This window comes from Canis lupus, chromosome 5 (assembly GCF_011100685.1).
Source record: "Canis lupus familiaris isolate Mischka breed German Shepherd chromosome 5, alternate assembly UU_Cfam_GSD_1.0, whole genome shotgun sequence".
Classification (NCBI taxonomy): Eukaryota; Metazoa; Chordata; class Mammalia; order Carnivora; family Canidae; genus Canis; species Canis lupus.
Window position 1 is genome coordinate 62824231 of NC_049226.1, and position 142847 is coordinate 62967077.

At 48.1% G+C, this 142847-nt stretch overlaps 3 protein-coding genes and 2 pseudogenes across 4 annotated transcripts; 1 reads left to right on the forward strand and 4 right to left on the reverse strand.

Annotated features, from left to right (window-relative positions):
* Positions 1–8300: 8300 nt before the first annotated feature.
* LOC100688505 lies at positions 8301–9025 on the reverse strand (annotated as a pseudogene).
* Positions 9026–22534: 13509 nt separating this feature from the next.
* On the reverse strand, positions 22535–22647 carry LOC119872106 (annotated as a pseudogene).
* A 5070-nt stretch (positions 22648–27717) lies between these two features.
* Positions 27718–49105, forward strand: CA6 (carbonic anhydrase 6). The gene is given in 8 exon segments (NM_001002999.1): positions 27718–27815; positions 29661–29840; positions 37460–37608; positions 38284–38376; positions 42112–42181; positions 45509–45666; positions 46597–46720; positions 48675–49105. Coding segments are annotated over 8 exon segments (963 nt in total). The 5' UTR covers positions 27718–27736; the 3' UTR covers positions 48785–49105.
* Positions 49106–86351: 37246 nt separating this feature from the next.
* On the reverse strand, positions 86352–106193 carry LOC489640 (solute carrier family 2, facilitated glucose transporter member 5). Of its 2 annotated transcripts, XM_038537884.1 has the most exons (12): positions 105843–106193; positions 99374–99472; positions 98633–98793; positions 96570–96694; positions 92333–92485; positions 89332–89457; positions 89037–89224; positions 88807–88917; positions 88223–88324; positions 87798–87873; positions 87202–87329; positions 86352–87108 (listed from the first exon to the last, which is right to left on the reverse strand). In XM_038537884.1, exons 1-12 carry the CDS (start codon positions 105873–105875, stop codon positions 86905–86907), a joined length of 1506 nt encoding a protein of 501 aa, XP_038393812.1. In that variant the 5' UTR covers positions 105876–106193; the 3' UTR covers positions 86352–86904. The 2 variants fall into 2 exon arrangements, with proteins under 2 accessions (XP_038393812.1, XP_038393813.1); XM_038537885.1 differs by lacking the exon at positions 88807–88917.
* Positions 106194–122318: 16125 nt separating this feature from the next.
* GPR157 (G protein-coupled receptor 157) lies at positions 122319–140374 on the reverse strand. Its single transcript, XM_038537887.1, has 4 exons — positions 139992–140374; positions 127932–128145; positions 125594–125788; positions 122319–125104 (listed from the first exon to the last, which is right to left on the reverse strand). Exons 1-4 carry the CDS (start codon positions 140372–140374, stop codon positions 124892–124894), a joined length of 1005 nt encoding a protein of 334 aa, XP_038393815.1. The 3' UTR covers positions 122319–124891.
* Positions 140375–142847: the final 2473 nt, after the last annotated feature.

Below are 142847 nucleotides of genomic sequence, written 5' to 3' on the forward strand. Positions count from 1 at the left end.
GAGACCCAGGCACATGTGTCTTATTTTTCATTGTTTTGAGTAAATTTTGATTAGAAACAAAAATGATATTTTAAAGGTCAGAGATGATTGTGGTATATTGAACGCTGGGAGGACCACCTGGCAGGAGAGAAAGCATGGGGTGATTCTTGGTGAGGACCCCTGAGTCCCCTCCACCACCATTCCACCCACTCTTTGTCTCCTCCCAGGATCCTGGGATCCTGAGCTGTCTGTCTTTAACCTTCCCTTTGCCTTCCTTGAAAGTTGTCTTATAAATATGTGTACTCTCCATTCTAGATTGTATAGTTTACACAACTTTGACCTTTGCAGACATGGAATTGTACTCTGTATTTCTATCAGCCCGTTCCTGCCCTGCTCCCCTCACTCTGACATTCTGTTCTTGAGGTTCTAACTGCAGACAACACAACAGTGCCTGTTACAGGAATCCTCCAGTCTTACGTTCTAGACTGCCACTGATGCATCTTCTGGGTCCTGCTTCTTGATGTTAATGAAGAGTGGTAATAAATGGGTCTGGTCCACGAGCTTGTCCCTGGGTTTCTCTGGATGGCAACCCTCCCATTCTGTCCCTCAGCACATAGTCTTGCTCACCTGCACCGACATGTCATAGCAGATGGTGACCAAATCCACTGGAGTTTTCCTCATGCCTTCACTGCATGTCTGGTTTCTACAGAGGTCTAGCTCGTCTTTCCCCACCTGGGAAAACACAACCCTGGCTTAGTGGCTTGGTTTTCCTTCTGAAGACTAGCTGATGCTTGCTCAGAGGGTAAACCCCTGAAACTGGGGCTTCCATCCTGGTCCTACCCAGGACACAACTTACAACTTTCCATGCCTCAGGTTCTCTGTTAGATGGGGGAGAAACACCTGTCCTGCCTAACTCAGAAGGCTATCACAAAAAGAAACAGCCAGAAGTTGGCTCCCCACTTACCACCAACACAATCTGCTGGTGAAACAGAGCAGGATTTACTGCTACCACAGTAAGAGGGAATACTCCTTTGCAAAGTTTCAGCAGGGCCTCCGAGGGGGCAAGGTTAGGTCAGCATTTATTGGGAATTGGAAGTGTGACTTATTTATTATTTTTTAAAGAAGGTTTATTTATTTATTTTAGAGAAGTGAGGAGGGGTAGAAGGAGAGGGAGAGAGAGAGAGATTCTTAAGCTGACTCCCCACTGAGCATGGAGCCTATGCGGGGATTGCTCTCACAACCCTGAGATCGTGACCTGAGCTGTGAAATCAAGATTTGGACGCTCCTCCAACAAAGCCACCTGGTGCCTCTTGGGAATAGGAAGTGTGGTTTAAAGTGGATCTGTCAATCTGGTGACTTGATAGGCTAAGAGTTATACAACAGTCCAGGATTGGTGGGAAGAGGGAGATGGGGATTTTGAGATTAGCCAGTATTTTAAGGGATTCAAAGAATCTTAGGGCACAAGCTGTCTGTGGCTTCCATTGAAGAGCTAATGGGTCTTTCAGGAAGTTCTTGTAATAGTAATAGTCAAAGCCATTTTCCTGGGCAAGAGACTCATGGAAGCATAAAGACATACAAAGAAGGACAGAGTAAGGGCCGCAGCCTCAGTCAGGTATGGTTCTGGTTCTCAGTGGCCAGCTAATTCCAGCAGAGATGGTTTGTGTTCTCAAAACCAAAGCATGGACTGAAAGGTAGAAAGCTCCATACAAAGTCAAGGAATTGGTGATATTAATGAACATATCCTTAGCTTTCTAGAAAGCATTGATAGCTAGGTGTAGAATGGGATGACCCTAGAACCTAGGCCAGGGACCCTGAGGCCAAAGGATAAGGAAGCACATTGTTTCCAACACCTGTGCCCTGTGAGTCCTCCTGCTGGTTAGTGGGGTTGGGGGACATGTGGAGGGTCTGTAACAGCTCATGTTTCTGAATATGGGGCTCCTTTCACCTAGGATGCTGACCTTCCTCTTTGACTAGGTGACCAAAACGACAAAATAACAACATCCCTTATGACGCTTTATGTGGTGACAGTACAGAGGACGCTAGAAACCAACTACCTCTTCCTTAGCATTCCATCCCCACACTCCTCCTGGCTCCCAGCCTGTGGACTGGTGCTCCCTGCTCTGAACTCTGGGCTGTCTCTCCCACACCCTCTGACTGCCTGCTCTCCAGGCTGTCTCTTCCATCAGTCTAGGAAGTCCAGGCTGAGACTCCTCAGAGTCACTGCTGTATCCACAGGTCCAACCTAAAGCAAGAGCTTAATACATCTAGTTGGATGGATGAAGAGCTTCTCCACAGTGGATGTTGGATTCCAATATCCAGCTTCCTCAAACTGGCCGTCTTGAGTGTCAAATTCCTCTCATTGTCCTTGTCTGTCCATGCTGAGATTTGGTGGCAGCCTTCAGGAATCCACCCGCATGCATGAGATTCTAAAGGAGAAACAGACCCAGCCGTTCTCAGGCATCCAAATCCCCCTTCCCAGTGGAGACTGGCTGTGGGGAATCACAGAAGACACCTGCCTCTTCCGGTGGCTCGAGCAGGATCTCCCTGGGCTCTGGCAGCCACAAGGATTACCAGCTAGAAAACTCCCCAGCTTCCCGAGACCAGTGGGATGAACCCAGTTAAAAACTCAGCAAGCTGCTCAAGACGCCATTGAGCCTGGCATCTGTGATATGCAGGTTTTGGCACTAATCTGTTGTTCAGATAATTTCCCCCCCTGTAATCAGCAATTTATAAGGCACTCAAGCTCCAAACACTGTGTCAGAGGGAGAGGTGGAGCAGGGTAGAAAACATCAGCTTCAGGTGGGGCTCAGCATCTCCCTAAGAGAGAGGAGATGGGTTCTGATTTCTCTTGCACTTTATGGACAGAACTTCACTGAGGGCGCTAGTGGACTGCCTTTATCTCCCCTATAATCTCCATCGGCATGTCCCCCAAGACATCTCCCCAAATACAATTTAGGTAAAATCAGTCACATGTGTTGTTTTGAGACAGGGCTGCTAGCTCTCTCTTCCAGTCCAGTTGCTGTATTGTACCAAAATCCTGGGGCTACTGCTCACCTTCTATCAGTGATCTCTATATCTAAGTTTTTTTCTTTTCTTTCTTTCTTTCTTTTTTTTTTTTCCTTGCGAATTTTGTCCAGTTAACTTAGGAAGGATTCCAAAGTGATTGTATTTGATAGCATTCTGTATGACTGTAGATATCATGTGACTTCATGACATAACCCGTTTCTCTCACTACCTTTAACACCCATTCCAGATCTATTCCCCTTCTCATTTTCTGGGACACTTATGGTTTCCACAATGTCAGACCATGTGGCATTTTATTATATTCTTTCACTGCTTTTCCACTTTGTGGCTGACTGGGCTGCATGTCACTCCTCTCTGGAGGAAAGCACCCTCAACTTAGCCTTCAGGATTGTACCAAGTTCAACTGAGGACAAGCTCAGGAGACATGATTTGCAAACACATAAGGAAACAAGCCATCATGAGTGAGAGTCAGCAGAAACTATGAACAACAGACTTAGGCCAGTGAAAGATTTCAGATGTTGGAGTGATCAGATACAGATAATTAAATACCAATATATGACAAAAAGAAAAGGGAGTTAAAAATCGAACAATCAGAAGAGAATTCCAAAAATGACCAGATAGGGACACCTGGCTGGCTCAGTCGTGAAAGTGACCGGACCATTGATACATAGGTTGAAGGAAAAAGTCCATATGATGATCTCAGTATACATGGAAAAGGCGTTTGAGAAAAGGCAACAATAATTTATGGTAAGAATGCTTGCCAAGGTAGGTATAGAAGAGAAACTCCTTAATCTGAGTGTATCAGAACTGCTAGGGCTGCGATCATACAGTACCACAGACTAGGTAACTCACACAACAGAAAAATACATCTTTCCGATTCTGGAGTCTAGAAGTTTGAGATAAGGTGTCAGCAGGGTTGGATCCTTTTGAGACTGTGAGGGAGAATCTGCTCCAAGCCTCTCTCCTTGACTTGTAGACGACCATCTTCTCCCATGCCTTTTCTCATCATATTCCTTCTATGTGGCTACCTTTCCCCTTTTTATAAGGACACCAGTCATATTGGATTAAGGCTCACCTCAATGACCTTATTTAAAAAAATTTTAAGTAATCTCTACCTCCATCATGGGTCTTGAATTCATGATCCTGAGATCAAGAGTCACATGCTCTACTGACTGAGCCAGCTAACTGTACCCCTCAACCAATGACCTTATTTTAATTGAATTATCTCTCTAAAGACCCTGTCCTCAAATTGGTCACATTTGGAGGTTGCCGGGGGTTAGGACCTCAACATATGAATGGAAGAGGGAATAATTTAGCCATAACATAAACTAGGAAATTCCTTAATCTGAGAAACCATCCTTTTGATTCAGAAACATAACAAGGACCCTCACCATTACTGATTCTATTTAATATGAGATAGAGATCTTGGTTAATGCAGTAAGAAAAATAAATGAAATGTAGAATTAGAAACCCACTGTCATCATTTAAAGATGGTATGGCTGTCTATATCCTTGCTGTCCAACAGAAATATACCATAAGCCACATATACCATTAAGAATTTTTAGTAGGCAAGAAGCAGGTTAAATTAATTTATTAAATTTATTATTATTATTTAATATTTTATTTATTTATTCATGAGAGACAGAGAGAGAGAGAGAGAGGCAGAGATAGGGGCAGAGGGAGAAGCAGGCTCCATACAGGGAGCCCGATGTGGGACTCGATCCCGGGTCTCCAGGATCACTCCCTAGACTAAAAGCAGCACTAAACCGCTGACCACTCAGGCTACCTTAACTTATTATTTTTCCAATTTTAGTATATGTGCTGCCGAAGCGAGCACTAACTTATTATTTTTAAAGATTTTATTTATTTATTCATGAGAAACACAGAGAGAGAGGCAGAGACATAGGCAGAGGGAGAAGCAGGCTCCCTGTGGGGAACCCTATGCAGGACTCAATCCCAGGACCCCAAGATGATGGCCTGAGCCAAAGGCAGACACTCAACCACTGAGCCACCCAGGCACCCCTGAAATTAATTTTAGTACTGTATTTTTATTTAACACAGTAAATCCAAAATGTCATTTTAATATGTAATCAATATAAAAACTTATTAATCAGATATTTTCATTCCTTTCCTTGGATCAAGTCTTTGAAATTCAGTGTATATCTTAAGCATATGGCACATCTCACTTTATCCACATTTCTGGCACTCAGTAACCATGTGTAGCTCTTTCTTCAGTAAGAAAGTGCTTTAGAAGTGAAGCAGAAGGGCACCTGGGTGGCTCAGTTGGTTGAGCATCCAACTCTTGATTTCAGATCAGATTGTGATCTCAGGGTCATGAGATTGAGCCCAGCATCAGCCTCGAGATTCTCTCCCTCTCCTTTTGCCCTTCCCTTCTATCACCACCCCCTACACTCTCTCTCTTTAACCCCCCGCCCCCACCAAAACAAAACAAAAAAGTGAAGCGGCAGATCTGTTTCGCTGGTAAGGTCTGTGTTATGTCAACTCACACATTTTGCTGACTGCTGGCTAACCTCTTTGGAGTGGGGCCACAGGCAAGCCAAGGCAACACCCGCTCCTGCCAGATCTCTCCAGCCAGGCTTGTGTGTGTGGCTCTGGGGGGAAGGGGCTGACTTCTCTTGCAGGTCACCCACATTGTTGAAATTGGAGACTGAGGTGGTGACAGACCAATGTGGGTCTGGCTTGTCCTTGTGGGTTCCAGTTACACTAACTTTCCCCACTTTACATCCATCTTTCCTGTCCAACTGCTTGCCTACACAGAAGCACAGCCACAGAAGAACTATGTAACCAGCTCCCACAGTTACCCAGGGTCAAATCCACAGAAGAATCCTTTCTTCCATGTGGATTCCTGGTCATTCTGATGAATTCTAATGGGTACAGGAAGAATAGTAGGAGATGACTGTAGTTAATTCTAACATAGTAAATGTATGACGATCCACAAGTCAATTAAACCCAAGAAGGAAAAGCTAAAAACAAACAAACAACAACAGAACCATTTCATTTGTTACCATTGAAAGTGACTATTATGCACCCTCCCTTCCCTGAGAACTGGTACTTGAAGGAAAAGAATTAGTATTTATCCTTATAGATTATACTCTATATTCTGTAGTAACCAAGTAGCCTCAATTGATGACAGAAAGCTCTAGCTACACAAGAATACCAGCTAATGAATGTAGAATGAATGATAGAATTAGAAAAGAAACATTTTGTGTCCTTGATATATTAACAATTATCAATGTGCACTAAAGCAGTGAGGCAGGGGTTTGGGAGTGATGTGTGTGGTTGCATGATGTCAAAGTTCCGTCCTTTGCAGACCACTTTCTGGCTCTGGGTGAGGAATCAGCCTTGGGAATCTTCACCTTGTGATCCATTTCCACGTTACAGCACTGAGATCAGCAGACATGTAAATCCTCATGACCTGATGTGATAGGAACTATTGGGGATCAATCTCTGATTCATGCTTCGAAAAACTGAAACTGATGGGGTGTCTGGGTGGCTCTGTCAGTTAAGCATTTGACTCTTGATCTCAGATCTCAGCTCAGATATTGAGCTCAGGGTTGTGAGTTAAAGCCCTACATTGGGTTCCACACTCAGATAGAGCCTACTTAAAGAAAAACAAACAAACCAACCTGAAACTGGATCCAGATCCTCCCTTTCATAGTAAGTACAGGAGATTGAAGAACAAGGTAAATCACACCACAAGGGAGCCATCCACACCCTCCAGAGGACAAAAACCCAGTTTATCCCAAATTATAGTTGTAAAAAGATAAATAAGAAGGAAAGAGTGACTGGTATGGGAAAATGGAGACGCAAGGGACCTAACAGCCTAACACAGTGTGGACCTGTTTGGATCTAGATCCAAACACAATAAATGTAAAAAATGCTTTTGAAAAAAATCCAAGAAACTTAAATATGGGCTGGGTATTATTATTATTTTTTAAATTTTTATTTATTATAGTCACACACACACAGAGAGAGAGAGAGAGAGAGGGAGAGAGAGAGAGAGAAGCAGAGACATAGGCAGAGGGAGAAGCAGGCTCCATGCACCGGAAGCCCGCCGTGGGATTCGATCCCGGGCCTCCAGGATCGCGCCCTGGGCCAAAGGCAGGCGCTAAACTGCTGCGCCACCCAGGGATCCCTGGGTTGGGTATTAGATGATATTAAGGCATTGCTGTGAATTTTGTTAATTATGATTATGCCATGGTGCTTCTGCTAGGCTGAACAGTGGCCCCCAAAGATATGCCCATGTCCCAATCCAGAATCTGGAATATGTGATTTTATTTGCCAAAAGGGACTTTGCCAATGTGATTAAGTTAAGGACATTAAGGGTGCCTGCTCCGTTCCTCTTTTCTCTTTCACTGCCCCACCCCCCACCACCCAATGCATCTCTTGCATTCTTAATTCCATCCCAGCGTTCACTTCCTGGAGGACTCAACTGACTCAACCACCTGGGTAGGAGAGGTAGGTAGGGATTGGATCATAGAAATGATGATCAAACAGGAAAGTTTGAATTTCGTTCTGGGTCTAATGGGAAGCCATTGCATGGTTTAAGGGAGGGAAGTGCAATGAGATTTGCCTTTAGAAGGATTTCCCTGGAGTATGGGGAATGGGACAGAGCCAAGAATTCTGGTTGTGACTGTTCAGCAGAAAGATTCTGCTTGGTTGGCAAAGTCTGTTAGGAATCTGAATCTTCGTTTGGGTTTAGGCAGGTAGTGATATCAGGGTCATGGGATTGAGCCCCGTGTCAGGCTCCATGCTCAGTGCAGTCTGCTTGAGATTCCCTCTCCCTCTCCCTCTATTTCTTCCACTCATGTTCTTTCTCTCTCTGTCTCTCTCTCTCTCAAATATATAAATCTTAAAAAAAAAAAAAGACAAGAAAGATCCTGCTGGGACTGAGATGGTAGCAGAGGAGCAGTGCACAGTGGTTAGGCTCAGGATGTTTTTGAAGGTAGAGCCAACAGGGCTTCCTGATAGATTGGATGACCTGTGTGAGCTCCAGGAGGGTGGTGGAAACATTGCTGAGATGGAGGAGGGGGGTGAACTTGGAGCACTGGGGAGGCACAGTTTGGAGACGCCCATGAGACATCCAGGTGGAGATGCCAAAAAGGTGTTAGAATTACAAGTCTTGAACAGGGAGACAGAAATCTGAGAGACAATATTTCTTTCCTTCCTTCCTTTCTTTCCTTTCCTTTCCTTTCTTTCTTGCAGATAAAGGTTTGTTTTATTGAATAACTGTGTAATTGCTGAGGCCGGTATGTACAGACAAAAGAAGGAGAGTTTTATTTCTTGGTCTCTTCCTCCTTGGACAGAGCCTCGATGATTTCCTTCTCCTTGGCTTGATGCTGATCTTTGTGGTGCTTGCATGCTGCCTTGGCCTTAGATCTGTGGGCCTCAGCCTCATCAGCCAGAAGCTTCTGGGGAGCCTTGTCTGCCTGTACCTTGTGGACGTGTTCCATGCAAATCTGCTTGTTTTTGAACATGTTGCCCTTCACCTTCAGGGACAGCTGTGACACATGTGGCAGTCAATCTGAGACTCACGGCATCTTTGGAGCAGCCAGCACAGAATTCTCATCGCCCTCACCCAGGTCACCTTCTTGGACATTTGAGCGTCGGCAGTACCTTTTCTCTTACCAGTGTCCACATACCTGCCCTTCCGATGGGTCAATGTGTTTGTCGGGCCCCCAACCTGGGAATGGACAGTCACAGACCTCCAGATGATCAGCCCATCTTGGATCAGTTTCTGCATCTGTGGACAGGAGTTAGTGTTGGCAATTTCACTAGTTTCACTGGGTTCCAACCAGATCTTCCTTTTGCCACAGTGGAGGACACTGGACGCAAGCCTCTTCTGAAGCCTGAGCTTCCTAGTGGCTGTGGTCACAGTGGTAAAAGGAAAGGAGAGAGGGTATTTCAAGTAGCCTAGCTGGCTAAGCTTGAGGAGAGGACCTGCCGACGCTACAAGGGGAAGAAGAAGAAAGGAAATGTGTGTTTTCCTCCTCTGCACCATGTTATGGGGCATCCGTGAAGCGGAGTGGGCCTCCAGCATGAACAGAATGATCTACAGTGTATATATGCTGTGGGAAGGTGTGTGTCTACAGAGAAGTGATAGGGGAAAAAATCAGACCTCCAGGCCACACGTGTCACATGAACTCAACTGTGTGTGTGCGTGTGTGCATCTGGGAATATCTGGAAGGACACACACCATATGGCTCACAGTGGCTACTTCTGGGGAGTGGCACTGGGGAGGAAGAAAATGGATTTAGTTTTACTCCTCTGTACACTGCTGGGATATTTTATTTATTCCTTTATTTTATTTATTTCATTTCTTTTCATTTTGTTTTGTTTACAACAAGCATTACTACTTGTGGTGTACAGTTTTGGGAGCCCACACATGTTTGCTTCTGGCTGGGACTCAGATCAGGTATAATAAGGGGTGGCCGGGGCAAGATGGGGTGACATCCTGTGTGTCTTTGGGGCCCACTGAAGGAAGGAATGGCCAGGGAGAGGGAGGGTGGGGCAAAGCAGCCAGCAGCTAGATCCAGCTGGGTTTTTCTCTTCACTTCCTGGTCCCTGGGATCCCAAGGGACAAGCTGGATAGATCCCTTTGGTGGGCGCCCCCAGCCCCCAAGCTCCACTGTGGCCCTAGACCATTTCCTTTTCTGTGGGAAAGGACTTGTTTGAAGATTAATTTTCTTGCTGTGTAGAGCTGCCCCTGGGCTCCAAAGGTAAATAAAACCTATCCATTTTCTTCATTCTCTTTTTGCTTTGTCTTCCCTGGTACGGTGTTAAGGATAGGCCAGGGCCTGTTTCCAAAAGTCCCTTTAATTATTTAGAAAAAGTCCTACATAATTTAACTAGAGGGACCCCAGGAATCAAATGCATAGTTGTCACAGGATACATTGACCAGAAAGTTCAAATGTAGTGAGCAGGGCTGTTTTGATTTATTAACTGCCTGGATCTCCTGGTGAGGGATTTCTAAAGACATGTCCTAGAGGGCCCCTCAGGTCTTGGGTGAGTCTACGCGCTAGGGGGCTGGCAGTGCCAACCCAGGGGACCAAGTGGCCAGGCGATTGGGTCAGGGCTGACTCCCCGGTGCCCACTGGCCTGCTGGCTGTCCAACTTAAGAAGTTTGCTGTTAGAATTTTTGAGGTGGGGCTGAATGAAAGTTGACACAAAGGGGGTGCCTGGGTGGCTCTGTTGGTTAAACATCTGCTCAGGTCATGATCCCAGAATCCACGTCAGACTCCCTGCTCAGCGGGGAGTCTGCTTCTCCCTCTCCTTTTGCCACTCTCCCTGCTAGTGCTCTGTCAAATAAATAAATAAAATCTGGAAAAAAGAAAAGAAAAGAAAAGAAAACAACACAAAGATCCACAGTGACTAAAGTCTCTTGAAGATTCTTGCCATTTTCAATAAGTACTTTAAAGATATGTTTTATTAGTTGGGGGCACTCCTTGGAAACCAAGCCGATGTCATTCTTGTTGATTTATGTGCCTGCTTCTATGTCTGTGTGCTCTAAAAATGCAGATAGCTTACTTCTCAGCTTGCTTTCCTAATGAGCTCTATTGCCTAGCTCCTAAAGACCGAAGGGTCAGCAATGCAGGGCACCACACCCTCTTTACAGTTAGCCCATAAAGAGGAAGACATTTCTTCTTCTTCTTTTTTTTAAGATTTTATTTTTCAAGTAATCTCTACACCCAACGTGGGGCTCAAACTTACAACCCCTAGATCAACCCCTACATGCTCTACCCACTGAGCCAGCTGGGTGCCCCAAGAGAAGGAAACATCTAAGCAAGGGCTTTGGAGATTGAGTCGAATCCTGGTGTCTTAGACTGGGTCCCTTTGAAACACTGCAGAGGTTGCCTGGGAAGGTCTCTGGGGACAGGTGCCCTGTGGCTGTGAGGAGGGCAGGATCCAGCACCTTCTCCATGGGGAGAAAGTGAGCCCGGTGTGACTGTAACTGAGGGCTGTTCTGTAAGAAAGTTGAAATTGAGACTGGAGGTCTGGGCCTTTGTATCCCTGCATCAGCAGGTGGAGGATGGGTGCCTGCCACAAAGAGGGGGCCTAAATGTGACTCTATAGCCTACTACCTCTGGCTGCCCCTGACAACTGCATGTCACCTGAGAAAGTTACTTCATATTTCCATGCCTCAGTTTGCTTCTCTGTAAAATGAGTCCAAAATACCTGAGCTTTTCAGGGTTGCTTTAAGGATTAGAGATATAAAATACACATAAAGGTTCTAGCACAGTGCTGGTATGGCTAGTAATATGTAAAATACACATTGGATTTCTGAGACGTAGGACAAGAAAAATAATGTAAAACATCTCAAAGATATTTTAAATATCAATTACATGCTGAAATGATGACTTGGTTATATTGGATTCAATAAAATGTATTATTCAAATTAATTTCACCTGTTTCTTTTCACTTTTTCAACGTGGCTACTAGAAAATTAAAATTAAGCAAAGAGCTCATCAGATGTATACACACTGCTCCTACATGGGCAAAAGTGTCTTGAGTCTAGATTCTAGACAATATTCTTGGCTATTCCATCATTTCATCAATGAAAAATTATTCTTAGCACCCATTATGCTAATTAGCAAATTATCTGGTGTTGATTGAAGACAAAGAGAGCCAAAGTGGGCTTTTGATGAGTCTTTCAAATGTAAGTTATAACTACCTCTGGAGTTTTGTATTTCCAATTGAGTGGACCTGGCTGTTCCTGGGAAGTGGACTGAGACTCAGTCACATGTACAGACCACACTGAAGGATTTTAGAGTAAATTGCAGGCACTCTAATACCCTTTCCAAGCCCTTTGGTTTTGAGAAGGCCACTGTGTTGTGTAGCTCAAACTGGGCCTGACAAATATGTTCATAATCACGTTCAGAATCTTCTTAGGAGACGGGAAATCTAGTGCTGTTTCAGAAAGCATTTCATCCAAAATGGTGAACATATTTATAATGAGGGTTTATGGGAACCTTCATTTAGAACAAGCAGCTCTTTCTTTACTGTAGTTAAATCAAGAATATTTTACCATAGAGGGCGCCAAATACACCTCCTCATTGTTTTCTCCTCTTAAAGAAAACATGACAAATTAGTGACCCGGAAGATTTGAATAAAACACACACAGGGAAATCATTGTTTTGAGAGTTATTTTCAGCTTAATTAATTCACTTTGACTGTCCAAATTCATTTTAGGTCTGCAGGCTATTTTCAAACAAAATGTTATGACACAGCTCATACCAAAGATTTGTGGCAAAGGATTTCCGTTTGCTGAACTGTCATCTCAAGCTAAACAAATGTCAACAGAGTATCCTTAGGCAAATTAACTTTCCCCTGAATGGGCTCTTTTATCTTGTCCATTTGCATTCATTCCCATCAGTACTTTCAGGCGGACCTAACTGAATGATGGAAACTTCAAAAAAAAAAAAAAAAAGAAAAAAGAAAGAAAGAAAGAAAAAAGAAAAAAAAATCAATGGGTCATTTGGGAAAAGTTGGTCCTGGTCTAAATAAAATTCTTCCTCTATCAATTTCAAGAAGTCTAAAAAATCTATTTCAATTTCTTCTATTGATTTCAAGAAGTCTAACAATTTTTTCTTCAAAGAGTTAAGTAGGATGACCACGGGACCTAGGGATTCCACTTCTAGATATATACCCTAAAGAATTGAAACCAGGTATTGAAACAAATATTTGTATATGTGCTGCTGAAGCGAGCACGAAATAAATACTTGTATACAAATATTCATAACAGCACTATCAGCAGTAGCCAAATGGTGGGAACAGCTGAAATGTCCATCAACAGACGATTTGATAAATATGTCAAATGTTATTTATTTATTTACTAAATATTTAATTTATTTATTTGAGAGAGAGTGAGTGACTGAGAGAGCACAAGTGGGAGAGAGAGAAGCAGACTTCCCACTGAGCAGGGAGCCCCACGTGAAGCTTGATCCCAGGACCCTGATATCATGACCTGAGCCGAAGGCAGATGCTTAATTGACTGAGCCACCCAGGAGCTTTCAAATGTGATATTTAAATAATAGAATATTACTCAGGCATAAAAAGGAATGAAATGCTAATGCAATGATATAAGTGAATGAACCCCCCTCTCCCCAAATTATAAGTTATAGGAACCAGACACAAAAGTTACATATAGGATGATTCCATTTATATGAAATAACCAGAATGGGTAAATCCCTAGAGAAGAAAGCAGACAGGTGGTTGTCAAGGACTGAAGGAAGGAGGGAATGGGGAACGACCGCTTAATGGGCATAGGATTTTCTTGGGGGTGATGAAAATGTTTTGGAACTAGCAGAGATGGTAGTTATACAACATTATGAATGTACTAAATGCCACTGAATTGTATTCTTCAAAAAGGTTAATTTTATGTTATGGAAATTTCACCTCAATTTTAAAAAATCGATCATTCTTTCTGTAACTGCATATTTGATGGTGTGGGGAGTGGGATTTTCTAAATAGCCAAATGACCTTTTATGGGCACCTATCAAATAGGTTTCTGGGGCAGAGGTGGGGTGGTGCTTGGGTAGCTCAGTCAATTCAGTGTCTGTCTTTGGCTCAGGTCATGATCCTGAGGTCCTGGGATCGAGCCCCACATCAGAATCCCTGCTCAGCAGGGGAGCTTGCTTCTCCCTCTCCCTCTGCTGCTCCCCCTGCTTGTGTATGCTTTCTCCCTCTCTCTCTCAAATAAATAGATAAAACCTTAAAGAAAAAAAAAGGTTTCTCATATCAGCCTGGACTCTTGCTGACATTACAGCAGGGAGACACCAAACTCATTCCTGTTTCACTGTGGATCCTTTATGCCTCTACAGACCAGCTGTTTGCAATAGCACTGTGGATTGTGTATGAAAAGAAAAATAAATAAATAAATAAATAAATAAATAAATAAATAAATAAATAAATACTCTGCACAGTGTTTTTCTGACCACTGGATGTCATGAGCGTACAGTATATACTCCAGCTAGAGAAACTACACACTTGGAGGAGCTCAGTTTCATTCAATATGGCGACAGTCCTCTGTATGTCTGCATAGAGGGCATGAGGCAAGTGATGAGCCATTGAAAGGTTTTGTTTGTGCTAGCGTGACGTTGAGAGGCAAAGGAAGATGAGCAAAAACATAGCACTGGCTTCTTTGTGCTTTCCAGAGTACTTCAATGGATTTCCAGTTATGGGCAAGCAGTCAGAATCTAACATAAAGTGTTCTTGGGGCCACTTCTCAAACATTCTGACCAAGAAAAGTGAATGACTTGGTACCTTTTGGCCTTAGGCGGTACAGAGCTTCACTCATTTCACAAATTAAAGTAAGGACAAGTAGATGCTTGTTGTCACTATCTTATTTCCCATTGAATGGTCCTTAAAATTTCGTTAAATTTATTTATTCTTTTTGGGTAGGTTCAATGCCTACCACAGGGTTCAAACGCACAACTCTAAAATCAAGAGTGGCATGTTCTACTGACTGAACCAGCCAGGTGTCCCTCTCATTGAATAGTCCTTAATTCTTCTAGGTAGTAACTTCTATGTAAATCATTCTGAATGCAGTTGATCCCCCTTCAGAATTGTACAACCATGGAATTTTCAGATATACTCAGTTTTGGCATCAGTGCTTCCTCATTTATGAAAGTATTCTTGGTCCTCTCTAAGCTGGGGTAGTTAAGGGGGCCTGAGTGTGCCAACCAGCAGCTCTAATTACTCCTCTTGGAAATCATCTGTGTCAATGACATTGCTAACATTTTCTTTTTTTAAATTAGGGAGGAGGATCAATGAATTAAGTAGGAAGTAAATTTGGGCTCTTGACAGTTTAAGTCTAATACTTCCAAGGACACCAGATCCCCTACCCCCCGTAGGTGGGGCTGTCTGCAAGTTATAAGGATTTGAATGGTTTATTAAAAGCCTCTTTGGGTTCATGAAGATGGAAGTGTTGAAATCTGGGCTTAGAGAACTGAAACTAGGGAGTTGGAAAAAAAAGAATATATCCACAAATTTAGATAACTAAAAAAATATTTTTCTTTCTTTCTTTCTTTCTTTCTTTCTTTCTTTCTTTCTTTCTTTCTTTCTTTCTTTCTTTCTTTCAGAAAGTGCACAGTGTGTGTGAGACAGAAAGCATGCACAAGTGTGTGTGTGTGGGCAAATAGAGAGAAAGAGAATCCCAAGCAGACTCCTGGTTGAATGTGGAGCTCAAAGAGGGGCTTGATCCTATGACCCATGAGATCATGACCTGAGCCAAAACCACGAGTCAGATGCTTAACTGATTGAGCCACCGAGGTGCCCTTACATTTTCATTTCTATGAGTATTCAACAATAGGTGAAGTAAAGAAGCATTCCAGTACCTGAGCAAATCCAGGAGTGAAGAAAGGGAATGTTTATATTTTAAGAATGTGCTCAAACTTTCTGCATCCTTAATGCCAACAACTTCTAGTATGGAATAAAGATCAGATTCAGAACTTAAAAGGAAAATTTGATCATTCTTTAGAATGACAGTGCAAGAAGAAATAGGAAGGACTGGGAGTGACAGGTGGGTGTTTTAGGATGAGTGGCCAGAGTGACCTTCTCTTAAGAGATGTCCCTCTACCAGTAACCTGAATGGGATGAGGGAAGAGTCATGGAATATCTGGGGGAAGAACCTCCAGGCAGAGAAACAGTGGGTGCAAAGGCCTTGTGGTGAGAGCACATTTGATGGGAGAAGAACAGGAAAAGAGGGCAGAGTGGTAGGAGATGGTACTACCCTGAGTGAAACCAAAGCTGTTGGATGGCTTTGAGCAAGGGTTGCCATGAGCTGGTTCATGTTTTAGAAGGTTCTCTATGGCTGCTTAGAGAATAGACTATAAAGAAGGACCAGAGTAGAAGCAGAAGACCAGGTAGTGGCCACTATAGGTGTCCAAGCAAGGGGGCTGGTGGCTTAGACCAGGCTGGTAGCAATGTCCAGGGGAAAAAAGATGGTCAGAAATATATTGAAAGTAGACTTGACAAGGTCTGTTAATGGATTGGGTGTGGGGGAGGACCCTCACACTTATGTTTCTTCTTGCCTTTGGGTTTTTGCTGATTGCTCTGCCAGGAACACTCCTCCTCAGATCTTTACCTGGCTCTTTCTTCTTGTCAGGCCTCAGTTAAAATGTCACCTCAGAGAGGCCTTCCCTGACCACCCTGTCTGATGTCCTGCTTTTTCCCTTCCCTCATTCTGTATGCCATTATGCTGCTTTGTCTTAATAAATTTATCCCTATTTGAAATAAATTTTTTAAAGTTAAGAAAACTTACCATACCCAGCATGGAACCCAACATGGGGCTTGAACTCATGACCCTGAGATCAAGACCTGAGCTGAGATCAAGAGCCAGGACATTCAACCAACTGAGCCATCCAGGTGACCCTAAGCTTTTATTTTTAAGTAATCTCTACACCCAATGTGGGGCTTGAACACAATCCTGAGATCAAGAGTCAAATGTTCTACCAACTGAGCCAGCCAGGTGCCTCCATTTTATGTATGTATCTATGTATGTTTATTTATTTAATTTACTTTTATTTTATTTAAAATATATATATTTTTAATTTATTAGAGACACACAGAGAGGGGGCAGAGACACAGGCAGAGGGAGAAGCAGGCTCCATGCAAGGAGCCATGTGGGACTCAACCCCAGACTCCAGGATCACACCCTGGGCCAAAGGCAAGTGCTAAACCACTGAGCCACCAGGGTGTCTCTTTCATTTACTTCTTTTTTTTTTTTTTAACATTTTAAAAAAAATATTTTATTTATTTATTCATAGAGACACACAGAGAGAGGCGCAGAGACACAGGCCAAGGGAGAAGCAGGCTCCATGCAGGGAGCCTGACGTGGGACTTGATCCCAGGGTGCAGGCGGTGCTAAACCGCTGTGCCACAGGGGCTGCCCCTTTCATTTACTTTTAATATTTATTTCCTCTGACCTAAATATAAGCTCTGTTAAAGCATAGCTTAGAAAAGTGACAGAAATACTGTGTATTTGTGGATGTCTTAGGGAAACTTTCACATGCAAGTGAGAGAACTCCCCACTATCAGAGACTCATACAAAAGGGATTATTTCCTTGGATAACAGGAAGTTTAGAGGCAGCTGCTGGCAGTGTGTCAGCTGCTCTATGAAGTCATTCAGGACTCAAATTCTTCCTCTCCTTCTGCTTTGCCATCATTAACATACTGGCTTTTTATCTTCATGGTCACAAGATAGCTGCCACAGCTCCAGGCATCAGACTTGATTTTAGTGCTAAAAAAAGAGGAGGAGGAAACAGTGTTGGCAAGCTCTCCTCTCCTCTTGGACTATTTTTATAAGAAAGCAAGAGTTTTCCCAGAGGTCCCCCCAGCTGATTTCCCTTTAAGTTTCATTGCCTAAAAGTGAGTGATGTGGCTACTATTCGCCATAAGAAAGTCTGGGAAATAGGCGAAGGAAAAGGGATGGTTAGTCAGCAATGGTGTCTTCCACAGTCAAGGAAATGAACTGAAAGGGATTGATCAATAACAAGATGACACTCACTTAAGCACTCAAACAGACCCAGGGAATACAGACTGAAAGTTCAGGAATTCTTAGGAAGATTGGTCACCTGTTCGTTTGTTCATTCATTCATTCACTCATTCATTCCTGTTCTGTTTAGGATTTTTATATCTAAATTCATGAGTGATATTAAAATTTTTCTTTACTATGCAGTCCTTGTTAGATTTTGGTGCCAAGGATACACTAACCTTATAAAATGAGTTGGAGAGAGTTCTCTTTTATTAACAAATGTTATCTTTTCCTTAAAAAGATTTTATTTATTCATTTGAGAGAGAAAGAATGAGGGGGAGGGGGAGCAGGCTTCCCACTCAGCAGGGAGCCTGATTGGGACTCAACCACAGGACCCTGGGATCAGGACCTGAGCCAAAGGCAGACACTTAAGTGCCTGAGCCTCCCAGGCATCCCTGGCAAATGTTTTCTGTAGAGGACTAGATAACTGGCTTTGCAGGTTCTTTGGTCTCTGCCGCAACTACTCAGCATGCTAGTTAGCATATGAGAGTGGCCACAGACCATGGGTAGAACAGACATGGCCAGATTCAGCCCACAAACTGTGGTTTATCCCTGTTCTAGGCTATGTTTTGTGTAAGTTTAGAGTCATTTGTGACTAAATGTTTGAGAAAACACTCTTGTAATACCTCATGGGCTTGCTTTTGATTTGCGAAGATGTTTTGGAACTGTTGATTCAATTTCTTTAAAAATTATAGGATAATTCTGCTTGTCTCTTTCTAAGAGACATTACATTATATTCTTGTAGAAAGCTGTCCATTTGATCTATGTTTTCACATCAATGGACAAAGAATTGTTCATAATTAACTTGTTAAATTGTGGTTACAAATATATATTATGTATGTAATTTTTTTAAAAAGATTTTATTTATTTATTCATGAAAGACACACAGAGAGAAAGGCAGAGACGTAGGCAGAGGGAGAAGTAGGCTCCTGGTAGGGAGCCTGATGTGGGACTTGATCCTGGGACCGTGGATCACGCCCTGAGCCAGGGGCAGGTGCTCAACTGCTGAGCCACCCAGGCGTCCCTATGTATGTAAATTTTACTATATTTTGCTACTTTCTATAGAGTAAAATTTACCATTCTAGCCATGAAAATTTTTAAAAAATTTAATTGTAGTAAAATATTTATGAAATAAAACTTACCACCTTAGCCATTTTAATTTTTAATTGTATTTCTTTATTTTTAAAGATTTATTTATTTGAGAGAGAGAGAATAAGTGAGGAGGAGGTGGTCGAGGGGGAAGAGGAAGAGGAAGAGGGAGAAGCAGACGCCCCACCTAGCAGGGAGCACGACATAGGGCTTGATCCCAGGACACTGAAATGATGACCTGAGCTGAAGACAAATGTTTAACCGACTGAGCCACCCAGGTGCCCTGTCATTTTAATTTTTAATTGTTAATTATTTTATTTGATTTTTATCATTTTATTTTTCCATCTTCCCAAATAGAAACCATAACCCACTAAAAACAGCAGTTCCCTGTCCCCAGGCACTGGTAACTTCTATTCTATTCTCTTGTGTCTACTCTAGGTACTTCATGTAAGAGGACTCCTATAATATGTGTCGTTTTGTGTCTGGTTTCTTTCACTTGGCATATTTTCCAGGTTCATCCTGGTTGTAGGGTGTGTCTGTTGAAATTTCAATCCTAGCTTACACTATGGTGGTAATGATTTTGTGATAGATACATGTATCAAATTAATACACTGTCCATCTTAAGCTTACAGAATGTTAGATGTCAATTTTATCTCAATAAAGCTGGAAAAAATAAAAATACTTCCCTTCCTTTTAAAGGCTGAATAATATTGTATCATTGTATCATATATATATATATAGTTTATATATAAACCACATTTGGTTTATCCATTCATTTGTCAGAGGACATTTGAGCTATTTGCACTTTTTGGCTATTATGAATAATGCTTCTGTGAACACAGGTGTGCAACTATCAATATCTGTGATACTGTGTGCATATCAGCTTTCAATTCTTTTGGGTATATATCAAGAAATGGAGGGGCTCCTGGCTCAGTCAGAGATTGAGGTCTCCGGGTGGTGAGTTCAAGCCCCACATTGGGTCTAGAGATTACTTAAATGAATGAGTAAATAAAAACTTAAAAAGAAAAAGAAGTGGAATTGCTGGATTGTGTAGTAATTCTATGTTTAGCTTTTTGAGGAATTGCCAAAAGGTTTTCCTTCATTATTAACTTAAAAAAAATTTTATTTATTCATGAGAGACAGAGAGAGACAGAGACATGGGCAGAGGGAGGAGCAGGTTCCCCACTTGGGGAGCCCAATGCAGGACTTGATCCTAGGACCCTGGGATCATGACCTGAGCCAAACACAGATGCTCAATCACTGAGCCACTCAGGTGCCCCCATTATTAACTTTTTAATAGAAGTTTTACACATTGGTGATTACATGAATCATATATGTACACACTCAATCATCTCAAATCTACACCCAGGACAGAATCCTTACTGGCTCTCCAGAAGACCCCTGTGTTCCTTTCTGGTCGCCTCCAACACAAGAGATTAGTTGTGCTTGCTTTGGAGCTTTATATAAATAGAATCATTTTTTGTTTATTCTTCTGTGATTGCCTTCTTTCATTTAACATATTGTGAGATTCCTCTATGTAGTTGCCTGGAGCAGTAGCTAATTCATTCCACTGTATAAATACACCACTGATGGTATATTAATATTTGTATATACCCCCACCACTGAGGCACCTGGCTGGCTTAGTCAGTGGAGTGTGGCATCTTGATCTCAGGGTTGTGAGTTTGAGCCCCATGTGAGGTATAGAGTTTAGTTAAAAATTTTTTAAGTTTCATTTTCTGTCTGTTGCTATTATATAGAAATACAATTACATTCTGTATACTATCCTTGTATACACCAACTTTGTATACTAACTTATTAACTGTAATAATATATGTGTTGATACTTTTGGATTTTCTACCTACCTAGTTATGTCATCTGTGAATAAGACAGTTGTATTTCTGCCTTTTTAATCTCAAAACTTTGCCCTTCTTTATTGCACTGGCCTGGACCTCCAGGTAAATTTTAAATTTTAAGTTGGGGTAGCAAATATCCTAGTCTCTTTCTTAATCTCAGAGGAGAACTTCCAATATGTATGATGCTTGCTGTAGAAGTTTTCATACATATTTTCTATCAGATTGAGAAAGTCCTTCTTTTTCTCCTAGTTTCCTAAGAAGCTTTTCTTTAAAAAATTTTTTTAATAGATTTTATTTATTTATTCATGAGAGACACAGAGAGAGAGAGAGAGAGAGGGAGAGAGAGAGAGAGGTAGAGACACAGGCAGAGGGAGAAGCAGACTCCACGCAGGGAGCCCGACATGGGACTCGATCCCAGGTCTCCAGGATCAGGCCCTGGGCTGAAGGCAGCACTAAACCGCTGAGCCACCCAGGCTGCCCACTTTTCTTTTTTTTTAAAGTCATAAATGGATTTTGATTTTCTCTTTTGGATGGTGAATTTTACTGATTGATATTTTTGCTGCATATGTTGAAATGCTTTTAATATCTTTTTCTCCTATTTTTTGTTTCATTGATTTTCAGATGTTAAACTAACCTTGCATTCCTGGGACAGACCCAACCTCTGGTGACAAATTATCCTATTTATATATCCCTGTCTTGGTGATCTCTGTTGCTTTCCAAGAGATTTTTCAAAAAACTAATTTGTCTGGGGTACCTGGCTTTCTCAGTAGGAGCAATGTGAGACTCTCGATCTCAAGGTTGTGAGTCCCAGGCCCTCACTGGGAAATTACTTAAAGATAAAATCTAAAAAAAAAACAAAAACAAAAACAAAAAACAAAACAAAACAAAAACCCAATTGGTTCAGCATTTCTAATTTTCTTGGTTGAAGTATTGGTAAAAAAATAAGTCAGGCTCCCTTTGCTGAAGTGGAGAAATCTTAAAAGATTTTAGATTTCAGTGTATCTGTTACATTCTGCTTTCTACTCTTAGATCAATATTGCAGAGGTTCATATGGGCACAAGGCAGAGGGCTGTATCTTTCCTATGCAGAGGCTCCCTCTCCATGCCAGACGGTGACTCAGGCCAAAAGGTGATTCTTCCGTCCCCACTGATGCACCAAGGGGTGCTGGTCCTGCCTGCTCCTGGAATATTGACCGTACTGGGTCTTTGATGCCTTCTCCTAAAATATAACTGACATTTCTTTCAGACTACTGAGTTGCTGCACCAGCCCAACCAGCTGACCCTGGTCATTCCATTGTGACCATTAAGAGCTTAGAGAAGTGCCCAGCCATAGGGATTCCCTCCCTGGATCAACTCTTGTCCATCTTATTCCTCTACAGCCTCTTCCATTCCTGGTGTGTTTCATGACATTGCTGATTTATTGCTCTGTTCTTTCTTTCTTTCTTTCTTTCTTTCTTTCTTTCTTTCTTTCTTTCTTTCTTTCTTTCTTTCTTCTTTCTTTCTTTTTTAAGATTTTATTTATTGATTGATCAGAGACACACACAGAGAGGCAGAGACATAGGCAGAGGGAAAAGCAGGCTTCTCGAAGGGAGCCCGATGCAGGACTCAATCCCAGGACCCCAGGATCACGACCTGAGCCAAAGGCAGACGCTCAACCACTGAGCCACCCAGGTGCCCTATTACTCCATTCTTTGGAGTCTAAATCCACTTTTCAATGGCTCAAAGTTTAATTTAGCTTGGTGGGTCCCTACATCCTTCCTTGTCATAGACTGAATATTGCCCCCTGCCCCAAATGTCCATGTCCTATTCCCTGGAACCTGTAAATGTCACAAGAGACTTGCAAGCGTTATTAAGGATCTTGAGATGCAGAGACTATCCTAGGTTTTTGGGGTAGGTCCTAAATGCAATCTTAAGAATCCTCATAAGCGGGAAACAAGTAGATCCAAGGAGGAAATAAGAGGTGTGATGGTTGAAATGAGATTGGAAGGATTCTAGGAGGGAGACCAGTGGCTACAGAAGCTTGAAAAGGCGAGGGAATGGATTTTCTCCTCAGAGCTTTCACGAATTTGCATGTCATCCTTGCTCAGGGGCCATGCTAATCTTCTCTGTATCGGTCCAATTTTAGTATATGTGCTGCCGAAGTGAGCACTCCCTCAGAGCCTCTAGAAAGAACCAGCCCTGGCAACACCCTGACTGGAGCCCAGATTTTGGATTTCTCACCTCCAGATCTGTAGGAGAATAAGTTTATGTTGTTATCAGCACCAAGTTTATGGCAGTTTGTTACAGCAGCAATAGGAAGCTGATACAATCTACTTACATAACCATCCACTTGGGTGTAAGGGAAGTCAGGACTCAGTATAGTTTTGTAATTGCTTTCTGACTGGTTTCAGGGTGGAGCTGAAAGACACGTACCTGTCCTACAGAAGTAAGTTGGGGTGGAGGACATAAAAGAGATATAAGCAAGACTGTGGCCTGCTCTAAGAAGTAGAAGTTCCAGCCAGCAGGGGCAAATAGGACAACCAATTCCAACAGCAGGTCCTATGGTGAGTTTTCACAGATGAGGGGCTCAGAATGTTGATGGTAGACTGGGCTATAAATGTTGTTAGGAATTTGGTTCTTGTTTTGCTAATACCTAAACTAATAACAGAGAAGAGAATTTCCACAAGAGTTTTGGTGTGGGTGTTTTTTTGATGTGGGTTACTGGAAGAAGGGTAGATATGATGGAGGAACTTGCCTGCTGGTGGACGCTCTAAATGCTGAATTCTAGGTAAATGGGTGAGACTGGAGATACCCCACAAGGCTGAGTATCTTCCCAGGGAGGCTGGTGAGAGAAAGCATCGGCATCCGCACTGATTGCGGGTGGACATGGCAGGATATTCTGCAAGCAGATTATTTAATATGACAATTTAGTTATGTTAATGATTCCCTTATATGTACATAGCTGTAAGTCAGAAAGGAAATAAAAAATTTTAGGGTAGTCAAAAAAGATATTTCAAGGGTGCGTGGATGGCTCAGTTGGAGCGTACAACTCTTGACCTGGGGTTGTGAGTTCAAGTGCCATGTTAGGTGGCTTACTTAAAAAATAAAATAAAATAGAGCTTACTTAAAAAATAAAATAGAGCTTACTTAAAAAATAAAATAAAATAAACATTAAAAAAAGAAGTTTCAGGGTTCACCTATTTTGGTTTTAGTACTACCCGAGGGCCCTGAGTTCAACTCTATCCATTCTTCTAGTGCATGTAATTCTAAGATGTGTAGTCATCTGATTTCTGGCCAAACAGATTTAAAAAAAACAAAAAAGTAATTAAGAGGCCAGGAGATGAGGGCAGGCAAACAGACAACCCCAAGAGGAAACAGTGAGCAGACTGTGTGAGCAATGCTAACTGTCAAAAATAAACATATGTACACTATTACTTCCAGATGCTCTTGCTGCCACCCTTGCTCCAGCCTCACAATCAGCATACAGTCCACCAGCTAAACGGTTAAACCCCGGCAAAGCAAGGGGCTTCCAGACCTTGCTACGGCACCAATCTCATTTCTGTCCTGATTGGTCATGCCCTGGCCTTATGGATGTTAATAATTAGAATATCACTCAGGAACAACAGTGTATATTGCTTTAATAATTAAGCTAGCTAATTTCCACCCCCCCTCAATATCTAAGAAATAAAAAAACATGATAGCTAGGGATTGTTTCATGTAGGGAGAACAGTCTTACGTAGTTGTGGGTGCAGCGGGCATTCATAGATGACAGTGCAGGATAGTTGATTTTCATATCAGCGAGCCTCAGTCATTAAGAAAAGCTGAATTACATTTAGCTTAATGTATTTAAGAGAATAGGCATAAGTGTGATACATTTTAGAAGTATTAATCCAAAATAGACTGTGTGTTGGTACTTCTATAGAATTGAGCCTTTAACCATCTAGAAAGTTCACTTGTCCAGAATGACTCATTCTTCAGGATTCTAGATCTAGTGCTCCTGAATGAAACAAAATGATGGCCCTGTCTGTATTACTGCAACCAGAATGTGTATATTCTTGCGTAGCCAGATCCATTCTTCTATGTTAGTCTTATGCAAACCTGAGCATTGGCTCACCGGGCTGACCACCCCTCCCTGCTCACCTGGGCTGACCACCCCTCCCTGCTCACCTGGGTTGATGGTGCTTCCCTGTTTACTTGGGCTGACCTCACATCCTTGCCTCTTCCTTTTCTTTGCCTTGGTGGGTCTCCGTCACGGAGCTGTGGTGACACTGAGGAAGAACAAAGCTCCCTTCTCATTTTTGACATGATGTTATGATTAAAATGGCATACTTGTCAGCTCATCTCAAGACAGTCACTCAAGCCATAGGCCTAGAAAAACAGGAGTTTAGAATATGACACAGCCTTGATGAGCCGGAGATGTGGTTGGATGATAGCGGAAATGAGTTCAGAGTCGAATGTAACACACTAACAAAGTAAAATGAAACAAAAACTGAACCAAAACAAGCAACGTGCTTCACAAATACAAGAAGGAGGAAACTCATGTTCAAAGTTAATGGAAAATTTTATGGTTGAAGAAGATGGTGAGTTAGAAAGTAGGCAACGAAAGGGACCCTGCCTGACTCTGTCCTTCATGTGACTGGAGCCTGCCACCTAGGAGAGGGAAGGACCCTCTTTCTCTAGTAAGGTGCCCTCATGAGCAGGTGGGTCCTGGCAGGTCCAATCACTTGGTTAACTCAGTTTCTCACTCTAACCGCCTGTTGACCACATTACCCAGCTGCACAGATTCCCAGCCCGGTACTCACCTGAGCCAAGGATTCCGAGAAACCAGAGCAAGGCAGATTGATGGATGATGTGCTGCGGAATGGCTCCATGGTGAGGGTGCTAAAATTGCAGACTCACAGAAACGACCATGTGCTTACTGTGAGGACTCCGTGGGACAATGAAAGTGCCATGGCCCTCTGGGCTTCCCCAAGCCTCAGCGCAGGACAGGGAACCCGTGGGAAATGGGGCCATGGGTAGTAGCAGACACTCTCCAATTCCCTGAGCAGCGGCCAGGGACGGACACCTGCTCCTGGAGCCCTCCTTTCTCTGAGCGTGGGTCCTGTCTCCTCACACTGCCCCGGCCCCCTCCTCCCTCCCTCTCCCTGCAGGCCCCCTCTACCCCTCACTCATCACCCCCTTCTCCTGCTCCCCTGCTCAGCTCTGTGCCCCCAGTTGCCATCAGGCCATGACACCAGGCTCCCTCTGCACGCCCTCCTTCCCTGAATACCACTTCAGATCCCCAAGAAAAAAAGGCTCAGACGCCTCGGTTTGTGTTTCCCTGCCTGCTGGATGTTGGGGGTCCCCAGCCCGGTCTGTTTGAAGGTCCCTGGCCGTCCTTGCTGTCCTCAGCAGAGGAGGGGTCTCAGGGGATCTAGGGGGGGGCCCTCTCGCAGGGCCAGGGCCCAGCAGGCAGGGCAGGACGCACTTGGCAGAGACCAGAGAGTGGGCTTCTGATTTCTGAAAATGTGGAGGAACGTTCCAGGAGGAGGAGAACGAGTCCTTCGTTTTTACCTCTGGCTCCCTCCGGAACAGGCTGAACATGGCTTTTCTTTACAAAGGGAGGGATCTGAATGGGCAATACTGCCATTTGCACAAGTTCTGAGTACTGCACACATGTGTATGGTGGGATGCCCAGGAGAGAGGTACTGTTGTGAAAGCCTACTCACGGTGGGGACACTGAGGCAGAGAATAGAGTGTGTGAGTAACTTGCTCTGGATCACACACAGCTCGTCAGTGTAGGGCAGGGACCTGAACCCCGGCAGTCTGGCTTCAGAACCCTGCTTCACCAGGACTCCAGTATCCTGGAGTATCCAGGACTCCGGACTGATGCTGGGAGAAGGGCACGACGAGCTCGATAGCAGGGGTTAATGCTGCTTTCCAGAACAGTCCTCTGTGTCTGGCCAGTGCTGCAAGCGCCCTGCGGGGACACGGCCTGCCCGGTGCCTTTGCCCTCTGTGAAGGGCATGGGAACCGCTGGCCTGTCAGCAGGTATAAACTCAAAAGTTTCTCCCTCGGCTAGCTTCAAGGACTGTTTACCCAAGTAGACAGGGGAGGATTAGGCACTGCCCTGCTGCAACCCGTCTGGGTGTGACCAACCGCACTGCAGCTGTCACAACGAATGCATCCTGTGGGGACACAGGATGCCTGCACTAGCTCCATGGCCCCAAGCCATGCACTGGGATGTGGTTCTCAAGTTGGGCCTCCAGGGCCTTCGGTTGATTCAAGAGTGAGGATGAGGGGATCCCTGGGTGGTGCAGCGGTTTGGCGCCTGCCTTTGGCCCAGGGTGCGATCCTGGAGACCCGGGATCGAATCCCACGTCGGGCTCCCGGTGCATGGAGCCTGCTTCTCCCTCTGCCTATGTCTCTGCCTCTCTCTCTCTCTCTGTGACTATCATAAATAAATAAAAATTAAAAAAAAAAAAAAAAAGAGTGAGGATGAAAGCACAAGCGCCGGGGCACCTACCTGGGTGGCTCAGTGGTTGAGCGTCTGCCTTTGGCTCAGGGCGTGACCCCCGGGTCCTGGGATCGAGTCCTGCACTGAGCTCCCCATAGGGAGCCTGCTTCTCCCTCTGCCTAGGTCTCGGCCTCTCTCTATCCATGTCTCTCATGAATAAATAAGTATTAAAAAGAAAAAAGGGTACAAGGGCCTGTAGGTGGGACCCTCTGGTCCATGTGCAAACACGGTGCCAGGCCGTTTCCCGAGGCAGCCCAGGTGTGCAGTGGCAGCCTGCACGGGTTGCTCACACGGGCAGGAAATACCACGCAGGATCCGGCGAGGGTTTCCGGGCCCCGGGACGGCCCTCACTCATGCCCCGAGCCCCACTGCCAGGAGCGAGGGCATAGGGAGTATCATTGTCCCGGGAAATCCTCCCCATCCTGCTCCTCTCTGCCTTGGGCCTTTTCCCTCTCCTGGGGCCACTCGGGCACAAAGGGCGCAGTGTGTGGCCCTTGCAGTGAGTTTTCATAAGCTGGCACGTGGATCAGCCCAAACCGTGGGCTTACCAGACACGGCGATGACGCCAGCGGGGATCGGGCAAGTGCGCGCCACCTGGCCCTGTCACCCCAGTCACAAGGACCATTGTGGGAAGGTGTTATTGTTTTAGTGGGTGCAGCTGAGGGTGGGTCTGTCAGCGAGACTTGGTAAATTGTTATTTACAGTTTCTGAGCTTTTAAAAGAAGAGCAGCCCAGCATCAGCCTGATTGCAGACCCGCGCACCATGAGGGCTCTGGCGCTGCTGCTGGCTCTGCCCCTCCTGGGGGCCCGGGCCCAGCACGGTTCCCTGTGGACCTACTCAGGTAAGCCCGGCCCAGGGCCCAGGGCTGCGAGCTTCCTCGTCGCCCTCACCCCTGCTGGCGCTGCTCTCCGCGGCTGCAAAGCACCGAACCCTGATCAGGACAAGAGGAGTTCCCAGACCCCCCGCTTCGCCTGCAGGGTTTTTGTTTTGTTTTGCTTTAGAACCTCTCCTGGCCACAGTGCTGGTTGCAGAGCCCACCCGCCTCTTCTGACCGCCAAGCCCTCTGCTTTCTCGGGCTCTGCACGCGGAGAAGGAGGTGGTCAGAGGGCGCCCTGCGACCTCACAGAGGCTGGGTGGGCTTGTGAGAGCTCTCTTCTTGGAGTGGGAGTTTTACCCAGAGCACCCCGACCTGCCAAGAACCCAGCATCTTTGCACGGCTTCCCCTGCACCCTCCCTGTAGCCACGGTCCTGGGGAGACCCAAATCTGTACATCTGGACACGGGGCACCCCTCCCACAGGGCAGTGAAGAGAGCTCCTGCCCCTGGCCCTCTTTTGCTGCGCTGCACCAAGGGATGGGGCTCTGCGGGACACTCAGGGCTGCTGGAGGACCCACTGTCCCCATGGCGCCCCCCCCTCCAGCTTCGGACACAAGACAAAGCGGGCATTCAGGGTGGATGTCTGTCCTGTGAAGTCAAGGGCAACAGAATTAGGGACATGCTGGGAGGCTCAGAAAGGCCAGCTGCAGAGGGCAGGACGACCAACTCTGACCAACCTCTCCACTCTGGAGCAGAGGGGCCCACACATGGCCAGTGCATGGAGGCCCAGGGCTTCTGCCTCCTGTGGCTCGTTGGTACCAGGGGTGCTTCGGTAGGGTGAGCAAGAGAGGGAATTCCAACAGGCAGGTCTTGCCCTGCCCAGGCTCGGCCCAGCCCCTGAGACCGTGGGCCCTCTGAAGAGTCATCAAGGGCCTGGGAACACTCGGGGCGGCTACTTCAAATGCCTTTCAGGAATACTCAAGAAACCCGCAACACCGCCAGGGACACAGGCCAAAGCCTTTTTGATCCACATGGGGCGTGTGCTTGCGGCCTCTGGCCTTGATCCTGGCATCCCACCTCCAGGAAAGAATTGTTTAAATATTGGTGTGTAGCATCAAAGAAGAGCAGAGAAGTAAGAAATGGACTCCTCTGTTAATTGCCAAACCGAGCAGCTGCGAGGGGCCCCAATACAAATACCTCCCTTAAAATAAGCCCTTGGGGTGGCCACACAGCTGCCCCCTAACAGAGGGGTGAGCTTGGATCCCCAACTGTGAATGGATGGGTGTGAGCAGGACCCACAGCCCATTACAATGGCTAGCTTTCCTCCTTCCCTCCCTAGAAGTGTTACCCACCTTAAAGAAATACATTTCCTCACTTTGATTTTTTTTTTTCAACTAATCACTTTGGTCATCTTTCCCTTTTGTCCTGAATCCATAGGCGTAGGCACCTAGGTGGTCTTGACCATCCTTGGACCCAACGAAAGGGACTGGAGCAAGGAGATACGGGGACAGTCCTGTATTGGTGGAGGGGACTGCATTGTTGTTGGGGGAGGGTGAGGTAAATGGTCCCATTAGGAGGAAATGGGTACAGGACCCCTGAGGATAACACAACAATACCAAACTGTGGGCACCTTCCTGTGCATTTATCAGCATATTTCCATTCCAGGGGAAAACTAAAGCTATATATTAAAGATCTTGTTTCCAAACACTGACTTTCCTCTCAGGGGCCAGTGACAGCAACAGGGGAGATGGGAATCCAGGTCAACCTAGCATCCCTGAGATGCTAGGTTCCACAGAACTGACTTCGACACCCCCCCCTTCTGCCATGAGCTGAGCTCTGAACTCTGACCCCTTGGCTCTCTCCTGTCGCAGAGGGGGCACTAGACCAAGTGCACTGGCCAAGGGAGTACCCCACCTGCGGGGGGACGAGACAGTCACCCATCGACCTGCAGAGGAGGAAGGTTCAGTACAACCCCTCCCTGAAGGCTCTGAAGCTGACCGGCTACAGGATCCAGGTGGGCGAGTTCCCCATGATCAACAACGGCCACACAGGTAAGGGCAGGCTGCTGTCCAGGGGTGCTCAGCAACAGGGACGGGTGCCAGATGCCAGGGTAGCACACCGGACATGTAGAGTGCAGACTGGGAGCTAGAGGCCCAGGTTGGAGGTCACACCCCCTGTCCCAAGCTGCAGGCAGGGCCTCTGTCCTTGGCCTCAATTCCCGGCTGGCTCCATCCTTCCGAGTTAACCTCTCCCCAGGCTCAGTCTGACCCAGTCACTGGGAAATCCAGCTGCAGAGACAGTGCTGCCAAAACCACTGACCTGCCTGCGTGTTCTGTGGATCAATGCCCTGGGCTGATTTTCCCTATTTTCTGTACTGAGTCTGATTGGCTCCAAACGCCTAATAAGCAGGCCCCATATTTCTCGAAGGTGATTTTTTTTTTTTAAGATTTTATTTATTTATTCATGAGAGACACAGAGAAAGAGACAGAGACATAGGCAGAGGGAGAAGCAGATTCCCTGCGGGGAGCCGGATGTGGGACTCCATCCCGGGACCCTGGGATCACAACCTGAGCTGAAGGCAGACGCTCAACCACTGAGCCATACAAGTACCCCTTTCTCAAAGGTTTTAAAAAGAAGCTCTTGAGATCTTGAATTGAGTTCTCTTTGGGAGGTTGGACAGGAAAAGGCTGGCCTGGGTCTTGGGGACTCCTGCTTCGGGAAGCCTGGACTGGAACAACTGTAAAATCAGTGCTTTCTGGTTACTGAGCATACTTTTGATTTTCCAAGTGGGCCTATTCCTTCTGAGCCCCATGATATCCCCTGCTCCTGGCAGAAAGCATTGTTTGCGGGGGTGGCCAGGGGCCCTGGAGGCCAAAGGAACTTAAGGTCATGAGGTCTCTAGTGACTGAGCCAGACCCAGGCCCCGGATGTCTGATTCTTCGACCGTGTTCTCCTGGGACCCCTCCCCATCCCACTTCCACCTGGGCTGGACCAACTCACCTCCTACCCCCATGGGTGCATGGGGGTCACAGAATTAGTTCTCCTATTTGTACAAGTGAGAAGATAAAACCAGTTGCCCTTGGTGGGGCTGGCGGGCACAGGAGGGAAGAGATCTGTAAAAGGCCTCAGGCACATGTGGTCTGGATCACTGAACTCCACAAATAATTCAGGAAAGCCTCATTTTATCATTAATGGCAAGCTCCAATTTCCAAAGTTACTCTCTGAAGCTTCCAGCAGGTTGGCAGGTTGGAGCTCCCCCTGTTCTGCTTGCCTTTGGTGAAGAGAGGCCAAAGGTGGCAGTTGAAGGCAGGGGAGAAGTGTGGTTGACCCCCCAGGACAGTCAGCCTGAAGCGGCAAAGGATTGAAAACCCCCACTGGTAACAGGGGCTGTTTCTGTTGCGTGCCTGCTGCGTAGGGCTTCATGCTGAGGTCCCTGGTGGTGTTAGGAAGATCCCAACTTCCCGGGGGAAGGGGGGCGGGGGGCTTGCAGCAGCTCCTTCTTCCCAGTTTGGAGAGGACCCTGGACCTTCCTCCTATGGGCTGGCTATACTGGGCTCTCTGGATGCTGGAAGACTGTAGGATCCCCAATCTACCCCACATCATATCCAATGTATTGGAAAGCACTCACAGCCCTCATTACTTATGTTTTTTGATGTAAAGTGTTTTGAAAGATTTTTAGAACTCTTTACAATTGGCTTTTCATTGTTAGCAAGCTCTGAGCTTCAAGCGTTCTACTGAGGGAAAAAAAAAACCCATCCTAACCAACAAGTTTTCAAATTAATAACATTTGATGAGTAAGCTCAACAATGAAATTGATGTGATGTAATTAAACACTTATTAATCTTGATTTTGCAGGGTTCTTTTTAGATCTTGGAACCTAAGATATATATATTTACATATATATACATATTTTATATACATATACATATTTTAATAGACTTATATACATATTTTTAATAGACTTCATTTTTTAGGGTGGCTTTAGGTTCATAGCAAAAATAAATAGAAAGTGCAGAGATTTCTCATACACCTTCTGCTCCCACTTACATTGTCCCCCCATTATCAATATCACTCAACAGAATGGTATATATTTTTAAAATATTTTATTTATTTATTTAAAGAGTGAGCAGGGGGAGGGGCAGAGAGTGAGGGAAAAAGATTTTCTTCCTTTTTTTTTAAGATTTTATTTATTCATGAAACACACAGAGAGTGACAGAGACACAGGCAGAAGGAGAAGCAGGCTCCATGCAAGGAGCCCAGTGTGGGACTCGATCCCGGGACTCTGGGATCATGCCCTGGGTCAAAGGCAGGCGCTAAACCACTCAGCCACCCAGGGATTCCCCCTGGAGAAAGAATTTCAAGCAGACTCTGTGCTAAGCACAGAGCCCAACACAGAGCTCTATCAAACAACCCTGACATCATGACCTGAGCCAAAAATAAGAGCTGGTTGCTTAACTGACTGAGCTACCCAGGCGCCCTCAGAATAGTACATTTTTTTTTTTTTTTTACGGAGGATGAACCTACCTTGACGCAACATAATCACTAAAAGTCCACAATTTGCCTTAGGCGTCACTCTTGGTGTTAGACATTCTATGGGTTTGAGCAAATGTAGAATGACATATTATCAGTACAGCATCATTCAGAGTATTTTCACGGTCCTAATTTTCCTCTGTGCTCTGGCATTTCATCTCTCCCCCTGATGCTGCCCTGGCAGCCACCGATCCTTTTGCTGTCTCCATGGTTTTGACTTTTCCAGAATGTCACAAGGTTGGAATCAAAGAGTATGCAGCCTTTTCAGATTGGCTTCATTCATTTGGTAACACATTTAAGTTTCCTCCCTGTCTTTTCGTGGCTTGATAGCTCATTTCTTTTTAGCATTGAATAATATTCCATTGTTTGGATAGACCACAGTTTATCCACTCACCTACTTAACGACATCTTGGCTGTCATTCAGTTCACAATTGAGCAAGTATAAATAAAGCTGTCATAAATATCTGTGTGCAGATTTTTGTGTGGACCTGTTTTCAGCTCCACTGGGTAAAGACCAAGGAGCATGATTACTGAGTTGTATGGTAAGAATATGTTCAGTTTTGTCTTCCAAAGGGGCCATACCATGTTGTGTTCCCACCAGCAGTGAGTCTGTTCCTGCTGTTCCCCAGTTTGATGTTGTCAGTGTCCTGGATTTTGGCCGTTCTGACAGGTTTGCTGTAGTATCTCATTGTTGTTAATTTGTATTTCTCTGGCGACATACAATGTGATCTCTCTTTTCAGATGCTTATTTGCCATCTGTATATCTTTGGTGAGGTGTCTGCTAAGGCCTCTGGTCTATTTTTTATTTTATTTTATTTTTTTAAAGATTATTTATTTATTTATTCAGAGAGAGAGAGAGAGAGGCAGAGACACAGGCAGAGGGAGAATCAGGCTCCATGCAGAGAGCCTGACATGGGATTCGTTCCTGGGTCTCCAGGATCACACCCTGGGCCGCAGGCGGCGCTAAACTGCTGCGCCACCGGGGCTGCCCTCTGGTCAATTTTTTAATCAGTTGACTGTTTTCTTATTGTTGGGTGTTAAGGTTTCTTTCTATATTTTGGGTTGGAGTCCTTTATCAGATGTGTCTTTTGCAAATATTTTCTCCTAGTCTGAGGCTTATCTTCTAAGTCTCCTAATAGTGTCTTTCACAGAATAGAACTTTTCATTGTAATGGAATCTAGCTCATCAGTTATTTATCTCATGAATCCCGTCTTTGGTGTTGTGTCTAAAAAAAAAGGCATCACCCCACCCATGGTCATCTAGGTTTTCTCTTATGTTATATTCTAGGAATTTTATAGCTTTGTATCTTACATTGAGGTCTGAGGCCCACTTTGAGTTAATTTTCAGGACGAGTATAAGTTCTGTGTCTAGATTCGTTTCTCTGCATGTGGACGTCCAGTTGTTCTAGCGCCATTTGTTGAAAGACTCCATTGTATTATTGTCTTTGCTCCTCTGCCAGAAATCAGTTGAGTATATTCATGTAGGTCTATTTCTGGCCACTCTATTCTGTTCCATCGATCTATTTGTCTATTCTTTTGCTGAAACTACATTGTATTGATCATTGTCACTCAATAATAAGTCTTCAAGCCAAGTAGTGCGAATCCTCCAGCCTTGTTCTTTGTCATTATTTCATTGCCTACTCTGGGTCTTTTGCTTCTCATGTAAGCTTTAGAATCAGTTTGTTGATATCCACAAAATAACTTGCCAGAATTTTGATTGCATTGAATCTACAGATCAAGTTGAGAAGATCTGACACCTTTACAGTATCAACTCTTTCTACCCAGGAGCACAGAATATCTCTACATTTATTTATTCATTGATTTCTTTCATCAGAATTTTGAACTTTCTTCATGTTGATCTTGTACACACTTTGTTACATTTGTACATAAGCATTTAATTTGGGGGAGTGCTGATATAAATGGTATTGTGCTTTTAATTTCAAATTCTACTTTATATTTACACTTTTATGTGGCCCATTTTTTATTCTTAGAGTCAACTGGCATAAAATTATATTTCAGTAAAAAGAAATCGAAAACACATTTGGATATTGAGTCAAACTTAAATTGTTACAGAAGTTTTTATTTATTTTTATTTTATTTTTTATTTTATTTTTTATTTTTTTTAAAGATTTTATTTATTTATTCATGAGAGAGAGAGAGAGAGTCAGAGACACAAGCAGAGGGAGAAGCAGACTCCATGCAGGGAGCCTGATGTGGGACTTGATCCCAGGTCCCCAGGACCACGCCCTGGTCCAAAGGCAGGCACCAAACCGCTGAGCCACCCAGAGATCCCCGTTACAGAAGTTTTTAAAGCTTATTCTCAATTTCCCTATTTAGTTGTGGACTTGTAACAGTTGGTGGACCAGTACTCATTGATAATATATATTTATTTTTATTTTTTTATCCACCTAAAATATATGTTCATAGACTCCCAAAGAGTTTAGAGACCTGAGACATTGGGCCTCCGTGTCCAGTGGGAGAAACAGCACTGTTCTCTTAATAGGTACTATCAGCCACTCTGTTTGTTAGGCTCCTTGAAAGGACAGACGATCTCTCATTCATCCTTCTATCTCAGTGCCTGGCACAGAGCCTGACACAGATCAGATGCACTTGAGGGGAAAAGACTTACATAGGAGAGGATAAATTCCACAAGTAGGTGCCCATGAATGATGTAGGGTTCTCAGCAGGTTTTGATCTCTGGCGGCTACAGGAGCAAGGCTAGTTTTGTCTTTAAAACAAATAGGGGTGCCTGGTGGTTCAGCAGCTGAGCCTTTGGCTCAGGCCACGATCCGGGATCCTGGAATCAAATCCTGCATCACGCTCCCTGTGGGAGCCTTCTGCCTATGTCTCTGCCTCATGAATAAATAAATAAAATAAAATTCTGAAATAGTTTTAGACTAGAAAAATTGCAAAAATAGTACAGAATTCCCATCTACCCTTCTCTTACTTCCCCTAGTATTAACATCCTAACCTTACTACCTGGATACAACACGATCAACTACTTCATGGACCCCTGTGAATTCCATCATGTTCCCATAGATGTCCTCTCTCTGGTCTGAGACCTAATCCAGGACCCCACAATCCATGTGGCTCTCCTTCTCCTTAGTCTCCTCCAACTGGAGTCAGTTCCTCAGTGTTTCCTTGACCTTCACAACCTTACTGTCATGTCTTGAGCACAGAATATGCTCAGATCCCATGGATTTCCTGGCCTGATAAGAACATGGTTAAATTAGTTTCAAACAAAGAGGAGCAACTTCTGCTGAAAGTTAAATCAATTTTCAGAATCTGGGATGTTAAGCAAGTTCATTTTGGGGGACAAGTATTTGGCCTCACATTTTCAAAGGCACAAAAACATGCCCTGAAGCGCTGCCACTTTTCAATCCAGGCTGTGCCATCCTGTTGATAAAACTTGAGCAAAACACTTGGTCTGCAGGAAATTGTGTTTTGGGGAAACATACTGTCAGGAGTTTTGTCATTGCTCGTGTGGAACTAGCTGTCCAACCAGGAGTCTCTGGCCTGGTGCTCCACTTTCCACTCTCTTGGCACAGATGACTCGGCACATCTTCTTTTAAAGGCTTTCCCTTTGTTTGTTTGTTTGTTTGTTTTTCATGTGAGCATTGATTTGGAGGCTGGATGCATTTTAAGCACTAAATACAAAGCTCCTGCTCTGCTAAAGAGCACGTTAAAATCTTTGGGGCCAGATTCCTGCTTTACAGCATGAACTTAATCACAGCTCCCTGCTGCTTTTGACACAATGGAAGGGAAGAAAGGGACATTATTGATAGATATCGAATACCTAATACTCTTTAAGAAAATCTACTTGTTGGGCGCCTGGGTGGCTCAGTGGTTGAGCGTCTGCCTTCAGCTCAGGTCGTGATCCTGGGGTCCTGGGATTGAGTCCCACATCAGGCTCCCTGTAGGGAGCCTGCTTCTCCCTCTGCCTGTGTCTCTCCCTCTCTCTGTGTCTCTCATGAATAAATAAATAATATCTTAAAAAAAAAAAAAAAGAAAACCCACTTGTTTATAACCATCTTTGATGACTTTAAGTAGAATGACCTGGCTAGCAGAATAAATGCTACCTGTTCCTGTCTGAGTCCTAAATTATGTATCTCCTCCTAGATATTTTCCTTAGTCACTCTCTACTGTCACTGTCCTGTGTCTCTCTTTTGTCTGGCTCATTGCAAAATGCAGAGGTGTCTCCAAGGCCTGAGCCAGTGAAGTGAACAAGAGCAGCTAGGTGACCAGAGTGACCTCCCTGGGGAAGTCTGTAGGGCATGGGGCAGGAGGAAGTGGGGAGAGAGAGTGGCCTGTTGTCCCGTTGGCAAGAACCCAACACTTGAATGCATTCATTGATAACCAGATCATGTTAAACCCCAGGCCAGGAGTTCATGTGTTTCCTGAATGCTATAGAATTTGGTCTCTTGTCTTTTGAAGACAAGTGGAGGCCTGTAATGGTGGCATCCTGCCCCTGCCACTCCCCATTCTTGGCCTAATCTGCCCTCCCCGCTCCCGTGACCTGTGTGCCTATGAGCAAGTCTTTCCTTTCCACCTCCCCAGGCTGACTTCCTTGTCCATAAAATAGAAGTGCTGAAGCCCTACAGGGATGCTCCCTTCTGTGGAGTGGGTAGGTTATCAGTTGGGCTATTTCTAAAAGGCTATCCAGGATGACTGTGTTAAACACTTTATCTTGGTCTCATAAGCAGTACCCTTGAGTAAAAGTCATCAAACTAGTCCCAAGAGGGCCTCCTTCCTGTTCCCTACACTGTGGGCAAATTATGAAATTGGCCAGAAGTGGAGAGTAGAATTCTGTTGTCCGCACCCACTGGCCAAATCTGTTAGGGCATCCTCCTTCCCCAGGGCTGGCAAGCTGGCCCTGCCACTCATGGTCTTGCCATTCTGGGTAGGAAGGTGTGTGCCATGCAAGGGGTGCCTGCCCAGCCCAGGTCACCTGATCTCCCATCCTGCCCTGTGTGCCAGTCACCTCCTCCCCGTGGGCACCCCTGCTTATGGAGTTCTAAGCCAGTGTAGTCCTGGCTGGCCCCATTAGTGGGCAGGCAGCCAGGGGAGCTGTCTGGTCAGTGGACCTAAGCCGTCCATATGCGTCTGCAGTGCTTGCAGTCCTTGCTCATCTTCTCCTCCAGTGCAGATCAGCCTGCCCCCGACCATGCGCATGACGGCCTCTGATGGCACCGAGTACATAGCTCAACAGATGCACTTCCACTGGGGTGGCGCGTCCTCAGAGATCAGCGGCTCGGAGCATACCATCGATGGGATCAGATTTGTGGCTGAGGTACTTTGAGGACCCCGGCCAGGTCCTCTTTTCTTCAAATCCTACAGTCACTTTCCTTATCAAAACAGCCAAAAAAGACTGTCATGGTGACAGTCAAGTCACCCCAAGGTTGATTTTTTTTCATTCATTCACAACTATGTATTGGTCCCTGCTATGTGCCGGGGGTTCAAGCAGGGTCTCCCCTCTCACAGAATGCACAGCAACCAGGAGTTTACAGCCCATAGAATGGGGAAAGCCCTCTCTGGTTTAAGTTGAATTTCTATATGTTAGATTTGCAGGGTTCTCTCCTGCAGAGGTTTATCCTTAGGGTGGCCACAGTTTACAGCGTCCTCCAGGGCAACGTGACTCATGCCACACCTGTGAGACCTCAGGAGAACCCAGTGTCCTCATATGATGAGCCCTGCAGACATTGCCAGCTTGTCTACCTGGAGGGAGGTGGGGTCAGGGAAAAGCACTTAAATTACCATCCCAGAATCCCACTCATGCTCTTTCCATTCTTGGGAGAACTTTCTGGTCTTGATAGATCTCATACCCAGATGGAAGGCAGTCAGAGTTGTTTAGGAGGGATAGGCTGAGGCCTTGGGTGGAGCATCTTTCTCTTCACTCTTCCCTGAAAATCCAAAGCTTTTGAAGTCCAAATGTACTGCTATTGTTTTATCTTTCTTGCTCCCACAGATTCACATCGTTCACTACAATTCTAAATACAAGAGCTACGATATAGCCCAACATGAACCGGATGGTTTGGCTGTGCTGGCAGCCCTTGTTAAGGTAGGCTGAAACTATACACGTGAAGTCACAGACTGGTGTCCGAGGTATTAAATGTAGACAAAGGGTCTTCCTTCCTCTCCCCCCTCATCTGTTTCTGAGCTCACCATTCTTGAAAACACTGACTTGGTGAAACCCTTGCTCATAGTCACTGTGTTCCTTCTGTGATACCAATCTTGGGGACCTTGGATAAGTTGGACAACCGACTTAAAAGAGCTAGGATCACAGCACGATTGACCAAACATAAACCAGTCTGAGGGGTGGGGGAAGTCAGCAACCTGCCAGATGAAGGCAACACCTCTGCTTTTCTCAGAGAGTCTGGAGGGTAGAAGTTGCGGCAAGGTGGCAAGACGTGGTCAGCGAATTCAATTTCCTTCAAACAAGTGTTAAGTTGGATAAAATTGCCAAAAACAACCATATCCCTGCTCTGGAAATGGAACAAAGGCAGACAAATGGAGGCTTTTTTTTTTTTAAGATTTATTTATTTATTCATGATAGACACATAGAGAGAGAGGTGGAGACACAGGCAGAGGGAGAAGCAGGCTCCATGCAGGGAGCCCGACGTGGGACTTGATCCCGGGACTCTAGGATCACGCCCTGGGCCGAAGGCAGGTGCTAAACCGCTGAGCCACCCAGGGATCCCCACAAATGGAGGCTTTTATTTGTGAAAGGTGGCTAGAATTTTGAGTAAGAACAATGGGGCTGTTCCTATCCCCACCCTCTAGTTTGGTCAGCAAGGTAGTTTTACTAGGGCAGGCTGGGCAGGAAAACCAGTAGCTTCACTGCCTGGGGGTGTGGGGTGCACTTGATCTGGAGTGTGAGTTGAAAACCAGTACCCCAGGCACTATCAGTACAAGTGGCAAGCTTGACACAAAAGGCTGAAAACAGAGGGAAAATTTATAGCTCTGATAATCTGAGGCTGCAATCCTAGCTGAGGAGAGTGGTAAGTGGCAGACCAATCAGAAATTTAATGAGAGATCCTGCAAATGAGAGACCTGCAGAAGGGCTGTGTAAGCTTCCCAAAATGACCTGATGGAAAGGAAAAGCTGTGGCTGACTTGGTAACTGGCAGGACTCTGAATGTGCTTCTCAACTCATACAGACCCATCAGCGGAGGGTGCAAATCTTATGGACTCCTGGGATTTGAGCACAACCTCTCCTGAAATCATTGACTGATCACAAAGCTATGCTGCCCTACATGGTTCCTAGAATCCCCTCGGTATCCAAGCTAAAAATAAGATTTAAGAACAGAGCAGAGACATCAGCTTGTGTACATGGCTGGGGGAACACATCTTGCAGGTGAAAGAGAGGAAAATTACTAAACAGATACACAAACAAACAAAACTCTCAGGACAATTTTCCAAAAAGTCAGAACTCATACTTACTAATGTATATTATCTAAGATGTCCAGTTTTCAAAAAAAGTTGGGCATGCAAAGAAATAGAAAAATATGATCCATCTTTAGGAGAAAAAAATACAGTCAACAGATAATGACTCTGTGATTTAGCAGACAGAGCTTTCAAACAACTATCATAAACATGATAGTTTATATGATAGTTTATGATACATGATTATTAGTGTTCAAGGAATTGAAAAGAAACTGTTGTTCAAAGAATTAAAGGAAAATATAATGACAATGACTCAAAAAAAAAAAAGGAAATCTCAATAGAGAAACAGAAATTATAAAAATACACCAAATGGAAAGTCTAAAGTTGAAAAGTTTAACAAATAAAATGAAAACTTCAAACATGGTCTCAAAGTAGATACCAGGCAGCAGAAAAATAAGTCAGTATATTTGGAGACAGATCAAAGCAACTATTCAATCTGAGTAACAAAGAAATAAAGGATTGAAGAAAAATGAACAAAGCCTTAGAGACACATGGGAATAAGATCACACAGCCCAACATAAGCGTAATGGGAGTCTTGGAGAGGAGAAAGAGAAAGTGATAGAAAAAATACTGAAGAATCAATGGCCCCAGATTTCCCAAATTTGATGCAAAAAATAATTTACTAACCCATGAAACTGAACAAAGCACATGTCTGATCAGAGTCAAAGCCAAACTGATGACATCAACAAGAGAAAAAGGATTTTTTATACATAGGGACCAACTTCTCATTAGATACAAGTCATCAGACTGTGGAATGACTGTCCATCAGGGATCCTTTATCCGACTAAACACCCTTCAACAATGAGGTGAAACAAAGGCATTCCCAGATAAAGAAAAACTGAGATAACTGCTAACAGATCTGTCTTACAAGAAATACTACAGCAAATCCTTCTGGCTGAAAGGAAATGACATTAGACAGTGACTCAAATGCACAGAAAGAAATGAAGAATGCTGGAAATCGTAAATATAGAAGACTATATACATATATTTTTGTTTTGTCTTCAAAAAAACCATAAGGTTCTTTAAAGCAATCATTAAACCACTTATTGTTGGGTTTACAATACACGTGGATATGATATCAATGACAAAAGTAGGAAAAAAGGCAGGAAAGAAGTACAGCCTAGCTTGGAGCAAAGTTGCTCTATTTTATTGGAATTAAGTTAGTATTAAGTTATTATTAATATGACGTGGGTTGTGACAAGTTGTATATTGTGCAGTAGCCCCTCCCTTCTCCTTGGTTTCACTTTCTGAAGTTTTGGTCACCTGAGGTCAAGTGCAGTCCAGAAACAGATGTTCCTCCTAGCGATGTATTCCAGTAGCCTAACACTAGGTCCCAGCACCCATGTCCTTCCCCTCCTTCATCTCGTCATGTAGGCATTTTATCATCACACATCATCACAGGAAGGGTGAATGCAGTACAAGATGTTTTGAGAGAGAAAGACCACATTCACATAACTTTTATTGCAGTATCCTGTTATAATTGTTCTATTTTATTATTAGTTATTGTTGTTAGCCTCTTACCGCATCTAATTCATACACTAACTCTTATCACAGGTGTGTATAGGAAACAATGTGGTGTTTTTATGGTTTGGTGCTACCCATGGTTTCAGGCATCCATTGGGGGTATTGGAATGTATTCCCTTTGGATAAGGGGAACTTCTGTAATCGCCGGAGCAACCATTATAACTAAAAATGGTTAAATGGGACACGAAATGTATTTGTTTGACCCAAAAGGTGGAACAAGAACAAGAAACCACGAGGCACCTAGAAAACAAATAGTGAGTGGTGGTCATAAATCCAAGAAATTGGAATTCATACACAGGGAAAGAAGAATTGGATCAACACCACCACTGTTGGAAAAGAACCATTGAAAATTCACCTTTTTCACCTAAAGCAATTTTTCTGACTTCTAAAAAGTCAATGCTCATATGAAAAAAAAAAAAATAGGGACCTGGCAGTGGACAGAGTTGGAGCAGTTTTGCCTTGGACAGACGGCTGTCCTCAGCTCAGTCACGAGTCCTAAGAATAAAGAAGGGAGCTCAGGAGACCAAGCCCCCTCATCACCGTGAGTCCACCCTGTCCACAGTCCCTGGGGCTATCATAACGGTGACTTTTGGCCATGTCCTGAGGACCTCACCTGTCACCTCTGAGAAAGCTTTCCCTGGAAGCTGCCAAAAGGCTTCAGTCTTGTCTCCCTGGAACAGACTAGTGGGGCCAGGTAGTTGGTGGCCAAGAACAGCCAGGCGATTTCTCCCCGCACAGCAGGGACACCAAACAGCTGGATTAGCGGAGACAGTACCAGATGGAGGTGCCTTCTCCATTCGGTTAACTGCTCTGTGTTTCTCCTACAGGTCGAGGATTATGGTGAGAACACTTACTATAGCAACTTCATTTCTCACTTGAACAACATCAGGTATCCAGGTGAGGAAAGCGCACAGCAGCCGCAGGAGTGTGGGGTGGGAACAGGGGGCCGAGAGGGTGATGTCGGCAGAGAAGGTGGCACACGGGCCCTGCCAGGGGAGTTCCCCACTCCCTGGGCAAGGACTTTTGTTCTAGCAATTCCTGCTGTTGGCTCAGGCTGTGACCCTCTGGGAAACCTGTTCACAAACACCATCTGTGATGCCCACAATTGGAAGCTCTGGAAGGCCGGGGTACTACTGCCTGGGGATACCTTTACTTCAGTGGCTCCAGCAAGTAGTGAGGACCGTGGGCACCAGAGGGAGATGTCCTCTTCAGCTTTAGGCCGAGAAAAGCCTCACACCTGAAGCTCCTCCTCGCTGGGCCTGGACAGGGCTGCTCTCCCTTTTCTGTGCCTCCAGGAAGCCGAATTCTTGTCTGAGTGGCTGCCTACCTCTACCACCTGGGACCTGAGCAACAACCACATCCGCTTTGGCTACCTCTCCAGACTCCAGTTCCCTGACTTCAGTTCCCACCCCTCTGGGGAGTGCCTTGACCTCTGACCCATGGGCCTCCTGCTCTCACCCCTGGTCATGCCCCCAGGCTTCCATCTCTCTTTGCCCAGCTGAGACTCCCCCTTGGGCCTTCTGCTGACACGCTCTGCATCCCCCTCCCCCCATCCCTCCACGAGCTCACCTGACAAAGCTCCAGACAATTCTCACCTACTCAGAGCCTGAAGCCAAATGGCTGGACGTAGCTGGACAGACACACAGATGTCTGATTGCTGTTATTTTTATTCACGGCTCCAAATATGAACACATATTAGCACTGCCTGGAAATCCTAAAATACCCTCCAGGCATTTGCTTTTCCCCTTTCCAGAATTTTTATTTCACATTCTCTCCTCTCCCTGGAAGCCCCTCTGCCCTGACCCCAGCTTCCCCCCTGGAGCAGATTGGATGCCTTGCTCCCACTTCACCGAGAAGGCTGTCAGATGCTCGCTCATCTTCCTAACCCATGTACACCTGACTAGCTCCACGTCCCCTCCTGTGTCACAGTGGGTGAGAATCCCTGCTCCTGACCAAGACGACCCCTCCACACCAGCGCCCACCACCCCTCTCTCCTAGCGCCCTTCCTCCTGCCCGCCTCTCTTCTGTCCACATCACCGATTTCTTACTGTTCATCCATCATTCCATTCAGCACACAAATCTGTGCTCTAGTACCTCCTGGTTCAAAACACAAACCAACACACGTATCTTTTGACCCAGCCACTTCTCCGCTGTCACCCCATCTTCTACCCATTTGAAGCTCCCTTGAAAATGTTGCATGACGGTCCTTGTTCTCTTTCCTCATCCACCCTCGGCTGGCCCTGGGACACCACCATACCTTTCAGATCCCCTGTGTTAGATCGCCTGGCCACTTCTCTTTTCTCTTAATTGACCTGGAAACAAGCATGCACCACACCTGGCTCTCGTTCTGGTCACACTCTGGCTCACCCCCAGCTCTGCTGTCTCTGTTCTTGCTATAGTGATGGGGGGCACCAGCTCTGCCTTCCCTGGGGACGTCATTCAGTCTCATGGCCTGGATTGCCCTCTCTGGGCCATGGATTCCAAAAATCTGTATCTGGTCCTCCATGCAGGGACAGTATCAGGCAAGACAGATGAGGCAAAGCAGACGCAAGAACCAGCTGGCTATTTTCCGGATGGTTAACAAGGCCAGGAGGAGAAACCACAGGCCTGGGGTATAAATGAGGCGTTTCCCCGACTGCGCTGACTTTAGATATTGTTTCTACAAACCGACCCAGATACATTTCCTTTTCCAATCCGATAAATTCCACTTCTGATCCCTACTGCCTACAGCACTGGCCTCCCTCTCAGCTCTGGATTCCTTTATCCAACTGCTTACTTGATATCACCCTATGGATCTAAAACTTAATATGAACCGAGGCCTAAACATAACTGAGCTCCCTACCACCATCCCCCAAGGCTTGTCCTTAAACCGACTTTCTCATCTCAGCAAAGGGCATCATAATGTATTCCATTGTTTAAGCCCCAAATCCCAGAATCACTCTTTTTTAAAAAATTGTTTTTAAGTAGGATCCACCCCTAACATGGGGCTTGAACTCATGACACTGAGATCTATAGTCTCAAGCTCTACTAGTTGAGCCAGCCAGGCGCCCCTCCCAGGATCATTCTTGATTTGCCTCTTTCCATTATCCCTCACATCCAAACCATCAGCAGGTCTTATTGTTTTTACCTCCCTGCTTTCCATCCTCTTGTGTGTAAGCTGAGAAGTAGAATTGCTGGATCATATGATAATTCTGTTTAATTTTTAAAGTAGCGTCATATGGTTTCCCATAGTGGCTGCACTGTGGTTCGGAAATTCTTGATTCACTTAAATATATAACAGTGATGAAACCAAACCTATGCACTAGAGCCCTTTAGAAGGTTGTATCTTGAAGTCTTTCCAATAACACTAACATTTAGAATTCTTTTGCCTGTTCATGGGAGTATGTACTACTAGATTCTGATGCCTTGGTTTAGTGAGCCTATTTATGTCTACATAAAACCTGTAACCTCTTTGCCATTAGAAAAATGCAAAGTTCTTAGGGAAAGTGAAACAAAATTCAACTCAACTCTGTATTTTTTGATAGTGTCATGCTGAGTTCAGGGGCTCAGTGTCATGACATGAAAGGAAGAGAGATTCTCTTGATGCACTGCCAGAAGTCTCTGGACATCCTGCAGAAGCCCCTCTCCCCACACCCCACACCTGGCTGAGCTTGGTTCCCGGGGTCACGGCAGGATGAGCTCAGGACCGGGTGCCTGGACCCCTGCTTGGTTCTGATTCTGCCTTTCTAATCTCTATCCATTCATTTCTAAGTGAGCCCAAACCAAGGAATTTTGTTCATTCTTTGGGAGATCTTACCAAGAAGCCCCGGCAGTCATAATTAATTTCTTTCATTTATCATAAAGCATATCCTCTGCCCAGCAGCTGTGATGACAGTTTTGCTCATGAGTATGTTCCTATGTGCGAGGTCAAAGGCCAGACTTTATAAGCACACCCCCCTTCATTCTCACGGCAATCCTATTGAACATTACCTTTCACAGATGAGGGAGCAGCCTTTGAAGAGTGAGCACTCAGCCAAGAGGAGGTATCTGAGTGGGTCTCTCCCCATAGTCTTTGCTCTTAACCCCTTCTAGGAAGCAACAAACTGGGGAAATGTTTCTAATGATCAGCTTCTATGTTCTGGTGAATCAGGAGATTCAAACATGAAGCAGCTGTCCTAAGCCTGAGCTGTCCTAAGGAGCAGCAGTGGTCCCTAACATTCCTTTGTCTTTTGTTACCTCTGTTAGGACAAAGCACAGCTCTGAGTGGCCTTGACATTGAAGACATGCTGCCTGAGAACACCCACCACTACTATACCTACCGTGGGTCGCTCACTACTCCTCCCTGTACTGAGAACGTCCATTGGTTTGTGCTGGTACATCATGTCCGGCTCTCCAGCATACAGGTAATACAGCATCACCTCACCAAAGTCTCCCCTTTTGATTGCCTGGGTGACAAGAGTGTGCCCCTCCATCTCACCTAATGCCAACACCTGGGGTCCCAGGGTGCCTTCCATGCACAGGCTCCTGGGCCTCACCTCTATCACCATGGGCGATCTTACTAGTACTATGGCAAAGATGAGTAAATTGAGGCATCAGGGAATCCAAAGAACCACAGCCGATGTAGCAAAAAGACTGGGACCTGACCCCAGTCAGAGGAGAGGGACTGCATGATGAAGGCAAATATTTACTGAGCACTGCTTCCACCAGGTACTGTTCTAGGCCCTTGATGGACAGAAGCCCTGTCCTCATGGAGCTTACATTCTAACTTCATAAATGGCTCTATGCAAGGACAGTGTCCTTGCTCTTTACCATGCAAGCACGCCTGCAGCCCGTTGAGGAAAAGAGTTGGGTCAGCCACCTTTTGTTCCCCAGCATAGCAGGGTGCATAATAAACAGTTTGTTGGGTTAATTAAAGGACAAATGTTATTGAGGTTGCAGAGTCAAGGCTGGCATTTCCTTCTGGGTGATGATTTTCTTCAGGAACAAACATATCTTTTTCTTAAACTTTTCATTTCCCCAATGGAGGAAAAGGTGGAAAGATCCCTATTCAAGGATAAACACACACACAAATCTGTTTGCTTCTTTCTCTCCTTTCTACTTGTGATCAAATACTCATAGAAAACAATTAGAAGAGATGGTTGAAAGGATGGATGGATGGATGGATGGATGGATGGATGGATGCTCTGCCTGCCACATAGCAGAACTAATATCTTCTCATACCTGCTTTATCGGGGTTATAAAAATAAACCCAAGCTCTAGTTCAATGGCTAATTACACTCCTTTAAACCATCCAGTACTCCTCCCCTCCATAATTTACTTCATGTGGCCTGTAGACTTGGAAGCTTGAGAATTCCATATTGGATCACCAGAATAAGACCCTCCACAGTGACTACCGCAGGATCCAGCCCCTGAATGGCAGAGTGGTGGAAACCAACTTTGTGAATCTCCCTAGTCAGGGTAAGATCACCTCTTGTTTATCCTTTGCAATTTTTTGAGTCCTGTTTTCTTCCTTATCTGGGTGGACCCATATCTTCTGGCAGTAGTAGGGGAGGGAGAGTCATCTAAAGGACAAGAGCCCAGATGGGCCATTCTGTATAGGGAGTGTGTGGACAGAGGAGATGGCTCATCTTCCCAGTCCAGGCAGTGATGCCAGTGAGTAGAACAGAGACCATAGGGATGGACAGTTACATGATTCATTATCTACTTGGTCTTGGCCAGACACAATAGGAGAAGAGAGAGATGCTCAGCAACATCCTGATGCTCCCATAAAAGTTTAGGCTCAAGGTAACCTCATTAAATACAACTCAGATTATTTCCCTCACACTTTTATGTTGGTCTGTTCAAGCCCATCCCCAACTCCCACACGTTCCCCCAAGGTGGGGTTAACTAGAATATTGTTTACTGCATTTTCTTGGGGATCATGCCCCAGACACCAGGGTGCTGGAAGTACGCATGACCCGTCCAGCCTCCCTGGGGCCCTCTAATGCCCTGGGTCAGGCTTCTTGTCTCACTTCATTGTTGTGGTTGCAAGAATGTAAATGTTGGGGCAGCCCGGTGGGGGAGGGGTGTTCAGCAGTTTAGCGCCGCCTTCGGCAGAGGGAGAAGCAGGTTCCTTGCAAGGATCTTGATGTGGGACTTGATCCCTGGACCTGGGATCATGCCCTGAAGGCAGAGGTTCAACTGCTGAGCCACCCAGGTATCCCTCACCCCAACTTTATATGCATCTTTCAAAACTTTTAAATCTCCGGGCATGCTTCCCCCTCCCCACCAACAAAGGCCCATTTGCGATTTTCTTCCCATCTTTCCTTCCTGGTGCGTTGATTGTTTTCCCTCGCATTTGTTTGCTTCTCCAACAATATTAACAGAAAAAAAAGGACACCAGTTACAATGATCATTTCCCCATATTATACTACATATGATATTAACTACAAATTCCTTTTCCAAAGGGTGACATCCTCCTAAGCAGGTCCAAATGCTAGCTGGCTAAGCCAAAGGGTGCAGAGACCCACTGATCTGCCTCCTTATATTCTAATTTTGCCATGGCCCCATCTTCCCTAATAAGTTCAGTAGGCACATGAAATTGCATAGTTTCTCATATGCTGCATCCCAAATGCTCTTTCCACAAGGCAGGAGTGTCGCTCCAATTCACCCTCAGGAGACAGCTCAGATGTTTTAGATACCCGCCTCTCTGACCAAGGTGCCCCACACTGCAGTTTGCCTATATGTCCATTTCGCCCACCCTTCTGAGACTCGCTGTTTAGGATTATTAGGATTATTACTTCAGCTCCCAGTAGATAGTGAGAAGGCTTTTCCCCCCAACCCAGCCAGGGGACCTGAACAACGGCCTCTTTGCTGTTAAGAGAATAGAACTGGGCATCTTCTTACCCCACCTGCCCTCAGACCCAGACTTCTACATGGCAGCACAGGTTCCCAGTCAGCCTGGTTTGTATCACCCACCTGATGCCTCAGAGTTCCATCGAATTCCACCCCCAATGGCTTAATACTATCAACCAACCCATCAATAAGGAATGACCTAACAAAGAAGATCAGTTACAAAAGCAAGAAAATGGCCAAATATAGATGTCTTGCAATTCATTTATTAGAAAACACCTATGTCTTCTTAAGGTAAGGGCTACTGAGCATCACATGAGAAACCAAGGACCACGAGTAAAACCACCTTTGACATATCAGCCCTTGGACTCTGGCAGCTTACACGCCGAAACTCAGACACAGTGAAGGTGCTTGAAGCCGATGGGATGGGAACATGCAGGCATCCTAAGGAACCTGAAGTCCTTCCCTCCAGTACAAGTGTGGGGAATAGTGTCTGGCTGCCCCACATTCTGTTTTCACGAGGACCACCAAAGTCTTGACCTTCCTGTATTAACTCTTCTTTTTATCGCATATAATCTAGGTTCTGAGTTCCAGTTTTACGTAAATAAGCTCAACAATAAGCTTGAATACTTGAGAAGACTTCTCGAAAAGACGAAAGTGGAAAAAAAACCGCACATACACCAAGCTTGAAGGGAGAGATGTGTAGGAGGAAGAGGTGGCCCTCCCCCAGCTCTGAGAAATCCTACGTCGGGATCTCAGCCTTCCCCTAGGCTCCTGTTTAGTTTCTGATTAAGACCATCATCCGTGAGCAGACGTGAGATGGTTTAAGGGTATGAGAAGGGGTTTGTGAGACGACAATAATGGGAATTGATTGGAATAGAAATTTAAAGGAAATGGAGCCCTGCCTACCTTCCTATCGAATCATGCATGTTCATCTATGTAAATTAAAAGCAGCCCAGACTGTGGGATTTGGGTGTAATAAAATATCTTTGGGAATTTTTCATTGGAAAATTTCTCTTTTCTATTCCTTTGTACCACTTTGAATTTGTCTTCTTTGCCCTGCCCTCAGGGACACAGGTGATGGGACAGAGATCAAGGTGGGAGGGGCTCCAGTTCAGAAAAAAGGAAAGAGAGTCTGTGTTGGGAGCTTGTCAGTGGGGAGGTCTGGAGCCCCGGCCACGCTGTGTGAGCGAAAGGGAAATGAAAGAGCAGGAACATAGGGTGCCAGAAGAGATGGGAAGGAGAGAGGATCTGGAGAAAGGACTGCCCTGCAGATCTTGTCCTAAATCAGGTGGTGGCTGGGACTCGTCGCTGGAGCCCCATTCAAGTGTCAGTTCTGCTACTGTGTCATGATTGCACACTGTGATAATCACCTTTCAGGCCGTGGCTTGAGGAAATTTTTTTTTTAAAGATTTTATTTATTTATCCATGAAAGACACACACAGAGAGAGGCAGAGACACAGGCAGAGGGAGAAGCAGGCTCCATGCAGGGAGCCTGATGCGGTACTCGATCCTGGGACTCTAGGATCATGCCCTGGGCCTAAGGCAGCCGCTCAACCACTGAGCCACCCAGGCGTCCCTGGCTTGAGGAAATTGATACATGTTCTGCACTGAGGCCCCCTTCTTACCACTCGTCCCTTGACCCTCCCATCTCCGACCTGGCCCCCAACATTCCTCCCGGTTCCTTCGTCTGCCTTTGTTTCATCACCTCTGACTTCATTTACCACTCAGGGCTGTCCTCACTGAAGCCTCATTTCCCCAGTTTAGCGAATAAGAAGCCAAGATGCAGGACAGCCAGCTGACTTGGCCACCATCTCCCGGGTAGAAGATGGTAGAGCCAGGGTCTGAATCCAGGTCTTTTCTATCTGTGTTGTGTTAGCTACGTAAGGCTTCCCTTCCATGTGTACAAGCTTTGTAAAGCACCTGCCACGTGCCAGGCAAGGGGCCGAGGACTGGGGCACAGAGATGGGGTGGGAGGGATAGTTCCTACACTGGGAGCTCAAGTCCAGAGAGCAGGACGCATTTAATGAAGCAGTCACCCTCTCCTGGGAGAGCAATCGTTTGTGACCTCCGCAGAGGGGCTGGTGCTTGGCCTGGTTCAAGTGGTTCACCAGGCGCCCAGCTGGAAGGTAAGGGGCACCCCAGGGCAGGCCGGGGGAGTAGATCCTGCTGAAGAGAAAACACATGGGAGGGAGAGTGGGGAGGGAGAGTGTGGTGTGGCCGGAGGAGCAGGTTCAAGGGAGCTGGTAGGGAAAGGGGCCAGAGCCGGGAGGTCAGGCACGTGAGGACCTCTGTGCCACTAAAGGGTTTTGGATTTTCTGCTGCAGGAGATGGGCAGCTGCTGCAGGATGTTCAGCAAGGGAATGGCATGAAGCTTTGCTAAGATTCATCCTTCCACTGGAGAGGAGGGTCTGCGATGAACAGGAGAGGAGGCTGAGCAGCACAGCCCAGGGGTTTGCATAAATAAGGAAATGAAGACGTAAACAAACAAGATGACACACACCTGTTTGTGCTTGAAAACAAGGGGGAAAGGAACAAAAAATTAACTATAATGGCTTTCTGAAAAGGGGAGGCAGAAGAAGAGTGGGAGATAGGGCTGCACATAGGGTTTTTCTGAGTGCATCCTGTTCGGGAGTTTTAACTTTGGAACCTTCCATTTTAAGTCATTATAAAACAAAATTAAAATTTAAAGATCTTTTTAAATCCCTAAAACTTAGCTTAAAATGTAAAAACATGGGACACCTGGATGGCTCAGCGGTTTAGCGCCCGCCTTCAGCCTAGGGCGTGATCCTGGAGTCTCAGGATTGAGTCTCTCATCGGGCTCCCCGCATGGAGCCTGCTTCTCCCTCTGCCTGTGTCTCTGCCTCTCTCTCTCTCTGTGTCTCTCATGAATAAATAAATAAAATCTTTTAAAAAAACCATAAAAACATAGTAAAATGATTGAATAATTATACATTCAGTTGGTTTTCAGGGGAGGAAGTGGGAGTGTCAATAAAGACATGAACACACTCACTCTCACTAATAACTAAGGTGATGAAAAAAATTTTTTTTAAGGTGATGGAAATTAAAACCACAACAAGGTACCGTTTGACACCCTCAGACTGGCAAAAACTTTAAAAAGTCTGACAATTATCAAGTACCCTGAGGATGAGGGGTGATCGTCATCCTGTGCTGGTAGGAGTGTCCATGAAACAACCACCCGGAAGCACTTTGGAAATACGTATAACTTGGAACATGTGCTTATTCTATGACCCAGAAATCCCACTCGTAGTTATTTACCCTAGAGAAGCTTGCATGTGTACATGAGAAATAAAAATGCTCACATTAGAATTACCTGTGGTTGAAACATATGGGGAATTTCTTAAATGTCTGCTAACAGGATAATGCACCATAATCATCTGGGTAGTAGTAAAAATGAATGAACCACAATCACACCAATCAACATGGTAGAGACTCACAAGCATAATGAAATGAGCCACAAAAGCAAGTAGCAGGAAAACTATATAGCACAATATTATTTATAAAAACTCGAGCAATCACAGGGGTGCCTGGCTAGTTCAGTCTTGATCTCGGGGTCATGAGTTCGAGCCCCATGTTGGGTGGAGAGATGACTTAAAAATAAAATCTTAAGAAAATAAAGTTGAACAATAGCAAAATAATTATACATGTATATAATCTTAAGGTGGCATAATACACAGTAAAGGTGGTTCATAAGAAAAACATCAAATTCAGAACAGTGGTGGTGTTCATTATGGGGAGAAAGGAAGGGAGACACAGCCTTCACTTGTGTCTGTGATGATATATTGCTTAAAGTGGGTGGTGGATACATGGGTGTTCATTACTCTTTATTAATTAGTATTTATTCCTTAAAAAATATGAATCTAATCATATCACTTTCCTACTCAAAACCCTCCAACAGTTTCCCATTACACTTCAACAAAGTACCAAGGCCCTAATTGTGGTCTATACCATTTGGCCCCTGACTGCTTTCTGTACATCATCTCTCCCTTTTGCTCATTGAGCTCAGACCATAGTGTTCTTCAGATATACCAAATATATTCCAACCACAGGGCCCTTGCACATACTGTTCTCACTGCACTGAATATAGGACACGGGCTTCTGTTCTTTCTTGCCATGCTTCTACACCCACATCACCACAAAAGCCACCAGGCCATCTTTGGTTCTATCCTAGAGATTGACAATGAGCTTGAGATGACCCTGGCTGTCCCAGGTAACATGGTGATGGGCTGCTTCTTCACCATTCTGTCCTGCACTGCGATCCCAGGCTGGGCCCATTGCTGTGTGATCCTGTTCAGGGCCTGGTCATCTGTGAATTGGGAGAAAAACTTGCAGGAAGGTTGCCCTGGGAAGGTTGTGTTGTGGAAGAGCCAGGGACTGTTGTCCCAGGTAGAATCATAGTGGTCTCCAGAATCCTCTCCAGTGGATTCCTGGGCTGATGAGCCATGTGCTTCCTCCAGCCTCCCTGGGCCACTGGTAGATTCAGACAATGGCCCAGAGCACAGCTCCAAGTTCAGGTAATGAGGCTGGTGGGGGGTTCTGCTACCCTTGGAGGTAGCAGAAAGGAGAGGGAGAAAGCCACCAGGAAGTGCTGTCCACTCTTCTTTAACTAGCTAAGTACAGAATGTAATAGGCGAGATTTTTCTTTTATTTCTTTCTTTCTTTCTTTTTTTTTTTTTTTTTTACATTTTATTTACTTATTCATGAGAGACACAGAGAGAGAGGCAGAGACATAGGGCAGAGGGAGAAGCAGGCTCCCTGTGGGGAGCCTGATGTGGGACTCGATCCCAGGACCGCAGGATCACACCCTGAGCCAAGGGCAGATGCTCAACCACTGAGCCCTTCAGTCCTCCCCCAAGGATTTAAATAATAGAGTCTTCTTGGGTGGGTTAGAGTATGACATTTTCTTGCCTCGTGAACAAGCATTAACTCTGTGATGAGAAAAAATAATATATAACAAACAATAAGATAAAATGAAAGAAGGAAAAATCTGGAATCTTCTAGAATGACCAATTTTTTAAACTTTTTTTGTAGTCAACCACATTGTTTTAATTTTATTGAGAGTTTGAAAGTGAAAGTCTTCAATCATCCCCGGCATTTTTACAACTTTTCTGGAAACTATAAATATTATTGTTTAATTGTGTTATTGGTTACTGTTGATTTATGAGTCCAACTGTTCACAATTACAAACTACTTTAGTTTAAAAACTAAAACAAAAACACCCAAGAAAACCCTTAAAAGACTTCAGGCGGTAATTAATTTTGGGTTAATCTTATTTCCCTCAGATTGTCATTGCGGACACTGTTTAAGCTAAATTGCTGGGGTCAATTTTGTTTCCTCTCGGTTTTGTCCGGGCGGCCGCCGAGGCTCTGAGGGCACCTTGCATCCCAGGGACAGCAGCCACCATCTGCTCCTCCAGCAGCCACAAGGCCAGCTGCACGGTCAGCGCAGACAGTCCCTCTGGGCCAGGACCGGGCCTGTCTGGGAGCAGAAGCGGGGAGACCCCGGTCAGGCCCAGGCCCCCACTGCCCCCCCGAGCTTCCAAGGTGCTAGAAAGCAGTGGCCAGTAACACCGTGTCCCTCGGACACAGCCCGTTAGCTGTTCCCTGGGGCTCTCAGTGGGTTTCTCTCACCAGTGCCAGAATTTTCCACAAGGCCTTCTGTGTTGGTGCCATTTTGTGGAAACAAAGGAAAACAAAGGTTTTGCTGAAGATGGATGGGAGGGCTGAGCAGGTGGGCTGTTTGCAGAGGCGGTGCTGCCCCCCAGTGGCTGCTGCGAGGACGGCGGGGCCCCTGGGAGCTCTTCCTCCCATTTTTCATATCGGTAAACTGAGGTACATGGAGCCCAGAAAGGTCTCGTGGTGAGATACAGGCACATCGGCGACACACAGCACAGCGCCTGTCCCCGAGCTGCTCCTCCTTCTCACACAGGAAGGCGCGCCATGGCCCTGGGCTGCGGGCCCTCCCTGGGCCTCCTCGGCCGCCTCTCAGAATATCAAGGCCCCTTCCTGCTGGGCTGAGAGATGCAGATGCCCAACTCTTCCTATCCAGCCTCTTGTCACCAGGGGGCTGCCTCTCCCCAGCTGAAGGGACGGTCTGCCATTGAGGCCTCTCTAGAGCCCCGCTGACATCTGGGTGCCAAGGCCATGCAGAGGGAGCCAGCACGCCGCCCGGGCCCCACACAAGTGGACGCTGGGATTGCAGACACCAGGTCCTTCTAGGAGAGAGGGAGGGTCAGTGTGGCTGGGGGTTGTGGGCAACGAGCTGCCGGTGACGGCTGGACCGGCGGGACTCCTGCCCTCCGCTTCCACAGAAATTCCCCACAGGCCTCAATGGAGCAGATTTAATTGCATTTCTGCTCTTCATAAACACACACTCTCCAACTAGGACACAACACACCTTTTCTTTTGTTTGAGTCTCGGAAGCAACCAGGGAGGCTGGAGGGCCTGGTTTGGAACCTGGGACCAGGGAGTGACACACAGCCTCTTAGGGGACAAGTGGGAATTCTGAGCCCTCACTGGGGAGCCTCACTGACGGAGACCTCTGGGCTGAGTTTTAGGATGTTGGGACCTAAGCATCTTCCAAATTAGTGTTAGATGCCCTGTTGGCCCTGCCTCTGGCAGCACAACAGGCACCTGTGGGTAGAAGCTGAGGTCAGAGGCCACCCCCAACTGCTCCAGTTTGGGCCACTCAAGTGTGGCCTCTCTTTCAGTGCAGAAATGAGAAAAGCCTGCTGATACAGGTCCTTTTTTTTTTTTTTTTTTTTTTTTAAGATTTTATTTTTAAGTGATCTCTACACCGAAATGGAGCTCGAATTTACAACCCTGAGATCAAGAGTCAAATTCTCTACCGACTGAGCCAGCCAGGCACCTCTGATGCACACTCATCCTAGAAGCAGACAAAGATGGGCAAACAGAGCCCTGGACCAGGAAAGAAGGAATATCAGATGGTACCGCCAGCCCTTGTCAAGAATAAAAGGCCCCACATTCACAGAGGGGGCCTCTGAGGCAGTGTCCCTTGGCTCATGTGCAAAAACAAGCGGGCCATATGTTCTTCTCACTCTGTCCCACTGGCCCCGGGTCTACCTGGTGAGCTCCAGTTCATCCTTTAGGACGTGGTATCCTCACCCATGAGATAGTCACAGCACCCATATGATGCACATTTAAGAATAAGGAACAAAGGGAAGTTAAGTGACTTCCTCCAGGTGTCTCAGGTATGAAAAGGCAAAGCAAGATCTAGATCCCAGGTCTTCTGTTTCTTAGGCTGGTGATCTCTCTACTATATTTCCCACTTAAGCAGACCTCATAGGGCTCCTATCAGAAGTTCACCACCAGAGATTAAAAATCCTTTATGATTGGGGTGCCTGGGTGGCTCAGTTGGTTAAGTGTCTGACTCTTGATTTCAGTTCAGATCTTGATCTCAGAGTTTGAGTTTAAGCCCTGAATTAAATCCTTGGGGCCCCTGGGTGACTCAGTTGGTTAAGCATCTGCCTTCAGCTCCAGTCATGATCCCAGAGTCCTGGGATCGAGCCCCATATTGAGCTCTCTGCTCAGTGGAGAGTCTGCTTCTCCCTCTCCTTTTACCTGTCACTTTGCCTACTTGTGCTCTCTCTCTCTCTCTCTCAAAAGGAAAAAAAAATGCTTTATGGTCAACAAGCTTCTTTTGGAAAATGAAAACACTAGGAGGGGAAGTTAATAGGGTAGGTCTAAATCTCTAGCTGGCAGTGAAGTATTGCTCTGACTTGCTTTATTCTTTAAGGAACTATTTTATTCAAGACTATTTGTTTTCAGAGACAGAAAATCCAGATCAAACAGGTTTTAGCAACAAAGGAAGTCTATTGGTTTACCCTACTAAAAACTTCAGATGATTTCTGGCTTCCATCACAGCTGATCCCAGTGCTCACGCCGTGTCATCAACACAGAGCTCTTTGTCGCTCTGCTCTGCCCTCTGCTGGTTCTCAAGTAAACCTTCCCCCCATGGTGGGTCCCAGCAGCTCCAGGATTCCCTCCTCTTAGTGCCACAGCCAAGGGGGGAGAACTGGAATAAAAACCCTATCCAAAGTGGGACCGTGGAGAGAATATCTTCAGCAAAAGGGAGGGTGGGAAAGAAGTCCACCCAGTAACAGGAAATGATGAGGAAACCTGACGATCCAGGTGTCAGGCATTGGGGGAGGGTAAAGACGTAGGCCTTGGGCTTTCAGAAGCATGGGCCAGCCTTCCACTGGCTTCAGGGTTCAAATACACATGATGTGCACATTAAGAGAATACAAAAATAAAAACAACTGGGGGAGGGGGAGAAGGTAACCCAAAAACTTGATAACTCCAGGTGCCTATAAAAAAATAAAACAAACAAACCAAAAACAACTCCACGTGCCTGACCGGAGCAAACACAAAAATGTGTTGGGCACAACTGCAGATATTTAATAATGACCGGGAATATTAGGTGACATTAAGAAGTTCTGTCGAGGGGCCCTGGGTGGCTCGGTCAGTCAAGCGTCTGCCTTGGGCTCTCAGGTCATGGTCCCAGGGTCCTGGGATCAAGCCCCTCCTCAGGTTCCCTGCTCAGTGAGGAGTATGCTTCTCCCTCTTCCTCTGCCTACTTGTACTCTCTCTTTCTCAAATAAGTAAATAAAATCTTTTTTTAAAAAGTTGTTTTGAATTTTGTTATGTGAAATAGAGGTATAAAAACAAGGGTTTTTTTAAGATTTTTTTTTTTTTTTTTGGAGCGGGGGAGAAGGAGAGGGAGTAGGGAGAGAATCTCAAGCAAGCCTCACACCCGGTGTGGAGCCTGACACAGGGTTTGATCTTATGATCCTGAGATCACAACCTGAGCCAAAATCAACAGTCAGAGGCTTAACCAACTGCTTAACTGAGCCACCCAGGCACCCCAACCAGGCTTTAGTTTTTAAAAATACATAATATATTTAAGGATGAAATGTCATGATGTCTGAAATTTACCCTTAAATATTTCAGCAAAGAAGGAGGAGGGAGAGAGGAAATATGGCAAATTTACAAGTTGGTGTTTGTTTTTTTAAGAATCATTACCAGAAAAAAAGAAAAAAGGATCATTATGAGGATGTGTCTAGGGGTCACAGGTGAGAACCTGTGAGACTTAGAACAGGAATGGGAGACTGCGGGGTGTAGAAAGCAGAATGAGACGTGGGGACCAGGGCCCTCATCGTTGGTCCCCATCTGTCCCCACCCAGGAAGCAAACAGGCTACTTGCAAAGTCCGGTAAATTGGCAGGAGCCCTGCCCCCTGCTCACGCCTGCTTCCAGCCTTGGCCAACAGTGCTGACCTGTCCCTCTCAGGAAGCAAAGCACCCATGTCCTTCCCTGACACTGGGGTCCCCGAGACTGGGCCAGGGGACGATGGTCAAGACCTTATTCATCATGGGGCTCCCTTTCCACCAGGACATGGCCTGGGGTCAGACTCTGGGACAGAAGATGCTGAGATGGCAGGTTCTCTCGGACAGACACCATACCTGAATGACAAAGGGGAGTGTTGGGTCTGCTCCTGCCCCCACGGAGGCACCGAGCAGGTGTCCAGGACAGGACCTCAGGACGGGGCCATACAGAGGTGGGGATGCAGGGCCGAGCTCCAAGCAGGAAGGCTGGGGACCCACTTGGGAAGGACATTCCACCGGTGAAGCTGCCGCAGTGACCGCTCACTCCGAATAGCACGTGCGCGGGCCGGGCGCTGCGGGCTGCACTGTATGAGCCCGCCTCGCTGGCTTCCCCAGAAGCAGAGCCTGAGTCAAGGATTCCAGAGCAAGTAGCTACTTTGGAAAGTGGAAGAAGACACTGGTAGGGAGGGGAGAAATGAGCCAGAGCAAGAAAGCAGCCAAGAAAGGGTGTGTCATGGAACCAGCTGCCAACAGGCATCTGCTGCTTCATGCCTCGGAGTCGCTCAGACAGGAGCCACCCGACTGTCCCACTGTCGGACGAGGGCCCCGGGGCACGTGCACAGTAACTCCCCGGGCCAGTGGTACGGGGTGCTGCGCGGGCGGCCCCCCAGCCCTTCTGGGTCACCCTGGGCTCAGAAGAACATCTTTGGGGAAAGAGGGGGGCAAAGCCAGACACTCAGAGTCTCGGCCAGGGCTCACGGGAGGGGGTCTGCCCCCCTGCCAGCCCACAGACACGCGGAATCTGCTCAACAATGCCACCAGGTAGATACAAAGACTATTATTTTTCCAGTTTTTCAGATTGGAAAGTGAGACAGAGAAGTTCGGTAACTTACCCAAGAGGCAGAGCCAGGATGGAAAGCTGTGCCTTAAATGGCTCCAGAGCCCAGGCTGGAATGGGCTGTGTTTGGAGGGGAGAACTCATCGATGAAGGCATTCAAGCAGAGGCTGAGGGGCAGGGGCTAAGAGATAAAGGTCCTTTTGGTGCTGAAATCCATGATCTCTTGAATGGACAGGGGCGCGAATACATCCCGACTCGCTGGGCAATGAACACACAGGCTGGTTTTCTAGCAGACTGGTCACCAAGCAGGCAGTGACGACCTACCTGGGAAACACCTGGCCACACACCTAGGGGCCAGCTCATCAGAGCCCAAACCTCGCTCACTGTGCCATCAGGCCACCCTAAGACCTCTCCCCCAGCCCTTCCTGAGGCCCAAGAGCCACGTTAGCCTCCGGGAAGCTCAGGGCTGCCTAGACCCCATGTGGACAGGCTGGCACCCCCCCCACCCCCCCGCACCGCCTGGGCTCAGGGTCCTCATCTGAGGGCAGTGATGAGACCATCACTGAGGTCCCAAGGTCTGGGGCTGTGGGGTTCAGGCAAGAGAGTGGTGGCCAAGCCTGGGCTTCTAGAACAGCCCAATCACTGTTGGTGAAACTGAGAACAGCACAGTCTGAATTACAAAGAAGCCTGTGTTGTGAATCATTCCAATATGCTGAATGTTTTCTTCATTCAAATGTACAACATCTGGCAGATTGTTAATCAAGTACTTAGAACCCGGAGACCTCGGCTCACACCCTTCCTTCTGGGAACCTTGACCTAGGCATCCTTCCTTATCTGCAGAGTCATGTCTTTGCAGCACTCGGGCTTGGGCATGAAGATTGCTGGGTAAACCAAGCAAAGTACAAAGAACTATATTCTTCTTTCTTGCACAAGGCACGAGACAGGAGCATGTGCAGTGACTCAGTCTGAACCCCAAACCTCAGAACAACAGTGGTGCCGAGGCCACCCAGGGAGGGGCTGCAGCTGTTATAACCTGGAGCCCTGGGTCACCTGGCTGTAACTAAACCCAGTGAACAAGCAAAGCACTTACTGCACTGCTGAGGCATATGCTAAGTGCCATCAAGCACTCTTCTTTCAAAGGCTGTGCCACCTCCATGGGGTAAATGATGGAAGGAATGCTGTTCTGTGCAGTGGACCTGGGAAGAAATTCCGAGAAATTCAGGGGCTTATTTCCAGGGCATGGCGTCTATGGCCAAGTGGGGACTAGACTTCAGGCCTCTTGAATTCCAAGATCACACCAACTCCCCACAGCAGGCACAATCTAGAGACAGTGTGGTTTACCAATGTGAATTTTTAAAAATATTTTTATTAATCATTTCTTTTATTTAAAATGTACAATTTGAGGTGTACCTGCATGGCTCAGTCAGTTAAGCTTCTAGCTTTGGCTCAGGTCATGATCTCAGGGTCCTGGGATTGAGCCCCATATCACGCTCCCCTGCTCAGTGGGGAGTCTGCTTCTCCCTCTCTCTCTGCTGCTCCCCCTGCTTGTGCTCTCTTGCTCAGGCTCTCTCTCAAATAAATAAATAAAATATTTTAAAAACTAAAATGTACAATTTGATATTTGGACATATGCACACATCATGGTATTACCACCACAATCAAGATAATGAATATTTCTATTATTCCAAAAGTTACCCCCCAGGTAGCCACTGGTCTGTTTTCTGTAACTTTAGAATAGTTTGCATCTTAAAAAATTTATTTATTTATTTATTTATTTATTTATTTATTTATTTATTTATTTAGGAGAGAGAGAGAAGGAGGGGCAGAGGGAAAGGGAGAGAGAATCCAAACAGATTCCCTGCTGAGCGTGGAGCCTGATGCAGGGCTTGATCTCATGACCCTGAGATCATGACCTGAGTTGAAATCAAGAGTCAAACACTTAAATGACTGAGCCACCCAGGTGCCTCAATTAATTTACATTTTCTACAATTTTATATAATTGAAAAAATACAGTATGTACTTTTATTTTGGGGGGCTGGCTTCTTTCACTCATCAGAATTACTTTGGGCTTCATGCATATTATAGCACTTGTCCATCATTTGTATCTGTTTATTGCTGAGCGGTACTCTGTTGTATGGATATACCACAACTTCTTTAACCACACATCTAGGAATGTACTTTTACATTGTTTCCAGCTTGGGGCCATTATAAATAAACCTGCTATGGACATTTGCCTGTGTATGGACAAACGCTCTACTTTCTTTAGGTAAATACCTAGGAGTGGAATGCTGGCTCACTCGCAGATGTACTGTTAACTTTTTAAGAGACCAGAAAACTGGTTTTCAAAGTGGCTGTACCATCTTACAATCCTGGCAGCAACTGCACAGGTGTCCCTGTCTCCCCATTCCCCATCCTGTCAACACTTGATGTTGGTGAGTTCAGACATTCTAACAGGTGTGTTGAAGTAGCTCATTGTGGTTTTAATTTCATTTCTCTAATTAATAATACTGAGCACCTTTCCCATGCTTATTTATGATCTATTTCTTTTTTTAATATTTCATTTATTTATTCATGAGAGACACAGAGAGAGAGGCAGAGACATAGGCAGAGGGAAAAGCAGGCTCCCCATGGGGACCCCAATGTGGGACTCAATCCCAAGAGCCCGGGATCACACCCTGAGCCAAAGGCAGATACTCAACCACTGAGCCACCCAGGTGCCTCTAAATCTTTTGCCCATTTTTTTATTGGGTTGTAAGCTTTCTTATTATGGAGTTTTGAGGGTTCTTTATACTTTAAAATATCTAGATACAAGTCTTTCTCAGCTATATGATTTTCAAATATTTCCTGCTGGTCTGCTTTTCTTTCATTATTATAGCAGTCTGATGTATCAATATTTACTTGTAGGAATTGTGCTTTTGGTGTTTTTTTTTGTGTGTAACTCAAGTTCACAAGTATTTATCTCTCATGTTCTATAAGTTTTAGAGTTTAAGATTTTAATTTAGGCCTATCATCCATTTGGAGTTAATCTTTATATATGATGTGAAGTATGGATAGAAGATTTTTTTTTTTTTTTTTGCATGTGGATATAATCACCCAGTGCATTTGTCAGAAATGCTATCCTGGGGGCGCCTGGGTGGCTCAGTTGGTTAAGTGTCTAACTTTTGGTTCTATCTCAGGTTGTGATCTCATGGTCCTGAGATTGAGCCCTAGGTGGGGCTCTGCACTCAGCATGGAGTCTGCTTGGGTTTCTCTCCCTCTCCCTTTAACCCTCCCCCTCATGGTCTCCTTCTCTCTCTCCCTCAAATAAATAAAAATAAATCATAAAAAAAGAACTATTATCCTGTCACTATTCAATTTTTTTTGTCAAAAATCTGTTGTTTATGTAAGTGTGAGTTTATTTCCAGATTCTTTATTGTGTTCTAGTCATCTATTTGCTGCATTGTACTGTTTTGATTACAGTAGCTTTATAGTGAGTCTTGACATTGGTCATACAGTCATCCAGCTGCATCTTTTTCAGAGTTCTTTTGGTTACTATAGGTTATTTGCATTTCGACATAAATTGTAGAATCAGCTAGTCAATTTCTAACCAACCCTAAAAATGCCTGCTGAGACTTTGATTGGAATTGTGTTGAATTTATAGATCAATTTGGGGAAGATTAAGCCAATCTTTACCTTTTTTTTAAAAATTTTTTATTTATTTATGATAGTCACAGAGAGAGAGAGAGAGGCAGAGACACAGGCAGAGGGAGAAGCAGGCTCCATGCACCGGGAGCCCGATGTGGGATTCGATCCCGGGTCTCCAGGATCGCGCCCTGGGCCAAAGGCAGGCGCCAAACCGCTGCACCACCCAGGGATCCCAGATTAAGCCAATCTTGCATTTCTAGAATAAGCTCCAGTTGGTCATGATATTGTATTATATTTATAACATTACAGCCCCCTGCCACAGAGTGAGGGGAAACCACCTCCCCCAGGAAGGCAGTGGAGTCTAGAGGCTTGGCCTCTAGCTCCTTCAGTTCTCTAACCAATGCCTTGATCAGGATTCAGGTTTCCACATCAGTCAGTGAACTTGAAACATTGTACTTTAAAGAAGTGCATCCATATATCATTTGGGTTTTGGTGTTAATGTAGAATCAGAGAATGGAGTTCTGATTGGCCAACCACTTCTCTACCAAATCAAGGAGTAAAGTTTCCAAAGTCTTCTGCCAAGGTAGTATAACCAAAACCTCAGAGCTCTTACTCTCCCTCAAGGCCTGGGGCAGAGCTCCCAGAGAAGGAAGCCTTGAATGCATCACCTGGGGACACATGTTTCTTTGGCAAACAGAAATAGTGTGTGAGGCCCAACATCTGTGATTTGTCCTCACGTCTCAAGAAAACACTCTGCTTCTCTTGGCAAAAATTCAGTTTCTCTCCATAAATGTTTGGCCTTTGGTCTCAGGAATGACCATATCCACGTAAATAGTGGTGAGGAAACAAATTCCAGCCAAGAATTAAACTGTAGTTGCCAATGACCTTCCAAGCCAAGGGGCAGGAGAATGGGAGAAAGGAGGAGGAAAGAAATGACAGGGGCAGTTCTGGGAGAGGCCTTTGTGAGTCACAGAGGAATTTCTTGGTGGCCAGCTGGAAAATTAGGTCCCACCCTCATGTCAAAGAGGACTTCTTAGCCTTCTAACGGTGGGGACATGATGTCCTCCAGGATGATGTGCACACCCTTAGGACAGGGAAAGAGGCTGCGGTGGGCTACCTGTTCCCTTGGTTACAGCAGGCTTTCTATTGCCTTTGAACTTGGCAGCCCAGAGGCCCTAAGTAATTGCTTCTCCATCATCTGAGTGAGGGAGTTCCCTTCAGTAGGTAGGAAACCGGCTTATTTACAGAGCTTGAAGTGGTACCATGTGTGCTTTATGGACCTTGAAAGTGTCTGCGAGCTGCCCCCTTGTTGAATAAGTAGAAGGGGAAGCACTTATTTCCTGGAGCCCCTGCTCCCTCGTGGGTTAGGGGCTGCCCACACGTGCTTCCTGCCGGACAACCCCACTCACCTGGATGGAAGGGGACAAGAAGCTCATGGTGAGGTTGGACGGCCCATGCACAGCCCCACTTGCCACGAAGGCAGCTGGCCGGGAGGACTGCAGGAAGATCTCGGTCCTCACATGGAGGGGGTGGGCCCTGGAAGCAGAGAACACAGGAGGAGTGGAGAGCAGAGAGGGGCTCAGAGGGCCCTCAAGGACTAGTGGTCCGGGGACCACTAGTCTATTGCAGGTGGCCGAAGGGAGAAGCTGACATCTCTCAGCCAGCACACCCCACTTCCTCTCTCTTCGGGCTCCTCCTTGGGTGCACAGCTGCGCGGCATGGGGACAACCTCCGTGCGTGGGCCCCAAGGTCACACAGAGTCCACTCCACCCTGGTGTTGGTGCCAGTTTGAAATTCTCAGCCAAGGCAGAGCAGAGCTCTTGTGTCTGGGAAGTGCTGCCCCCCTGCGGTGGGCGTGGGGAATGGCGGTCACCTGCAGGTTACCCCTCGCCGGGGGTTTCTCAAAACTTTTTCCATTAAGGAGATTTGTCTAAAATGTTCTCAGCCATTTTTACCCCGAATCACCACATCTCATGAAATTTTATTTATTTTTTAAAGATTTTATTTATTTATTCATGAGAGACACAGAGAGAGGCAGAGACACAGGCAGAGGGAGAAGCAGGCTCCATGCAGGGAGCCGGACGTGGGACTCGATCCCAGGACCCCGGGATCATGACCTGAGCCAAAGGCAGATGCTCAACCACTGAGCCACCCAGGTGCCCTCCTCATGAAATTTTAATGCCACATATATGCTATATAACTGTTTTATGTACTGTCTATAGTTTTATGTATAAAAAGAGTAACATTCTTTTTTTTTTTTTAATTCATGAGCAACACAGAGAGAGAGAGAGAGAGAGAGAGAGAGAATGGCAGAGACACAGGCAGAGGGAGAAGCAGGCTCCATGCAGGGAGCCTGACGTGGGACTCGATCCCGGGTCTCCAGGATCACGCCCTGGGCAGAAGATGGCGCTAAACTGCTGAGCCACCCGGGCTGCCCAAAGAGTAACATTCTGTCCCTCCCCCCAACCATATTCCAACCCTTGAGGGTGATATGGCCACATTGAAAATGCACAGTCTCACTGGATGGAGATGGACAGGAATTCCAAGTCCCCAATGGGCTGCCCTTGGGAAGTCAATCCAGCGAGGAGGAGGCCCCTTCTTCAAGGCTCTGTACCCCCAAATGGTGAGAATGGTCACCTGTGCCTCCCACTCTGTCCTGTTTTCCTCTTCATTCAGACTGGCAGTGAAGCAGTCCTTTAGGAGCTGGCTCGCCTGTCCAGTCCGTCCACTGTCTGATCCTGAATCTGCGGCACATCTGATTACCCACATTCCTTAGGCAGGAGCCAGAGGCCCGGAGGCCTTGGGGAAGCACGGCGGCTTGCTCCAAGCCACACGCAGGCAGGAAAGGGTGGACTCAGGTTCCTGACACAAAGACCAGCACTCTTCCCACTGGGCCCTCCTGCCTCCACATTTGAGGCTCATCGGGGGAGGTTTCCTGCCAAAAACCTCACCTAAACATCCTGAAACACGACGGTGTCGGTGTGGTTCACGGCTGTATCTGAGAGCTTGGCACAGCAAGACAAAGCCGGGATTCCATCACCGAGTGTTGAACAGAGCCGTACCTTTACTTTGGTGTTTGGACAGCTCTTTTTCTTTTTTCTTTCTTTTTCTTTTTTTAAAGATTTTTATTTATGTATTTATGGGAGACATACACACACACACACACACACACACACAGAGAGAGAGAGAGAGAGGGGCAGAGACACAGGAAGAGGGAGAAGCAGGCTCCCTGTGGGGATCCCGATATGGGACTTGATCCCAGGACTCCAGGATCATGACCTGAGCCAAAGGCAGATATTCAACCACTGAGCTACCCAGGTGTTCCTGGACAATTATTTTTCAAACCAAGTTTCTATAGGGAAGGTTCTCGTCTTAGTAGTCAGATCCCTTGCCCAGGCAGTGAGAATCAGGTTTGATTCTCAGGAGGACACACAGGGGAGGAGGACCCCAGAGTCTGGAAGCTCCTGAGAGGTAGGCTGAGGGAAGGCCTGAGACTGCCAGCATATGGACAGTGGGGTAAGGCAATAAAGGATTGTAGCCAGGGCAGGGGGTGGTGGGCAGAGGACCAGACAACCAAGCCTGCGTGGGCTATGGGCTAAGCAAACGATACAAGGTTTGGATGTGAGCTGAGGTGTCCCCAGTGGGGTCTGGCTGTCACAAGCTCCTTCTTTGCAGAGGCTCCGTTGGGAACTGTTAGGAGTCACAGGAGATTGGTGGGGTCCCAGCCTGGCTGTGGCACAGGTTGACACTTGATCAATGTGTGTTGAATGGATGAATTCAAACTGGAACAGCCTTCAAGGGGAAGGTAAACTGAGCCTAGCCTTCAAGTCTGGGCAGGGTTTGTACAGCAACAAAGGAAAAAGCAGAGAGGATGTCACAAGCATCATGAATTGGGGACATCCACTCATTCAGCAAGTGTTTCCTGAGCACCTGCCATGTGCCAGGCCCTGGGAGGCTGGCAGGGTGTGCAGGTGCTCACTGGGCCCAACAGAATGCCCCACAATGTAGGCGAAGACGCAGGTGATGCCAGAGTAAGACAGCTTGGGGACTGCTCTGTGGGGAGAGGCAGGGTGGTCTGGGCCTTAGACAGTTGGCCTGGGACCCCTGAGAGCTCAAGGTCCAGAGCTCCATGTGCAGAAGAGGCCACCCGTAGGTCCCTACGCAGGGCTCTACACTACCTTCTAGGAGTCACAAGGCCAAGACAGCTGGCAGACCACCATCCCTGCTCCCCACAGCCAGGACAACAGCTGGCACCAAATCGGGCACACAGACTTCGAGCACACTGAGCAGGGATCTAACTCACAGGACTAACTCACAGGACTAAGTGTCTTCTCTGCAATCAGAAGGCGAGCTGCGGAGGAGCTGGCACGGGCCTGGCGGTGGAGATGAGCCAGGAATGGCTAGTTCTATGATGCTGTCTCCTGCTGCCAGGGGAGGACGAGGCTGGGAGGACGGCCTCCTGGAACGGAGGGGGCACACCGGGTGACACAGGGATGAAGAGCCAGAAGAGGCCTCCGAGATCTGAGAGTTTGGCACAGCACAGACGAAGCCGGGATTCCATCACCATGTGTTGCACGGATCAGTACCTTTATTTTGGTGTTTGGACAGCTCTTTTTCTTTTTTTCTTTCTTTTTCTTTTTTTAGGATTTAAAAAATATTCATGAGCGACACAGACAGAGGCAGAGACATAGGCAGAGGGAGAGTCAGGCTCCATGCAGGGAGCCTGATGCTGGACTCGATCCCAGGACCTTGGGATCACGCCCTGAGCCAAACGCAGACGCTCAACCACTGACTCACCAGGAGTCCCCTTTTCCAGCATTCTCCTTACCAGTTCCATCGGTCACTGTCTCCCCACTGGTTGCTCCACCGGCCTCCCTGTCTTGATATTCCCTGCGCACAACCAGCTTTGTGCCCCTGAAACTTGTTGTACCGCCTAGGAATGAAGGAAGGAGCCCTTCTGGGGAGAGGCCAGCAGGGAGAAAACAAAGAGCGAAGACCTTGTCCCTTAACAGAACAATTTTGCACGTTCTGGCGTTGACAAGGGTTCCTGACTGTGGGCAGGATGGTGAAGAAGTAGCGAGGATGTATGAGATACTGCTTGTTTGTAGCTGTTTCATATTATGGCCACCCTGTGCATTTTCATCTTTTTTTTTTAAAGATTTTATTTATTCATTCATGAGAGACACAGAGACACACACACAGAGAGGCAGACAGACACAGGCAGAGGGAGAAGCAGGCTCCATCCTGGGAGCCTGATGTGGGACTCGATCCCCGGTCTCTAGGATCATGCCCTGGGCTGAAAGCAGGTGGTAAACTGCTGAGCCACCCAGGGATCCCGTCCTGTGCATTTTCAAAATGCTTGTGGAGCACAGGTAATAAACGAAGGCCAGGAGAGTTACAAATTAAAAGAACGTGCAGGTCTCCCCCGCTCTCTGAAAGCAGAGCACCCTATGAAAGATTTCATCAGCTGAAATCATGGGAAGCGGAGGAGCCATTATTATTAATTTCAACAGGCAAAAATTTGAACGTTCCCAGACCCCAAAATAACCTCTCTTAGGCTTTTCTGATACCTTAGGACACATCTTGCGTATGATGCGGGAAATAAATAGACCTAAAAAGCACAGATGTTCACGGATGTGGTTCAAAGCTCCAGCAGCTGGATGCTGAGCTGCTGAGACTATTTCCCGGGCGGAGGAGGCGGGGTGGCAGTGGGATGGGGGATGGGGGGTTCGTCCCACTAGCTGCTGCGGAGGGTGGGGTGCTGCTTCTCCAAGGGCCGGCTGCAAAACAAATACTTTTTCATAAAAGTGGATCTCTTTTGATTAGTGAAAACACATACTAATGCAGGTCTTTGGTAAAACAGAAGTGGCATAACTGGAACTTTCAAAAAGTGGGACACCTGCATTTCTTGTTTGGGGAGCCGATTATGTTTTAGTCTTACTCTGACACCACAGCTGGCCCTTGAGCAACACGGGTTTGAACTGAGTGGGTCCACGCACAGATGAACTTTTTTTGATAAACACGGTCCAGTGTTGTAAATATATTTTCTTCCTTATGACTTTCTTAATGACATTCCTTCCTCTAGCTGACTTTACCACTAGAATACAGCATGTAATACATGTAACACACAAAATATGTGTTAACCGACTGTTTCTGTTGTTGATAAGGCTTCTGGTCAATGGTAGGCTGTTAGGTTTTGAGAGTCAGAAGTTACGCTTGAATTTTTGACTGTGTGTGGGGGGTCGAGCCCACTGTAACCCCACATTGTGCGAGGGCCGACTGTAATCCCAACGACTTTTCAGCTTCTACGAGGTTCATTTCCCATTTCATTCCGATCTGGTCCCCGGGATGTTTTTAATGTTGCAGACGGTACATGGCTTGACGTGCTGCAGGATTTCGAGACGAGAGCACGGCCTCACTTTATAGCCTGGGGGTTCTTTGACCGACGCGTCTCTAAATCAGACCAAGCTCATTTGCTAGAACATCACGTCCTTCCTCACGTGCTCTGTCCTAACCTTCTCGGGTGCCCGAGTATCCTTTCCCCTCTCTCTCATCACAGATCCCGACACTTGCTCGTTTTGCTGTCCACGTCGGCTGCCACGCTCGCCCTCTAGTTCTGCTTGCGTGGACCAACTTCAGACCTGTCTTCTCCTGAGTCTACCCCAGTCCATCCCAGGGGATTCTTTCTTTCTTTCTTTCTTTCTTTCTTTCTTTCTTTCTTTTCTTCTTCTTTTCTTCTTTTCTTTTGTCTTCTTTCTTTCTTTCTTCTTTCTTTTATTTATTCTTTATGTACTTTCTATCTTGTTCTTTCTTCTTTCTTTCCTTTCTTTCTTTCTTTCCTTTCTTTCTTTCTTTCTTTCTTTCTTCTTTCTTCTTCCTCTCTTTTTTTCTTTCTTTCTGAATTTATTTATTTATTTATGAGACACACACACACAGAGGCAGAGACATAGGCAGAGGGAAAAGCAGCCTCCCTGCGGGGAGCCTGATGCAGGACTCGATCACAGGACCCCAGGATCACGACCTGAGCTGAAGGCTGATGCTCAACCACTGAGCCACCCAGGTGCCCCCGGGCAGGTAATTTCTGGTAACTTGGTGCCTGAGTATTTAGCTATTGAAATTTCTGTTTTATGGAAAGCTCTTCTGTTGTGCCTTCATGTGATGGCCGAGCATCAAATGTCCCCACTTGTTCTCCTGTATGTGTGTAGGTGAGTGAAACTCCCACCGGCTTCCCTTCAGGACGGGGCATTACAGAGGACTTGTCTATGAGGGGCAGGGGGGCCCAGGGCTGAGGACCACCTGGTCTAGCGGTGCTCCAGGGACCCTCCCCACCTTGCTCCGTACTCCCCCACAAATCCCATGGAGCAGGAAAATGGAGGTGAGCCCTGGAAGAGGAGCATCAGCGTCAGCAGAAGGCAGGCCAAGCCACAGATGTCAGAGCCCAGCAGCAGGAGAGGCCGTTTCCTCAGCCGGCCTGCAGGAGAAGGGAGGATGGTGAGGAGTCTCCATGGCCTGACCCCTGGCATTCTTGGGTCTAGGAGTGGCTTCTGGCTCCACTCCCTCCGCCAGGACCTCCTAAGTGACCACTGCCCAAAGGGGATGGTAGCTGCTTATCTTGGCAGGAGTGTGACGGTCATGTGGTCAGACTGTACACTGCTGCCCTCCCTTGTTCCCATCATCCACAGAGCCCAGATCTCCACTCCCTGACCCCCATGACCTCCCCACGGAGGAACACATGGGAAGGCAGAGGGAGTGGCAGGAATGTGGGCAAGAGCCTTTAGTGTGGTTTCTAGGGGAAGGCAGGCTGAGGACTGGCTGGCCTGAATGACCTCAGCAGGTTCTGGGGGTGCAGAGGCCCGCCCCTAGCTGTCTGGTACCTGCCCTGGGGCGGTTAGGGCTGAGGGAGAGAGGCTCAGAGTGTGAGATTCTGCAGATGTGCCTGGGTGTGTGGGCTCTGGATTGGCTGATTTCACGTGAAAGGTACACTTGCCAGTGAAGCTGTTTGCTCTTTCTAGAAATTGGCTAATCGTGGGAGGCAGGGCGCAGTCCCTCCAAAGTCAGGAAGGCCCCAAGGTGTCAAAGCATCATAACATCAAATACAGAAACTAGAACACGTCCCCTCCCTAGGGAGCTGTGACAAACTGTCCTTTCAGTGGCGGTCATCTTCCCATACCCAAATAATCATAAAACTTGTATTTAAAAATAGCTCCCTGGGGCACGTGAGTGGCTTAGTGGTTGAGCATCTGCCTTTGGCTCAGGGCGCGATCACAGGCTCCCGGGATCGAGTCCCACATCAGGCTTCTTGCAGGGAGCCTGCTTCTCCCTCTGCCTATGTCTCTGCCTCTCTCTTTATCTCTCATGAATAAATAAATAAGGTCTTTAAAATAAAAATAAATAAATAAAATCACACCCCCCCCACCCCTCAATACCTGCTGCTTGGATTCAGTGTGGCCGTCTGGAGTCTGGCCTCCCATGAGGCCCCACTCACCTTGCACACTGCCCTTTCCACTCCCTGGACATGCATATTCCTTCTTGAATATTCCAATCTTGAGCCACGCTCTTTCCAACTAACTTTCCCTATATCCTTCTGGTTCCCATAACACTTCCAGTTCTACTCCGTACCTGCCACCAGCACCAACAGCAGTGCCCCACGGAGGGCCGACCTGGTGCCAGACCCTGTGTGGTCACTTCTAATCCTCCCAGCAGCCCTATGGACAAGGATTATTGCTGCCATTCAGTGAGGGCCCAACATGAGCAAAAAAGCAGCCCTGGTTTGTACAAAAAATTAGAGGAAGAAGACCAACCTCACGGTGTGGGCCTGGCACCCGAGGCTATTTCTCCATGTAGGTGTGGGTCCTGGGCAGGACGGTGGGCAGAGGGTCCTAGAGGGCAGGGTTCCCAGGAGGGGTCAGGCCCGCCCAGAAGAAGGGAACATGAAGGAGGGAGTCAGCGGGAGGTCAGTGGACAGGACTCCACGCAGGAAGGGTGGGGGCCGGGCCTGGGCTTACCCTTCCCATCACCCTCCTGCTCTCACCTCCTTAAATCCCCTGGAAGTTGGCTGGGGCTTAAACTGGCTCTGGGGAAAGTATGAGCAAGTAATAAATGACTTTCTAAAATATCTTCAGCCTCACAGCTAACTCAAGAAACAGTAACCAAAACAATAGTACAACCCCCGGAGAGGTTCTACAGAAAGGAACTCTGGGGTCACGGCCACCTGATCTCGTGAACGAGCATTCCTCTGTTGATTTACTTTCTTAACGTGGCATATATAGCAAGGTGTGAGTGCTTCACATGTTAAATATAAAACTCTGAGATAAGTTTTACAGCAACAATAACTCCCACATCAACACACTGGGTAGCGCAACCCCCACGACCACTTTACAAAGGAAGAAACTTGATTTGAAGGTAGCTAAGTGGCCTGGTGGAGGTCACACGAGTGGTCCGTCAGTATGTGGACATCCAGGAGTCTACGCCCCCCCTAGTGACCCCAGGACCAGTACCACTGCACCTCTCAGCAGCCCCTTGGGGCTCCTGTGTGCCTGCCTCGCCCCTACAAGGGGAAGGGCACTTCCCTGTCACTCACCGAGGTGATGATCACCACTGTGTGGGTCCTGCCAACACCCACTGTTGCATACCGGGAGTGAGCGGCCTCCATGCCCACAGACACGTAAATCATGTCTTTGAAGGGCGTCGGGGCAGTGAGGAGTGGCCCAAGGGCCCAGGCCCCTGGCTTACCCTTCCTGACTTGACAACAAAGAGTCCTGAAAGCCTAGGGGCCCCCTTGGATGGGAAGGAGTCAGTGGGTGGCAGGCAAGAAGAGCTGTGATCTGGAGTCCAGAGGCCTGGGGTTGAGCCTGGCTCTGTCTGGGCTTCCAGGTGCCAGCGGTGTCCCCTCTGAGCCCCTGGATCTGCCTCTCCTGGCCCTGCCCCCAGGACATGGGCACACACCGCACTTCCGAAATCCACAGGTGCTGTTGTGGCTTCGGTGGCTCGTGCCTGGGCTGTCCCCCACTCCTAACATCCCATGAGTCCCTGAAACCTGATGCCCCCTCTTCCTGACACGTTCCTCGAACACTAACTGGGCTAGCCGAGCACCCTGCGATGTTTCTGGGAGCGGCCCCCTTCCCCCCACTCCCTCCCTCCTGCTTTTTCTCGGATCTCCACCCTTCCAGCTGCGCGTGATAGTTACAGCAGAAGAACCATGTTCGCAGACAGTGAGGCTGCCATCGGCCCCACTGAGCAAGTCCAAGCTGGGCTCCTGACCCAAGCTGTGTCAACCAGCCCCCGCCCCTGGGAGCCTGACATGGGGTTGACCCCCAGCCCATTCCAGCCTAGGCTGGCCTTCTGCAGCGGAGGGGAGAGGACTGTTGGCAGGAGACTGGGGGGCTCTCGGGGACTGGGCAGCAAAGAAAAAGGTTCTGTAGCAAGAGAAGAGCAAGGCAGGCACGTGGGGAGAGGCAGATCTGGAGACAGAACCTCCCCCCGGGCTTCCCTCCGTCCAGGGCCGACAGCGCGGCATGCTGGCACCCTCGTATTTCCAGGACACCGCACTAGAGCGTAGAACCCTGCCGCTCAGGGGGGCGCAGGAAATGTTTGGTGGGTGTGGTGAAATCAAGTGGCTTTCGGGGGACCGGAAGTTCTGAGGGACCAGAAGTTCATGGACAGGCCAGCAGCCCCCGAAGGCCTCATCCTTGCCGCTTGCCCACCCCCACCTGCTGCTGGGCACACAAGCCGCCCCTCGCAGCCCAGGTCCCACCTTGGTCCCAGGAGCTGCAGAGGCCAAAATGGGAAGAGGTTGGGCACCAAGAGGAGGCCTGGGCCTTCCTGAGGCTGACGGCAGCTCACCGGCCTCAGGGAGGCAGGGGGAGCTCCCCGCCAGCTCGGCCCACCTCCGGCCACAGCCCACTGTTGTCCTGGTGTGCTACTTGACCACAACGGGGTCCCCGACCCTGTGATGGTGCCCCCGTCACCACCACACCCACCGGGCCCAGCTCCCAGCTCCCAGCTCCCAGCCCTCAACATCCATCAATCATGAGGCTGACTCTGACCTTGACCGTGTTCTCCACCGGCCGAGCCCCGAGCTGCCGGGGATGCACCCCCAGCCCCCCAACCCGCCATCATCCTGTCCCACTGGCGCCTGCATCTCCCGTCTTGGCAGCGGCCCGGCCTCTGGTGGGCACCGTCCAGGGCCACCTGCAGGCGCGGGAGGGGCGGTAGCCCACAGCGCCTGAATCTTCCCTCCCTCGCCAGCTGTTTCTTCCTCACCCTCGTGAACCAAGGTAAACGCGGGCTCTCGGGGAAGAAGGGCAGAGAGAGGAGCTGGAGCAGCGAGGGGCCCCGAGTGCCAGCGTCCGGGCCGGCCTGGAGGGAGCCAGCGCTCCGAGCTGAGGGGTGGGGGTCCCGGGGAGCTGGGGCACCCTCCGCGGGCCTCCCCGTGTCCTGACTCCCTCCTCTCACCCCCCATGAGAGTCACCCCCCATGAGAGCGAGGACAGCAGGGGCAAGTCCTTGCAGAGATGGGGCTGCCTGGGACCAGCCACAGAGGGGCGCCACACTCAAAATTGGAGAAAATCATCCTAATTTTAAAAAGACAGGGTATTCATTCACTTTGCAGGAAGAGCATCGTTTTTCTTAACAGGCCTGTGATTTAAAAGCATGAGCCCTGGAGGGAAGGAAGCAGCGCCTTGTTCCTACTGTTGTGGCTAGAGACAGCATCCACTCCCCCACGGGAGGCGGGGCCCAGCGCTGGGCCTATGGGAGCCCCTTCTGGAAGGTTCGGGGCCTGGGGTGCTGCCAAGGCTCAGGGAAGCCCCGCTAGCCAGGATGGAGAACGTGGTAGCCACCATGTTCGTCAGCCTCACTGAGCAGGGGATCCCATCACCGGAGCAAAGGGGACAGGCTGCTGCTGAGTGCCATGTGAGGGCACGGAGGGTGGGCGGATGGACGGATGGACAGACGGCACAGCCTGGGCACCGGGGCAGGCAGCCTCTTCCCAGTTTCCTGCTGAAGTTCAGCTGCACTTGGGAACCCTCACTGCCAATGGCCTTTCACTGAGCACCTGCTGGGCTCTGAGTCTCTTCAAGGTCCCTGGTGGTGAATCTACCCCGTGGAATTTGGGTAATTTGGAAATGTTTATGAACAAAACAAAAACAATCCCACGCTGTTCCTTTTTTTTTTTTTTTTTAAGATTTTATTTATTTATTTACTTGAGAGAGAGAGAGCAGCACAAGCAGGGAGAGGAGCAGAGGGAAAGGGAGAAGCAGGCTCTCCACTGAGCAGGGAGCAGGGCTCAATCCAAGGACCCCGGGATCGCAACCCCAGCAAAAGGCAGCCACTTAACTGACTGAACCCCCCAGACACTCCCCCTCCATGCTCTTGTAGGCTTGTTGTCCCTCCGCCCCACCTGCGATGGCCTGGCCTTCTGTTTTCCTGAGGCAATAGAAGCAACCAGAAGACAATGTCCAAGGGCCCCTCCACCACTGCTGGCTCCTGCACCCTCTGCCCTGCCCGGGTCATTCTGTCAGCAGTCAAGCACGCTGCATAGTGCCCTCTGGGAAACCCTTTTCCCTCTAGGCACCCCCCGCATCTTCTCTATAGCAGAATCCCCGAGCTGTGCGCCCCTTGTCTCTGAGGCTCTCCCTTCCATACCAGGGGAACCATCTGTCCCCATCACCCACCAAAGCTGCCCTCCCCACCCACGTCCCCCGAGCTGCTCGTCACCCAACCACAGGTCACCTTTCGGCCTCACCTGACCATGTCGTCCAGTAATGTGGCAGAGCTGAGGGCTTTGGCCACCCACATTGCCTTTGACCTTGGTGATCTGCGGGACCTGTAGCCCTGCCCAAGGTGGCCAGCGGCCTGAAGATCTGTGCTAGGGAGAGTCCCGAGATGCTAAGGATGTCCACCATTGTTCCCAGAGTGGCCCTAAGGTCCTTGGGAGGCCGCCACTCCCAGGGGCATGGGAAGGGCGCGTGCAGGAGATGCCTGGTTCCAGCAAGACAGGAGTCGGAGGGGGAAGCAGTCCCAGCCTCCTGCGGTTCAGAGCCCAGAGCCCGGGATGTAATCCAGTCCCATCTGCTGCTCCCGGAGTCAGCCGCCCCGCCAGGCAGCTCGAGCACGCCCCCCACCCTCCTAGTCCCTCCTAGATGGGACTAGGCCCTGTGGCCTGCACTTATAAGGCAAGCCTTGCAGGATCCTCAGACCAGGGTGTCGCGAGGGTACCCTCCCCTTCCTAACTGCAGAGCTGGGGCTGCTGGCTACACACCAGGTGTGTGTCCCTGGGGAGCAGAACTTGAGGACAACTCCTGCTTTGACTTGCTTTCTGATTTTTCTAAAGCATGGATTACTTCTATCACTTTTTTTCTAAATAGAAAAAAATTCACTGGAGTTGAGAAACCTCGCTCCCCTGCTGATCGAGGCTTCAAATTCAGTATTCCTTTTGCTTGAAGCCCTTCCTCCTCAGGGTAAACGGTACATCTGCCTCGGAAGATGCCTTGTAAAACCTTATCAGTTGTGTTTCCAGGTAAAAGTTGTGTTTTTTTTTTTTTAAGATTTTATTTATTGGGGATCCCTGGGTGGCTCAGTGGTTGAGCGTCTGCCTTTGGCTCAGGGTGTGATCCTGGAGTTCCAGGATCGAGTCCCACATCAGGCTCCCTGCATGGAGCCTGCTTCTCCCTCCTCCTGTGTCTCTGCTCTCTCTTTGTGTCTCTCATGAATAAATAAATAAAATAAAATCTTAAAAAAAAAAAAGATAAGAAAAACAGAACTGCCCTGGATGTACCTTACCTACCCCCCAGGATCCACCACTACTTTCCAGAACGCTCCATGCTGACTTGCAACAATGGCTCCTTTGCCTACCTGCCCCCACTTTGGCACGGGCCTTGCCAAAGGAGGTGAGAGAGAGCACCAGCTGTGGGGGGGGCTGCAGACTCTGCACCACCACCCTTTGTGGTGTCCCTGCTCTCTGCCCACCTTTGAGAACCATTAGGCCCCTGACTGACACAGTCAGCAGCGGGGTACCGGGGGAGGGGAGCTCTGCTGCCAGGAATGGGTGTGTGTGCATGTGTGGGTGTCTCCAAACAGAAACCCAGAAACCCCTCCTGACAGGTAGCCATAGGAGTTCTACGAAAACCATCTGCTAGGCAACGGTGAGGGCTCACCAGGTATGCACACGGGTTTTCTCAGCCACCTGGGGTGGCCACACCCCCCGAGAGAACTGCCACCAGAGCTGGAACTCTGAGAGCAGATGATCAGCCAGGTCTGGGGCCCGAAGAGAACAAACAGCGCACACATGGCTGCCCCACCTCCAGCCTCCTGAGGCCCGGAAAGCCTTAGCTTAGCTCAGGGCTGCCCAGATCCCACTTGGACAGGCTGGCTCCACCGAACCTCCTGGGCTCAGGGTCCTCATCTGAAGGCAGTGATGAGACCATCACTGAGGTCCCAAGGTCTGGGGCTGTGGGGTTCAGGCAAGAGAGTGGTGGCCCAGCCTAGGCTTCTAGAACAGCCCAATCACTGTTGGTGAAACTGAGAACAGCACAGTCTGAATTACAAAGAAGCCTGTGTTGTGAATCATTCCAATATGCTGAATGTTTTCTTCATTCAAATGCACAACATCTGGCAGATTGTTAATCAAGTACCTAGAGGAGGAGGTCCTGTGGTCCTGCTTTAATAAATAAGTAATTTTCACCAGCAATGTTTTCTTTAATGTGTGAAAATTGAATGGATATGGTTTTTTAAATGTTAGTTTTCTTTAGAGGGCTTTCCACTACCTCCTACAAACTGCCAACTTTGGCACATCAAGTGCTAAGTGTAATAATGAACTTTGAAGAGTGAGATCTAGGGGCGCCTGGCCAGCTCAGTCAGTAGAGTATGTGATCTTGATCTTAAGAGTTATCGGTTTGAGCCCCACATTGGGTTTTAAGAGATTACTTAAAAATAAAATATTACGAAAACAAAAAGAAAGAGCGAGATCTGGTCAAATGGAATGCCATGGTGCCTTCCCTGAGACCTCGGCTCACACCCTTCGTTCTTGGAACCTTGACCTAGGCATCCGTCCTTATCTGCAGAGTCATGTCCTTGCAGCACCCGGGCTTGGGCATGAAGATTGCTGGGTAAACCAAGCAAAGTACAAAGAACTATATTCTTCTTTCTGCACAAGGCACGAGACAGGAGCATGTGCAGTGACTCAGTCTGAACCCCAAACCTCAGAACAACAGTGGTGCCGAGGCCACCCAGGGAGGGGCTGCAGCTGTTATAACCTGGAGCCCAGGGGCACCTGGCTGTAACTAAACCCAGTGAACAAGCAAAGCACTTACTGCACTGCTGAGGCATATGCTAAGTGCCATCAAGCACTCTTCTTTCAAAGGCTGTGCCCCCTCCATGGGGTAGATGATGGAGGGAATGTTGTTCTGTGCAATGGACATGGGAAGAAGTCCCGAGAAATTCAGGGGCTTATTTCCAGGGCATGGCGTCTGTGGCCAAGTGGGAACTGGACTTCAAGCCTCTTGATTTTCAAGATCATACCAATTCCCACCACGTGCACAATCTAGAGACAATGTGGTTTAAGTGAGGGCAACACATCTCCTTTACCTGCAACACCTGTCAAACAGCAGGCCAACTATCAGCGACCCCGGTAAGCCACTGAGAGGAAACAAGGATAGAGTGCAAGACCACAGGAGCAGCATGAGCATCTTGTCCATGAGTGTTCTGTGTCTTCCAAGTAGGTTTTCTAATGGAACCTATAATGACTTTAAGACATGGAAACCATTCTCTATCTGCAGCCAAGAACACTGGGCATCTCATGAGAGATGATGATGTAATGTTCTCAGCTGCCCCTTGTCATTGTACTGAAGGGTGTTTCTGCCGGTACCCCTGGGACACAATGGATTCTCTGCTGTCATCTGAGAATAAAAAAGCCTACTGTAGTGTGGAGTGAGATGAGGAACCAGACTGCACAAAAGGTTGCTAAAAAGTCACCCAGGGGCATCTGGGTGGCTCAGTCTGTTGAACATCTCACTCTTGGTTTTGGCTCAGGTCATGATCGCAGGGCTGTGAGATCGAGCCCCACATTGGGCTCCACATTCATTGGAGAGTCTGCTTGGGATTCTCTCTCTTCTTCTATCCCTACCCCGCCGCTCTCTCTCTCACTCTCTCTCTAAATAAATAAATAAAATTGTAAAAAAGAAAAGAAAAGAAAAGAAATGTGCTTCAGAAGAAAGAAAGAAAGAAAGAAAGAAAGAAAGAAAGAAAGAAAGAAAGAAAGAAAGAAAGAAAGAAAGAAAGAAAATTACTGATTGTGTGACCTTGGGCAAGTGATCTTAACCTCCATAAGCCTTAGTTTCCTCATAGGTTATAGAGATAATATATGTCTAATAGAGAACTCGTGAGCATGCAGTATGATATGGTGATGGTACATTCATGACTGAAAAAAGATCATTGTAAGTATATTAACACACACTATGAGCAACTAGTACAGTGTCTCCTATAAAACAGTTGTGAATAAAATATAATTATAAACGAATGACATCATAAAGGTACAACAGAACTCATACCCAAATGAATGGTAATAGACCATGGGTCCTGTCCTTGCTCTTTATGGGGCTTTCTCCCTGCAGTTGTCCCCTGTGTGTCCTGCATCATAGCTCCTTCCTTTTTTTATTGCCTACTCCCTCTCAGTACACAAACAAGACTCCTGCCCTATAAAAACCTAACATGACTCCCTCATCTCCCTTCACTGAGTTTCATTTTTTGTTCCCTTGTGCAATAAAACTCCTGCAAATAGCTAGCTGCCTGTCTTTGCTGTCTCTCCTCCATCCCACCCACTGGCCCTTGAACCCACTCCAGTCAAATGTTTGCCTCCAGCTCTCATCTCAGCTGTTCTTGTAAAGGTCATTCATGCCCTCCATGAGGTCAAAGCCATGGTCAGTTCTCCATCCTCAACTTGACTGATCAGAGGGGGCTGTCCCTCTCTCTTGACTCATATGCCTTACGAGGCCTTGGGGACACTCTGCCCTCAGGATCCTCTCCACCTAACAAGGACCCCTTCTCCTTTTCCTTTGCTTGCCTTCACCCCATCCTGATCCTTAGATGCTCCATGGTTCAGGGAGGAACCTGAACCTCCTTGACCCCAGTCTCTCTGCCACCTGCAAGTGGTCTTCCCAGGGGAAGGGCAGTGGGACTGAGGCTCAAAGCCACAGGCAGGGAACTCAGGTGTACTTCTACCCCACCCCCCCCCTCTGTCCCAGTATGCCTAGAAAGGATGGGGAAATGATTCTAAAATCATTCCCTGGTCTCCAGACAGAGGTGGGCATCCAGGCGGAGTACAAGGGGAAGGACCATGGTGGCAGCCTCCTACCTGCCCCTGTGCCCACCTCGTTGGGCCTGTTAACCACAGCGATGTTGTAACTATACTGGAAGGTCAAGCCAAAGGCTGCGCTCAGGCTCACCAACAGCAGCGTGGGCTGGAGTCTTGGTGGGAGATGGGGCTATGGTCAGGAGCTCTGGGGGGTCACCCTCGGCCCCCGGAAATGGGGAGCAGGGAACCTACGCTGAGTCCAGCTGGAGGTGGCAGATGGCTAGGGGCAAGGATGGCCACCCAAACACTCATTCCCTCTGGAAGACCTGTCTATGCATGTCCTCTGTGCCTGGCCCTGGACCAAGTGGGGGCAGCTTCAAAGGTCCTCATGGAGCATGAGGGAGCCACCCTCAAAATTGTACACATATGCGAAATCCAAATAACAATAATGTGAGGACAGTAAGACGGAGTGATGGGTTGGAAGCCAATGGGGGCTGAGGGGCTGGGTTCGGTAGGGTGGATGGGGAATGTGCCTCTGAGGAGGAGCCTTTGGGCTGAGATCTGAATGGATGAGATGAGGCAGCCTGTGAGCTTCTGCAGAAAGAAAGTTCCAGAAGGAGGGAGCAACAAACTGACGCCCTGAGAACATACATGACTTGTCTTTTACTGCAGGACAGGCTCTCAGGAAAACCAAGACAATCACACTTCGCTGCTTGCTACAGCATCCAGGATAGCTCAGGGGTGGCTGAATTGGGGCAGGCTCTGTGGCTGCCGCCCAGGGCTCTAAAACAGCAGCTGGAGGGATCCCTGGGTGGCTCGGCGGTTTAGCGCCTGCCTTCAGCTCAGGGCATGATCCTGGAGACCCGAGATTGAGTCCCACATAGGACTCCCTGCGTGGGGCCTGCTTCTCCCTCTGCCTGTGTCTCTGCCTCTCCCTCCCTCTCTCTCTCTCATGAATAAATAAATAAAAATCTTAAAAAAAAAAAAAAAGGTAGCTGGACCATCCCCCCAAAACTTTGCTTGCCTTGCTGCTCCCCCGAGACCCACCATCCCCATCAGCTGCCTGGCCTGGCGCCCCTGGGAGTCAGCCTGGCAGACAAGAGCAAGATGAGGCACCTTCAGGGACCGGGGTGTGGGTATGGGGGGAGAACAGGACCAGGCAGAGGCTGGAGGGCAGGTGGCATCTCTGAAGTGCCCCAGCCTCCCACAGTTCACTAGCTCTGACTCAGCCCCCTGTGCTGCATCTGAGCTGAGATGTTAGGGGAAGCTACTTGCTCACCACCCCCAACCCCACTCTCTCAGAGCTGGCAACTCCCCAGGCAAGGCAGGAGCAGAGCTGTCCTCTCCTTGCTGGAAGCATTTCTGGAGCCTTCCTCTTCCCCCACAGGTTCCCTCTTCCCATAGGACAGAGATGGTGACAGTAGTCTCAGCACTTACCCCTCCTTGGGTGGAGTGGGTGGAGGAGTCCCTGTCTCCTTTATTCTCCAACCCTGTTCAGGTGAAAAACAGTGCACCCTGCTTCCGAAGCGGCACCTGGGTCCTGCTTCGCCCTGACAGCTTGTAGCACCACCCGTTTCTCCCCCGGGGCCTGCATGGCTTTATAACCCTCTGGCCTCTGGACGCTGCTGAGGGAGTGCATTTTCCTTGGACATGTTGACTGATAAGATAAGACTCACATGCTGCGTGAATTTTGTCTGTGCCTCTGCCAAGAGCCAAACCAGAAGCTCCGCAGGTGCGCCAAGGAGGGGAAAACACCATGTGCCATCGTCCCTAGAAATGAGGAGTCTTGGAAACCAGGTCGGGCCTGATGGCCTGAATGTGTTATGCTTCTCCTGTGTTATTTCTCCGTCTGCGCCTCCTCTTATGAACCTGGACTAATTGTCCATTTAGAGGAAAGAGCAAAGTAAATTAAAAAAAAATACAGTCTATTTATTTCTAATTACGCTTAGTAGTATTAAGCCATTAGAATTTTGAACAAAGGTTCATTTCAGATTCACTCTATCAGCTAAATAAAAAAAGCGGGGGTTGCCTGGCTGGCTCAATGTGTAGAGTGCACAAGTCTTGATCTCGGGGTGGTGAGTTCAAGCTCCGCTATGGGTGTAGAGATCACTTAAAAATAAAACTTTTGAAAAAAAGAGAGTGACTGAATAGCTTATGACAGCATCACCTGACTGGAAGGCCAGGCTGCCGTTTCAAAACAGAATTATGAGCATTACGTAGGAATGTGGACGCATACTGTGGACGTTATATGAAATGACCCAAGCAGAACACACGGGTGTGCGCAGGTCATGGTGTACCGAGGACATGTCACAGGGTAGAGGGGATCCTGAGTCCCTATTTCCCCTAATGCTCTGCTCATGACAATTTAGGTATTCTCTAAAGGACCAGGCTATGTTTTCTCTGCTGCAGCCCCTGCTCCTCCCAAGGCCTGGAGTCCTGATCCATTAGGAAGGCATGTATCTTTGGTCCCTGCTCTCTCAGCTGCCTAAGAACGGGCCCTGAGCCCTGGACATTTCCTTAGCGAGATCACACGGCAAGTCCAGCTGATGGCAAGACCAAGCTCCTTCCTGCTGCTCCTCCCGCTTAAAACATGCCTTCTCCCGATCGCAGGACGAATGTTGCCTCCCGGGAACATCTTCTCTGGGACCACCCTTCCAAAAGTAAGCCCCACTCATCACCTGGCACGCTCTGAACACTATCTTGAGTATTCTCTGCGATAACCTTAAGTATTTATTTACTTGTATTTTTGGCCACTAGATCCGTTATAGCCAATGCCTGACACATAGTAGGTGCTCAACAAATATTTGTTGAATGAATATCCTTGATTGACAATGTTCATCATCATGCTGCTCCCTCTTCCACTAGGTGCAAACACCTTTTCCACCGCACCTGTACAGATCTCGCCCATTCTTTTTTTTTTTTTTTTAAAGATTTTATTTATTTATTCACGATAGACAGAGAGAGACAGAGACACAGGCAGAGGGAGAAGCAGGCTCCATGTAGGGAGCCCAACGCGGGACTCGATCCTGGGACTTCAGGATCGCGCCCTGGGCCAAAGGCAGGCGCCAAACCGCTGAGCCACCCAGGGATCCCCCAGATCTCGCCCATTCTTGAAGGCTTGGCCCACTGTTGATCTTTTCTTCAAAGACCGTTCCAGAAAAAAAAAAAAACAAAAACAAAGACCGTTCCAGTTCACATTCATTCATTCATTCAACATCGGTGAGATGTCAGCAAGGGCCAAGCTCCCTGCTCAGATGATTAAGTCAGTGCTGAGAGCAGGCTCGGAACGAGACACACAGGTCTCCCATTCTGTCCTCTCTTATTGCCACTCCAGGGCAATGCGGTTTTCAGATCACCGGCTAGACTGTAGACTCTTCGCAGACAGAATATGCCCCACATGCGTCACCGCCGTGTTGCTCAGTCAACAGGCTGGGGAACAGCAGGAGGAGGACTAAGATGAAGCATTTGCGGGTAAGAGAGCCGAATCTCATGTGTTTCCACGGCAGCTCCCTGTCTCCTCATTCTTCCTCCAGGAACCCAGGAACCAGCCCTGGAGGGGGCAGATTTCAGATGGCAAGATCCTGTCCCACTCCCATGCCCGAGCAGGACTTTTTTCTTTTTTTTTTTTTTAAGATTTTATTTATTTATTTATGAGAGACATACACAGAGAGAGGCAGAGACATAGGCAGAGGGAGAAGTAGGCTCCCTGCGGGGAGCCAGATGTGAGACTCGATCCCAGGACTCCGGGATCACGACCTGAGCCAAAGGCAGATGCTCATCCACTGAGCCACCCAGGTGCCCCCAAAGTGGGACTTTAGACACAGTCCACAAGCCCTTTTATAAGAAAAAGGGCCAATGTCACTGCCCTCCTGGTCCTGAAGCCTGCCTCCCAGGGGGGAGAGGGCAGTGTAGTGAGGCTTCTACAAAGAAACCTCTGCTCAGTTGATAGTTGATTTTGTGATCACGTCTTTTCTGTAAATTACATGAAATAATGCGCTTTCTTTTAAATGGTCTCTTTCTCATTATAATAGTAGTCTGGAGTTTCTCCTCCTTCTTTGTCATGTTTTTGCTTGCAAAAAAAAAAAAAAAAAAAGGTGGGGGGGGAGTCCAGTCCAACGCAGTCCACTGAATCTTGTTTCTAAAGATTTTATTTTTAAGTAATCTCTATGCCCTCGAGGGGGACTTGAATGTGGGACTCGAACTGACAACCCGGGGATCAAGAGTCACATACTCCACCAACTGAGCCAGCCAGGTGCCCCTAGTCCACTGCATTTTCATCTATGAAATCTAGAAGCGTGGAACCCACTGGTGAAAGCCACCTGCCACCCGCCTGATGGGGTGATGAATGTGCTCGTTGCCTTGGGGCTGGTGACCTCTCTCAGGTATACTCTTTGCAGTGTCACCTCAGCCTCGCTCTGTTCTGCCTTTATTCACCTGAACTGCTCCCAGCAATACTCAGCCACTCAGAAAACATTCAGTGAGCCCCCGCCATGTGCCAGCCCCTGCACTTGGCACTGTGCACATTGCAGTGAGTAAACAGGGTCCGTAGCCCCCCTCTCCTCCTCCTCCTCTCTCACTTGCTAATTGCCCTGACCTTGACTGACCTTGGTCAGCATCCAAAGAACCTCCAACCTCCTGACACTTTGCAATTCTCCCAAACTATCTTTTCTCCTCCATCTTCACGTATCTTTGTTGCCACCTTGGCCCCCAGTGGTCTCCAAACCTTTTCTGTAGTACTATTCCATCAGTAATAAAGTTTTGAACACAAACCTCCAGTGTATGTGTATTTATTTTTTATAAGTTATGTACATGGACATGTCATGTGATAAAGCACACACTCAAATAGGAATCGTAAAAGGAGGAAGCAAGAAATACAGTAGCCCCCCATTATCCATGGGGGATCCACTCCCAGACCCCCCATGAAACTGTGGATAGCACCGGACCCTGGGTACACTGCTTTCTCCTATACACACATACCTGTGATCAAGTTTAATTTATAAATTAGGTACAGCAAGAAATCAACAATAAAACACAGTAGTTTCACCATTATACTGTAATAGAAGTTATGTGAATGTGGTATCTGTCTTCTGAGCCCCAGAGCCACGTGTCTGATGTCCTTCTGGACATTTCTTCCATATGTCATGAGCTTTTCCATCACAACATGTCCAAAAATGTTACTATCTTCTCCCCAAACTTGCCAGTCTGTTCCCCACACCCTTCACCACTGGCATGTCAGAAACCGGGCAGGGCACCAGGTGCCTCACCTGTGAGGGCCGAGTGGTTCCTAAATCCTACAGGTCTCTCTCTGAATTCTCTCATATCTCAGCCCAACCACTGCTGGCTCTGGAGGGCCCCCCATCTCTTACCCACTGCCCCCCCCTTTTATTACTGCCACAGCCCTCCCTCAGACCCAGTGATCACCCAACACCCAGGATGTGTGGAGGGCCCCAGACTCACTTTGACTCCCAAGGACACACACCTTTCTGGCTTCATTTCAGACAGACACGTAGGTCCCCTGAACACCTCCACAGTGCCATGTGGCTCTCACCTGGAACACCCATCCTCCACTTTCCTACTGCATCTTCTGCACTGGAGCGATCCTGTGGTCTTCCCTGGTTCTACACCTTCCTTGTGCAACCACAAGACCAAGCCCAATCCTCTCTCTTGTGTTTTCTGACCCATTAAACACATCTGTAAGTGGCTCTTTTTCTCTTTCTTTCTTTCTTTCTTTCTTTCTTTCTTTCTTTCTTCTTTCTTTCTTTCTTTCTTTCCTTTCTTTCTTCTTTCTTTCTCTCTTTCTTTCTCTCTTTCTTTCTTTCTTTCTTTCTTTCTTTCTTTCTTTCTTTCTTTCTTTCTTTCAGAGAGGGGTTGGGGAGGAGAGGGAGAAAATCTTAAGCAGGCTCCAGGACGTAGGGCTTGATCTCGACCCTGAGATCATGACCTGAGCCTAAATCAAGAGTCAGATGCTTAATTGACTGAGCCACACAGGCGCCCCAGTATTTCTGTATGTAGCAATCTGTGTTTATATTAAGCTCTACGTGAGCTCATACTAGTATCTCCAACATTCATCTAGGGCCACATGGATCGTCCTAGGCTCCCTGTCTTGGCTTATTTGCACCAGTGAGATGGCTCCCACCATCTGTCATTCTTTTGCTTAATTGCTTAATCCCAGTTATACATGCACAGTGGTCTCTCACTGCATATTTACCTGTGGGTTTATTTGTCTTCAAGATCAATGCTCATTATCAAGCTCTTAAAAATAACTAAATACATAACGCATGCCAGCCGCTGATCTAAACACCATAAACATATTCTTTCATCCTCGTAACCATGTGAGACATCTGCTATTAGCTCTAACAGAGGAGGAAACTGACATACAGAAAAGCCAAGCAAGGAGCCCCTGTTGCACCATAACTGAGAGGCAGGACCAAGGACTTAAGCTCCAGATTCCTGGATTCTGGAATCCCGGAGGGACCACTCCTCCATGCTAAAAGCTCCCGCGTGTGTGGCTGTTTCCTGTGCCCCCTTGCACACGGTGTGTCCCTGCAGCAGGAGGTCAAGGGTGGTCCAACCACAGTGGGGTACTATTCACTTCTGGACTCTCGCTACTCTTATAAGTTATTTAATTCATCACCTGTGGGATCCCCATCCCACCCCTACGAAAGCTGCTCCTAATTCCACCTCTGATCCACGTGGCCCCTGGCTCTGCCTCCCTCATGCGTGGGAGCAGGTCTCCATTCTATTCTCCACCCCCCTTGAGCCCCTACATCTCTAAGAAGAGCCTCTAGCTCTGCCTCATGTGTGGGGGCAGGGGCATTCCTCCTTCTCCTGACCCCTCACTTCCAGGGCCCCTTGGTGTTTGCTATGCACCTGAAGACATGCAGAGGAGCCCCAATCTTAAATTTTTAAAAATCACAACTTTGTAACCACCTCATCTCTTGCTTCTCCCCTTCTTCCTCCAAATACTGTCTGAGTGACTCCTCCACCCCAGGCTCTGTTCTAGGCAGAGGGATTCCAGGACAAGCAAAACTGGCCAAACTTACATCCTCGAGGGGCTGGTGCCGTAGCATATTTAATCTGCCTGAAGGAACAGGGAGCACCCAACCCCATGCCTTCTACCTGCTTTTAGGAAAGAAGTATGTATTGGTGAGAAGTGATCATACGTGTTTTATTGAGCATACAGAGGCAATGCCATTGTCCATCAGCGATATAATTCAGGATTAATCATCTCTGACTAAAGTCTCCACAGGGACCTGCCCCAGCTTCTCAGACATCACACTTTGTAGGACTGGTATTTCTGAAGATGGACCTGGCAAGAGGAAGGATCCCTCTGAATACAGGCCTCTGGCCCTGAGAAGACCCATGGGATTGCAGAAGAGTTCCTTTCTCTGGCCAGAGGCAGTTCCTTCCATCCCATCACTGTAGTGATGATTTTCTTTGTAAGAGCAGCTGTTATCGGGAGCTACTACCCCAGGGCTAGCCCAGCACAGCTAGACGCACCTGCTCACAGTGAATCGGGAATGGTGGGTCAGTCTGGAGAGAGACACCACAGAAGCCCTTTGGACAGTCCCAGTGGGGCCTGCATTCCACCCTGGGCTGGTCCTCATTCTGGATGCTCGCAGACAACTACTGGTCAGGAATAAAAGCCCAGAGGGAAGCTCCACACAGACCCGCTTGGCAGGCTCCTCTTCTGGAGTTACTGCCCCAAAGTAGAGAGCGGGAAGTCCTTTAGTTCCTCCTTTTCTGGGTGCACCTCTGACACCTTATTCATCTTGGTGAAAATCTGATTGATTTCCATGAATGTCTTGGCCTTGGTCTCGGGGACAACCAGGAAGATGTAGATGGTGGTGAGGAGACATATCACAGCAAAAATGATGAAGCTGTAAGCTCCAAGGCCCACCTGAGGGAAGGGGATCAGGGTTCACTTTCTCGAAAAGGTTCTCCCTTTCCCCCTTGGGGATTCGTGCATCTGGGTCCCCTGGGTCCCACTCACCTGAATGAACGGGAAGATCAAGCCCACAGTAAAGTTGGAAAGCCAGTGGACACTGCCGCCCACCATGAAGGCCGACGGCCGGGAGGACTGCAGGAAGATCTCCGTGATGAGCAGCGCGGGGATGGGACCTTGGGGGGTAGAGTGAGAGAAGAGGAAGAGCTGCCTCCTCTGAAAGCAGAGCAAGACCACACAGGGTCTTGGAGCCCCTACTGGTCAGGGCACCCAAGGCAACGGGCCCAAGGGCCAGTATGTCTCCAGTACCCCAGGGCTTGTGGAGAAGCAGGGTAAGACCAACAGCAAGAATTTGGCACCACAGGTGACACTCTGTGACGTCCCTAAAAGGGGCCATGACCACCCTCAAGGCTCTCTACGCTAATCATATGGCCCATTTCAACGCACACAGTCCAGGCTGCTTTACCACTTTAACTCTAATTATGCTCTGTCCAAACCCCTTTGCAATAAGAAGGCAGGGGGAGAAGCCTTTTGGGGGCTGTATCCGGTCTCCAAGGAGCCTCTTCCAGGGAACAGAGGTTTGTAGGGCTGATGGTGCAGGGGAAGAGATGCAGAAAGCATAGAGCCGGCTCTGGGGTACATACTGGGCCCAAGGGCGTGTCCTACGACGTAGCAGATGACACAGGCAATGCTGACATAAGGCATCCAGGATATTGTGTCCTGTGGGGAGAGAACAGAGTTGGATCACACCTGCAAAGCAGGGACAACCAGGGATGGGGAACGTCGGGGATTTGGGTCCTCAGAGGGCCAGCCGCTCTGCAAGGGCTGGAGGAGGAGGGCACCTGGCTCCTCCAACAGGCAGCACCCCCCAGAGGCCTCCAGAAAATCGGCCATCAGTGGCAGTGGGCTGCTTTGGGGTGGGGGCCCCGGGGGCTTGCAGATGGTCCCCAGGCATCTGATTCGTCGTAGCTGCTAAAAGACCATTTTGGTCTTCCCCCTCATACTGCAGTCGTGGGCTCAGGGGGTGGACAGAAGACTCCTGCCTCCGCCCGAGCCCCAGCTGCCTCACCTGCAGGGCCAGAGCGACCGTCAGCACGCAGCAGGCCGTGAAGCAGACAGAGAAGCCCAGAAGGAGCAGGAACCTGCGTCCCAGGAGCTCCACCACGAACGCCTGCAAGGGAGGGGGCGCAGGATGAGCAGAGAGGCTCAGAGCCCTGCGGACAGGAGGCCGCACCTCTGCCTGGAGCTGCCTTCCTGGGAAGCCCCCGCTCGTCCCACACACCCCTTCTGGAGGGACAGCTGTGAGGAGACGCGGGCAGGTCGTGTGCCCACTTGCCCATGTGTGTGCCCCCCAGTAGGCCCCCACGCTCTCCAGTCCAGGGGTCCCACGCATTCCTGGCACAGGTAGCAACCCTGAATGCCAGACATTGGGGAAGAGCCACTTCACGCAGTGGAAGCTTCCAGACTCGGGAGCAGGGGTCTCCACCTTGGGGGTGTTGCACAGGTTGCCTCCTAAGAGACAGGCTGTCATCTGACAAGAGCCAGAGGCTGCAGATGAGGAGACCAAGAGGCACCTCGGATCCGGCTCTTTCCTTGGCTAGGACCCTCCCCCCGCAAGATGTCCTCCATCCGTGGTGGCTGTCGCAGACTCACGGCACAGATGGTCATCAGCACGTTGACAGTCCCGGTGCCCACTGTCACATACTGGACATCATGATCGTTCACCCCGGCACTCAGGTAGATCTGGTCTGCATAGTAGTAGATCTGGAAGGTACCCAGAGGCTGGTGGGGCCCTCAGGGCAATGCCTGTGATGCCGCCACCCCCCTGATGACACCGCCCCCTGGCCCCCGAGCCCCCCAGCCCCCCAGCCCAGCCCCCATACCGCGTTCACTCCCGACAGCTGCTGGCCGCCCATGAGGATGATGATGGAGATGACCTGCCACCGCAGGGACCTCATGCTGAACAGCTTCAGCACGGAGATGAAGCCTGCCGCCTTCTCGGCCTCGTCCTCCTGCTGGATCTCCTCCATCTCCCAGTCCACGTTGTCCCAGCCTCGCAGCCTCTTCAGCGCTAACGGCAGGGAGCAGGGCGTCGGCTCAGGGTGCCCCAACTTCCCACAGCCAAGACGCTGCGGCCTCTGTCCCCTGCCCATTCTGCCCCACACAGTAAAGTCTCACCATTTCTGGCAGCTTCTTCATCCTTCTTCTGGATCAGCAGGTACCGGGGGCTCTCGGGGAAGAAGGGCAAGAAGAGGAGCTGCAGAGCCGCCGGGATGCCAGTCAGCCCGAGGAGGATTGGCCAGCCTGCAGGGGTGCCGGTGTCCACGTGAGAGCCGGCTCCAGCCAGGTCACCTGCCCTCTGCGCCCCCAGCACCTGCTCTCCCAGGTGCCACTCTGTCCCGAGACCTGGACTGGTTTCCTTAAGGGTTGGACACAGAGCTGGTGACACTGGATGCCCTCCCATGCTCTGATGCAGCATGCCACTCAGGACTCTGCTGGGGCCACCAGGACATCTGAACTAGAATGGCCTGAGCAGCACTGACCATCAGAATGAAAACCACAAACAATGCAAATGTCCGTGATGGTAGAATGGATGCACGAAACACGGTGTATTCACAGAACAGAACTCTACACTGTGCTGAAAACCTCCACAGAAGCCAAACTTGGTGGTGGGGGCAGTGGTCCACACAATGGTCCAAAACTGGATGAAGTCCAGGAATGGAAAATTAGCTTGATCTTTGCAAAAGGTGACAAAAAACTATAGGGAGATGCAAGGATGAGATGGTAAACGTCAGCACAGTTGGCTCCCCGTGGGGGTGGGAAGGCCATGGTTGAGGGGCATGCAGAAAGCTTCCAGTGGGGTGAGGTGTCTGGGAGGCCAAGTCGGTGAAGTGTCTGCCTTTGGTCCTGATTTTAGGGTCCTGGGATCAAGCCCCATGTTGGGGCTCCTTGCTCGGGGGGAGCCTGCCTCTCCCTTTGCCTCTGCCCTTCCCCTTGCTTGTGCTCAATCTCTCACTAACTCTTTGTCAAATAAATAAATAAAATATTTTTTAAAAAGCAAGCAAGCAAGCAAGCAAGCTTCTAGGGGACTGGCCTGGTTCTAGTTCCAGATCTGTGTCCAGACTGAGCACCGGTGTTTGATCTCTGACAGAGTGAAGATATGTCCATTTATGTCTTATGTGCTTCTCCTTTCTTATGTTATTTTGCACAATAAAAATGGTCCAATGAGTGAATGAGTCGTTCAGGCCCCTTCTAGGAGCTCTTAACACCTTGACTCTCCCCCGTTTCTCTTAGGGCTTGCAGTCAGTGACGATGGTGGACATCTGCATACCAGGCACTGTCCTAATGGCTCTCCGTGTGTTAATTCACTTCCCCATCACAGCCACGTCGTGAGGCAGGTGCCAGGACCAACCCCACCCCATGCCTACAAATGCAGGCACAGAGGCCACAGGCCCCGTGCCCAAGATCAGGGGCAAAGCTCAGAGCCAGACCCAGGCATGCCGAACCCTGGGGACTCTTCACCACCTGTTATACAGACTGAGGCTCAGACTTAGGTGACAGCCTTGTGACAACCAGCGAGTCTCACTCCTGAAATGGAAGAGGAGTAAACAAAGAACACCCGCATTTAGACGTCATCTTTTTCTCTCTCTCTCTTTTTAAGATTTTATTTCTTTGAGAGAGTGAGAGCAGAGAGAGCCAGCAGGGGAAGGGGCAGAGGGAGAGGGCAAAGCAGACTCCCCGCGGATTAGGGAGACCAACGTGGGGCTCAATCCCACACCCCAAGATCATGACCTGTGCTGAAGGCAGACGCTCAACTGGCTGAGCCACCCAGGCACCCCGACATCATCTTTTTCAAGTCCCATTTCAACCCCTGAACCTTCCCCCTAAGAAAATGATCCCGTGCAGTAGGTTCAGCTTCTGCCCTGCCCACTGCTCTGCTGGATGGCTCATCGTTTTCCCAACCTCCTCCCTTCCCTTTTCCTGAATCCAGGGCTCCGCTAATCCCAGACTCTGACTCAGTTGCCCTGTATAGCCCACCACACATATGGACTCATCTCCGATTTGGGCCACTGCCATCTGACTCTGGCCCCCACCCCACCCCCTACATGGAAACTCCTCTTGGAGACCCCAAACTGCCAAATCCAGACACCCTGTTGCAATCTTTTCAAGAAGATTGTCAGATCTCTTCACAACCACTGCACCGTGACTGCCTGCCTCCTTCACTGCTACTCTCATCTGGGCTTCCTTCCCTCCTTCCTTGTTCTTGAGCATCTGTTACGTGCCAGGAATTGTGCTGGAGATTCAATGACGAATAAGGCCAAAGTTCTGTCCAGAGGAAGGGCCCCAACAGGGAAATAGCCTCAAAAAAGGATGCAGGGACAAATGCAGTCCACACAACACTTGTAGTGCCCTGAACACACAGAGACTTTCTGCACTTCTGCCCCCATGCCCGTCAGGAATGCCTGTCCTCCTCTCCCGCCCGCCACAATCCTGGCTCCCAGCTGTACACTGGCAAACACTTCATGGGACACCAGGGCTCTGCACATTGCCCTGCATCCTGCTGATCATTTACGTGCCATCACTGGGAGACAGGAAGTTAGCCCTGTGACCCCTGGTCCCTGCTCCTTATGAGGGGCATTGAAAGGGGGATCAGTGTTTAACATGGACCTAGGCCCAAGTCACCTGAAGTGCATCCTAATGAGACTTCGGACATGTTATCCAATCTCTCTATGCTTCAGGTTCCACATCTGTAAAATGGGCATAATAAGTATCTGCCTTATAGAGTTATTTGGAGGGTTGAATGGAATTAAGATAAAGACATAGTGCCTGGCCCCCAATAAGCATGTTATACATTTTGGTTGGTGTGACTTTTTTTTTAAGGATTTTATTTATTTATTTGACACAGAAAGAGAGAGAGAGAAAGAGAGAGAGCACAAGTAGGAGAGCATCAGGCAGAGGGAGAGAGAGAAGCAGACTCCTCGCTGAGCAGGGAGCCCCATGCAGGGCTGGGATCATGACCTGGGATCATGACCCGAGCTGAAGGCAGACACCTAACCCACTGAGCCACCCAGGCACCCTGCAACTATCACTGCCTTTGCCTGTTACTGAGCACCTACTATATGCTGGGCTTGGGCCCTCGAGGAGGGAAGCGTGGGGTCTGCAGCCATCTTGAGCTTACCTTCTTTGTTTGCAAGGAGGTTCCGAAGACCAAAGATCTGGGCCACAAGAATGCCGACAGTGATGAAAACCTGAGGTACCACCCCGAGGGCCCCCCTCAGATTTTTAGGAGCCAGCTCCCCCAAGTACATGGGGACAACGTTGGAAGACAGACCTGTCAGGGGATGGAAGTAAAAACACCATCAGGAAACATTAGTCTGAGAGAGATCAGCTGCATCTCCAAACACACTTGTTCTTATCCAGTAATCACATTAGTTGGGCTGAAACTTTTGTCTCAAGGAGGCAAGAGTAAGCAAACACCTCTTTTAATTCTTCATCCTTTAAGCAATGGGGAAAAGAGAAAATAGTCTGAACCAAGGAAGTTCACAGACAAGCACCCTTGGTTTTCAACACGTGTCACCAGGGGCAGGGGACATGGGTGGCCTGACCTCTGGGCTGCCCTCCTACCTGGCTTCATGTCAGGGAAGAAAAGCCCAGGTGTGGTCTGGCACCTTGTCCTCTCTGGCTCCTTGGGAGAGTCTGTTCAGATGAGGCCAAGGACCCCTGCCCACCGGCTCCACCTTCTGAGAAGGTATATCACGTAACAAACTGATGCACAGATGCCCACATAGACACCGAAGCACTAACTCTATTTATTAGTAAGCATGACAAATGTAAATATATATCGTAAAATAATTGCTACCTCAGATTTCTGGAATCCCCACTATTTAAACTTTTAAGTTTTCTCATCTTACTGAAACAAGAAAGAATAGGTGGAACTTAATTTTATAGGCTCTAAAGTATTTTCACATATATCATCCCATTTAATTCCCCCAAAAGCCCAACAAGAGGCTGAGAATCTTGGATGGAGGTCAGCTGGGTTGTTAGTACCCCAAGGATGGGACACCCAGTCACGAGTCAGGCTGGGTCTCCAAGGGATGAGGGTCTAAGAGGAGGCTCCAGCCACAGGGAGGCCAAGGGGAACCGTGTAGGGCTCGTGGAGATTGGAGCTGCTGGCAGCGGGTGGGTATTTGATGACATCCATACAGGAAGGAATCTTTTGAGAGCCAAGTGTTCAAGCCTTGCGATTCTGCCCAAGGATATCTGCTTAGTGTTTTAAAAGAGGCTTGCTGTTCATTCACATTGGCTCGTCCCAGTTGTCGGAGCAAAGAGGGGCAGCCTTTGCAGCAGCTCTGAGAAGTCTGGTGGGGTGTGCTGTGGGGAGACCCTTGCCGGCCTAGTGCCCAAAGGGCTGGGAGGAGGCAGGGGCCCTTGACGGGTGGGCTCCTTGGTCACCACTCAGAGCCCAGGGTGGGGAAGCCCACATCTCAGCAGCAAGTCGCTTAATTAGGGACAAAATCAAAGAAGCAAACATCAAGAGGTTTGTGAAGAGATGGGTCCTCTTCATGCTCGTGCGAAGCAGTCTCTATTCTGAGACTCCACTGGGCAATCCCAGCTGGCCCATTCGGACAGAGTCCGGGAAAGTGGCTTTTACATTTGAAATTCCTTCGGTGAATGTGCCTGGCGCTCTTGCCACGCGACTTGGCCAACAGTGAGCCGGTGAACTGAGCATCTCAAGTCCCACTGTCTGTCCCTGCACTGCCGTTGTCCCATACCCCCTTTGGCAGAGCAGCTGTTCACTTCCTTTTTAGGAAGTCTGAGTAGCATGCTGCTGGCTCACACACCTTCCTTTTTCCAGAGCCATGTGAAAGAATTAACTACAAATGCATTATGACCTCAGATCCAAACATGATCTGAGGACCCAGGAAACTCCTGACACATTTTCAGGGGGCTTGTGAGATCAAAACTATTTTCCAACCATCCCTGGATAGTGCCCTGTTCACTCTTGTCCTCGTGAGCACACGGTGGAGCATTCCAGAGTCTACACAACCAGCAGGGCACAGAAGCAGGTCTGAGAAGCCAGCTGTCTTCTATGAAGCCAGACGTTAAAGAGATTTGCAAAAAATGTAAAGCAATGCCACTCTTCTCACTAAGTTTTTTGTTGTTGTTGTTGTTGTTTTGGCATACACAACTCTTCTCATAGAGACGTGTAATGGGCTTTGTGGTGCCATTTAAGTCAATTAAATGAACATTTGTTGGTTGCAATTTCTAAATGGCAAATATTGACCAATACAACCCACATGAGAAAGAAGCTCTTTGGAACCCTCAATAATTTTAAGAGTGTAAGAAGGGCCTGAGGCCAACACGTTTGAGAACTGCTGACTTCAAAGTCATGCTTATTTAAGAGTAAAGGTTGGGAGTTTTGTGATTTGTTCTCTTTTGGAGTCTAACATTTCCCTGTTGGGACCAACTCTGAAGTGCCGGATGGTCAACAGAAAAGGGCCTGCCGGCACCTGCCCACTGCTGACACCTGCCAGAAATCAGCCCTGTTTCATTAGCTGAGTTCCAGCAGGGGTGGCAGGAGGCAGGAACAGGGCCAGGCACTCTCAGGCCTCAGGCCTCAGGCCATCCAGCGCTCTCAGGGAAAGCTGTACCAGAGTAGCTTGTCATGGGGCCTATCACTTTCCTTGACAGGACCTCTTCTCTCTTCAGGGATCTTATTTTCCTCTTCTCCTGGACTCCACAGTTCCTCAACATTTCCCCTAACACCACCTCCTCACCATCTCCCCCATTGTCCACTAGCACCAGCTGAGGGACTTGCTGGCTTCCAGCCAGCTCAATCATTTATCCTCATTCCCATACTTGAAGGAGAAGATGAGAGCTGCTGGCACTGTCAGGACCAGGTGCAAGTTTGCTGGCAAGGCACCCAGGATGCAGCATTTTGGGGGCACCCACCCTGGATGCCCACCCTGAAGGCAGGCACACAGCCCTGAAAGTAGGTGTCCTGCTCGCTCCCACCAGCCCTGGGAAGTACAGTCTACAAAAGAATGTCAGGTTGGGGAAAGGCCCCACACATAGATTTAACCCCATCTCTTCAGTCTGAAGCAATTATGGGGGAGCTTCCTATGACCACCAAAGGATGGCCTCCAAGGATAGCTTTGGAGGGTTTGCAAAATAGCTCTGGGACTTATGAAGCGAGAGACCCCAATGAGTCATTGCCTTGGAGGAGTAAATGAAAACAGACCCTTGAAAAGCCCATCGCAAACATCACATAAAAGTTGTAATCACATTCCCCATAAAAGTTGAAAGGCTGCTCTCATTAAGAAGGATTCATGGGGGCAGCCCCAGTGGCCCAGTGGTTTAGCGCCGCCTTCGGCCCGTGGCATGATCCTGGAGACCCAGGATCGAGTTCTGCATCGGGCTCCCTGCATGGAGCCTGCTTCTCCCTCTGCCTGTGTCTCTGCCTCTCTCTCTGTGTTTCTCATGAATAAATAAATAGAATCTTTAAAAAAAAATAAAAGAAGGATTCGTATGTTGGATTGTTAGTCAACATGCTTTTTTTGACCAAGACCCACTAAAAAAACAGAAACCTGTTTTATATTGCAACCTGATTTTCACACCCGTATAGATAACCAAAACGAAAGTTGCAGAAGACAAGTCTTATCTCTACAGCACACGACACAGTCTACTCTGCCTAGAACAAGAAAATGCAGCTCACTAATCAAGGGTCACCACCCACTCACCGTCCCTCCTGCAGTTGAGAAAACACAAAGATAAAGGACCAGACGGGAAGCGAGCTTCTGAACAGAATTCTGTATTTCTGACTTTCACAGAACGGCTCTCTTCACCAGAAGCGGCACAGGGATGCTCTGCCCTTGGCCACCCCTGAGACTAAGTCCCCGATCCAGAGTCTGGTTCAGGGCAGAGGCAGAGGAGCAGCCTCCATCTCCATCCTTCAGGGGTCCCAGAATGGTCTGGACCCTGGTGCCTGCCCCTCCTCATTGATTATCCTTTTTTTTTTTTTTTTTTTTAAGTATTTTGTGTATTCATAGGATACCTTAAACTTAAAGTCATATGAATGACATGAGGGTTGGGAAGGAGGAATTGGAAATATAAGGTTGCAAGTTCTTTTATGTAATGTGTGAAGCCGTTTATTATTGATTGAAAAGTACACTCTAACCATTTGTAAATGTACATTTTAAATCCTACGCTGACCACTAAAAAAATCTTTAAAATAAGATATAGAAAAAAATAAAATAAGACATAGAAATAATGTACCAATAGAGGAGATAAGATGGAATTGTTTTAAAATTTTAAATAATTATTTTAAATTAAATTAAATAATTGTTTTAAAATTTCAACTCAGGTTCTCGATCATCCTAAATTACAGAGTGGTAGCACAGGGTAGTATCATTTACCTGCACATATTCCCACCAAAAGTCTGGACAAAATGATCATCTCAAACGACCGGGCTACCTCACTGCACCCCATTAAGATGGCGGGAACTATGGAAAAGATGTTGTTGAAGAGCAAGGTCCCTTTCCTGCAGAGGAGGAAATCTCAGTTAGCCTGGGTGCAGGATTCACTTATTCATTTAAAAGATAGATGTTCACCAACTGTCCGCCCAGTTACAGCATCAGGCTCTGTGGCTGCTTTATGCTCTCTGCAGTCGAAGACTGACAGGTCAAGTGCACAGCCTGGTGTGGGAACATTCTCTCTGTGAGACAGTGGAAATGACCACAGTGCACAGCACATCAGTGGTGGGGAGCAGAGGGAAAGAGCCACATAGTACAATACACTCAAGGGTTTTTGAAATCACTAACTCTCATGATGTTAGTGTAATCTTGAAACCAGATCAGATAAGGACATTAGAAGGAATGGGTAGGCCAACCTCACTTATATCACATAGATGGAAAAATTGTGCATGAAATATTAGCAGACTGAATTCAACAGCATATATAAAAATCTTCTAATGTTTTAAAATGCCAAACAAGGAATGCCTGGGTGGCTCAGTGGTTGAGCATCTGCCTTTGTCTCAGGGTATAATCCCGAGGTCCTAGGATCGAGTCCCACATCGGGGTTCCCAAATGGAGCCTGCTTCTCCCTCTGCCTATGCCTCTGCCTCCCTCTCTCTATGTCTCTCATAAATGAATAAATAAAATCTTAAAACAGAAAAACACCAAACAAAATAAAATGCCAAATCTGGGAAAAGCAAAATTGTAATATTTTACAAATTACAGACAATCATTGTGACTCCAGATAGATAGGGAAGGCAGACACAAAAAGCAAAAACCATAAAGGAGAGTTAAGTCTGTCCACTCGAATATTTAAACATCTTGTATGAAAAAGATACTATGTGTGTGATTAAGCAATAAAGCAAGAGATCAAGAAAATACTTGCCTGATACAACAGTATTATTTGGACATGCCCAGAGATGGAATTTCCTCCTGGCTGTATAATCTTGGCTAAGTTACAGCATAGGAAAATGTTTTCCTATTTTGAAAAAGGAGACGGGGCTTTTGTATGGATTGGAAGAATTAATAACCCTAAAAGTGTTCAGGATAGAGCCTGGCACAGAGGAACCCATCAATAAATTGTTGGTTGCTACTGTTATATAAGGAACAGATCCTTAGGAAAACCACAAACAACTGAATAGCTTTTATCATCTCAGGCAGACAGCTGGACAAGCAACTGTCTGCTGCATCTGTGGACCAAAAGGACCAACGGACCAAAGTCCTTTCCTTAAAAGACTCGTCCTTCAAACCTGTGATTGATTAACGTCCTGGCCCCCAGGGAAAACTGCTCAGTTCAACACCAAACTCCCAGGAAGACCTTAGGATTTTAGATCCCAAAGCAGAGGTTGTATGTTTCTAATCTCATACTCTTTTTGAAAAATATTGGAGAAGGCACTGGGTTCTGGTCTTGACTCTTGAGCTAAAGAGATCTGTGGCCAGGAAGACAATTTGACCTTACCTAGCCTCTGAGCTTGTCTGCCAAGGGAAAAAGCTGGTGGGGTGGGACTCTTAAATACTCTTAATAACAAAACCACTTTTTCATGCCCATGGAATTTACACCAGGGAGTGTGATGTCTTAAGGACCTTTTTTTTGGAATCAAACATTAGAGATCAAGAATCTCTAATGTTTCTAGAATTAGTGGCAAAAAATTGAGTCTCAGTCAGTTAAGCATCTGTCTGCCTTTGGCTAGGGTCATGATCCCAGAATCCTGGGATCGAGTCCTACATTAGGCTCCCTGCTCAGCTGGGGGCCAGCTTTCCTCACTCTCTCTCTCTGCTGCTCCCCCTGCTGTGCTCTCTCATTCTGTCAAATAAATAAAATCTTAAAAAAAAGAAAAGAAAACAGAAATCATCAGAGCAGTTATTACCTAGTTTTACAAACAAAAAAAACCATTTCAGATTTGGCCCTCGGTTTTAAATGGTTGGGATCTAGGAGCTTCAGGAGCTGGGAATTCACATCGCCTTACCTGCCAAGTTTATTCACCAAGGGGCCGACCATGAGGGATCCGATGAAACCTCCAAAGGGGAACATGGACACGGAGACAGACCACAGCAAGGTCAAGGAAAACTCATTTATGTAGTTATTGTTACGTTCAAAATAGGTCTCATTATAAAATGCTTTCATGAGCTGGAGAACAAAGAAGAAGAGAGTGCCACAATAACTTGACCTGGTTTTGCAAAAAGAATCCCGTAAGCTGGTGGGCCAACTGACAGATGGCCTGGGCACTAGTAAAGTGAAAGGGAAAAAGGATGAAGTTGTATGAACAGCAATTAGCCCGGGCACCAGCACAGGGAGCTGCCAGGCCTCTGATAAGCACACTTCCCCCCAAGTTCTGAATTCCAGTCCTCTGGTCCTTTGCATGAGCCCTGATCCTCCAGAATCCTCGGGACAGTGCAAGGCTGCAGAAGACCAGAGCCCCCACCCGTAATCCCGAGGCCAGCCCCAGCATGCACAACCAGGCCTGGCTCTCCAGGAGAAGCTGAGGCCGGGGGCACTGGGCCCATCCCCGTGGTCCTGTGCCCACCAGTCACTCTCCTGGGCTTGTGCTGTGTGTCTCATGGGTATTTCCCTCTCCTGTTACCTGAGGACACACTGTGTGCCCGGGTGTGCACCTATTGCCACCCTTGTGGACATGCCCAGGCCCAGGGAGCTCCAAGGCCCCTCCTCGTTTGTGGGTGGCTGTGTCTCACTCACCCCAGGGACCTACCTCGGCAGGGGAGTTAACGGCGGCCACGTTGTACCCATACTGGAAGGATGACCCAAAGGCCGCTATCAGCGTCGCCAGTGAAAGTACAAGTGTCAGCCTCTGCGGGAGGAGGAGAAATCCTGGCTCAGGTCATAGGAGGCGCTGGGGTTCAAGGGAACTCCTGATTTACTCCGATGTCACATAGAAGGATGCCAGAGAATCTGAAGATCCGTAGTCTTTCGACTGCTCCCTATCTTGAAGCCTACCTCTACCCACCTAACCTGGTAGGTTCCCTGAACCGTAGCACTTAGGGCCAGATAATTCTTTGCTCTGGGGAGCTGTCCTGTAGGCACTATAGGGCCACCTGTCCCCTACCTGTGACAACCCAGAGTCTCCAGACATTGCTAAATGTCCTCCGGGCTGGGGGGAGGCAATTGCCCCTGAGAACCGCCGGGTCAGAAAGACACCGAAGGCTCACCTACGCCAACACTCTACCTCATGTCTGAAATGCTTCCATAACATTCCTACCACGGGGCTGTATGTGCTGACAGTAGCAAATGCACTCAAGTCCTGCCTTAAACACAAACTCCCCTAAAAATCAAAAAGAAGAAAATGTAAACAATTTTAATTGTTTCTTGAGGGCCACTGATTAACTTTCTTTAGCCTCTGGACTTTTGATGGAACAGGCACACAGAGAGAAAATATATAAATCCAGGTTTCTGGGGACTCAAACACCGGTGTTCTGTGATCATATCCCCCTTTGATACATGAGGAAAATGAATACTTATTTAATAGCAAGAGGAAGTCATTAGCAAGATCATGAAAAGCTGGAGAAAAAAGTGGAAAAAGCTTCTCTTAGAATCTATGGATTCTATAATATGTTTGCCCATTGCCGCTTGCTAGCTTAATTGCAAGAATCTCCAGTTTCCTTATCTTCAAAAGGAAGGTCATCACACTCCCTCAGAGCTGTTACAAGGTTGAATTATGAAACTGTAGAGCTATGGAGGTGAATCCACAGACCAGGGCCTGGACGCAGCTCTCAGAAGCCTCCCCTGAGCACCTTCATCCATGTGTTCCCATGGAGGCCCCATCCAGGGGACACATGCCCCCCATGGCAGCCGAGGCGCTCAGGTCTTCCTCCCGGCAGTGCCTCTGCAGCGAGTTAAGTGAAGAGCAGGGCAGGGAGAGAACCTGTAGCCATCCCTGCCTTGTCCTGGTGCCCTGGAGAGCACGAGCTGGTGCTCCATACAGCAGGAGCAGGAGCAAAACCTGCAAGGAGCCCCCATAAATGAAACCTCGCCCTTCCCCTCCCTCCACCAAATGAATGAACAAATGGTTAATTCAGCAGGAAATTTCTGATAAGGGAGATAAGAGCTGTGGGCTCCAGTTTCCAGCCTCTCCTCAACCTCCACCATCCCCTAAAGGCAGGTGCATAAACAGGCACATGCACACACACACCCCACCCCAGATGCAGGACGGGGCTGAACTAGCTCACCTCCCACCTGAAGTGCTCTGGGCAGTCACTCAAATGCGAGCCAGGCATTGTTCTAAGTGCTGGGGATATAGCGGAGAACAAAACAAAGTCCCTCCCCTGTGGCTGTTCTATTGCTTGATTTCGTGGAAGGAAGGAAGGAAGGAAGGAAGGAAGGAAGGAAGGAAGGAAGGAAGGAAGGAAGGAAGGAAGAAGGAAGGAGAAAAGTGATAAAGTTTTCCTCTTCTAATTCTTTTCTAGGTAAATGATTAACTAGAAACACAACAGGCTTCACTCATGCCTCCAACCGCAACTCCTGACCACTTTCTACTTTGATGGGTCCTATGGTTTGAAGTCCTTAGCAAAGCTCTGCTGGGGAGCTGGCTGGTGCCCCAGAATGCGGGAGGCTGCCAGGCGTCCTGGACAGCCAGCAACCTGACAGCTTTTATGAGATCCCAGGGAACATTATCAGAAAGAACTCGGGCTGTAGAGTCTCTAAGCATAGGGCGCACAATTTAACTTCTATGCTTTTTGTCTTCCTCCTTGAATTCAAGAATGTGCCATAGGCACATGCAGGCATAGGGTCTATGGACCTGTAGGAGTCAGGGGTTACCCTCTGTCGAAACAGCAAAGACATTCTGGGTAGGTTCTCACTGACCACGCTGGTCCAAACGCCTTCATTCATTAAACAAATAGTGGTTGGCAGCTGACTATATTCCAGACACCACGCTACAGTCTGATGAGTAGATCAGCTGCCCTCAACATCATGGTCCAATGGGGAAGGTGGATATTTTAAAAAAGACATAGTATTTTAATAGTTTAACTATAACTGTAGTGAGCTCTACAAAGAAAAAAAACCCAGAAATGGTTTAAAAGAGGTGTCAGAAGTGTCAGGGAAGAGGGGCTCAGGTGGGGCATGGCTGAGCCAGGGGCAGAAGTACCAGCTCTGAGGACCATTTAGGGAGCAAAATCAAAGCACTGGTACCCCATCAGGAAAATGCAAATCGAAGCTACAATGAGATACAGCTTCTCATTCACAAGGATGGTTAAAATCAATAAGACAAGTAGTAAAAAGTGTTGGCAAGGGGAAGATTGGGACCCTCTCGTGTTGCTGGCAGGATTGTATGATGATGCATTCGCTTTGGAAAGCCTCACAAAGTTCAACAGAGTAACCGTACGACCCAGCAATTCCACACACAGGTGTGTACCCAAGAGAAACCAAAACTTGTTCACGCAAACAGGTGAACACAAATGTTCCTGGCAGCGTTATTCATAGCGGCCCCAAAAGGGAAACGATCCAAATGTCCATCAGTTGAAGAATACACCAACAGGTGCAGGACATCCATGCAATGCAAGATGATTTGCCCAAAGGAAGAGCAAAGGACACACACTACAAGTGCCCTTCAGCACTGCAAGGCGCTGAGCCTCCAAAGTGTGCTAAGCGAGAGCAGCCAGTCACACTGTCTGCCTCCATCTTTGTGAAATGTCCAGAACAGACAAATCCACGGAGACGGAAGGTAGATTGGTGGTTGCCAGGGGCTGGGGAGAGATGTGGATCACTGCCGGTGGGTACAGGGTTCCTTCAGGGTGATGGGAATGTTCTAAACTTGATCATGCTGATGGTTGCCCAACTGTGAATATTCATGGGTATATTTTATCCAAATTGCATACTTTTTTAAAAAAGATTTTATTTATTTATTCATGAGAGAGAGAGAGAGAGGCAGAGGGAGAACCAGGCTTCATGCAGGGAGCCCGACGTGGGACTCGAACCTGGATCTCCAGGATCATACCTCGGGCCGAAGGCGGTGCTAAAACCACTGGGCCACCAGGGCTGCCCAAAACTGCATACTTTCAAGGGGTAAACTGCATGATCTGTGAGTTATGTTCTCAGTAAAGGTACTATATGTAAAAAAAAGCATGTAAAAGAAAACCATGGTTTAAGCTTTCTTCTTTTTCTTCCATCTATCTTTCTTTCCTTCTTTTCTTTCTTTCTTTCTCTCTCTTTCTTTCTTTCTTTCTTTCTTTCTTTCTTTCTTTCTTTCTTTCTTTCTTTCTTTCGAAAAAGAAAAAGATCAAATATTGAGCTGGATTAGGGCATGAGCGAGAGCCACGCAGGTCTTCCAGCAGCTTATATAAATGACAAGTGGCCTTCAGACATGAAGGGGGGGGGGGCGTGTATCCTCAGAGGCCAAGGGGAGCCATGACTCAGCTTATGCTTTTGGGAGAAATCGCACGTTCTTCATGCCCACAGTAAACTGGCTTCCTGTTTCATAACCATGAACACATTTTGAGACTTAGTAAAATAGTGGCCTTCGGGGTCCGTCTTCCAAATGGGTGTGATTCAAGGCTGCTGGGAAGGGAGCCCTGCCCCAAACGAATCTCTTTGGGAATTTGCTTCCTGGATCCATTCCCGCTGTCAGGGATCTCCCAGAAAAACACACACATCTCCAGAAAAATTAGTTCTTATGAATTATTAACTCTGAATCACTTTCTCACACTATTGATCCCAACGTTCACAAACGGAAAGGGAGGGACAGAGAGGTGCCTTGTCTTGTGGCCATGGTGGTTTAGAGCACCGGGCAGAGTGAGGGGGGAGCCCAAGAGCCTGGGATCGGATCCCAAGCTCCTGCTGCTCGCTGGGTGGACCTGGGCCAGTTACTGGACTTCTCTGTGTCTCAGATCCTTCACCTGTAAAAGGGGGAACCATACTCCCTCCCTCATAGGACTGATGTGAAGAATGGATGAGTTTATACCTGAAAAACACTAGAGCCACACCTGGCTTAGAGTAAGTGCTACACACAGGCTTGCTATCATCATGAGCAGCGATAGAGTCAGAAAGGAGGTTACCTGTTCCAAGATGCTAGGTATTTTGATGGTGGATGTACCCCCTAAAATTATGTGCTTTCATTTTCTAAAATGCTTGGACTTCCCCCCCCTCCAGGCCAAGAGTCCTTTCCCTTGGTAAAAAGTCCTTGATGCCCATTGGTTAGATTCTCGCCTTTTCTTTTTACTTATGAAGGACCCAAAGGCCAGTGAGCCCATGGTCACACAGCCAATGGGGGACAGAGAGCTGGACCCCCTCCATCAGCGCACACAGTCCCTGCTTTCTGCAGGCTTCCCAGGGGCTCCCACTTTCCCTCACCTCCTAACCGCCCCCCCCCCCCTTCACTCAGTAATCTGCAGATTCTTACCAGCAGCCACCATGGAATCATTTTGTTTTCGGGTATCCCAGGAAGCCCAGCACGTGTCCTGGCTGTTGTCCAAAGGGGCAGGTCTGCCCTCAGGCAGCCAGGAAGGGATAGCCTTCATCCCACCTGCCACTGGAGGAGGCTTCCTCCCTTGGAGAATCCAGGGAGCCTACACCTTCTGCTTGTGACCATTTTAATCATATCCTTTCAAAATGTGTTGCTTCTTTTCAGGGACCACCATGCGGGGTGTTCTTCTGCAGCCTCACCCAGGGGCACAGATGGCCAGCATGTTCCTCTTTGAAGAGAGGGCACAGAGCAGCTGAGGGCCTCTCCTGACCCCTGAGCCCCTAAGTTCTTGTCACCACACAGTCCCTTTTATATAAAATAGGGGGGTTAACACTGAGCAGTATAATGATTCCTTAGTTGTCACGAGAGTCTAACAAGATCCACGTAAAGGTGCTCAGCAACCTGGAAAGCTCTGATTCTCTGGGTACGAGAACACCTCTAATGAGAAGGGACTAGGGATATTACTCAACATTCTGCAATACTCAGGCCAGCCCCTCACAGCAAAGAATCTTCTGGCCCCTGGGGTGCCTGAGTGGCTCAGTGGTTGAGTGCCTGACTTTGGCTCAGGTCGTGATCCCAGAGTCCTGGGATCTGCCTCTCCCTCTGCCTAAGTCACCGCCTCTCTCTCTCTCTCTCTCTCTCTCTCTCTCATGAATAGATAAATAAAATCCTTAAAAAAAAAAAAAAAAAAAAGGAAAAGAAAAAAGAATCTTCTGGCCCCAAATGCCATTAGTGCCCTGCTCTAAAGGGTGAGCAAAGTAATATCAGTTATGGGGGAATCATGATGTACCAGGTAATTTGAGTACATTATCTCATTATTTGCTCCAGCAGCCCTATGAAGCGGTAGGGTTATCATTCCCATTTTACAGATGCAAAAGCTGAGGCACAGAGCAGTTAAATAACTTGCCCAGGTTCCCACAGCTAGAATAGGATGGAGCAGGAACGGAACCAGGTGCTTCCAGCTCCAAAACCTGCTCTTAACCCACGAGCTACAGAGCATGCTCTCAACTTGTCTGTGCTAATGGTCTCACATCCATGCCCGGTTCAGTAATAATCTGCACAAATATGTACCTCTGCTGCCACAAATACAAGCAAAAGCTGTTGCAGCAAATAAAATGCAAATTCCTTGAAAGCGTTCATAGTAAATTCATAATCTTTCTATCATTATGTATTTTCTTCAATGGGGAGACTCTCAAAGTACAATGGAAATGCTTTGAGTGAGGGGAGTGGGGTAGGAGGCAAGAGATCCAGAAACCAGGGAGCCTCTCATCTAAAAGGCTGAGAATCTCTGCTACAGATCTGAATTCGATTCGAGTCCCGCACAGTCTTTTCTGTGCCCACCTTCCTGCCATATCGGCCCAGCCATGTGACTTGCCGAAAAACCTAAAGAAGATGTTTCTGAAGCCAAAATCCGAGCAGATCAAAATGCACCTCGCCAGCAACATGTAAGGGTTTTGTGGCTGGTTGCAGAATGCCTGCCCTTCAAGCTTTTCTGGGGGAGGCAGTGGGGACAACTTAACCCTTTGCATCTCTTCAATTTGGTTGCAGGGATTTTTCAAAGCTGTTCCAGTAGAATGATCCCCGAACAATCTCTACATCTCAATATCCCCTAAATCTGTCCTCTAGTCCCTGTCTAAGTGAACTCTGAGCAGCACCTTCCTTCCAACAGAACCCCACCACCACCGCCACCCCCACCCAGCAATGCGGAGCAGGCCCCGGCAGCAGGCTGCTTCGTGCTCCCTCCTTTGCTGGGAGGCCCACTTACCCCCTCCTTCTTGGTTGGATCCTGTTGCTCCATCTTCGGTCTGCGAGCGTGGAGTGCTGCTTACTTCCTTTCAGCCAAAATAACAAATGCACTGAATAGAGGGAGAAGACATTCTGGCTGTACTTTGGCCGTGTCAAGTAACAGCCAATAGCATTTTTATAGCCAGCCTGAGACCGAATAACCCTTTCGGGAGTCCAGAGGTGCGTCTTCTTTCACTTCTTTTAAATGAACTGTCTGGGGTTTCGCTCAGCAAGCGGGCGCCCCCCCCAGGAGCGCAGGCACCGCGCCTTCCTGATTGGGACAGTCTGTGGTACATGCTCGCTGCGAAAGCCTCCACTAGGCAGGCTCGTGATGAGTGACTGGAAGGGTTATTTCTGTTACAAACGCATGGAAAGCCGCTGACCCCACACCATAGCAGGTAACCCGAGGGCAAGAGTTAGGGTCACCAGAGGTTTCTCAGAAGTGGTCCCTGCCAAGAAGCTTGCAGCAAATCCTTCCGAGAGGCAGCTTTTGCTCAAATAACCATGCCACACTTGCTCAGAGAGTTTATTTTCCTCTGGAAGAACCAAGCGGCCTAAAGATGTGATTTTATGTGTAATCATCCCTACTGTAAAGGCAGTAGTTAGTCTGGATGTCTTTATCTACAGGGCAGGGAAAGTGAGTCACGGCTGCTGGTTTGGGTCCTCCATGCATGACCAGGCCACAGCCAGGCTCCTTATGCTCAGCACGTGTTCAGCCACCATGGGGCACCCCCGGGTCAAGGGGCCAAAATCCAGAGCAGAGTCCCACAAGGCCCGCAGGCTTTCATCTTCACAGGATATATTTCCTGTTTTATTTGCTGTGGCAGAAATCCAATTACTTCAGCCGTTCCTCCCTCAAAAGGAGAAGTTAATGGGGAGCCCGCAGCTGTTCCTCCCTCAGTAGCAAACTTGGGAATTGTAACCAGGGTCCTGTATGAGGGGGACTGTGAGGAGGGTGGCTGAGAGTCTCTGTGTGTGAGTTGGGGGTCCCCTGCCCCTCTCACAAGAGAGGATTGGCCATTTCCACCCCCACCAGCTCATTCCCTGTCCGTTCCCTGTGTCATAGCATGATGCCCGGTGAAGGTTTGGCAAGACCAGAGGTTTCCAGTTATTTCAGAGTTTTGAAAAATTCTCCAAAAAAAATGCACTTTTGTTGGGGAGGAGGATGGGAAGGTGAAGGGAAGACACAAGTTGTGCAAACAAAAAGAATCAGCCTTAGTTGGCAGTCCTGGGTCATGCTCGGGCCCTCCTGCCCCGGCTTCTGTGGATACTGGGCATCATGGGCATGGCCGTGTGTCACCAGTGCCCAGTGTGGCCGGCCAAGGAGGCACAGACCCACAGCGGCTACAGTGGCTCCAGCCCCTTGCCTGGGCCCCTGCCACCGGGACCATCAGGGGAAGCACCCAAGGGCTCCAGGCTGCACCTCCTGCACGTGTTCTGTGTCCCTGCTTGGTCACTCCCACTCTAGGACCAGGCCCAGCAACCTAGGGTCTCTGGCGGCTGTTGGGCCCATGGCGAGGCCCTTGGGCTCCTGGGATCTGGGTGCTCAAATGGAGGAAATAGCCCATTGGAGGAGGTATACTCCTGGCGAGACCGACTGGGATGTATGGCCTGTGCCCTCCCCCTGCAAGTGGTCTCTGGGTGTAGTGGGGGGGCGGGGTGGAGGGGTCCTCAGATTCCGTCCTCTTGGCCTCGCCTTCCCTGACCAGCCCCAGTCCGGACTAGGAGAGGAATCTGCCAATGGAAGTCTATTTTTGCCTTGTGGTTTAAAATAACAGTAATGAACAACACTGATCAACCGAAGGACAGGCTGAGGCGTGTCCCAGGATCACGTACAAATATTTCCAGGAAACTGTATGCGTTTTGAAGCTACTTCTATCAGAGCCAAGGAACCACTCTTAAAGGAAAAGTGGATACTTGCAGGATATTTGGTATAGGCAGGGCCCTCCTGACTCTCTTCCCCATCTTCCATACAGTTTGGTTCATCATGGGGAAATTATATTAGGATTTTATCATTGAGGGAGAGAAGGACCCAAAGCCAATTTTCCTCCTTCTCCAGAGGGCCATATATTAGGTCCCCTCTAACCTCTCATGATGCTGAAAGTGCTTGCCGGGGACTCTGCTGTGAGGATTTGGGTCCCAGATCTCAACTCCCAAATTGTTTTTACTAACATAAAATGTAAGTATGTTAGCACACAAATTTAGAAGACTTATCAGAATCTGACTTGTTAGTTATTTTGGGATGTGAGATCACAGATGATTTTAACCCTAGTGTATGTTTACATACATACATTTATTTATTTATTTAAAGATTTACTTATTTTAGAGAGAGTGAGAACATGAGTGGGAGGAGGGGTTGAGGGAGAGAATCTCAAGCAGACTCCCCACTGAGCACCGAGTCTGACCTGGGGCTTGATCTCAGGACCCTGAGAAATTGAGAGTCTGGATGCTTAACCAATTGAGCCACCCAGGTGCCCCTACGTTTAAATTTACTGAGCCTACTGTGATACTAGAAGGGGAATGCAACAGGGTTCAAAAATAAAAACCGCCTTCAGCCTCAGGAGGCTTAGACTCTAGTTGAGGACACAGCATAGTCAAATAAAGGCATTGATGAATTTGATGAATTTGTATCTATAAAAGAGCTCTAAAGGTGGGGTGGAGGCCTGGTCAAGGAAAGGTTCTTAACAATGTGAGCTTGAGCTGTGACAGGAAGGAGGGATGAAAAGAGCTTACAGAGGCAAAGGGGGTAGGTCGGGAGGGGTTGGTGGACAGAGCCTTCCAGACAGGAACAATATGTGCCAAGGCCTGTGGTTGAGTGATGCCCTCAAGAAATTGCAAGGTCAGTGTGTCTGAGGAGCTGAGAGGAAGGGTGGAGGGAGGAGGCTGGCGGGTGGGCAGGGCCAGACTAGATTTAGCACTTGCAGACCACGTGAGTTAAGGAGCTTGATTTTTGACTTAGGATAGCAGAGAGAAGGCATTAAGAGTTTTGGAGAATGATCACATTTGTGTTTCTCCAGGTTCATGGTGGCTATGTTGAAACCTGGAGGGAAAGAAGATTAATGGATTTGGGGAAGAGGAGAGGGAGCAGCTCCTTTGCTGTACAACCCATGAAGGGTGGCCATGGCCTGGTGCAGTGTGGTGGAAGAGGTTAGAGAAGTAAATACATCCCAGAAATATTTAGTTGCAAAACTGATAAAATTTGGTGACAGGATGAGGGGAGGAGGAATAAGAGGACTTCTATATTGCTGTTGTAATAAAGAATCAAAATGATCTTTCTGGAAATGAAGCTTTTCAGAATTACAAGTTTCTATAGGAAAATTTAACAAAAATGTAAAATGTTGAATTGGCACCAGAAGGCAGGCTGGCAAATCCCTGGGCTGTTTTGAGACCAGACAATGATATTGGGACTTTGGGTCACTGCTGGTCTCACCTTACTAGCAATGGTCTGGACTCTTCAAGTTTTGCTGCGGACTTCTTTTGAACAGACTGCTGTAGCTCCCCCAGCCCATCCCCAAATCGATTATCTCAGTCCCTCTTCGACAGCAATAGAATGTGGGGAAGGACCTCTGGCTGCCCAAAATAAAGACTGCGTTTCCCTATGGCCCTTGCAGTTGGCATGGACATACGATGAAGCTCTGTATTTCACAAAGGTGTTGTGACCTGGTGGCTTCTAGGAACCTTGCTTTCTTTATCCCTTTCTCTTTCCTGCTGCCTGGAATCCAGATGCCACCAGCTTGGACCATGAGATCAAAGCTACATAAGATAAAGCCACAAGGTGGAAGGAGCTTGCACCCCTACCCTGTGGAGTGCTAGTCCAGCCCCAGACTACCTACCTGGACTTCCCATGTAAGAAAATCCATTTAGAATCTGTGAGGACAGGGACACCTGGGTGGCTCAGTGGTTGAGCGTCTGCCTTTGGCTCAGGTTGTGATCTTGAGGTCCTGGGAGTGAGGCTCCCCATAGGGAGCCGGCTTCTCCCTCTGCCTATGTCTCTGGCTCTCTGTGTGTCTCTCATGAATAAATAAATAAAATCTTTTTTTAAAAATCTGACTTTGGCGGTTTTCAATGAAAACAAATATATATACATATATGAATGAAAATGTCCTTACAGCTTCTTCTTCTTTTTTTTAAGATTTTATTTATTTATTCATGAGAGACACAGAGAAAGAGAGAGGCAGAGACACAGGCAGAGGGAGAAGCAGGCTCCATGCAGGGACATGATGTGGGACTCGATCCCGGGACTCCAGGATCACGCTCTGGGCTGAAGGCAGGCGCTAAACCGCTGAGCCACCCAGAGATTTCCCAAAATCAGATTTTAAATTTTGATGAGGGGATCCCTGGGTGGCTCAGTAGTTTTGCGCCTGCCTTCGGCCCACGGCGCAATCCTGGAGTCCCGGGATCAAGTCCCGCATCGGGCTCCTGGCATGGAGCCTGCTTCTCCCTCTCCTCTGCCTGTGTCTCTGCCTCTCTCTCTCTCTCTATGTCTATCATAAATAAATAAAAATAAGTTTAAAAAATTTTAAAAATTTTTGATGAAACAGCTCTCTATTGGAAGTGAGAGGCCTAATGACCTTTGTCGTAAAGGAAAAATGGAACCTCTCTAATGCTGGGTTCAAATGTCAGTGGAGGTTTACCCAGGCTGCTGTTTTCATTAGGACTGGATTTGGTTTTGTGTTCAGATTTAAAAATTGCATGAGATTTGAGTGGGTCTGCCCCAACCCTTTTCCCCCCCCATAAGCCCTATTATTTATATGTGCCACATGGTAGAACATTGGGGTTCTTTAGGAACATGTGTATGGCGTGATAGTAGAAATGCCTGCATGGGGACGCCTTGGTGGTTCAGTGGTTGAGCATCTGCCTTTGGTTCAGGGCGTGATCCCAGAATCCCGGGATGGAGTTCCGCGTTGGGCTCCCCTCGGGTGAGCTTACTTCTCCCTCTGCCTGTGTCTCTGCCTCTCTCTCTGTGTCTCTCATGAATAAGTAAATAAAATCTTATAAAAAAAAAAAAGAAAGAAAGAAAAATAAATGCCTGCATGTGCCTCAGAGGGCACAAAATGAGGCTGCCTACCCCCATGCTGCCAGCAGGCGGGATTGGAGGGATGGGTGGGAAGGGAATAGGTCATCTCCATCTAGGTTTAGATAAGGAAGGAGTGATTAACAGGTCCTAGCATGCACCCAGCTATCCAGGTGTGCCTTGCACTCTGACTTTGCACAGGCAGTGCTCCTGGTGCAGTGAGGGAGGCAGAGGGGGTCTGGTCTATTGACATAAAACTTTTCAAGCCTAGGGCTCAGTGGGGCCAACCAAACACCACTGAGGCCTGCCACCTGGCCATCAGAACTCAACTCAGCATGGTGGGTAGAAGGAGGATGGAGAAGACATTATCTGATCCAAGCTAACTTTCTTGCTCCTTAGGCCAGTTAGGAGTTCTGACACTTAACCTGACTCAAGATGCTATCAGGTATCCCAAGGACAGGAAGGCTGCCCATCACGCTCTGACAAGCTGGTGAGTAAACTTCAGACACTTTACAAGGTTCCCCTGTGTCCTTCCAAGAATAGAGTTTGACCTTGCTTATCAGAGTGTACATATACAAACAGGTGTGTCCCCCAAGAACCATGGACAGAAAGCGTGCAAGCCAAGGGGGGGGGTGTGTCACGAGGCTCCCTGGGGACCCAAGTGGCCTCTCGGTTACACATTACCTTAGGTAGACAACTCTTTGTTTTTAACTGTCGTAAAAAAAAAACAACAAACACAACAAACACAACAAACACAACAAAGCTTCCTATTTTTAGGCATACAGTTCACTGGCATTACGTATATCCACGTTGTTGAGCAACTGAGCTCCTGAACTTTCTCACTTTGCAAGATGAAGGCTCTATGTCTACTACCTGGCAACTCCCCATTTCTCCCTCCCCCCAGCTCTGGCAACCTTCACTCATCTTTTTCTTTTGTGAATCCACCCACTTTAGTTACCTCATATACGTGGAATCATACAGTACCTGTCTTTCTGTGACCGGCTCATTGCCCTTAGCAGAGCGTCTGCACAGGTCATCCGTGCGGTTCATCCTTGTAGGCAAGGCTCTGGAGAAACTGGAACATCGCTGGTGGGAATGTGAAATGGTGCAGCTGCTCTGGAAAACAGTCTGATGTTTCCTCCAAAAGTTGAATGCAGAATTACTTTATGACTCGGCAATTCTACTCCTAGATATAGGCCCAAAAGAATTAAAAGCAGGTACTCAAGCAAATAGACATATACACATGTTCATAGCAACACTTATTCACAATAGCCAGAAGTGGAATCAGCCCAAATGTCCATCGATGGATGGATGGATAAGCAAATAGTGACATACACACACAATGAATTATGCAGCTATAAAAAGGAATGAAGTACTGCTACAACGTCGCGTGAGCCTCTGAAACCTCCTGCTAAGTGAAAGAACCAGGCACAAAAAGGTCCATATTGCATGATTCCGTTTATATGAGAAATCCTGAATAGGTAAATCCATAGAGACAGAAAACAGATTAGTGGTTGCCAGGGGTCAGGGGGAGAGGAAAGTGGAGAGGGACCGCTTAATGGGTATGGGATTTCCTTTGGAAGAGATGAAAATGTTTAGAACTAGTTGAAGTTATACAGCACGGTGCAGAATTGTACACTTTACAAAGGTTAATTTCATGTTGTGTGAACTTCACCTTAATAAAAGAATACTGAGACATCCTCTAATGATCTGAGAGCTACTGCACATCTTTGTGTGTCTAGTGACCACATGTTAATAAAGATAATCCCCCCAAAAAAGTTAAAAATTATGATTCTTGTACAAATCAAAAAGAAGCACGTGTTAAAGGTTTTTAACTCATGATTGAGGGACCCAGGCAGATGTTATGACTGGTTTGAAAGAGAATCCAAAGAGCAGACACATTTTATAGATCCGGAATGTCGAAAGGGATTTGCAAGTGGATTTAAGCGACTTCCAGGGAGGGAGGGAGGACAGACAGTCAGGGAAAGTCCCCTGACAGCATTCATTTGGTGTCTATAGACAATTATTTTGTGCTAGCATCGTTGTTGACAACTTGCAGAATTGTAAACTCAAAGGCAGTATAGGGGCAGAGCCCTGTGGAATCAGGAAGTGTGCTGTGGTAATACATGGTTTTCCACCGAGGCACGTTTCTCCTACATCGTTTGAAACAGGCCTTGGCGGGAGCATCACAGATATCAGCAAAGGCTAAAAATCAACACACACCTCCAGTCCAGTCCCCTCCTTTGTCGAAGGCGTACAGCAGCCCCATGGGATCTAGCACCATATGACACCCCAGGGCCACATAACGCATCTTACCAACCTGAGATCTTGAGGAAGAAGCCAGCAGCCCTACAGGGGCTGCCCAGCCACTCCAGTTCCCCTCAAAGCCAAACCCTGCAAGCACCAGTCCACACTCTCAGAGCTCCCAGAATCACAGTTTCCTTCTAGTTCTTGCTGGTTTATGGACAGGCAACAGCCCCATCACCTGGGAGCTTGCCAGAAATGCAGACTCTCAGCCTCCACCCCAGACCTGTTCAGAACCTACATTTTAACCAGAACCCCAGGTGGTTCCAGCTCTCCCTACCATCTGAGAAGCCCTGCTGTGTGGACGCCCAGCCCTGAGACTTCCCAGATCTGTGTCCCACCAGAGCAGACTTACCCTCTGGCCTTGTGTGCAGAGTCCCCAGGGCTCTTACCTGGTGGTGGTGGTGGTTGGCTAACGTCAGACAGCACTCATCGCCTGCTCTGACTCCCCGCTCTCACATCCTTGCCTTCTGCTTTTCCTCCAGGGCTGGTGGGGCGAGAAGCAGCACCGGCTGCAGGGAGGCCACCTTCTCCCCAGTGCCTTGGGCCCGGACAAGCCCAGGGACCCACTGTCTGCCAGGAAGAAGAAAAGCTACCGAAGGGATTAGAAGGGAGGGTTTCCTCCCACCTCTGGCAAAATAGTCATGAGGAATGTCTCAAATGCTTCATAAGCTGGGACTGCCCAATATTCTACCCTCCCAAGGGCCACCAGGACTGCTGGGCCCAGGGCGTGGAAAAGATGGAACTGGCTGTGTCGGGCGGGGCTGGGAGTAGAATCTTCAGTGACATTTAGATAACACAAGAAAGGCCAACGTGAATACAATGACTAAGCATCGGGCCATTATTCCCATTTTAGATGAAACTGAGGCCAAGCCAGGTCACAGTTTTTTGCCCAGAGTGAAGCAACTATAAATGGTAGCATGTGGTTGACCCAGTTTCTCCCCTTCCAGAGCCTCATCATCCATGAGCATGGTTGTTGGATTCACCTGTGTCTCCCAGTCCCTTCCCACGGCCTGCTCTCACACGGCTTGAAGATGATATGGCCACTTGCATCAACATCACTTATCTCTACCCTCGAGACTCTGGCCTAGAAAGATAGAAGCTGCAAGTAACTTTATTGTTCACTATAAGGACTTCCCAGAAACACTCAACAGCTCTTTAACAGAAAGCCTCAAGCGACATTTACACCCCAAACTCTTTATTTTTTTATTTTTTAAAGAATATGTTTATTCATGAGAGACACAGAGAGAGAGGCAGAGACATAGGCAGAGTGAGAAGTAGGCTCCCCACCAGGAGCCTGATACAGGACTCTATCCCAGGACTCTAGGATAATACCCTGAGCCGAAGGCAGACACTCAACCACTGAGCCACCCAGGCGTCCCACCCAAAACTCTAAATCCCACTTTTGAATTTTCACCTCAGATGCCCACTAATCCCAAAATTGTGATATCATCACCCCAGTGCCTAGCTGGCTCAGGCGACAGAGCGTGCGACTCTTGATTTCAGGGTCGTGAGTTCGACCCCCACAGTGGGCAGATAGATTATTTAAAAAGGAAAAGAAATATATATATATATATATAATATGTGTGATATTATGACCCTTGCCCAGTCAAAGTGCATTGAGACACCCACCCCCCACCACACAAGAGCAACATCACCTACTATCCCAATGTAGCCTGCTCCGGCTCTGAGATGCAATAAGGCCCATTGCAGGAGTACTTTTCCTTACCCAGGCCTGCAATCTGTGTAGTTAATAGAGGATAATCAGAAGAAAGGCAGGCAGGGATATCGGGGCCTCCTGGTCCTAAGAGGAATTTACCCTTAAAAGGAAAAAGACCCCATCCTCTTATTCTAGGCTTTCTTCGGGGTCCCAGCTTTAAGTCTTCCTGTGGGGAGGACTTGGAACTTGTATATGACAAGAAGGAAGGGAATAGTTTCAGGTGTCCTAACCCAGGCCTGGGAGTCAACTCAACAGCCCCTGGGATATCTAAACAGAGCTTAATCTGGTGGTGGCCTGTGGCTAACCAGCACTCCTTAACGCAGTGGCAGTCACCAACCCTCTTGATCCCCAAGGCTGCAAAACACCACCCTGGAAGGTGTCCTCCACTCTTTCATACATGAACAAGGACCTGATAGGTAGAGGAGTACGTGGAACAAGAATCTGATTGGGTGACAGGTGCAGGGAGGATTAATCAGATTGAAACAGCCCACACCAAAGAGCCCACAAAAAACCCTAGATTTAAACACTACATGGGCCACCCTCTTGGGGCCCTCCCTCTTTGGGAGCTTTGTACTATCACTCAGTACACTTTGTTTTGCTGCCCACCATCCTTTGTCCAGACTATCTCTTCATTCTTTGAAGTGGTGTGACCAAGAACCGAGAGGACCAAAGCAAAAGAAATCCTGCTACATTGTCATCCGGGGCCCCGCGCTGAGAAGCACTACCTCATTTGGCCCCAAACATAGTAATGACGTGCAGAACAAAGCAAATGAAATGTGTACATTTATGAGTTCTTTGTCATTTATACTTACTGCTCTGATGCTCTTGCAAAATGAGTTTTTCTTCAAGGAGATTTATAAAAAGGGCTTTTGACAAATACAAGTATCTGACATCTTTAAGATCATAAAACCGAAATGGGTGAAAATTTCCAGAACTAATGAAAAAACTACATTTAAACTGAACAAGAAATAGTAACATGGGACTAAGTGAACTGAAGAGGATGATTACAGTTTCATGACTCATTTGAAACATTGCTAGTTCTCCTAATATTTGCTCTTCCAGATTAAGGAAACTTCTTCTTAAGATATCCATGATTTATGGAAATATGGTAAAGTATTCATTTGTGAACAAATTTTAGCATTTCTCTCTGCCTGAACCCTCTGAAATTCAAAAGGTCTCAGTAAGTATTCTTTCAATGAGAATCTGTTCTCCTTGTAACAGGACACCATTGGAAACATTGGTTATTTTTACCAAGGCTTTGACTGGAAAGTTGTATTTGAGAGACATGCACTCAGATATGACCAGACAGCTGTAAGGAATTGAGGCTGATTTTATGAAACATGGAGCCAATAAAGCCCCTTGGAAATGTTGGCCTGATACCTTGCTCAGAGCTCCCAGCAGGCTTACCTGGTGAGTAAAGAATGTCACTTCCTGGCAGGTATAGGAACCTCAGGATATTCGGGGACCTCAAGAAGAAGAATGCGGCCAAATCTATGGGTGTTGCAGGCATGTCTGATGGCAAGGGTTGGCTTGGTTTCTGGCCTAAAGAGGCGACTGAAAGTTCAATTGAGATTCTTTATGAGAAGTTCCAGCAAAGCAGATTTTGAAAGATCTATGCGATCAGTCACTATTCTTGCTGAGCTTATGCAAATAATTAGGCCACGTTTGTTCAAATTGGCCTTGCTTTACAAACAAATTAGTCTCAGTTTGGCTATCTCTGGAAATAAGGGTGATTTTAGAGAGGAAAAAATTATTTCAATAATGCATCTTTAAGATGTTAAATTCTAGCTCTGATTGTCTTTGAATGTTTGTTTGCCTAAGCTAGACAACTTAAGGTAAACTTCAGAGGAATAGCTCATATACAGATAGTCTTCATGCTTGTTATTCTGTGGGAATAACAACAGGACCCCATGGGCATTTCATTATTTGAACAGCTGGAAAATGGGATGAATTTCCCACCAATTGTATAACTCAGCTACACCCTGACCAATTCTACGTGGCTGGGAAGACCATAAAAGCCAGAGCATATGTGGTGCCCGGGAGGCTCAGCTGATTAGGTGGCTGACTCTTGATTTTGGCTCAGGTCATAACCTCAGAGTTCTGGGATCAAGCCCTCAGATAATCTCTGCTTGAGATTCTCTCTCCCTCTCCCTCTGCCCCCACCCCCTCCTCTGCATGCTCTCTCTCTCTCTCTCAAATAAATAAATAAATCTTAAATGAAAATAAAAGTTGGAGCATACCCTACTGCATGAGATTATGTACGTGTGGAGATAAAAGGTAGCCCCACTTTCCTTATGATTGGATTGGATGATGCACTTGGGGATGCCCATATTCCCAGACAAGTCTCCTTGCATTTTCCAGTGATTCTTTGTAATTAAGATATTGTTGAGGCTATACCTCAAACAAAGAGGGCTTCCTGATGGTATTATCCCATAGCCATATTTGTCCTAGGAGCCACCTCTATTGATGTAAAATTATAAATAGAGGCTTTAGCCATGCATACAACAGCCACCTTTAACCAGATCCACCTCTAACTTGTGGCCATGGCTTCCCCCAGGCTGGATTGGGTGCTGTACTCTGGGTTTTGCCGGGATACACGGATGCGTTATTAAAACCACTACACCCAGCCAACCTTCCAAATTTAAAACAATGGTGGACATGTTCCATGTTTCACTGGTATGACCACCGAGCATCCATTTTTATTCCCTCTTCAGGACTGGAGGATGTCGTTTGGCACATGGAAACTTCACAAGGACACAGTCAAAGCCCTAAATGACACTCAAAATAACATTTCCCTATTAAATACTGAAGAAACACAAATGCATGAAGCAGTTTTACAGCATTAGATGCTTTAACTGCTGCACAAAGAAGAGAAGGAACATATCCTATCATTAAAAACAAAATGCTGTGTACACATTCCAGATTACCACAAAAACATTTCTGGGTTTCTAAGTGACATGAACACTCACCGTGGCGCTTTAAATGATCCTTCTCCGTCCTTTAATGGCTGGTTAAACTCCTGGACTGGAATGGATTCAGTGGCCTCTGCCTTTCGTAACTCCTCGTATAGCAGCCCAATGGGGACCCTTCTGATTCAGCAGGAGGAAGTTAGGAGAGGGAAGACCTTCCTCCCTCAGCAATCTTAAAGATTTAAGGGTCAAAATTATTCAAGGGGGCAGTTATGTGGAAAACAAAGCAAAAGAAATGTAGATAAAATTAAATCTCATGACTTGCAGCCCATTGACAAGCACTTGGGAGAGGCAGAATGGCCTTCCTCAAGGAGCTCAGTGATGATGCTAATACTTCACTAGAGGCAAAAGGTGACCTTATCTTTTTTTTTTTAAGGTGACCTTATCTTAATATTAACCACTCCCTCCCCCGCCCCCGCCAGGATCCTGTAAGTCTCCTTTAACATAGGACAATCCTTCCAGAAACTTCCTTTGTCTTTACTTCCCCCCACTCCAAAGTATAGAATCAGCCACTCCTCACAACTCCAGGGCAGCTCCTCCTACCCACGGGTCCTGTTCTCATGCTTTAATAAAACCATCCTTTTTGGGGTGCACCGGGCAGGGGGCACCTGGGTGTCTCAGTGGTTGAGCATCTGCCTTTGACTCTGATCGTGATTCTGGGGTCCTGGGATCAAATCTCACATTGGGCTCCCCACAGTGAGCCTGCTTCTCCCTCTGCCTCTCTTCTATGTGTCTCTCATGAATAAATGAATAAAATCTTAAAAAAACACACACACACACACACACACCCCTTTTGCACCAAAAACATCTCAAGAAGTCTTTCTTGGCTGCTGGGTCACAGACGCCCCCTGAAAGCACATCAGTAAAACCTCAGGAAACACTAGCTATGGTTACTAGAAATGTCCTGAACTCCTAACAGTAGGCGCCCTTACTTCACGGAGTGTGGATTCTGGACTCTGCTCCAGTAAGTGATCCTGAGGGGTTTGTTGGTTGGTTGGTTTGGACTCACATGCTTCATTCAGAAAGCAGTTCACCTCTTCCCCAAAGCTTCTCTCTTGCCAGGTGCGTGCTGGGCTGACCCAGATGGGGGCCCTGATCTATGTCGGGAATCAGGCAGGCTCTGGGGGAACAGACGCTGTGGCATCCCAGAGGTCTGTGTAAAAGGCCGTGGAGCCGAGGGAGGTGCCCTTTGGTGTGTCAGCTGGTTAAGGGCAGAAATGAAAAGCCAGGCAGGAAGGGGAGAAAAAGCTTTCCAGGGAGAATGACTAGCATGGGGACAGCACTCTGATATTGTGATTTAATAAAGAATATATAACTGGTCTTAGTTCGAGTCCTGGCAAACAGATCCTAAAGTCCTTGGAATTTCCTAAGCATCAAGAATGGTAAAAGTACCTTTATGTCCATATGATGACTTTTGGAAAAGCCCCCAGGTAACCCAGAGACGAGCAACTGTGTGCCTGTAAGGAACCCTCCAAAAAAAAAAAAGGAACCCTCCAGATAAACTCAAAGAATGGGGTCTGAAGGGCCTCTGAGTTGGTAGTCCAAGGAGAGCAGTACCCTTCCCCCATGCCTTTCCCCATGCACCTCTTCCATCTGGCTGTTCCTGAGTTATATCCTTTTATAATCAACCAGTAACCAAGTGAGTAAAATATTTCTCTGAGTTCTCTGAATCACTCTAGCAAACTCATCATACTCAAGGATGGGGTCGTTGGAACCTCTGATCATAGCTTGGTCAGAAGTACCAGTGATTTGAGAGTGGCATTGGAGGGGCAGGAACAGTCTTGTTGGACTGAACCTTTCACCTGTGGGACCCGATGCTGTCTCCAGGTAGACAGTGTCAGAACTGAATTGTCAGACTCCCAGCTGGTGTCAGAGAATTGCTTGTTGGCATTGGGAAGAAACATGCACATCACAAACATGGCCCAGCGTGTTGTGCTACGGGTGGTGCACAGGACCTCTCTAAGCAGGAAGAGAGGGTGCGTGGGAAGGTCAGGAGGAGGTGACAAAGGAACACTGAGGGGAGATAGGACAGACTGGGAGAAGCATGTGGCACCTCATGAAGAGTGTAGGGTGGCAAGAAGGTTCCTCGACATGGGCAACAGGGAGGCTTCTTCCATTCTTGCACAGATAAGCATGAAGCATCTTGTTTAGAGACTTGAAAGAATGGCAAAGGAAACAGTAGCTTAAAAAAAAACCCAAATAACAGCCCATCACAGTGGTTGCCTAGAAGAGTCAGGACAAGTGCAGTCCTATTTATATTTGTGTGTGTTGCGTCTTAATAGCAAAATTAATATAAAAAAGATGCAAGCATTTCTAGGGGCTAGTCAATGTATTTTCAATTTGCTAATTTTATTAGGACTGATTTTTGGAACAGTTAGGTTCACGGCACAAGTGCAGGGAAAGTACAGAGGTTTCCCATATACCCCTACTTCCATACTCCCACACGGCCTTCTCCATTATCAACACTCTCCACCAGAGTGTTGTGTTTGTGACCATGGATGAACCTACTGGCACATCATCACCTAAAGTCTGTAGGAGATCACTAGGGTCTCCTCTTGGTGTTGGACATTGTGTGAGTTTGGGCAAATGTGTATTAACAAGTATCCATCATCATAGTATCATAGGGGGTGGTTTTACTGCCCTAAAAATCCCCTGTGTTTTGCCTATTCATCCCTCCCTCCCCAACCGCTGAGCCTTCTACTGTCTCCATGGTTTTGCCTTTTCCAGAATGTCTGATAGTTGGAATCATACAGTATATGTAGCCCTTTCAGATTGACTGTTCACTGAAATGCATATCATCCATGTCTTTTCATGGCCTGATAGCTCTTTTTTCTTTTTAGTTCTGAATAATATTCCATTGTCTGGATGGACCACACTTTATCAGTTCACCTACTGAAGGACATGTTGGTCACTTTCAAGTTTTGGCAATTACAAATAAAGCCGCTATCAATATTCGTGGAAAGGTTTTTGTGAAGACGTTAAGTGTTCAACTTAGGTAAATATTGAGTGCAGTTGTTGGATCATATGGTAAGAGTATGTTTAGTTTTATAAGAAACTGCCCAACTATCTTCCTTTTAAAAGAAATATTTTTATTTGTTTGAGAGAGAGACAGCACGGGTGGGGGTAGGGGCAGAAGGAAGAGAAGCAGACTTCCCATCCAGCAGAGAGCCTAAAATGGGGCTCTATCCCAGGACCCCGAGATCATGACTCCAGCTGAGGGCAGATTCTTAACCGACTGCCACCCAGGTGCCCTCCAACTGACTTCTAAACTGGTTTTACCACGATACATCCCACCAGCAACAAGTGAGAGTTCCTGCAGCTTCACATCCTCCCAGCATTTGTTGTTGTTAGGATTTTGGTACGTGTGCAGTGGTATTTCATTGTGTTTTTTAATGAATTATGATTTTATTTATTTGACAGAGAATGAGCACAAGTAGGCAGAGCGGCAGGCAGAGGGAGAGAGAGGAGCAAACTCACTGATGAGCAGGGAGCCAGATGTAGGGCTCGATCCCAGGACCCTGAGATCATGACCTGAGCTGAAGGCAGGCGCTTAACCCACTCAGCCATCCTGGCACCTTGGTATCCCATTGTTTAAATTTATACTACCCTGGGATCCCTGGGTGGCGCAGCGGTTTGGCGCCTGCCTTTGGCCCAGGGCGCGATCCTGGAGACCCGGGATCGAATCCCACGTCGGGCTCCCGGTGCATGGAGCCTGCTTCTCCCTCTGCCTGTGTCTCTGACCCTCTCTCTCTCTCTCTCTCTTTCTCTGTGACCATCATAAAAAAAAAAAAATTATATTACCCTGATGATACATGACGTGGATCATCTTTTCATGTGCTCATTAATGTCACAAAACCCAGAAAGTGTAACAAAGAAACGAGCAGCACCCTGGGGAGCAAAGTTCCCAAGATTGAGCAGTTAGAGCCCAATTCTGAGGGCCGGGCTGCCGTCCGGTGGCCAGTTTTTGGATGGCTGTTACTTTCAGAGAAGAGCCCTGGAATGTCCCAGCAGTCCCAGCCACTGGGCAGCCTGTAGCTACCATTGCCGTGAGTCCCGCTGTGCCGTGATAAAATGGTGCAGGGCAGGAACAGGGTCAGTGACTTGGTGCTAGAGTGTCTGGCTAATGGGAGTTTAGCTCCAAGCTGCAGGTCCTTGGAATCTGGATCTGCTGATCCTCATATGGGACAGGGCCCAGGAATCTGTATCTAAAGTCCTCATTCCCTGCCTGCCCCTCATACACCTGAGACCCTGTCAGGTGAACTCAGGAGAAGATGGTTGAGCCAATAGGGTTCCCCCAACTTGACTGCGTTTGCCCATGGAGAAGGGCCCAGGTCTTGTTTCCAGGTCTCAGGTGTATAGAAGGCTCTGGAGCTGCCCCAGAGCATAGGCTAGTCTGGGCCCACCTCAATCCCCAACCGGGCCACGGGAAATCAGTTTACCAAACACACGAAAGAAAAAATAATTATTTTATTTAAGTTAAAATAAGGAGACTTTGGCTTCAACCCAAGATGATCAGGGTTTTGATACAGTTTTGCACAGGCCCCAAAGACCTCACAACTGTTATTATGCCATGACAGGAAGTTTGTAAAACGTTTCTCGTAGAAGGTTTCTTGTCGTTGTGTACATAAGAAGCGCTCTGTGTGCACCCTCAGCCCCGGCCAAATACTACTTCATTAAAAGACAAAACAAACATAAACAACTGAGAAGCACAGAAAGGCAGAAAGTGCCTGAGAAGAGAAGGCTCTGGGCTGAGGACACACGGATGAGGCCGTAGCATCTGTCCTGGCTGAGTTACACGTCAGTAAGGGAGGACACAGGTGCGGGAACATGAGCAAGGCTGATGGAAGAGAAAGAAACCCACGGAGGGGGCCGAGCAAAGTTCGAGAGGAAGCCTCTCTTGCTCTGATCGGAAAGCAGGAGCCCCTCCCGGACTCCTAAGATATGACTTTGCCCCCATCATCTTCGAGTTCTGAACCCCACAGAGATCCAGCCAGAGCCTCCCCAACCCCCCACCCGGGCCCCTGGCCTCAGGCCAAGGCACTGGGACGCACCCCTCCCCTGCCCACATGGTCTCCACCAATCATGGGAACACCTGGGCCCTCAGCAGAGCTGGGCAGGCAGCAGGGGGAGTGGAAATGGAAATATCCAGGGGTAACATTTAGGTGGTTGTTACAAAAGCAGACAGCACAGCAGCGGCATCAAACAAGTGGAATGAGAACTTGAGGGAGCCCCAGAGAGTCTCCTGAGCCCCTCTTCCCTCTGCCGGCCCTTCCTGACAGCGGCCTGCCTGGGGACACCCAGTGTCCCCAGTCCTGTGGAAGCCACACCCGCCAGGCGCTGCAGTCTAAGCCAAGGACTCCGGGGCCCTCTTCCAAGCAGGCTCTATTTTCTTTTCATCCTCTGTGGCCCACAGGCTAACTCAGCTCTGAACCGTTTTCTCTCTTGCAGCAAGTAACTTCCTGAATTTCTGCTCCATTCTAGAAGCCATGTGCCCATGATCTGCCGTCTTGTCTTTAGGGGATCCCTGGATTCCCCTTCTATTGGCCATTTCTGTTAGGAGATTGCCCTATGACAGGTAGCTTTCTGTAGGGCAGCCCAGGAGTCCTAAAGGGATGATCACCTTCTGCTGATTTTCATAAAGAAACCTTTAAAAAAAGGGGGTGGGGAAACCAAAAATGAGTATTTTTTATCTAGTTCTATCAATGACTCTTCCCTTCAGATTCTCTTCCTCTGACAGATTTTGCTTCTGAGAATAAAATAGGAACCAGCAGTATGGTGAGGCTTTGGCTTTAATCCAGAACGGTTTTACAGGTTCAGAAGGTCATCTTGGTTTTGCAGAGTTCTGACCAAACCCAAGGGAGAGACACCTATAGGCTAGAGTTATACTTCTCCCCATGCCTCCTGCGGTGACGCAGACACCTGCCATCTTTGCCAGTGGCTTCTGTGACGTAACAGAGAAACTGTTTTCTGAAATTAGAGGAAATGTTGGTGGAGGAGCCATGAATACAAAGATGTGGATGCTTATTTTAAATCCTTTTCTTTTAAATGTAAATAATCACCCCAAGATGCCTGTGTCACTTCCCCCAACCAACAGGGAGGAATCTGTCTGTGGATCATTCACCAACTCTCTGGTCACCTTTCCTATAAAAAAACAAGCCAGGAAGTGAATCAGCCGATCCCTCACCAGCTCTCCCTGTTCCAGTCTTCAGGAGAACAGATGCGAGAGGCAGCAGGCACCCACAGGGATTCCCCGTAATACCTCTTCTTGTACCTGTTCCAGCTCTTGCACTGGAGAAGGGAACCTGTATTTTAAAGTGACCACTGGAGGCAAGAGTCTGGATTCTGGGCTCAAAATGCAAGCACAATCTGCATCAAGTGTTGGCAACCCATACAGAGAATGTGGGAGGCCCCAAGGGGACCAGCTGTCCAGAGTGATTGTGCTAGAGTCATGGTAGTCACCTGGAAACCTTCAACCTGGTTAAAGGGAAATGGCTCTTTTGCTGACCAGCAAAGCTAGGCTCTCCAGGAAATCTCAATGCCCTGACAAACCCAAAATCTGCTTCGTCACATCTAAGTGGGGGATGCATCTCTGGCAACCCCTGGCATTTTATTTAGGATAGATGCAAGGTATACATATTTCTTTGTGCCTTTCCCACAGGTGTGGGTCCCTCGAACTGTAAATAGTGCTGTGTGGTCATGAGGCTGATGACCAGTGGACATCTATTAGGGCAACCTAACAGTGACCATGTGCCAATCTCACTGCCAACCTGCATGCAATCTCACTGAAGACAAGTACTCCTGAGTGCAGCCAGACATGGGGGCGAGTGGGTATGTGCTACCCGAGGGTCTAGGAGGTAGAAGAAGCTGAGTTCATGGCTGCTGCCCCACTGGGGGGTCAAGAGCTTCAAAAGCAGAGGCTTAAAGTGCCAGCAGATGCCCACCCCCACTCCCTGCAGCAGGGACTCATAGAGCCACCTGTTCCCAGGGAGGCAGCACCTGTATAGAACTAGGAAGGGAAAAGCTCAGGTGCTTGGAAGTTCATCTGGGGTACGTCTGGATCCCTGAGAGTCTCCTGTCTTGGAGGGTGCAGGAGCCTTGGGGGGGCCAGTCGGGTTCTCTGTAGACGGCTGGGAAGAGCAGCAGGAGCAAACAGAGAAGAGCCGAGTTCTGACGGCCTGGGTGCAGAGGACGAACATGATGCAATTGGCGCCGCCCTGAAACGTGTTCCCAATACCCTGGGGAGGGGAGGAAAGGAGAGGCATGAGTGCCCAAGCTGGAGGCGGTCTCTCTCTCTCTCTCTCTCTCTCTCTCTCTCACACACACACACACACACACACACACACACAGACCAGAAAGTGCTTCGGCCCCCAGAACCCTGTCCTCCACCCACCGAAGCTGGTATTCAGCCCCCTAGCTGCAGGTCTTCTGTATTGGGAAGGACAGGATCAAGGCAGCTCTCGGGCCATTCCCAGGCCACCAGAGGGCCCCTTAATGCCCCTGGGCTGTGCCTGAGCCTCACTGCCCTTCCACCCTCTCACTGAGACTCCCCCATTGGGTCTCAGGCAGAAAGGAAGGCACCGTGGAGCCGAGATTCCTGCCAGTCCCAGGATGGCTGGTGTGCTGGGATGCACCCACTTTGTGGGGGATGGGGGCTTGGGGAGGGGGGGATCTAACCCTGCACCAGAGCCAGAGCAGCAAGGGCCAGGGAGGGCAGGCCTGCATACGTGCAGAACGACCAGCACCGGCGACCGCACCGCTGGGGAGCCGCAGAGGGTCAAGACGAATCGCACGGTGCTCCAGACCCGGAGGCAGATGAAGATGAGCGGGATGAGGATCAGCTTCTTATCGGCCACGGAGGCGCGGCGCTGAAGCTGGTGCGCCTCGGAGAGGATGGGCCGGTACTCGGAGAGCGCCTCGTGCTGTGCAGGGACCGAGGAGAACACGGGTGAGCCACTCATCCTGCCTATCTTTGCTCGATGTCACCCCCTGGAGGAGGCCTATCCTGACAACCTCCTTTCAAGGGCAAAGGCATTTTCCAGGTAGTCCTGTCCCCAGATTCAGTTAATTAGTTTTGTCCCCCCCCCCTTTTTTTGTAGCTCTTAACATCCTCCTTCCTAGAAGTTACTCATCTTTGTTTATCAGGCCTGTTGCCTATATTTGTCCTGCCTTCCCCCTCCAGAATGCAAGCTCCCCCAGGGCAGAGGCCTGTGAAGGAGGGGCTCCATCCAAAGCTGGGGCAGAAAGGACAGGGGAGCAGGCGCGGGCTTTGTACTTCCCCACTCCTGGGAACACCTTCAGTGAGAGGAAGGGGGAGGCTCCATCTGTAGATCACAACTGAATTTGTAGCCATAGATGCAGCTATTCATAACAAAGATGTGTTTCTGAGCCTGGTCCAGTGTCTGGGACACTGAAAGCCCACGTGTGGAGAGAAGCCACATACCTTGGCAACTCTTCTTTGTAAAGCTTGCTCCAAGTCACTTATTTTTTTTTTTCAAAATTTTATTTTTATTTATTTTAGAGAGAGAGTGCATGAGCAGGGGCAGAAAGAGGAGTAGAGAAGGGAGAGAAATCTGAAGCACTCTGTGCTCAGCACAGACCCCCACGAGAGGCTTGATCCCATGACCCTGGGAGATCTTGACCTGAGCTGAAACCAAGAGTGTTGGCCAATTAACCAATTGAGCCACTGGAGTGCCCCCAGCTCACTTATTCTTAGCTCTCCTTCCTAGCTAGAGGCAGGGAACAACCCCTACCCCTCCCTGCCCACTAGTCTTCCGGTTTTCTGGAAACACTTGCAGGATTGTAAGACAGGATCTGTTCTCCCATGGGGGCTGGGCTCCCAGGCACAGCTCCAGGTCACCCTGGAAGGGCAAGGAAGAGGGGTGCATGGAAGGGCGGCTGCAGACAGACAGCCTGGGATGCTTCATCTGGGAGCCCAGAACCTTTCCAGGGAAGAAAAGGAGCCAAGAAGGGTGTCCCCAGCCCAGGCAGGAGACCAGCAAGAAGATGGATTTCAAACCAATCACTAAGCCCCTCAGGACCGCTCAGCAACTCCAGCAGTAGCAGAAGAGGGGGGCAGGGAGGTGGCAAGGCCGGGAAATTTCAGAGTGAAAAGAGAACCCGAAGTCTAGACTCCAGAAGCCACAGGCAGGAGCCGCAGGGAACAAGCACCCTACGAACTCAGAAATGGCTTGCCATGTCACATACACCCCGAAAGAATAAAGGGGGGCATACCCCCCCTGCAGCTTCAGCCCCTGAAAAATGGGGCAAAGAGAAAGCCCAGCATGGCCGTGGCGCCCTGGGGCCTGGGCTCGGGGCCCCTTCAGTACTCTCCCACCCTTCCCCCCATCCCACCCTGCCCCCACGCCCAGCAGCCCCACCACGCAGCCCCTGGCAGCCCCACCATGAGCAGCCGCGCAGCGCCTTGGCCTGCAGAGCCCAGAGCCCGCAGTCAGGGACAAGGAAGGATTTTCCACGTCACCATAGGAAAACCTTTCTTGCCTGGAATTTCCAGCCAGCCGGGCTCCTGCTGAGCTCCTGAGACCCCGAAGAGTCTGCATTTATGACACATTTTCAGTGACCACAGGGAATGCGGTTGAGGCATCGTGTGGCCCGTTCCGGGATCTCACGCCCTCGTCTCCCGGGGCCACGGCGGCTCAGTGATCTGGATGCTGCTTCCCGGCAGCGGCACTCCCCTCCCGGTGGAGCAAGCCCGGCGGCCTGCCAGGAGAGGGCAGCAGAGGCCTGGCCCAGAACACAGGCCGCTTCTCCCCTCCTGGACTCCACACGCAGTGGCAGTGGCCGCAGTGGCCTGGGCTTCACGGTCTGGGTGAGCCTAGGGGGCCCTTAGCCTCTGCCAGCCTCTACTCCCTTGTCCGTGATGGAGAAATGACAGGACCCACCCCTGCCAGGGCTGCATAATTAGCAAACCAGACAGCCCATGATGCGTCACCCTGGCCTGTCCCCCAAGTGGTCGAGCCCAGCACCAGGCTGCTAGGGCACAGTGGCCCCAGAAAGTTCTAGAATAGGGGGCTGGGGGTGGGGTGGGGGGAGGCAGGTACCTACCGCCCTGTTTATGTGCTTCCTGATGAGGAGGTAGAGGACGGGCAGCGTGACATAGGCCAGCATCTCCCAGAGCTTTCCGGTCAGCAGCATCCACAGGATGCGGTCCTCTGCCTCCAGGTCGATCCAGCACCAGCCGACTGACACGTCCGAGGCATCGTAGCCGATCTTCTTTAGAGCGACAGCTGCCACGGTGATGGCCAGCGGGACCCCCCAGCTGAGGAACAAGGGGCAGACAGGAGGCAGCAGGTCAGGCTCCCAACAAAGCCAGCAGGGGCAATGCCACTGGCCGCTGTGCTCTCCAAACCTTGGACCACATAGCATCCCTGGAGAAAGCAAGGCAGGAGTCGTCAACTCCCCCAACCTAGCCCCACTCTGCCCAAGCCCTGCCAGGCCCACCCTAATGTCGCAGAGCCTGGGTAAGAGGACACAGGGATGTCCTGGCCTCCTGCCTGACAGATGCCCCCCACCGCCATCCCTCAGAGGCCAGGGTTCTCATTCAGAATTGCTGGGCTCCTTGGTGATTGGTGTGAGAATGCTGTGGCATGGCGAGGGTAGCTCCTTCCTGCCCCCAGGCTGGCCTGCATGCCAGCGTACACCAGCCCATGCACCCATGTCTCACCCACACAGCCCCCGTGGCCACCTGGGCCCAGGGGTGCATGCACTGGCAGCTTGGGGTTGCCTGGGAGGGAATGCTAGGGTCCTGTACACCTGCAGCAGGATCTAGGAGGGGGAACAGGGACTTGGGTGGGCACATCTCTCTGGGCCTGAGGACTCCTTGCTCTATGGGAAGGGTATTCCTGGCAAAGGTCACAGGTGGCCTCTGAAGCATAAGGCCTGGGGCAGGGGCCCCCTCTTAGGGCAGCACCAGGCTGACTTTTTGAGAGCGCATCCTGACGGCAACACAGCCAGATGAGAGCTGAGCCCCAAGGTTCCCAGTGTCCCCACACCAGGCTGCTTGTGAAGCATTTTAAATGGGCCAGGGGACCCACAGAGGTTTCATGGTGGGATAGTGAGGTGGTTAGGAGTTTGGGCAGCCATGCAAGGAACAGGGTTCAAGCAGGCCCCACTCTGACTTGGCCTCAACGCAGCAGTGTTTTTCTCCACCAAGTGGGGGATGGTGACGGTGCCTAGGAGCAGAGTAGGTTGTCATGAGAATAAACTGACTGGTGTACGTCTGGGGCACCGGTAAGTGTGTTGTTGTGTCTGACCGCTGCTGCCGTGAGTCGTGTCCGACGTCCCAGGACTCTGGCCTATAGTGCAGGTGCCAGGAACGTGTGAGGCCCATGCGGTTCCTGCCCCTGGGAAGAGTACACACGGGCCTATGGGCCTATGTCCCAGGTCAGTTGCTGGGAGACGAGCAGTATGTAAACAGGACATGTCATCAGTAAAACCCTGAGGTCAGAAATTGGTTGTATCCTGAGAGCTGTGTGAGCAATAGCTGTTTTAAAAAAAAAATTATTTATTTATTCATGAGACAGAGAGAGAGAGAGAGAGAGAGAGAGAGAGAGAGAGAAAGGCAGAGACACAGGCAGAGGGAGAAGCAGGCTCTACACAGGGAGCCCAACGTGGCACTTGATCCTGGGTCTCTAGGATCATGCCCTGGGCCAAAGGCGGTGCTAAACTGCTGAGCCACCTAGGGAGCTGCCCCTAGCTGTTTTATTTTTTTTAAAGATTTTATTTATTTATTCATGGGGGGAGAGAGAGAGAGAGAGAGAGAGAGAGAGAGAGAGAGGCAGAGACACAGGCAGAGGGAGAAGCAGGCTCCATGCAGGGAGTCTGATGTGGGACTTGATCCCAGGGCTCCAGGACCATGCCCCGGGCCGAAGGCAGGCGCCAAACTGCTGAGCCACCTAGGGATGCCCCAACAGCTGCTTTTTTAAAGTTAAGTTTTATTTATTTACTTAAGGATTCTCTCTATACCCAATGTGGGGCTAGAACTCACAACCCCGAGATCAAGAGTAGTATGCCTTTCCACTGAGCCGGCCAGTAGCAGCTCTTTTAGACAGAAAGTTGTAGAACAGTTGATGAGACCAAAGTTGAGTGTTAGTCTTGCCAGAATGAGAAGTGCTGTGTTCAGTCAGGTCAAAAGGGACAAAAACCCCACAGAAGTTAAAGGGTGATGAGAAAGGTACCAAGTTACCCTCAGGAGTCTGTCCACTTTAGATGCTTGTCCTATCAGTTACTTATTTGTGAAGTGGACATATATTAGCGTCAAACTGTTCTGTCATAATATAGGGTTTCCGTTTAGGGGCATCTGAGTGGCTCAGTGGTTGAGCGTCTGCCTTTGGCTTGGGTCATGATCCCGGGGTCCTGGGATTGAGTTCCGCATCAGGCTCCTCGCAGGGAACCTGCTTCTCCCTCTGCCTATGTCTCTCTCTCTGTGTGTGTGTGTGTGTCTCATGAATAAATACATAAAATCTTTAAAACAAAACAAAAAAACTCATGCCATCCTGGGGGCATCTGGGGACAACGTGTCACAACAAAGAGCTCCATGAGGGCAGGTGCACTGCTCTTTCCAGCATCTAGAACAGTGCCTGGCGCCTGGTAGGAACAGAACAGGGACCTGCTGAATGGGTGAAGTTTGTGGCAAGTGACCCAATCTGCTCCTTAGCTCTTCACGGCATGAACATATTGTCATTGAAAAGGAAGTAAAAAGCTTTTAGTTGTCTTGCTACTCATGGCTTTATGGTTTACGGGGCTCCTCCAAGGAATCCTGCAATGGGGAAAAGCATGGTGTATAGAGAGCCTCACCCTGCAGGAGGCTGGGCAGGGGCTGGAGGGGCGCCCTCCCGGCTGGAAGTAAGCACACAGGGTGCGCCCAGGGCAGGCGCTCACAGGCAGTGATTCCTCCTTCCTGACGTCCCTCACGGGAGACCCGGGCCCCCCACGGAGACAGATCCATTCTGTGACTTCAGGCTTGTCCTAGGAAAGCTAGTAAGCGAAGTGTTTCTTCTGTATTACTGGGGTACATCTGGAGCTAAGTCTGTGTTGGGAGGTAGCCAGAGAGAAGACCAAACAGGCAGAAGGCTTTAAAGGGTTAAGAATGTGGGTTGATTGGGCGCCTGGGTGGCTCAGTCAGTTAAGCCTCTGCCTTGGCTCTGGTCATGATCCCAGGCTCCCTGCTTCTCCCTCTCCCCCTGTCCCTCCTGCTTCCCCTCCTCATACTCCCTCAATCTAGCCCTCTCTCAAATAAATAAAATCTTTATTTAAAAAAAAAAAAAAAGAAAGAATGTGGGTTGATCAATCAGAGTCACTGTTTGAACCTCAGCAGATGGCCAGAAGCTGCTTGGGGAGGTATTTAAGTAGGAGGTGGTAAGGAGCAATGTCAGGGAGGGGTGGGAATGGAGTGGGAGGGAGGGAGAGGCTAATGACCCAGCAAAGCAGGCTCTACCAGACTTGTGAGTTATGGGTAAGGGCCGTGGTGTGCTGGTAGTGTTTCACAACTGGCTCTGTACACAGAAAGGATTTGTATGCCGGTGCCTGTGTATGTACGTGTGTAAGCATGCACATATACGTTTATTATTAATTTAACTGATATAAAAGACGTGAAGCACACAATCTGCAGGTAATAACACATCACACTACGGTCCTTGTGGTGAATTCCATATAGCCAATCGAGCCTCACAGAATGCACTCAATTTTTGCCAACACACTATGGTTGCAGTTGGCAAATGAGAGTAGTTCCATGACATGAAGTTGTTTATGTTTTAATTTTTCTTCACACATAAGAAAAATGTGAAGTAAGGAAAAGCTAAGGGAGAAGACAAATGGTGACTAGAGAGCAACTTCTTTGTGGGATCGGATATTAATTTCCCAACCCTGGAAGAGTATTTCTACTTTTTTTCCCCCCTGCTCCACAATACCATGTCTTCTCACCCCTTAAATACCTGGCTTCCTGCCTGCCCCATCTGACTACCACCTCTGCTGAAGTTCATACAAGGAATACTGTTAGGTATAATTTTGACTATTGATGTTTCCTCTATCATCTTCTCAAATCTAGATAAAGAGTCCAGGAAACTATGGCCCTCAGGCCAAATCTGGCCAGAGTCTGCTCTGCTTTGTTTTGCTTTTCTTCTTTCTTTCTTTCTTTCTTTCTTTCTTTCTTTCTTTCTTTCTTTCTTTCTTTCTTTTCTTTTCTTTTCTTTCTTTCTTTCTTTCTTTCTTCTTTCTTTCTTTCTTTCTTTTTCTTTCTTTCTTCCTTTCCTTTCCTTTCTTTTCTTTCTTTCTTCTCTTGTTCTTTCTTTCTTTTTAAGATTTTTATTTATTTGAGAGAAAGAGCTCACAAGCATGCACACAGGTGCAGAGGGAGAAGGTAAAGCAGACTCCCTGCTGAGCAGGGACTCTGGGATCATGACCTGAGCTGAAGACAGATGCTTAACCCACTGAGCCACCTAGGCGCCCTTTTTATGCTTTTTTAAATAAAGTTTTATTGTAACTGTAAGAGCAGAGGCTGAATAGCTGTAATTGAGATCAGATGGCCTGTAAAGCTGAAAAAAACCTATTATCTGGTCCTTTACAGGGAAAGTATGCTGACTACTCTACACAATCAACAAAATAAACCAAGCCCTGATCTGTGATGCTTGCTGTTTTTCATGGTGCAATACTCCCACTGTGACTAATTTCAAGCCACCAATACATGTGGTTGGGGACAGAGGGACAGTAATTGACAGTATTTCCATCCCATAGATTTGATAGTTGTAAATAACCTCAAGTGCACAGATAACAGTAAAATAATTAAGATGTAATTTTTAATACTCTTACTACTCTTTTAATTACAACTTATAAGTTTATAAGTTTATATAAGTTTATATAGTTTAGTTTTTATTAATGATTATACTTAATAATCAGCTCACAAAATGCCCTAAAATTTAATAATTGGGTCTCGCCAGCTGGCTCCAGGATGCCATCGGGTGGAGGATAAAAAGGGGTAAAGAGCTGAAGATGTCCCAGGTTCTCCACCTATAGAGTGAGGAGAAAGTCCATATTTTTGGCAAGCTCAGATAAGCCAAGCCATTCTCTGGCCAGGTGGCTGGCCTGAGCTGTAGGCACTGTGAATCTGGAAGATACTCTAGAAACACATGTGTGACATAATCCCTTCTTTCTAGAAATGCATACTTCCAATTTCTGTCACAGACCATGTAATATTTTCCCTCCTAATAAAGAAGCTGGCAACCAAAAAATTAAAATCAGAACAAGTAAAATATAGCTGAATAACAGCATGTGAAAAAAATCATGGGCTTTAGTTGATTATGACCTAGAAACTCCTGTGGTTGGAGGAAGCACCCTGACACCCACATGTAGGCAGAACAGAACTGTGAGCAAATTGTCCTGCCTCTGTGTGGATGCTTGTGACCCACATTCTAAATCCGAGATTGTTAAGCTATAACTCAGGCCGAGGAGAAGCAGTGCTGGGGTCACCTGGATAGAAGAAGCCCAAAGGCCACACTCTGGACACAATCCCCCACTTGGAGGGGCACCAGAAGCCCACACCCTCTCGCTTGTGTTCACCTGAAAACCTAGGCCAGAGTCCAAGATGGCTTTGTCCTCCCTCGGAGGCTGCTAAGAGCTGAGTTGTGTCCCCACCAAATTCATATGTCGAAGTCTCCTAACCCTTAGCACCTCAGGATGTGACTATAGTTGGAGATGGGTCTTTAAAGAGGTGATTAAATTAGAATGGTCTGGAGGATGGGCACTAATCCAGCACAACTGTCGACCTTATGTGGAGAGATTAGGACACAGACACACACCAGGTGCAGACTGTGTGAGGACCAAAGGTGTAGATGGCCATCTACAAGCCAAGGAGACAGGCCTCAGAGGAAACCAACCCTGCCAACCTTGATCTCGGACCTCCAGCCTCCAGGACTATGAGAAAATGGATTTCTCTAGTTTAAGCCACTCTGTCTGTGGTACATTATTAGGGCAGCCCCAGGAGATGACTAGGGAAGCTTTCTACAAAATATGGGGAAGAGACACATGCTAGTTCCTGGGAATCCCACCACATCTGGACTGGTGGGGTCCCTCAGTAAGCTTAGGGGAGGGATAAACCAACAACAACAAAAATCCGTTCAGATCTCCGTGCCCAACGTGGGCTTGAACTCATAGACCCTGAGATTGAGGGTTGCATGACCTACCTACCAAGTCAGCCAGGGGCCCTAGTGTCCTTTTGTTTTTATATCTCCTCCAGGGGAGCAGAACCAGAAACACCACAGGATTAGCCAGGTGGTGAGTAAGCCATCCCATCCCCAATGCCTGAATTCCCTGCCATTGGTCATCTGACCCTGAGCAGGGGGCCTGTCTCCAGGACAGTGATGCTCTGGGTTTCCCTTAGAGTTCCCAGCTCTGCCGGTAAGTGGTCTCTGAAATCTCTCCTACCAGAGTCACAGTGGGGGACACCTAGAGGGACAGTTGCACTTCACACAGATCGGACTCTGCACAAAGAGTCTATCCACCTCCACCGTTAGATTCCTGCACTCTTCCCTCCACCCCAAACCTCACTCTTCCTACAGATGTTTCCACAAGGGGGCTGGCGTCTGATGGGAAAGAAACAAGAGTCTTCTCCCACAAACAGCAGTGCCTGGTCTATGTGCTGGGTGGCCTACGGAAAGCCTGGAATGTTAACTCAAAAAATGCTTTCAGAACAAAACTACCGTGCAACAATGTGCCAATTTAGAGAGTTCTTGGGAGCAAGACAGAGCTGTGCAGAGGGAAGCACAGCTGCAGTGAGCCAGGCCTGGTGGAGAGAATCACAAGGCCTGTGGCTGCCTGGAGGTTTCTTCCCCAAACAAAGGGCACTTATTGTTGAGTGTGGGGCAGAGGGGTAGGTCATGGGAGAAGTTTGAGGAGCCGGCCACTATCCCGGCACCACAAGGTCACTCTGTGGCACTGGGCACAGAAGGGAGTGTGGAAGGGGGGTGTCCAAAGGAACTTTACGCATACACACACCCTGGTGCCTCTTCTGCAGCCCTGGTGCTGGTGGGCGTCACAAAGCCACCCTGCAATGCTCAGAGACACTCTCCTGCCCAGCCAGGTCCTGACCGACTGGATGCTGGGTAAGGATGGGCAGAGTGGCACTTGCCCTGGCAGGGGGTTCCAGGGCAGCATCTGCTTTCTCACAGCCCCTGGGGCCGCGGACAGCTTCCCATGAACACAAAACGCTGTACAGAGACCTCACGATGCAGCAGTGCCCTCTAAAAACTTTTTAGGAGGGCAAAAGCAAAGCTAATTCAACTCTTGTTATTTTGGGGAATCACCGATTGACATGGGGTACCGTTCATGCAGGTGCTTACATGCAACCCTCATTCAGACTCACCTGCTTGGGGCCCCATCACCGAGACCCACAGTGAGCTAGTTTCCCATCAAAGAGCTTAGAGGATCTTCCCCTTCGTGGCCCTCGCTTCCTCTTTTGTCTATATTAGAACTTCCCACTCCCCACCCCCATCAAGCAGGGGTCTTGATGGTGAGCTTGGGAACCACAGACTCTTCCTCCAGAACCCCCAGGCAACCTCCAGGGAGTGGGAGCAGGTAGGCCCAGGGGCCAGAGGTCATGCTCACATCTGCTCCCACGTCGTGCCAGAAGAAACCCTATGGCTTCCTGAGGTGGCTAGCTTGGCCAGGACCCTTCCTTCCGATTTGGTGCAGTGAGGCTCCCCCCAGCCCAGCCTTCCTCCCCTGCTCACAGGACACAGGATGACACCTGCTACGGTGGTGCCTGGGCACATAGGTGCAGGAGATGGTCCACCGACCCTGCTCCGGCCTTGTTCAGAAGAAGGAGCCCACCGCTCTGACAACTGCTTCTGAGGGGCAGCTCACCATCAGCAGGGGGGCAGGGATGGTTTCTGACCAGAAAAGAACTGATGGCACCCACAGTGGCTCTGGGCCTGAGCTTCTGGGCACCTTCTCAGAGAAGGTATTGTAAATGCTCACAGATGCACATCCATGTGACTGTAAGATATCGGGTGTCCATGTCAGGCTGCCTCAACAGCTCACGTACGGTGGACAGGGACTTAATACAGGACTTTCCCTTGAATGCTGAGTATTCTCACACAACCGTAGAAAGGCAACAAAAAACAGGAAATTCGCTTCAGAACACTGTCAGATCAATGCATGCTAACTGGGTGGGTAAAGTCTGAGGCATAAGAAGATCTTTATCTCGACAAGGTATTTATTAATTACCAAGAGGAGAACAGGAACTGCTGTGCACAACTGGCAGGCAACACCCTTAATCAGGTGATCAAAATTATTATCACCAGAGGCAGAACAAATCGAAGTCCCTGGAGAGGGAGCAGCGAGAATCTTCTGTTAGATTCCAGCCCAAGTGCAAAACCTGAAACCACTCAAGGGGAAGCACCAGCCAGCCCAGCAGAGGGACCTTCTGCAAAACAATGGACCTGTATTCTTCAAAGAAGTGTCCTGAAATACCAAGAAAGAACTACTGCTGATTGCAGAATAGAGACCTAACAAGTCAAACACAAGCCAAGGGTTTCCCTTTGCTACTGGGGAAATCTCTGCAGAAGACGGGCAAAATCTCTGTAAAGTCCACCCTCGGTAATAGCATCATTCCCTGCTATACCATTTCCCTACTTCTGGAAGGTGTGTGTGGTTACCTAAGAGACTGACACTTGCTTAGGGAAATACACACTAAAGGACTGAGGGGTTCTGGGGACATCAATCTACTCTTAAATGGTTCCAGAAAAATAAATGCAGAAGACAAAGCCAACAGGATACAATGTCTGTCATGGCAGAAATCTGGAAAGTTAAAAAAGAGTTTGATGATGAAAGAAAAATTTCTTCTAAAGATTTTATTTATTCATGAGAGGCACAGAAAGAGGCAGAGACACAGGCAGAGGGAGAAGCAGGCTCCCTGCTGGGAGCCCGATGTGGGACTCGATCCCAGGACCCCAGGATCACGCCCTGGGCCGAAGGGAGGCACTCAACTACTGAGCCACCCAGGTGTCCCCAAAATTTTTTAATTAAAAAAATATTGTTGGGCCAAGAGACAAGATGGGATCCTAAACCGAGGACTGACCCTCGAAGTTCTAACCCTGAGCCCCTCATTTATGGCCATGTGAGCTTGGGCAAGTCTCACCAGCTGTGGCAGGACCAACCTGCCCGGTCCCAGGGCTACTGGTGGCCAATGAGCTAAGGAACGAACCAGCACTTTGCAAGCCTTCAGGAGCCAGATGCAACTCGTGATAGAATGCCATTTCCAGGATCCCTGGGTGGTGTAGCGGTTTGGCTGTCTTTCTGTAAAGGGAACCTGGTCAGGTCTTATGATGGGGTCTGTGCAGGCATTTTCTGGGAAGTAGTGGTTCGCTTTTATAAATGGCTTTTTTTCACTTAACATTGTAGCATACCATTTAAAAACCATTTAAAAATGGCTTACAGAGTTCAGAGCCAGTATCTGATGGCTGTGTAACATTTCTGGTGAAGTGTAGTTTGTGACCTATCGCTCCTCTATTTTTTGGACATTCAGGTTGCTTCCAAATTCTTGTACAAACTCCTTTGTACCTACGGCTTTGAATGTATTTTGGATTATCTCTTTACACTAGGTCCCTATGAATAGGATTATTGGATCAAGGGGTATGAACCAAATACTTTCTATGTGGATTATTCCAGTTTACAGTGCCAATAATAATGTAGGAAAATAAAATACTAGTTTTACCAGCATTTATCATATTAGTATTCTACTTTACTATTTTTTTCTAAGTTAAGGAGAAAATGGTACCTCATTGTTATAATTTGTATTGTTTTGACTATTGATGGGGTCAGCTTTTCCCCGTGTATATTTATGAGCCATTTTGACTCTTCTGTCTGAATCTCTCCTATATCTATTTATCAAGATATTTGCTTTTTTTTTTTTTTTAAATCATTTCAGGGGCACCTGGCTAGTAGAGCACGCAACTCTTGATCTCGGGGTTGTGGGTTTGAGCCCCACGTTGAGTGCAGACATTACTTAAAAATAAAATCTTAAAAAGAAATCATTTCATAAAAACTCCAATAGACATTCTCAACCTCTATGTTATCACATTTTAAAACTTTCCCAAACTGAAGTTTTGATGAGGACTGATATTCAGTTGTCTGAAATGGTTAAAAAGTAGATGACCATGGAGACTACATCTGGAGATGAGATTTCTCATGTCAACAGGTCTTAAAAAATTATAAACTCCAACACCAAAGAAAGCTGATGGAGAGCCCTTAGCAAGGTCATTAGCAATACAGTCTGGGGAATCTAGGTCAATAAATGAACCTGTTAGACAGGTTTCCTACCAATTCTCTTAGACCAGCAAGTTGAGCTAACTTCTGAAAGGGAGCTCCAAAGAACAAATTGTCAAACTCCCTTTGTAGCTTGGATATAGGTAAAAAAAAAAAAAAAAAAAAATTAAGTAGGTTCCACATCCAGTGTAGAGCCCAGTGCAGGGCCTGAACTCCTGACTCTGAGATCAAAACCTGAGCTGATCAAAAAAAAAAAAAAAAAAAAAACAAAACCTGAGCTGCTGAGATCAGAGTCCAAGGCCACCTGGGGAACCCTAGTAATTTTCTTTTGAGAAGCTGATGGATCCCATTCAACAGACAAGATGAGCAACTCCCTTCTTTTTTATGGCCAGCACAGAGGACACATGGGCTTTCTTAGGAGGCCTTTCCCTCGGCATCACAGAAAACACCCCTAGGACTGAACAGAAGGAAGTCCCAACTCAGGTTCATTATGAAATGTACCTTTTCTATAAGATGCACCAGGTTTTCTTCATCACTTAAAAAAATATTGTTTGCAATATTTTTTTCAATATATTTTTTAAGAAGGGAAAACAAGAGAAAAGATTCTTGGCAAAGACAGGTCCAGTCATAGGCTCCTTCTCAAGTACATGTGAACTCTGGTGTACATGCTGTCCACACCCAGCAAGACTGCCAAAGACTGGGTCTCTGAAATACGCAGAGGCCAGGGTGGAGAGGGGGCAAAGGGAGAAAAGGCAGCCCCTGTGGGTCTCTGCAGCATCTGAGGTACTGTGGGCTCCTTGCAAAACTTTTGACATGAACAGCTGAGAAGCAGGCCACTTAGTTTCCCAGGGACCAGCTGGCTGGCCTTCATCCAGCAGTTCTGAGACCTAGAGGTCAAATGACTCTCGCAGGCTTGTGATCTCACCGTTGTGACACCCAGGTGACCTGTCTCTACCAAAGTGCTGACTGTCCTCAGTTTGGTCCCGTGGAAAGCACTCAAGTATTTAACAGAGAGAGCCTATAATTAGGGCAGTATTTGGTGCTGGTATCTGGGAGAGAGAAAAGGAGAAACAAGCCCTGTAAAATTCCTGCCTTGAGTGCGGTGCAGGACACCATCAGATGTTCAAATCTTGAAATTACACCAGAAAGGGGCCAACCTTCCATAGGTGAAGGTTACCTGACGAGGCGCTTTAGTGCCAGGGCAGGGCAAGGCCTGGGTTTACTCTGCTCTCATAGACTCCAGGCAGCTGGGGGCCCTCTCCCAGACCAGCCTCTGCCACTGACCTCACCCTCAGATTCCAAACCCTAGAAACTCGAGATCGTGTGAGTCTAGAGATGAGCAAAGACAAAATAATGAAGAAGGTACTTCGGGAATTTTACAGCAGAAACCCTGCATTTGGCAGAGGGTAGCTGGCGTGGGAGTGGCTGAACGCATCACACCAACTGGGGCACAGGGTGGCACCGGGAGCAGCCACCCTCTCCCTCCTGGAGCATCACCTAATTCATCTCTCGGCCTGAGAACGAGGAATCTCTCCGCAAGGGCAGCAGAGCGGCCAGAAAGCAGGGAAGCAGGAGGCAAAAGGCATCAGGTGTCCCTGCCATCTCTCCAGGTGCTTCCAAGTTAGGGGAGCCCAGCTCTGGCCCCCACCTCTCGGGCAGGTGCCGGGCGGCTGAGCCGACGCTCGGGGCAGGTCCACCTCTCCGCCCGGGAACGTGAGCGGACCTGACCCGTGAGCCCCCCCCAGGGGTCCGACCGAGACGCGGGCGCCGGAAGGGCGCGAGGCCCACAGGGGCAGAAGGCAGGGCCCGGGAGGGAGTCCCGGGGAGGGCGGCGCTGCTGCCACACACCTGACGACGTGGAAGGCCCAGAGCAGGCGGCCGGTCCGAGGCTCGCGCGCCGCGCGGACGATGCTGAGGTACAGGTAGAGGGCGATGGCCACGGTCCAGAAGAAGGAGCTGGTGTTGGCGAAGGTGGAGAGCGCGCCCTGCAGCACGCAGTCCCACGAGGGGCCCGCGAAGTCCTGCAGCACCCCGTAGAAGTAGGAGGCGGCCGAGAGCAGGTCCGCCAGCGACAGGAAGAGCAGCAGGCGCCGTGCCCGGCTGCGCAGGTCGGGCCACAGGGCGTGCGTGGCCACCAGCAGCCCCGAGCCCAGCGCGGAGAGCGCGCACGACAGCAGCACCACGGCGCGCTCCGACGGCACCAGCTCCGTGGGCGGCGCGGGCGGCGGCATGGCCCGGCGGGCAGGGGGCCGCGGCGCCGCTGGGACGGAGGCCCGGCCGCGTGCGGCTCCCGCCGCCACCGCCGTCTGGGCACCGCCGCGCCCGCGGTCCGCGTCCCAGCCCGGCCCCGCCCGCCCCCCTCCGCGCCGGCCCGCCCCCGGCCCGCCAGGCCCCGCCCCTGCCCCGCCCCCGCCCCCAGCGCCCTCCGCACCCCGCCCTCGCCCCCCGCCCCGGCGCCCTCCACCGTCCGCCCCGCGGCCCGCGGCGAGGCGCCGGGACCCCGAGCTCCACCCTGAGCCACGCCCCCTGCGCCCTCCAGGCTCCACCCCGGGGCTCCCACGTTCCCTTCCCTGCCCGCCGCGCCGGGGCCGCCCCTGCTCTAGCCAGATGGCTAGGACGTCCCGTCCTGCAGAGGGAACGACTGGCGTTTTTAGGACTAGTGTTACCCTCCTTTCAGCCAGCTGGTGTGTGGCGTGTGGCGTGTGGGGGTGGGGGACGGGGCGTTCTTTCCACTAGTAACAAATGTGATCGTCACTCCTCATCCAGCGGTACCCGCGCTGTTCGCAGGGCAGGGACGGTTGCTTTGGGAAGGAAGTGTGTTTGTTCTTTCTTGCAATGAACATGCTATTTTGTAAAGTCAAGCTTACTGTTTTTTTTTTTTTTTAAATTAATTCCCGATTTACTGGTTTTTAGATTTTTGAAAATTTCATGTGTTTTAATTGAGATACCATTCACATACCATAAAATAACCCTTTTCTGTGTACGATTCCATATTCCATAGTTTGTAGTATATTCCCAAGTCTGCGCAACCGTCTTTATCTAACTCCACAATGATTTCACCTGGAAAAGAAACTGTTGCCACTCACTCCCCGTTTACTGCCTCTCTCAGCCCCAGGAGATCCCTAACCCACCCTCTATGTCTGTGAATTTGCCAGTCCCGGTACCTGCATACATGCAATCAGATAGTAGGTCCTCTTTAGTGACTGGCCTCGTTCGCTTGGAATATTTTCAAGGTTCATCCACATTGTGGCTTGTATAATATTTCATTTATTTTTATGACCAAGCAATATTCCAATGAATGGGTACACCACATTTTCCGTTTTTATATGCTGATAACACACTTTTTGGCTATTATGAATAATGCTGTTTAAACATTTGTGGACCCATTTTTCAATTCTTTTGGCTATGCATCTAGGAATAGAACTGCTGGTCATATGGTTACTCTGTGTTTAACTTTTTGAGGAACTGCCAGACTTTTTCAAACTGGTTGCAACTTTTTATATTCCTACAGCAATGCAGGAGGGTTCCAATTTCTCTCCATTTTCTGAACACTTTTTATTATTATTTTTTATTCTAGCCATCCTAGTGGTGTGAAGTGGTGTCTCGTTGTGGCTTTGATTTGCATTTTTCTAGTTAATAATGATATGAAACATCTTTCCATGTGCTGGCTCATCCTTTGCATATTCTTCCTGGAGAAGTGTATGTCTTCCATTCCCTTGCCTATTCTTCTGTCCTTTTGGTATTAAGGAGTAGGAGTTCTTTATATTTCTGGATACTGGACTCACATCAGATATATGACTTATAAAATCTTCCCTTCTGTGTGTTTTCATTTTCTTGATAATTTGAAGCATAAAAGTTTTTATTTTGACAATGTCCAATGTACTTATTTTTTACCCTTTGGTTGCTGTGCTTTTGGTATCATATCCAAGTACCCACTGCCTAGTCCCAGCTCATGAAGATTTACACCTATATTTCCTTCCTTTCCAGTACAACAGTGTTTCATTAGTGTAGCTTTGTAGTAAGTTTTAAAATGGGGAAGTATGAGTCCTCCAACATTACTTTTCTTTTTCAATATTATTCTGGCTGTTTGGGGTTGCTTGCATATGCCAAATTGGCATTTCCATTTCTTGAAAGAAAGAAAAAGAAGAAAAGAAAAGAAAAGAAAAGAAAAGAAAAGAAAAGAAAAGAAAAGAAAAGAAAGAAAGAAAGAAAGAAAGAAAGAAAGAAAGAAAGAAAGAAAGAAAGAAAGAAAGAAAGAAAGAAGAAAACAAGCAACCAAGCAAGCTGGGATTTTAATAGTGATTTCTTCGAATCTGTATATAAATTGGGGGGATAATGCTATCTTAATGATATTAAATCCTCTTATCCATGTACATGGGATGGCTTTCCATTTATTTAGGTCATCGCTAATTTCCTTCAATGATGTTTTGTGGGTTTTAGTGTACATTAGATTTGCTTTTGCATGTGATTCACAAAAGGCAAAGATTATCATAGGCATAGACCTTTTGGATCTAACTTTTAAAAACACTGTATTCTGAAATATATATACTGAAAATTACCTAAAATACAAGGTACAATCTAATATTATACAACAAATACTCACCCAGAGCAAAAAATATAATATTTCCAGCACACCAGAAACCTCCCCAAACCTTTCTTCCGCTTCAGTCACTTCCTTTCTTTTTACAAAACCATTCATGCATG

What these genes read in the sequence shown, in the direction of transcription:
- GPR157 (XM_038537887.1), bottom strand. Translation starts at nt 140,374, where the DNA reads ATGCCGCCGCCCGCGCCGCCCACGGAGCTGGTGCCGTCGGAGCGCGCC. An exon ending in TGGGCCTTCCACGTCGTCAG is followed by an intron (nt 128,146 to 139,991) that starts GTGTGTGGCAGC and finishes CTTGTTCCTCAG; the next exon opens with CTGGGGGGTCCCGCTGGCCA. An exon ending in CGGTGCTGGTCGTTCTGCAC is followed by an intron (nt 125,105 to 125,593) that starts GTATGCAGGCCT and finishes TCCCCTCCCCAG; the next exon opens with GGTATTGGGAACACGTTTCA.
- LOC489640 (XM_038537884.1), bottom strand. Translation starts at nt 105,875, where the DNA reads ATGGAGCAACAGGATCCAACCAAGAAGGAGGGG. An exon ending in TTGGTGAATAAACTTGGCAG is followed by an intron (nt 96,695 to 98,632) that starts GTAAGGCGATGT and finishes CCTCCTCTGCAG; the next exon opens with GAAAGGGACCTTGCTCTTCA. An exon ending in TTTGGTGGGAATATGTGCAG is followed by an intron (nt 92,486 to 96,569) that starts GTAAATGATACT and finishes ATCCCCTGACAG; the next exon opens with GTCTGTCTTCCAACGTTGTC.